Below are 144,179 nucleotides of genomic sequence, written 5' to 3'. Positions count from 1 at the left end.
TCACATGTTGCACGGGCATTAGCAAATCATTTACCCAGCGAGGGGTGCTAAGCGTGGATCATTTCTCATTCGGTCAAAGGCTTCTACTTTTTTTTTGTTACATAACTTTTTTTTAAAAAAAATGTTACATTGCTATGTATGTGAATGATCTCATCGCAAGTTTTTTGAACTACTGTCACCATGCATGTCCTTTTAAAATGTTTTTAATTTTTAAAAAGTTTTCTACTGTGTGCTGGTGCATCAGTGAACTTCTGTCAAACGGTCTGAACAAGAAGCTCTAGGCACTTGTGGAATTGGAAGGAAATGACTTGGTAACGCAAAAACACATTGGGAGGCACATCCTGGAATAAATACCACGTGACCACAAAGCACGACAGGAACGTGATTGAAAGTCATGTAACCACAGGCGGACATTTCCATGGTGGGACTGCAGTGCTCTGCTTAAGGGTAGGATTGGCTCTTTCTTCAGAGATTAGTCTCAGCTAGAGAAGCTTCACTGGATCAATGGAATTTACATAGGTGTGGACTTGCCAAACTCACATTGGCTAATATCTTGTTACCTAAGTTTAGAGCAACAGGACAATTACATACCAGTGTTCCCCTTTGCCCACCACTGTGGCAGACTTTCCATTGCATGGCCATCATTCCATTGGTAGTGAGATTGCAACTGGGAGCCTACTGGAGAGGCAGGGATGCTGATGTGATTGCCCTTCTGATCTGCATTTAGGCAGCAGGATGCTAACCACTGATTCAGCTGGTCTACTTTAGTTGAGACAAACAATTAGGTCTAGTCCAGGATGGAAATCTTTAGTGCTCAGGACTGTTTGCTAATCATTGTTCAACTGCTTCTGACAATGTCACATGTTTCATCTTGTTATGTGCCATCAAATCACATCTGACTCACAGCAACCCTAATAGGGTTTTCGAGTTATGTGAGATATTTATAGAGGTTTATTATTGCCGCGCACACATCAGTGACTTTCCATAGCTCAGCTAGCATTGGAACCTAGTGCTCTCAAGTCCTAGTCTGTTGCACTATTTACTACACAACATTGGCTCTCCACAGACACCTGAAAGCTGACATATATTATTTTGTAATACCAAAGGGTATCAGTTTTTTTAAAAAAGGTCATTGCTCTTATTTTTCTGAAGAGAAAAAAAATTAATTGAAAGGGATGTTTGATAAATGTTAGGAAAAACTTCCTAATGGCATCAGCTTTCTGACAATGGGATGGACTGCTTTGCAAGACGGTGGGCTTTTCATTGTTGAAGGTTTACAAGTTGTTGCCCAACTCACAGTATACATTCAGCTTTGGAAAGCTAGGTGTTATAATTCTGTCATTTCCTACAATTCCCACAGATGGGATTAGATGGCACTTTCTCTTTATAGTAACACATATGATAAAAGACACAACTGAAACATATGCTACAACAGTAAATAGTATGCTTGTTCAAACTTTCATACTGCCATTTTGTGACTGGCCATGGCCACTGCGGCAGCCATTTTGTGATAGTAGCTACAGCACTTTCTCACCATTCCTAAGGTACCTATAGATTACCAAGGATTGCAGATCTCTGACTTGCATCACATACTCATGAATAGGATAGGAAGTAGTCAGTCCTTGTGTGAGTGAGTGACCAATGTGTTTTGTAAACAGAAAAACAGGCTGAAGATATATATATGCATAAACCACACACAGTGGTTCAAAAATAGTAACAGTTGAACTGAGTTCTTCTAGGATAGTGGTTAAAGCATTTAACTGAGCCATATAAGTTAAAAGAAACACTATCAAATAACATAATTGTGTCAATTTATACTGATACTAGGCACCATTTTTAATACAATTACATAGAAGACCACATTTAGCAATGTTTTCTAGACAGTTTATCTCTCTTGTATACAAAGGCAAATGCTGGTTATCTTTTTTTTAATGGTGAAACTGCATAATAAAAGTAGACTATCCTGGTGGGACCAACATTTATTACTTAGCCCCAAAGGCTAAGTAAAAGCTTATGTAAAGGAATATGTCTATCAGACTGCAAAACTGTTTGTTTTTTGTTAATTAATTGTGAAAGGCTTCAGGGTTCATTTTTATCATTAAATAATGGAAAAATATCCAGTAAGGTAAGAAAAGATATGAATGCAAAGTCTTCTGTGAGGTCAGGTTGCGCAAGACAATCCCAAACCTTGCAGTGATGATAAAATGGTGTCTGAATCGTATTTCATGAAATACGGGTTTCCTTTAATTCATGGTATGCTGGGACAACGGCAGGACATCTGAGGAGCTTAAGTATCAATGGACACGTCAGCTCATCTCTTCAACCCCATCTGATTCTGCAACTGATGAATGACAAACGTCCTGAGCGGACAGATGGACGAGAGGCCTCATCTTGGAACTTCAGCTGCTTTTCGGTTCCTCTAACCAAATGAATCGAGATCACTCTGGAACACATCTGAACTAATTATAGGCCAGGGGTAGATGATTCTAACACACCTGGTTCTTGTTTTTCTCAACTTGTTTTGCTCTAAAGCTTAAAAATACCTAACCGCAAACCGCTGATGCGCTTGTACGCTTGTCCATGTGGCTTCCGAGAACAGTGGGATTGCCAACGGTCAGTTTCTTAATGTTCTCCCATTTTTGAACATGGAGCCCATCTTTACAATTGCTCTTAGTTCCATTTACTTTTACCTGCCCAAGCTGAAACAATGGAACAGCGGAATGTCAAATGGGCCCGAACTCCTATGGCTCAGCTTTCAAGGCTGATGCTTTATCTGCTGGCCTGCTGGATGGCTGCCAAAGTGATGCATTTTGACATTCACCGCACTGGCATTAATAGCCTCCAAATCACTGCTAGACTATGTGAAGCTATTCATCAGGGGTGAACACAAACCAGGGAAGAGGTGATCATGTTGCAGGTACAGAGGTGCTAGAAGTCTAGTGTTGTTTCATGTTAAAAAAACCTAAATATTAGCTGTATTTTTGAAGAGCGTGTACATTCCAGTAGCTTTCATTTTGACTTTTTAACTTTTCAGAATTCAGTTCAAATACTGCTCTCCCCCCCCTCTCTAATTAGGTGCTGTAAACTTGGGACTGTACATTGTTTAATTATTTCCCTATCAATATGACATTTTCTAGTCTCACATCTGGCAATACATTTTCCCCTGCCATGGCACTAATCCCATAGGTTCTCTTATCCAGAGCAGCTGTCTGATCTAACATCCCACAGCATCTATGAGATTGTTCAGGGGGTTAGGATGGCCATTTTTGGCAGAGAGTACTTTTCTATGTGAAGGAGTACTAGAAGGTGTTCTGTGTTGTAATCCAATTAAAAGATTTTTTAAAAAAAAAACCATCAGGTGAGGATCAGGGACCTTAATGCTGCCTATCGGTGGTTAGCAGCACTTGAACAGACAGGTCAAAATTTTCCCCGCTCATGTGGAATATAATATAATTCCATTCAAACTACTAAAATATTTCTAATTGTGCATCTATACACATAAATAGATCTTTTGTAAAAATAATCTTTTATAGAGTGGTCAACCAGACCAGATGGGCGGGATATCAATCAATCAATCAATCAATCAATCAATCAATCAATCAATCAATCAATCAATCAATCAATCAATCAATCAATCAATAGACTGGAATTCTCTCCTGTGGAGAGGGTGATGCAGTTCATTTTAATGACCTATAAGGGGCCACCCTCTCAGGAATGAGCGCCAAAGTAGAAGGGAAATTTTCTTCAGGAGTGAAAAAATACATTTTATATTTCTCAGGTGCCAGGCTATTCTTACCAGGTTCCATCTATCTTACCTTGCTAGTTCCAAAGTTCACCTTTAGCATCACACTATCATCGAATTGCTTTTAACACCAAAATACTGAGTCCACATTTATTCTAATATCAGCTGAAGGCACTGAGGTTCAGTAGTCAGGATTGCTACATTTATGTGATTTATTCCAGCTGTTAGTGCTGTGTTAGGGTGTAACTACATTGCAACCTACTCCTCAAGTTACTGTGGAAATTCACTACATGATTTTATTGTAAGCACAGGGGAAACCTACACTTTTCTTCCAGGAATCATTTCTGTCAGGAGGTTGTTTATTTTAAATTGTTCTAGAGCGTGCTGTTTTTGACCCGTTTTTGGTTGTGTGAATGGTCATGTTGTATCCTCTGTGGGTGAGTGTTCCTTGTACTAATATCTTGGTGATGTCTTTGAGGTGAAGTAGGATGCTGTTCCATCAGGAGATCAGCACGCTTATGTGTTCTGTCGGAACTGTTTCGCTTTTTAATTTTTTTAACAAAATAAACCATTTGACTTTGACACTGCATCATCCATACACGGGAGTCTTTCTGTCCGCTATGCCACTTAAAAAAAGTGGTGAGTGGGTGGAAATTAACTCCAGGCAAGACAGATTTGAACAAGGACAATGCAAACGGAGCCAAGACAGACCAGAGTGCGAACCTCAGATCTACTTAAGGCAGTTTAAAGAGTGGTGTAATCCCCTGCATCAGATCAAATCCATGAGAATGGAGAGAGCAAAACAATCAATACCATAACACCCCAACACAACTCTCAGATTATTTGGGCAGTGTAGTCACACCCTTAGAGTCTGGCCAACTCACTTAGAATCTTAGAATCATAGAATAATTGTGTTGGAAGGGGCCTGTGAGGCCATCAACCTGCTGGTCAGTGCAGGAATCCAAAAGCAAATCAAATCTGACAGATGGTTGTCCAATTTTCTCTTGAATGCCTCCAGCGCTGGAGCACTCACAACCTCCTGAGGTAATTGGTTCCATTGTTGTACTGCTCTGACTGGAGAATGTTTTTAAAATAAACTAACTCATAACACTAATGGGGATTTTAAGAGACTTCTAAATCATTCTGAGGCATTCCGAAAGCTCATGTGGACACATATTGACGATCAGTTGTAACAGAGGTGGACAAACCATTTCATAACTGACCCTTTGTATTGACAGCTAGAGTGGCAACGTGGTGGTTAGTAACATAACAGTTTCTCTTCATGCATGTGGGTGGTGTGTGTGAAATGTAATCTGTATGAACCATGTGTGTATATAACTTTGTTTACCTGAGTGAACAAAAACTAACAGTAGCGGCTGGACATAGAGATGTGTTTTAGCTTGAAGGCTGGAAGGAAGCTTCTGTAGGGCTGTTGTTGGTTACAAATCGCCCTGTGTTTGGGAAGTTCTGTTGTTGAGCCATCTCTCATTGAAAGTAGACTTCTGACAACATGCACCCATGTACAAGTCTCTCAGACCTTTATGCTCAGTGCCTCATGGGCAAGGATGTAGGAGAATGGTATTCTATGTGTAAACGGGGCTGGCCCAAGATATATTATTGTCTGAGGCAAAGAAACAAATGGTATTCCCCACTCACTCAAGTCAAGGTGCATTGGCACATGAGGTAAAAAAATCTTACACATGCCTGTCCCCATTCCTTTCAGTAAAAAACAAAAAACAAAAAGTATAGGGCAAATGACTGGCTATTCAAATTTATTGTCTGAGGCAGTTACTTCATAATGACTAATGGTAGGACTGGCCCAATAGGTGGGGATTTAGTGGCAGGAACATCATAAGTGCCCTGTACCCTAGTGTAGCATTCACCCTTTGTTAGGTATAAGTCATGCATTATTCATGTCCTATCCAGATGTGGTGGAGAAGCAGAGTGGAGAGAGAGGTTAAAAGGTGGCGCATGAGAGGAGAAGTCAGACAGTCAAGAGAGTGAGTTAGTCAGAGTCAGAAGAGAGAGTTTGAGTTAGAGACTGGTTAATATTAATAGATAGAGAAGGTGGAAATTATATGGCAAGAGAATATAGTACAGAGGTTATCAAACCCCCCCCCGGTCCATGGCTTGAGACCTCCCGCCCTCTGTGCATTCCCCACAGCTGCTTTGCACATGTGTGTGTGTGCCAGCACCAATGTGAGCACTCCATCACCCCTTCAGGTATGTGCCCGCTCGCACAAAGCAGCTGTGGGGAGGGGAGTGTATGCAGGGGGGAGGTCTGTCTTTGCGGCCTGGCGGCAGCGGTGATTAGTATGGCCCAGAGCTGGGAGGCTGAGCATGGCCGGGTGCTCTGGCTGCTGGTCTCTCAGCGACGACGGGGGTGGCCAAGAGCTGGGAGTCTGAGAATGGCCGGGTGGTTTGGCTGCTGGCCTCCCAGTGGTGGCTGTGGCAGCCAAGAACTAGGATGGTGAGCATGGCCTGGTGGTCTGGCTGCTGGCCTCCTGGTGATGGTGGCAACGACAGGGGTGCCCAAGAGTCTGGAGGCTGAGCATGGCTGGGTGCTCCAGCTGCTGGCCTCCCAGCGGGCTCCAACGAGGCCAGAGTTGGTGCTCCTCACCGCCCTCAGCAGGCCAATGCCGCCACTGGTGCCTCCAGCTCTGGAACCGGCACCAGTGGCCGCTCACCGTTTGAATCTCCCGCCATGAAGGGCAGCGAGGAGCCCTGACCCCGGGCTCGTTGGAGCCTGGCAGGAGGTGAGCAGCCAAAGGGAGCACCCCGGCCATGCTCAGACTCTCAGGCTGCTGCCGCCGGCACACAGTCCTGCTCATGTACGAAGCGGTGGGGGGAGTGCATGCACACCAGAGACACGCATGGTCCCCCAATGCTTCACGCATGCATCCAAGAGCGTGAGGGGACGCCCCACCTCCTTCAGAGGCTCAGCCAGTCCATGGTAGGAAAAAGGTTGATGACCTCTGATATAGTATGTACATATGAAGAACTTCTGTGATTACTAAGCTTGAGAGACAAGATAAGATTATTGCTTGTGGAGAAGCAATTTCACGATTATTTGACAAGATTTTTCCTGGTTAGTCAAATAAGAATATCAGTCAAAAATCTCAGATTTAAATAAGCTCAACTTAAATCTTCAGAGAGAAAAGTTATGGTTTTTTTTCAAATTGAAGACCAAGAATGAAGCAATGATCAGGAAATTGGAATTGTGACATTATTGCTTATCGAACGAAAACTATTAGTCATTTCCAAACCTCACAGCTTTTTTTTGGTTCCACCAACAAAGAGTTGTCTGAGGAGGACACATCACTTATCGTACAACATTTGTAAGATGTGCAGCATAGTTTCTGTGAATATTCTCTTGTTCCTGATCCAAGTGAAAACTGAATTAGAGATCCATTTTCAGTTAATGTGCATGAACTAGAAGGGCTCACGGCAGCAGAGGAAGACAAGTTCATAGAAATACCCCTGGGATAGTGCTCTGAAATTGCAATTCAAGGAACAGTCCTTTCCATATTTCTGGGTTCACTTACAAGCAAATTTTCTAGAACTATTGAAGGGGGCAATGAAAGTATTGATGCCTTTAGGAACAACGTACATGTGTGAAAAAGCATTCTCTGCTCTCATTGTATTTTAAAAATAAGGATAGCATTTGAAAAATGTATAGTCAAAACTCAGTTTCAGCTATTAAGCCCAATATAACGAGGCTTGTAATTGAAATGCAGACCAGCCTTCTCATTAATTATAATTATATCTGTGAATGCCACAATTAGTGTACTTTTTAAACCATGCAGTTGAACATCAAATGTGCAGTTTTTTTAAAAAAACAGAACTGATGAATCCTGATATATCATGTTTTAGGGTTATCCCATTTATTCAATTTCCTTTGAGTTGATCTTGTTCAGCTTCCTGTGGCGCAATTTATTTTCCAAATGCATGCCTTGTGTCCAACTGCATGCTACCACTCCCCACTATACCCTGTCCCCACTTTTAGCCTTCACACATGCAGGTTTATGCATGAAGAGGACTATTGTGGGATTTAGGAGAAAAGGGGGGGGGATTAGATTAAGTAAACAAGGGTGAGACTTTATTGTGGTGATTTGTTAATAGAATTGTATGCTTTGTTTAACAGACAACATTTCTGTTTTTCTGCATTATTTCAAATAGGAACAGTCAAGAGCCCCCAGTGGTGTTGATGTCAGGCCAAGAACAGGAGTATGGTAACTTCACCCCTTATTTGGCCTTAAACTTAGACCCCATAGCAATTATTTACCAGAAGTAACTCAAGAATTCTGCTGCCCAAATATTTGTGCCGTTATCTCTTTTCTTTCCTAGATCTTGAAAAAGTTGCTTCTTTGGAATACAACTCCCAGCAACCACTTCACCTGGATGGCCTTAGATACAAAGATAGGTGCTGAAGTGACATTGTCAAACAGGACACCACTGCGTTTTTAATGCATTTATTTCTGGGCTTGACTTAAGATTTCGCTTGGCAGACAGTCGCTGAGCGACTTCTAGGTGACACCAATTTTCTACAGGTTACATCCAGCAAGATAGCCTGACAGATCCTGCCCCTGGCAGTACAATCTCCATGCCACCCTGGGGGGGGGGAAAAAGGGAACAATTAAAAATTCTCCACCCTGACAATTTCTTCACTTGATTTGTGAAAAACACTAGGCGAAAAACAAATATGTTAAAGAACATACACTAATCTCATATTCTCATTTCACAGACACAGTATAACCACTACCCAGCATGGGAGACGAAGAGTGAATCGCAGTGCCTGTAACAGGTCCACAGCATTCATGGTGGACGGAACAACATGTCCTGCTCTGTGCCTTCAGAGTTTAGTCAACAGAGTAAACGGCTTTAATCCCAGGATGACAGATCTTTTTTTGGCCCCAAATTCAATTTCGGAGAAATGTTTTGGGGCCCCATTCCAGTGGTGGGTAGAGCCAAAGACATAATACCTATATATTGGAATTTTACCACAGCTCTTAGGGTCAATCACTAAGCCTTAGGAGACGCATTTCAATAGATCAGGGAGGGGAAAAATAGGTACAAATTATGTATCATGGGAAAAGGGGTGTGTGGCCATCTGGGGGATCCCAGTGAGCCACAATGGAGCCCCAAGTGGGCCAGATTCAGCCCCAGTGCCTGAGGTTCCTCACCTCTGCCTTAACGTTTGAATTAATGTAGTCCTTGTGGCATTTTGGCAGCGGTCTCATCAGACAGCCCGGCAGATGGTTTGAGCGTTCCTCCCTGGCATTGTTAGGTTCCCTTTTCAGCCTGTGCTCTTGGACTGTCCTGCGGTGCCCGAGAGGTGTGCCCAGCAATGCCTCAATGACGGCAACACCAGGGGGAGCCTTCCCACCCACTCCATGGCCTCCTCTTTCTGTTTCCCCAGCTGCTGAAGACCCCTTACCAGGCTCCCATTCCATTCCATGAATTATCGACCACAATCTTTGCACAAGCCACATCTGGAGCAAGGTTGTTTGTCAGCAGTTCTGTAAGGAAAGGAGATGGAATGTTAAATCTTTTTTTTAAAGGAGGTATCATCTGATTGCTCCCTCCAGGGTTCCACCCCACCCCCAGCCCCGGGCAGAGCTTCTATGACGACACAAGCGACATGGCATACAGAAGAGCAAAAATATATTGAATACGCAGGAGTTCTGCCCAGAAAAAAAAGGTGACCATCCCAAACTACCACCATTTGCATCCAGCTTGAAAGGACTTCCAATTCCAAAGGGTAGGAAATAGCGATGGATCCCCAGATACCTTTCAGTCTCAAGTGAGAGAAACACATGCTCTGAGGGCTGTGACGGCTGCCAGGGCTCCTGTCAAACAATCATGCCATGAAGCCCTGAGACAAACAATGGTTTCTTTGGAAAGCTGGAAGCCAATTAAAAAAGGAGACCTGCCACTCATTCCACGTGTGCCTCTCGTAAATGGGTTCTGCTGGGTTTTTTGTTTTTGTTTTTTGTTATTGCTCCCAGACTGAAGGATGCCTATGCTATGCTATGCTATGCTATGCTATGCTATGCTATGCTATGCTATGCTATGCTATGCTATGCTATGCTATTGCTCCCAGTGGCTTTACCAGGCCTCTTGGGCCACTTTAGATAGGAAGGCAGAAGAGATGTGGGTGTAGACCATGGTACAGCCAGTGGTCATTGAGACAGAAGACATGGTGTGTGTGTCTCTCTCTGTGTGAATGGTAAGCATTAACTTTAAATGCTTCTCTCAAACCATATCCATCTCTCTTTTTTAAAAGTCTCACCTAAGGAAAACCAAGCAGTTTGCTGGCAGGAATGCAATATTTGCATGGGAAAGACACATATGAACAGAAATCTGGGCATGGGAGAGGTGAAAGGTTAGTTTTATGACACTGCCATAAAGTGAGTCAGTTATAGCCTATTCCAAGGCAATTTGGGGGGGGGTTGTTTTCCCCTCTCTCCCTTCCCTAGTCACTAGGGCTGAAGGCATCAAGGATTCTCATAGCTTGTTAATGGATAGTAGGCTGAGTACCCTGTTTCCCCGAAAATACGACCTAATCTGAAAATAAGCCCTAGTATGATTTTTCAGGAGGCTCGTAATATAAGCCCTACCCCCAAAATAAGTCCCAGTTAAATGAAAGCCCGCCCTCCACCATGGTGCAGCAACCAGAAGAAGATGACATGACTGCATTTGAATAAACATCCCCTGAAAAATAAGCCCTAATGGGTTTTTTGGAGCAAAAATTAATATAACAGCCTGTCTTATTTTCGGGGAAACATGGTAGTTTTGCTTCTAGTAATACTCTCTTGATTGGATGGGATTTGGTCATGACCAGGTCCATCCATGTTTCCTAACCATCACATTTTGGGGTTGGAAAAATGTGTGTGTGTGTGTGTGTGTGTGTGTGTGTGTGTGTGTGTGTGTGTGTGTGTGTGTGTGTGTGTGTGTGTGTGTACGTACGCGCGCGCACACACACACACACGCGCGCGCGCGCGCGTGCGCACGCACACACACACACACACACACACACACACACACACACACACACACACACACGTGCATGTTTATGAAGCTATGGAAAATATAATAAAGTAGGTGGCACTGTGGAAGCATAGGTACATAGTACTTTGTTTCTCAGGGCATTATCTGGGAAACCTGAGATAGTGTCCACTTTGAATTCTGAGTAGAGTAAGTTTGTGTGTAATGTGAAGCTTACTCTTCCCCAGGATTTTCCATGCAGGGCTCAGAAAGTTGACTTATTTGAACCATGACTCAGAGAATCCCCCCACCTGCCGACTGGACTTCTGTGCAATATCTGAACAGACCACCGTGAACTTAAGCTCCATTAGCTGGGAGGATTCCAGCTTTCATAGACCTGTTCCCTGCTGGCAAGTTTGCAAAGTTTGCTGTAGACCCAACATGGGGAAAGTTACTTTTATGAACCACAACTTTCACATGACCAATATAGAGACAACTCGTACGTCTCCAGATGTTGTTGGACAGCGACTCCCAATCAGCATAACCAATGGTGAAGGATGGTGGAAGTTGCAGTCCAGCAACATGGGCAGGGCCACACATCATTTACTCCTGATTCGTATCAAGCACCCTCCAGGGGAAGTCAGTTCTCACCAGAGCATGAAATTCCACAGAGGTTGGCACTTGACTCGTCACCATTCTGGCACCAATAAGCACTGTTGATTTGGAAGATCCCAAAGTCGGCACTGCCATTAGAGTCGTAGTCAATGGCCTGAGTGTTGTAGCTGCTCTCGTGAGCCGCCATGCAAACCCCTAAGACAGAGAATACGTATGATAAAGCTGGAGGCATTCACAGGTTTCTGGTAGGGGGAGAGTCCTTTGTCACCCATAATGCCTTGTGCTGTAAAATCTTACCCCGCCCAGCAGTTTTGAGTATCCCCAGGGGCTTGGAACCAATCCCCAGTGGATATGGGGTCCTACTGTACAACACTGTCATGTCATTTATATCCCACCATTTCTGCAAGGAGCTCAGGGCCATGTATATTCTGATTTTAACTTCCAAATGCTATTGACATTGTTCTCTCATTTTAGCCTCATAAAGATCTCATGTGGTAGGTTAGACTGTGGGTGAGTGACTGGGCAAAGGTCACTCAGTCAGCCTTCTGGTGGACGAGGGGCTTGAACTCAAGAGATTCCCAGACTTAATCCAACATTCAAACCCTTTTATCAAAGAGACTCCCTGAGAAATGTGAACCACGAGAGATGTAGCTAGGGAAATGAGAAGACAGAGAAATAATGTTTCAAACTGAATTCATGCTAAAATTTTTGCAAGATTCTACATTGGTAAACAAAATTTTTTTTCCGCTGTATCCCCCACTCTGGTATTTGAAAATTTTACCTCCAGGAAATTGTGCTTGTCTTCTTTTTGTTTCCTTTTAATATGTTTTATATGTTTTCTATAATTTAAATGTTTTTAGCTGTATATTTTATAATATTTTGTAAGTCGCCCAGAGTAGTGGCATGCTCATTAAATGGGTAGGATATAAATCCAAATAAATAAATAAATAAATAAATAAATAAATAAATAAATAAATAAATTTATGTTATGTTATGTTATGTTATGTTATGTTATGTTATGTTATGTTATGTTAATAATTATGTGCCATCAAGTCATTTCAGACTTTTGGCAACCCTTTCAGGTTTTTCCAAGTAGAGAATACTGAGGTGTTTTATCATTCCTTTTTTTCTCTGGACACTCTGGAACCATTTTGCCCAAGGCCACACAGGCTGGCTCCGCTTGCAGGAGAGACAATGGGGAATCAAACTTCCAACCTCCAGTTCCACAGCCTGATACCCAAAACACTGAGTTATCCAGTCAGCATCCATATACACCCTCATAAATGGAACTTTTCTTTCCCATTTCTTCAAACATCAAGTGATATGCTGCCAGCCCATGTGGTATAGTGGTTGGAATAATGGACTGCAACTTGGGAGATATAGCTTCAAATCCCTAAATTAAGAAATTATTCGGCTGACCTTCGACTCTCTCTCTCTCTCTCTCTCTCTCTCTCTCATCCTGACTGACTTCATGAGGTTGTTGTGAAGATGCAAGTGGAAAAGACAATTATATAGGCTGCCTTGAGCTTATTGCAAGAAAGATAGGATACAAAGCTCACAACTATGTACATACGCAACAAATAAATAATATGTTATGCCCCATCAACTCCACACACTTCTACAGCTCTATAGTGTGACATAAAGCCGCATGTTCCTATTTATCTATAAAAAAAGTAGAGCATTCCCCTTAATTATGAATCATTACCTGAACAGGTAGGCACAGAAGATCAAACCCTCTAGAGGTCACACAGAGTCTAGTCTGCTCCCGAAGAGACTGTCAAGAATGCACACACACACACCCCTCTATATGCTTCCCTAGCCGATACTATTTTGCCCCATGTACTTACAGTTAGCCAAGCTGTAGCCAGCATAGCCATCCAATCCCAGCTGCTGGAGCTGCTGAGCCAGTTCACAGGGTGTGTAAATCATTCCTTGTCCTGTGGCCAGGACACTGGCAAGGACGAGCAGCAGCCACTGAGCCTTCATCTCTGCAGCTCAAGAGAGAAGTCAAGTTGGATGAGGAGGACATAGTGGGAGCTGGCTTTTATAAAGGCTCTCTGGCATACCACAAGGTAGGTATGACTTTGAAGGCACCTTTGAGAGTTGAACCCTTTAGATGGTTATCATAAATGAATGTGTGTCAACTCAACAGAGATAAGAGACGGAAAGTTCTAGACACCAGGCCCTCAGCAGGCCTATGAGCTTGGACACTAGGTTCTAAGTCAGCAAATGAGAATCTCTATGGTGTTACAGCTGCCTATTCAAAAAGGGCTTCATCTACATTATAATGGTTGCTTGCCATCCTTGTTGGGACAGAAGGGGGCAGAGAAGGAGCCTCACCATAGCATGTGAATGCATCTGGGCAACCCCTGGACAATGACAGTGTCCAGTCAGCTGAACCTTCCACTCTGCAGGCACCATCGGAACGCTTCCAAAGAAAGAAGAAAGGGATACAGAATGGTAGGCAGAGAAGATTTAAAGAAAGGACCTCCTTTCATCTCAGTATATGCTTGGCTCAGGTGTTTGTCCTCAGTACCTGAACAAGTCCTTTCATATATATTTCTCCTAATGTTCAACAAACTAATTCAGCTGTTGCTGTTAAGGACACCTGGAGGTAAAGGACACATTAATGGAAATGCATATTTTTTGCTGTTATCTTTCCCTCCCGGCATGCAATTCCTTCGACGCACAGTCAGACTAGCAGAGGAAGCTCGTGTTCACCTCATGATAATCAATCATAAAACAAAGCTACTTTGCCAAATGCAGCATGAAACAAGAACAACCAGACATTTTATCACCCCTGGGAAATCTGTGTTTGATTACGTGCTGTTTGGGCTAGAGATTTGGCAACTTTCCCTCAACTGCAAATGGCTGTAATATCCAATCCTGATGTTCTTTCAGCCTACTGGTGCTGTAGTGAACTGGGGATGACCTATGGTGGACGTAGATATATGTTAGGACTCCCACCTCTGTTCCTAACTGTTTAACCTGTTGAGATTTTGATGCAAATATGTATTAAATATAAATGTTGTATAGTTAAATGTAAAATGGCTGATTTAACCTCAGTCATTGCACTGACTGTGTTCAGGTGTAGTTACTAAAGTTTGAGACTTAATGTTGTACTGCTGTGATACATGATGAAACTTTGTGTAACTGAAAATGAAGTACTGCACTTTCTGACTGGTCCCATAACTGTACGTAAGTCATGTGTAAAGGGGACATTTTATGTGCTGTAAGTCAGATCACTTTTTTCCTATGCTGTGTGTTGTATTATGTCATGTTACACTGCCAGATGAATGTCTATTCTCTATGTATATATGTAAATAGACTACGTTGATATTTTGCTCTCTCAGTGTCATAGTGTCTATGAAAACTAATATCTCAATATTTGGCAGACCGTCTTCTCCCACCCAGATCTACCCGAATCACCTGACATAGCCAGCAGGGGCAGCTGAGGGGTCTGACACCGAGAGAGGCCCGGAAGGAAAAAACTAGAAACCGGGCCTTCTCGGCGGTGGCTCCTCGGCTGTGGAACACCCTTCCAACAGAAATTCGGCTGGCACCCTCGCTGGATGTTTTTAAAAGCCAGTTAAAAACTTGGTTATTCAAGCAGGCCTTCCCTCCAGTCAATTAAGTCTTTCTCCTTTTTTTCCTTTCTTTGCTATTCCACTTTGGTAATCCTCTCTTTAAATTAATTGTTTTAAATTGAAATTGTAATTGTAATTTTATGATTTTATATATTTTATACTGTTCTGTTTTATTTTGTAAGCTGCCCTGAGTAGACATGGTCTAGAGGGGCGGGGTAAAAATCAAATAAATAAATAAATAAATAAATAAATAAATAAATAAATAAATAAATAAATAAATAAATAAATAAATAAATCTCCTTAACTCTGCTGATGTTATGAGAATACACATTATAATCAAAATTCCCAAAATAACCATGTTAAATTCAATGTGGAGTAGTGATTAGAGTACTGAGCCAGGAGTTGGGAGATCCATATTTCAGAGAGTCATAGGCTCACTGGGTGACCTCAAGCAAGTCTCTGTCTCCCTCACCTCCCTCGTAGGATTATTTATCACGAGGATACAGTAGTGAGAGAACAACTAAGTACATTGCTACTTTTAAAGGAGAGGAAAGATGTGACATAAACTGAATCGATATAGAACACATCTAGAACCTCATAGGGCAGGCAAATATCTCCACTGACCTGATGGGGCTTCCTTACCAATATAGCTTCCTTACTGCACCCCATCCTATGCTTCCTGGCACTCTCAGAAACCATTATGTCCCTTGTTAATTATATCAATGTTAATTATATCTAGGTAAACGATAGAACCTGTCAGAGGCCAAAGGGGTTCAGGATAATGGTGGTGAAAATAAAAACAATTCAAGCCAACGTGACGACCAGCTGCCCAGTTGCATTTTTAGTTCTGGGGATATATGTGCAAATGGGGATACGTGGTGAGAGGGTTATTTGTGCATTTGTCTGTTCATTTATTATCTGTTTGTTTCTACACCTATATTGCCTCATAGCGCTAAAGCACTCTCTGTGTGATTTACAATGCAACTATGCAAGGAACAACTTGCCCCAAGGAGAGCTGGGTACTCATTTTTACCAACTTTGGAAGGATGAAAGGCTGAGTCAACCAAGAACCAGCTACCTGAATCTGTCAGAATGAAAATCAGGTCATCATGAGAGAGGCTTGACTGCACTGCTACAGGTTAACTACTGCCCCATAGGGCAAGAGGCAGAGCAGAAGAAGTAAAGAAGTGAGATGCACAAACGAGAAAAAGTAATGTTATCCTGTTGTGATGTATTATCATTTCGTTTGCTATTTACTTGCCTGTCGGGCATATGATAAGACACACTAGGGAGGGGGACTGGCCAAATATTTGTTTGCAGAAGGCAGGAAATTGAGAACCTTTGAACTTTTGGATTACATGTTCTTTACTTTTCGGGTGACTCATGTGGTACTTCTTCCCAGTTGGTGCTTGTCACCTTCTATGAGATGTGGATTGTCTGTTTATTTTCTAAGAGCATTTGCATGAGCACTTGCCAGCTTTAAACAAAGGCTGCATATTTAAAACATTCAAAATGACATTGAGACAAAAAGGGAAGGGCAACAATTAAAAACAAAGAAAGCAATCAATTTATTCTCGAAGGCTTTCACGGCCGGGATCTGATGGTTGTTGTGGGTTTTTCGGGTTCTTTGGCCGTGTTCTGAAGGTTGTTCTTCCTGACATTTAGCCAGTCTCTGTGGCCGGCATCTTCAGAGGACTGGAGTAGGAACTCTGTCCTCTGAAGATGCCGGCCACAGAGACTGGTGAAATGTCAAGAAGAACAACTTTCAGAACATGGCCGAAGAGCCTGAAAAACCCACAACAACCATCAAAGCAATCAATTCTTCAGTTGTCTTCTTAAGTCCTGTTCAAAGTAATGCAAAATGAACATGTATTACCTGCTCAATGTCCACCTAAATACCCTCAGAGAGGGTATTTTAATTTATTTCAGGAACAAATTCCATAACCAGGGTTCTGCTGCAGAAAAAGTTCTGCCTCAAATTCTCACCCACTGTCTGAACGCCTGTTGTTTAGCATTATGGGATTTCTGGATTGTTTAGATCACAAACAACAAAGTCCCTGACAAAGACTGTAAGTTTCAGGCAGCTTTATATAGGAGGATGCAACCTTTCATGTTTCCTTATTCTAAACTAATTAGTCTTTTTAGGAAAGAACCAGCATCTTGAACTGAGTGAAGGAATGAATCGGATGAGAATGCACTTGACAGCATATGCTATTTGAAATGTACTCTAGAAAATACTCTGGTTACTATGTTTTGCATCACACATCTAATTCCAAAACAGTCTTCAAGGATCGCTTTGAGCAGAACATGTGCCAGTAATCTTTCCTGGACATGATCAAGGCACATATTGCTGTCTCCTGGCCCACCTTCTCCAGGAACAGGCAGAGTTTCCCACCAAAGGGAAACAAAGCTGTGACTGGCCACAGCCGTGATCCAAGCAGCCAGAAGCACCGCTGGCCCTGGAAACGCTCTCCAGCCACACCCTCCAGGAGCTGTAGGGGGGGCACGTTTATTTTTGCCACCAAGAACTTCTCCCCCTTTCCCAATTTTTCCAAATTTTAAGAATTATGGCCACTAGAGGGCATGGTAGGACATTTTAAATAAATAAATAAATAAATAAATAAATAAATAAATAAATAAATAAATAAATAAATAAATAAATAAATAAATAAATAACGCTTTTCAAAAGAAGAAGAAAAAAGCCTTTTCAGTTGAGCAGGACAGAGGAGCAGGTGAGGCATTCAAGAGCGCTGGGAATGGGTGTGTAAGGCCCACAAGCTTCTCAAAGATGCTTACCTGTGGTTAAAGAAAATGTCAGCTCAACCAAAGCTGGCTTTACTCAGTCTTGGATAGAGCACAGTGAACTTCAATATTTCTGCCTTCTCTGGACTGGTGGGTTTCATCTTTTTTTAGCACACACCCAATCTGTTCACATCCAAAGAACACCTCAAAACATCTATAGCAAGGAAAGTGGGCACTTGTGGGTCCACCACAGTTATTGAATTGCAGCTTCCAGCATCCCTTGCAAATGGCTGTGTGGGTTGCAGTTCATGAGAGGTGCGTGCCAAAAAACATCTGGCGGGCCACAATTGCTCACCCTTGCCATGTGTCCTCCTGGCAGTCACTGATACATGTGTGGTCAAGGATGCATGCACAGAGGACTTCTGCAACTTTTTTGCCCAGCCAGCCAAGTTGATCTAATGATCAGATGAATTACAATTTGTTGATATTGCAATAGTAAGTGGGTAGCAGCTGGAGTGAGCACAGACGTTATGAATATCTCTTTTAGTTTTGAGACAGAGATGGCCTTTTCCTCAATAATAGCTAAACGACACATTACATTAAAGTTATTCTTGGGGACCATTTTATTCTTAGTGTGCTCTTTGGGACAGTATATTCTGAAACATGTATTGGCTTGGTTAGGTGTGTGTGTGTGTCTGATTTGAAACATACTCACTGGCCCAAAATGGTCTTGATCCACCTGCAAGAATGTATGTGTTTACTGGAGTGTAAATATGTACATTCTTCCATTTGTATCAAGACCCTTATGGGTGGGTGAGTGTGTTTCAGATCACTCCTTGAACCAATATATTTTTTCAAATCCCTCTTCTTATTTCTTTAAAAAAAGGGGGGCTGTTGGTGTCATCTCCCCTTTTGAGTCATAAAAATTTGGTATGATTTTGAAACAAAGTTCATTTTAATGTTTGAATGCTAGGTTTTCTGTAGATTATTGCACATGAGTGGGTTAAAGGACCTTTTTGATTATGCTATTAAGTGGGTGGTGGTTTGGGTTTTTTTCTGCTAATTTGTACAGTGCACACAGAAGAGTGTGAATTCACTAAATGTGTGGTATGTAAATAAAATAAAAATTATACCAGCTGGTTGAGAAGACAAGTTTACACTCCCTCTCCTCTGCACAATGGCCTCGGTCTGGATCACAGGTTCACCACTTATTTTAATGTAAACAAGAAAGAGAATCTAATCTGTGTGATATGTATTTAACCTCTAGAAACCTCCAGATCTATCCTTCAAAACTTTCACTCTCTGCTCTAAGGGACGCTAGGGGACAAATATATTTTGTCTCCTGACTTCCTTATCTAATCTTCTGAACCCTGGGCAATTCGTGAAATGTAAGACCCAGGCTGCATATTATTGCAAGTCAAATAGAAAATATAGCACAGGTTTTTTTGTGAAGGTCTTGACCTACATTCTGTGATACAGCTTGGCTGGGAGTAAGAAGGACTGGGAAGGGCACCAGGTTGTTTTATGCCTGCATGTTTTTGTGGATGAATTTCTCAAATACAGACTTCGATTGCCTAGTGTTATTATTTGACACAGTCTAGCCAGACTCAGTACTTGAAGGCTGCAGTTTTACACATGCTTATGATGAGAGCAATTCTTATTGAATTCAATAGGACTTACTTTGCAGTGGACATTACAAGATGGCACTCTAGAGATGGTTCCAAAACCTTTTGACTCTTCAACTCCCTCCTCAAACATGAGATTTTGAGGGAGTGGGCATTCCAAAAGACACAGATTTTCCCTTCTAGCCTTCCTACGTTTTCTGTCTGTAGTTCTTCCATCTCCCATCTGTTTTCTTAAGAGAGAAAAAAAGGAAGATATAAAGACATATTACCAAAGACTGCATTTTGGTACCAGCTATATGAAGGTACTATTCTGGCCACAGTGCTTAGGCCAATGGTTCCCAATTTTGGGTTCCCAGATGTTCTTGGACTAAAAGCCCTGAAAGCCTTCACCACTAGCTGTCCTGTCCAGGATTTCTGGGAACTGCAGTCCAAGAACATCTGAGGACCCACAGTTGGAAACCGTTGAATTAGACAAATGCGGTCACAAATAACTGTACACAGAGTTTTGTTTGGTAGCTCTAGGAGCCTCCAGAGCGAAACCCTGCAGGTCTTGTTGATTTAATGAAATGGTCTGAGTTTCTGGTTGATAAGTATGTAACCTTATTGTTTTGGTATAATTTTCAGGCAAAATATTCCTACTCCCGTTTGCCTCATGCATCGCCCAAGTTTCCATTAGCCTGATCCTCTGTATACTTACTTCAATAACCAAATCTGACTAAAATTACAGGGCCCTTTCTTACTTGTAGGTGTACTTCAGTTTGTAGTCTTTCAAACGTTGAAAGTGATCTTCCCTCCCCCTAAGGTACGTGCATCTGGAGGACAAGGATGAGGGCTAGGGCAGAAACAGGAAATGTTCTAGAAGTCACATTGCTGTGATGTCATAGGAATCCTGTTTGGTTCCAGAATCCTCATGTGTCCTGAGAGGTAAAGTAAAGGTAAAGGTTCCCCTTGACAATTTTTGTCCAGTCGTGTCCAACTCTAGGGGGCGGTGCTCATCCCCATTTCCAAGCCATAGAGCCAGTGTTTCTCCGAAGACAATCTTCCATGGTCACATGGCCAGTACGACTTAGACATGGAACGCTGTTACCTTCCCACCGAGGTGGTCCCTATTGATCTACTCGCATTTGCATGCTTTTGAACTGCTAGGTTGGCGGGAAAGTCCTGAGAAACTCTACCTCTAATCCCAGAGGGTTCTGAACACTCATGTTTTTATTCCATGCTTGTTCAATACATGGTCCACCACAAGGGTGATAGTATAAGTGCCTGTCTTGATTTACAATATTAAGATGGAAGCCTCATCCACTACTTCGGGATAGACATGTATTCTGGATTAAAACAGGTGTGTGAGGCTCAGTTTGTGAGTTATACCTGGTCTAGAAGTGAAGTAGGTTCTTGTAGTTTCTCTCTCTTTCCTTACAAGAATAGTAGAGTCTGGTACAATATTTCTCAGATGTATGATATGCTTAGGTCCAATTGAGTTCTTCGGCAGCTTCACTTTGACAGCACTCTGAAATGAAAGCAGATAAGACACAATCAAGAGAGTGGGAAATTTTGAATGGCTGTGCCCTACATATGACCTTCAAGAAGTGGGGTGAGTGGGAGAGCAGTTGCGACCTTTCTGGATTACGTTGTCAGGATGACTAAAACCAAATCTAGAAGATGTCTCAATATGGTAGCAATTGAGCCTGGAAAACCATATAGTCACGACCATTCCCACCATAAAGTTGATGGCTGCATGGTTTGGATCATATCCTGGAAGGAAAGAGTTAGTAAACCCATGCATGCCAGCTTCTGTTCTTTTAAGTCATGGTGGCAAATTTCCATGGGCTACATTAGGAGTAGCCACAGAGGCAGCTGATGATTTTGCTGCTAATCATTGCCCCAAATCAGCAGCAACTGTGGTTGCCTTTTTATAGTGCTGGAGGATGCCAGAACACTCTCTGGTGCAGTGGCTTCTTCTCTTCTGGAAAGGGAGGCAATGCTTGTTTAATTTATCATAATATAATAATACTTGCTTGCTCTCTGTGCTGTTGCTGACTTTTGGCAGCTTGGTTTAGCAGCAGCAAAGGAAGTGATGGCAACAGGAGCAGTAAAAATAGGATACAGTCTGTTGCTCACACTTGTAAAACACCCTTTATAAGTTGAAGTGAGAAATACAATATTTTGCATTCAACAGCTGCCCTAACTTTGCTGCCATTTAATCTCACTTGGTTGTCCAGGAAAGGAGAAGAGGTCACAGGCCAAGAAAGATGGGGGTGGAGACTGTGCTGATATGCCTGTCCAATGTCCAGTTTAGCTTGATGATGTCATAATCCATGGCCACTGTGATGGCTGGAGAGTGGAGACCATTGAACTTCCTTGGCAAAATATGTTCCTGGCCAATACAACAGCTAAGGGGAAAGATCTCGGTCCTTACAACAGCCAAGGGACAGAGGCTGAGGAGGGTTACCCTTTCAGACTACAATTTCCAGAACCCCAGATTTTCAGGTACGTAGTCCAAAAAGTAACTTTCCTAACCTCTGTTCCTTGGTTGCTGTAAGTAATGAGACCTCTCTGTTCAGTTGCTGAGTTGGCCAGTGACAGGACATGTAACAGAGAGGTCTCATTACTTACAGAGAAGGCCAGAAACCTTTTTCATGGGGATGGCAGGAGATGACAAAATCAATGAATGTTCCTTCCTTCCTTCCTTCCTTCCTTCCTTCCTTCCTTCCTTCCTTCCTTCCTTCCTTCCTTCCTTCCTTCCATTAAAGAAAGTTTTCAACTATTAATTTCTAGACTTTGGTGGACTAGCAGTGAATTATCAGTGAATAGTAAGAGAGGAACATGCTCAGTAACCAATGACAATTCACATCAGATCTTCCTCAGTTTTTGAGGAGTGATTTGGGCATAGTATCTTCGTAGTGGTGAAGAGTGTTGCACTGAGACTTGGGAGAGTCAGGGTCCAGTCCTCGCTGAGCCATGAAACCAGCTGGCCGCCCTTGGGCCAGTCATCCATTCTCTCTCTCTCTGTGCATCACCTACTTCAGAGGAATGTTGTTGTGAAGATAAAGGGAGGGGGAAGGGAAAGTATAGCATCATATGCTGCCTTGAGCTCAGTGAAATTAAAATGGGGCATAAGTGGTATCTGTAAATAACCTAACCCTAGCTTGGAATGTGGAGGGACTTCATGATTCTTTCCACTTCCTTCACAGGTCACTTTGGAATCTCCGTCTCCACCTCAGCTGTTCCCTAAAGATCCTTCCATTATTCTCCCTGTCCCCTACAACCCTGAATGCTTTTTTTTTAAGGGATGAAATTTCTTTGGCTGCTGCAGTTCTTTCTGTGTCTTGCATCCAGAGTTGCAGGAAAAGTCTATGGACGCTGTGAGCTGGCCCGAGTGTTGAAGAAAGCTGGCTTGGACGGCTACCGTGGACACACCTTGACTGACTGTGAGTGCCACCATGCTTTTATCTGTTACCAGATGCCCATTTTGTTTGGTGGCCACAATGCAGGTGGAGACAGCCGGGGAATGACAGGCAGAGTGAGGGGCAAAAAGAAATGTTCATGTAGGCATGCACACAAGCAAGCAAACATTCACACATGCAGTAGGGGAATATAGGAAGGCCTCTCACCTCCCAATAGCAGGAGAGGTCTGGCTGGGGATACCCTGAAGTGGGGCAACACACTGTCATTCTTCATCATTCTTTTGCTCTCTCGTCTCCCACCCAGAGTCTGGTCCGGTCATCAGTTCATCCATCCAGAGCAGGATTTCTTGTCCCTCATGAGACAGTTGCTCAGAGGAGGACATTGCATGAGTAGAACCATTTCTGTTTTGCAGTCATGGGCAAGCAGAGGGAGCAAATTTCACCAGAACTATAAGGGCCCCAAAGCTTTTACTGCTTGCAAAAAGAAAGTGTTTCTTCTGTGAAAAGAGATAGGTCTAGGCTAGGGGTGAGGAGCCAGCAGCTCTCCAGATATTTTTGGACTCCATCATCTGACAGTCTCAGTGAGAGAAAGACCATATTCATCTTGGAACACTTGGCACTGCAAGGGGTTTTTGTTCAGTTACATGTGACGCCATCTGCCTTGCTGATGGAAATGATTGGCACTTTTCCCATTCCCTGAATTTGAACATTCCAGATGTGTATGGACTCTACAGTGCCAACCCACATTACTGATCCTGTCTGAATTCCAAAGTTAAACAGGACGAGGATTGGTTTTTATTGGATTGGAGATTACCGTAAAAGTAACAAGTGTGTCCAAGGAGGGCTAAGAAAGAATCCTGCCTAAAACCTAAAAGAGATGATGAAGCAGGGCTTCAGTGGCCAAGGGCCTGACCTGGTGTAAGGCAGCTTCTGATGTTCTTCATATGCTTCTAATATCTGGAGAACTGTGGGTTCGCCATCTTTAGTATAGGCAATGCCACAGTGGAGGCATAGTGCTGGAGTGGTGGAGGTGATTAAGAGCTTATTCATGGCATTTTTTTTCCTGCTGGGAGCAAAGAGGGTCTATATCAGGAATCTGAATGGACCTAAAGCAGGGGTGTCCAACCTTTCACCTTCCCTGGGCCACATTGGAAGATGAAAATTTGGTTTGGGCCACACATAAATTTGGTCTGGGCCGCATGGGGGGGCAGCCCTAGCCGTCCTCCGCAGCCCCGCTCCAAGCGCACTAACTAGCAGCTGTGATCTCAGACAGCAGAGGCTGCCAGCTTTGCCTCCGGTGGCTTTATGGGGCTGGGAGGGGGTCCACTTATTGACGGGGATGGCACAATGCAGTCATGCATCCCTCCTCTCCTCTCCCCTCCCCTCCTGCTCCTTCCTTCCCTCTCTCCCCCCCTACCATTGTGACGTGCTCCGGCCGCATTCCGGCTGCAAGCGCCGGCGGTGTAACTTGAAACTTTGGAATTTCTTTTAAAATAAAAAATTGCACTGGGCCGCATTATGAGCTGACCTGGGCCACATGTGGCCTATTTGCCGCAGGTTGGACAAGCCTGACCCAAAGCTTAATCTCTCTTGAATGCTGACAATGAGATTGTATCCTCCATCACAAACGATGCAGCGGGTTAGTTTAAAGAAAATGTGGCATACCCAATGCCGTCATCCAATGTAAGAAACAGCTGGGAAGTCCAGGAGGAACAATCAGGATGCTGTCACTGCTGTCCTCTTAGCATAAGATACAGGAGGCAGTCGTTTCCTTCTGCCTAATGGTAGGGCCGTCCCTTCTTCTAGTCTGTCCTCTACATGGAGCAGAAGCAGAAATGATGACAAAAACCACAATGACAACATAGGGCCCAGTATTCAAATAAAGTTGATTTTCATATTTGGAAATAAACAATATGCCACTTGTAATTCATACGAGCCGTGCAGTGAAATCTTGCTTTCTGTGGGAGCAGGACGGGTGTTAGGCTTCACAGAGGAATCCTGGCTCCTCATCTCTTCCTGTGTTACAGGGCTCTGCATGGCCTTCTATGAAAGCCACTTTGACACATCCCTTGTCCGCTATGAATTTGACGGCAGCACCAGCAACGGCATTTTCCAGATCAACAGCAACATTTGGTGTGAGGATTACAAACACCTCCAACCAAACAAGTGCCATATCCATTGCAGTGGTGAGCTATGAAGTGGGTTGAATTCAGTTCTGCATCATGACGCTAGCAAGCATTTCATAGAAGTCTATAATATTAATAATCTTAGAACTGCAAAGCTGGAAGGGACCCTATGGAAGATTAAATCCAGCCCCTGTCAAAGAGGCCCAGTGTGGGAATCGAACTTCCAACCTCTGGCTCGGTAGCCAGAGATCTAATCCACTGAGCTACTCAGCAGAGAAAAGGGGAAATGGCAGGGAGAGGGGAGGGATGGAAGGCACCGGCTTTTCTGGCAGTTCAAAAATGTACAATAGATCTACCCTTACATGTAGCATGCAGTGGTAAGAATAACCCACCGTGCCACTGATTTGGATGCATCACTGACGAGGGGAAGGTAAGTGTAAGAACCTGTATACGTACAGTATGTAGGATCAAATGTAGCTTCACCTTTGAATAGATCAATACATAGAGGCAATGGATAGCCTCTCATGTCAATGAGTGCTTTACACTAGCTTTACAAGAGTTTGATTCGCCTTAGCACCTCTTTCATCGCATCCCTTGGCAACTGATTTGGGGGTTGCTGCTGTACAAGGGATATTTTAATTGTCAGTAATCAGGGCAAACAGTTTGGGAAGCAGCTGGTTTCCTGATGGAATGGGTGAAGACGGTTCGGAAACGTCAGCTGGTGCAAAACTCTGCAGCCAGACTACTAACTAGAGCCAGCTACAGGGAGCATATAACGCACCTGTTACAAGAACAGCACTGGCTACCAGTCCATTTCTGGGCCCAATTTAGAGTTCTGGTCATTACCTGTAAAGCCCTATACAACTTGGGTCCAGGCTGCCTGAAGGAACGTATCTCCCTATATGTGCCTTCTCGGCAATGAAGATCAGCCCAGGAGGCCCTCTTCTCGGCCCCATTGCCAGCAAAAGCACAGCTGATGGGGACACAGGGGAGGGCCTTCTCGGTGGCAGCTCCCAGGCTATGGAACACTCTCCCTTGGGAGATCAGGCTGGCCCCTTCCCTTTTATCCTTTGAAAAAAAGCTAAAGACCCATCTATTCAGGCAGGCTTTTAACAATTAACTGATTCCCTGAACCCTATTTTAGCAAACAATTGTAATATTTTTTATGTTTTCATGTTTTAAACTTTTAATTGTATTTAAAATTATATATCTTTTAATTTATCTTTGAATATTTAATTTATTGTGTTTTTAAATTGTGTGAATTTTAATGTTGTGAGCCACTTTGGGTCCCTTATTGAGAGAAATGTGGCATATAAACAACAACAACAACAACAACAACAACAACAACAACAACAACAACAACAACAACAACAACAACAACAACAAGCTTGGATGATTGTTCAGCAGGAATGACAGGAGAACAGGTGTATTGTGTGTTGGCTCCCTCCCCCATACTTTTTCCTCTGTCTCCACAGATCTGTTGACCAGCAGCATCCGTGATGACATTGTCTGTGCCATGAAGATCGCACAAGGACCCAGAGGGCTGGGGGCTTGGTAAAGTGATCTTTAGGGGGCAGGGGCCATTAGGGTAGGCAGGGACATAAGACCTTTGGGGTGTTTACTTGAAGGAGCACTATGGCATGCTGGGTAAATCAAGACTCCACAAGGAAATGCGTTAGCAAGGCATGGTGATGACAGCCAACTTTCTCTCTGGGCTTCTGGAGTTGTGGCAGTCGATGGCATTGTTTATCCAGATATGAGTTGTGTTGGTATCCCATTTTGACTCCAAAGACCTAAAAGAAGCTTATGTGGATTCCCAACTTTATCTTCACAAAAATGCTGTGAAGTCTAACAAAATGATAGGCCCAGGGTTCCCTATGAGGTACAGTGAGTATAGTGAGGACTAGAAGCTGGATCTCTGATTCCCAGTCCAATATTCTGACTTTTACACGCATATCACGAGGTGGCTGAAATCCTGTTGCTTAGTGTGGTAAGTTGCACTGGAACAGGCCCATTGGAATCAATGGAACTTACAGAGAAGCTGTCTCATCAAATCTTCAATAATTCAGTGGGCCTACTTGAGTGTGACTTACTCTGAGTAACAGGATTTCAGCCAGTGGGTAGAAATCAAAAGGTAAAAAACATCAGTGATATCCAATTATTAAAGAAAGGCAGAAAAACAGAGTAGTCTATTCTTATGATATACTGTTACTTGTGCTTTAAAACACACACACACCTACAGAGACTTAATGCACAGGATCATTTTCTTTAAAAAATGAATGATGTCCTTGCAAAGTTGTGCTTGCAACTTCATAGCTAATTTGGTATGCTTCCAAATAACAGGTAGATTTGGAAGTCCACATTGTTCTGTTAAGACAGAAATCAGTTATGCCTGAAGGGTAGCTCATCATTGGGTCTGTTTCCACAAAATCCACCAACATTAGATATACTGATATTCAAACAAATGCAGTAACAGTTTCTTGATGCTAGTACTGTAATAGTATTGAAGTCTTCAGGGAGCCAGTTTGTAATATCTGTAATGACAAAAATACAGATTTTACACACACACACACACACACACACACACACACACACACACACACACACACACACACACACACACACACACACACACACACACACACACACAGAGAGAGAGAGAGAGAGAGAGAGAGAGAGAGAGAGAGAGAGAGACTCTTATTGGCAAGGAGCCAGAATACAGTACTGTATACCACTTCTCAGAAGCAGCTGCATGGGTGAATCTGAAGTATATTTTACTAACTACATGATGCGAAGGCTGAATTGAATTGGTCCAGCCCTTTTTTTTTAAACTCCCAAAGTGCCCCCCCCCCACTGCTAGGGGCTTCTACTTTTTCAAGCTGGAACAATTTGAACAGGCTTTTCAGAGGACAGAAGTTAGTTAAGATACTTTCTTGTAAAAATGGATGTGTGTGTCTGTAAGTGGTGTTTTGATGACACAGGCAGTTGGGGCATGCTGTTTAGGACCAGGGAAACACACTCCTGCCTTCTTTCCTCTCCTCCTATTGTCCTCCAAACTTTTATTTTTTTTTTATTTTTAAAAATTCTTACATATATGAGATGAGTGCTAGATTCACCTTGTTGCTGGATCATTGTTATTGTTATTTCCCGTATTTATGCCCCCATCAGTTCACTGTCATATCAGCAGAGGCGGGACCAGAGGAAGGAAGGAAGGGAAGAAGGAAGGAGGGGCTGTAGCACATAATACAAATCACATTGATCCAGCATCAATGATGAACACCTGAATCATTCCACATCCCCTATGTGATCACTGACTGCAAATTCAGCTAAATACAGGCTGCAAATCAAATTGCAACAAAGCCAAATTGTTCCAATTCAGCTTTCCAGTGTAGTTGCACCCTTTTAATGATGAACAGCAATGTTAGTGAGGAAAAGCTTGCTGTTTTATCTCTTGTACAAACTGCCACCTGGTGGCTTATCTGAATAATGACTCTAATACAGTTTAATGAATGGGGGGGGGGGGAGTCATGTCCTTGTACATGTGCCAGAGTAAGGGTAAGTAACACTTCTATTAGACCTCTCCCAAAAAATAAAAAAATTAAAAATTCACAGACAAATGCTAGTTTTCAGCCCATACAAATGTTCATCACTGTAAGTGGTGCAGAAAAAAAAATGCCAGAGTGCTCAAAATCACCATAATCATTATTTTTGAACTGCAGATCTGGAAGGGACCCTATGGACCCTTGAGTGTAGCCTCCCTGTCAAGGAGGCCCAGTGCGGAATCAAATTCCCAACCTCTGGAGATGCCTATACCACTCAGCTCTCCAGCAGTCATGGCTAGAGGCCAATGCCAGCTTCAAACTGAGGGCTGCAAAGTCAAGCCAGGAGTGATGGCTTTAAATTCCACTTCTGGCACCTCCTAAACTTGGAACCTTCTGTCTGGCAAGCCTCGGACAATTCAGTCAACGTTGCCAGAGGTGGAACTGAAAACCTGCACTCCTGGCTTTGACTTTGCAGCCGTCAGTTTGAAGCTGGCATTGGCCTCTAAGCCATGATTTTTGGAACTCTTGTATTTTTTTTAGACCCCTACAGGTCTAAAAGCTCGCATTTGTTTGTGACTTTTCAGTGATCTAATAGAGGTATCATCCCCTTGCCTTTGGATTTAATACAGTTGTTTTCTACCTTTCCTTATTCTCCCTGAATTATTCTGCTAAAGAACATGGAGCATGAAAGCTAGGTCGGGGACAGCAGGAGGACTCCTGCTCTTTGGACTTCTCATATCAAGATGTCTCTGGATATCAGTTCCCTCCTCACTTGTTAGCTTTCAGCTGTCTCTTGGGAATCTATCCTCGAACCAGCTGATCCCATTGTTCCAATGCACATTCCACTGAATGCCGCTCTTGACTCTCCATGTTGAGTGTACTCAAAAGATCATTACATTGTTGAGTCTATGAGAGCATTTTCTGTAGAACCTAAGGGTTGCCTCTGAAACCTGATTTTATTTCTACTCACAGCCGGCCCTACCGCTAGGTATTAGCGATAAGCTGCCACCTTACAAAGAGACTGGGAGGTGACAGCATGCTGTTGGGGGGGAGAGAGCGGTGTCCCTCATGGCTTGTTCTTGTACCTTTTAAACTGGTCTTCTGTGTTCAAATGGGGTGGAGGATGCTGTCCTGTCACCACTGTTGAAGATTTAACTTCAACGTGTCGAAGGAACCTTCAAGAGAAAGTGTTCTGGTATTCTTTCAGTTCTGGCAGTACATAGGTTTGGATCACAGCTTTAGCTCTTTGCCTCAGGCAATACAGTGCCACCGGTCTGCCCCGATTGTGCTCCAACCCAGTTTTTCTGTTTCTGTGAGTATTACCCAGCAGAATGTTCAAGTGGATCATGCCCTTTAAATTTGTGTCCCTTGATGATTAAGGCTGATACTTTTTCTTAAACTTAAACTTACCTTCCTACCTACCCACCTATTTCTCAGCTTCCTTCCAATTCTGACTTTCTCTTCTCAGGATGAGTTGGAGGGAAAATTGTGATGGTCGTAATTCAACTATTTGGCTAGACGACTGTAAGCTATGAGAGGATGAAAAGAAAAGGAACGGCAAAGAGGATGGGCATGGGATCATGCAACACGGAGTGTTTCCAGAACTGTTCCTTTCTGGGAACTAGACAGTGCACTGTGGATCACTTCATATCCAGTTCTGGGCTGTCCCTTATGGTTGAGAAGATCCAAATGTTGTGATATAAAAATACTTGTTCGGAATTGTGATTAAGAAGCTGTGTATTATTGTATCTCATGTAAGTGTGTGCTGACATTGGTGACCCCTACATGGTTAAAACAATGTAGTCTACACATGATGCTCTGCAGAAGTACAATAAAACCACAGTATCAATTTCAAGCCCACCCATCCCCCATGGGTATTGAAAAACAAGCAAGTATCAAATGCTATACAATGCATGCATGGGTTTTGACTTCCTCTAGTTACCAGTTCAGGTAAATACACCTGGAAATACATACAAATAGGTATTTCTGGGGTTTAATAATTTAGTATTTTCAGCCAGTGGATAAGTGAATCAGCGGATATTCTGTGGATAGTGGGTCCTACTGCATTATAAGGCTTCCTCATTTAGAAGGTCAGTGCTGGCAGGTACCCTTCTTTAAAAGCCCATTTCAGATGCTCCTCAAGAATTTGAGGTGGCTTTACCACTTTACCAGGTTGGGACTTGAACCCAGGTCTCTGGAGACCTAAACTGATAGTCTTTCAATTATACTACACTAACAATAATTACATAATATTAACTCAGTTCTGATTTATACTACTCAAGGGTTAGGTTAAGCAACTGATTATCCTCCAAATGTCTTGGATTACAACTTCCATAATCCCTTATCATTGGTGATGCTAATTGGGGAGTATGGGACTCATAGTCCAATAGATAAGGGCAATACAAGGTTGTTTGGCCTCATTATCCCTCGTTATCTTCCTTCCTGAGATAACATTTATTTGTAATTCAGGAAAGTTAATGCCCAGAGATAGGAAGAATAGCTTTTTAGGGTGGTAACTCTTTGAATCCCACAGCCAGGGTGGCCACTGGTTGGGGATGTCAGAAGGTGTAGTCCTGAAAAGTAACTTTCCCCGTCTCTGCTCATGCAGATAAAATTTAAGTCTTTAAGGTGCCTCAAGAATGTTTGCCGTTTTTACAGGAATCCTGGGACAGTGCCCAGGATTAACCAAGCTCTTCACAGGTCATGCCAGGGAAAAAGCTGAGGCCGATTCTCTGGAATTTCTAGTTTAAAATGGCTTCCTGGACTAGGCTAGAAAACACCTCAGAAAGCAGCCTGGCTATGCTAATTCAAAGAATGTTGAGCTAGATGGCGGTTTGCCAATGTTTTCCTTTCAAGGAATCCTTTGAAGGCGGCAACTCAGCTGAGGGAATCCCCAGACATTTACCAGAGGGACCCAGGACTCCCAGGGCACTGAGATGATGTAACCTTTCACTCTTCATCATCCTTGTTTCCTCCCAAGTGCAGCGCTCTTCTGGTCAAACACAGATTGGACTATGCTGCCTTCAGCAGGTGGGGAAAGCGAATGAATGGTGTCCCTGGCTATCCTGTGGGAAGAGGAAAGGACCAGTGTACTCACAGAGGAGATGCAACCCCCTGAATTTAGTTGGCAGAACAAAGATACAGTAGGAGGATCAAAAATCTCCCCAGCCAAATGCAGATACTCAGCAGTCCCATGAAAAAGATCCCCCCAAAAATAGCTGCCAAGAGCCAAATTTTACCAGCGGAGCATTGCTTACAAGTTATATTTGGGGACCTAACCCAGAAACATCTAATCAGTATGTGAGGTTCTGTGTGTGGAGGATTCAGCCTTGGGCAAAACAAGAACACAGGCATAATGGGTGCAACAGATACAGAGTCTGAAAAAGGATATTCAGGTAGTATTGCACTGTAAACATAACTCGGTAAATGGGATAGATTCTATACAGGAAAATGCAATAAACTAACATGTGCAAGAGAAAAGTGATATGAATCTCATATTCAGTAGTTAAGAGAACAGAGATTGGTTTCAACAGAACAGTTTTATTGTCTTGAGCTGCAAGGTCCAAAGTCAGTATAGCTATGAAGGGAGGAGAGCCCACTTTAAATTTATTGTACTTATCAATATATCTTCCACATATAAAAGCTAAAAAATTTTAACAAAAGTATTGTAACAACATTAATACTAATAGATTTATTGTATCACGAGCTTTGATGGTTTAAAAATCAGTTTCTTGGGTCTTTTAAACATTATTTTGATGATGCTTCAATTACAACAAAACTGAACAAAACAGGAGCCTGCAAGATGAAAACCAAGAGTTAAAACAGAAGAGGGGAGCAAAGAATGGAACACCAGCAATCACAGGCAAAGAAGGAAGAAAATCCTGGTCTAGTTGTGGACTTAAATGAAAACTCAGAGGTGTAGGTTTCAGACTGTATCTCTGGTGGTGTTGATCAGAAAACCTCTTCCAATTTTATTAGAGAAAAGGTTGCCACTTATTCTTGAGGCTACAACACCCACATTTTGAAACTTGTTTTTGACAAAAGAGCCTGGCACAGACATCTGGTCCTGATTTTTCAAACGCTTAATATTTTTTCTGCATCATTCACATCTCTGTGGTGCATAGCCTGATGAACCTGTACACTGTTGTAAGCTAGCTGAAGTTTGTAATTTTTAGTGATGGACTAGGACTCTGGAGAAGAGGGTTTGAATTCCCACTTGGCCACGGAAACTCACTGGGGGTTGTGTGGAATTGGTTAAATCCACTCCTTAAATATCTCACTTACCTTGAAAGTCTTATTAGGGTTGCTATAAGTTGGTTCAGACTCAACAGCAGCACAGCGCAGCACGCACACATGCACAAGCTTCTCAGCACCCTCTACCTAGAACTGACTTAACAGCAGTTAATAAAAGTGTTTCCCCTACCCCACCGGACTTTGGATATTTGGGTGTATCCTTTTGGAAATGCATCAGATTGGAAACATTTTAAAAGATTTCACTCAGGCCTGGCAGTCTAAGCAAAAGATCCTGGTTTAAATGAAATGTCCACCCTTGTCAGGGAAATAAGAACCCCTACAAAATTTCTCAAAGGATAGCATTGTATCAATATGCTTGCCAGATATGTAGAAAGGTGCTCACTTCCTGTTTGATGAGCCCATCTGTCCAAATTCAAAGCTGTCTTAGCAGTTACACAAATCTTGTCCCATTTTGAGTTAACTAGGCAGCAAAACAGGGATTAACATGGCTGACTCATTTAGCGCTTGGTACTCCCAGCTGCCCATCACTAAGTTATTGGGTTAAAAAGCACTGCTTATTCAAACAGAGCAGCCTTCCCCAACCTCCTTCTACAGAACAGTTGGGACAGGCAGAGGCTGGGAAAGAATTCTGTGTAGTTTTAAAATCCAGAGGGCAAATGGGAGACTGTAGCCACCACACCTATATAGGAACATGACCTCTTGGTCACCTATCTGGCCAAATTCAAGGTGGAACCAATGTGGTGAAAATAACTTTGATTAAGAGGATACCGGCTCCCAGTTTTTTGAGAAGGTAAAACTGCTAGTTCAGAGATTCAGGACCCTTAGAGTAAGGTTTATAGGTAAAAAATAAAAAGTAAAAAAAGGACTTGGGAAGTTTTTCATGTAGTCTTTCATTGACATGATAGGAGTCTTTTGAGGTGCTTTTGACTTTAGCTTTTCATTTCTATTTTACTTTTACCAACAATGCTTGCAGACCAACACAGCTACCCCTTCTACAACTAGAAGGGAAGAGCAAACTCTGCCTTTCACTGGTTTTTGCCTGTGTTCCCACTTCTGACCTTCTGAGCACCTTTTGCCCCTCCCCATTCCTGGTTCCTTTGTACTTCCTGCTCATGGAATCTCAAGCCAACATGGCTTGTCATGATGCATCTTGCATATTGCCTCTGGAACTCATGTTGTAATTTTTAAAATTTTAAGTTATGTTAACATAGTAATTTATCTGTTACACGTTGTGTTTTGTAGGTTTGCACTTCTTTATAGAGTTGTATTACCAATGATTAGGGGTAAAACCTGGACAGTGCTTTGCTTTTCCCTTTGCAAATGTTTCTGGAACAGCAACTTATTTCTCTTGTGTATGGGGGAGAAAAAAGGACAAAATGGATCTCAAGTTTATAGCACTTTTATTTACTTTCCAAAAGCAACAGATTATGAAAGATTTATGCAAACAAATGCCACACAATAGTTTACTACATCATTTTTATAGGTATACATCATTGAGTACTGTACTAGGAAAGGAGACAATGCAGAGAACAGAAGGGTATAGGCAGTGAAATAAAAACATTTAAGCATTCATGAAGACATATGAATCCCAGAAGCTGCTTTTAAAGGATGTTGCTGGGGAAAGACCAGCATGACTTTTTTTGATAGTATACAATTATATACATACTTTCCAAGGGAGGCAATTCAACATGTATTCACTTTTGACTCTGAGAGATTGCAATCGACCAACATTATTTTTATTAATGCATATGCTACCATATACTGACAAAGGCCAACTACAAAGCCTTTTAAAACATCAGGATTTGAAAATGTAAATGAAATCTGTGCATACGGTTTTGGGAAAAACAACACAAAACAAGCTGCCTCATGTATGTCTGAGAAACACTGGATGAGATTCCTGGTTGGGAAATACCCAAACAATGTAGCACTTACCAACATGAAACAGTAGAGTGCTAATGTTTGGGCATTGTCCAGCCAGAAAGACTGTGATGGAGGAATATTTTGTGTTTGCAGACCCACCTAGAAGCCACTTCATCACAGAGCACTTGGGAGCATCAATGACCCAGAAGTGCTCAGGGTGAAGTCACTTCTAGAATGAATGGGCATTCTGTGCAGGTAATGAAAAAGGAAACTTGCAAAGGGGGGAAATGGAAATCACAAGTTACAAAATTCCTGGATTGATTCTCCAGGGCCAGGAGCAAAACCTGAACCAGAACATCACCCAAACAATGAAGCACTTTCTCGTTTAGTTGAAGAACAGAAAGTGCCAGTGTCTGGGCAACGTTCAGCCAGGCAGGGAGGGAGGCTTCATCATCCATGCTGCATTTGGAAGCAACCTGGGAGCAAGCCCCATCGCTTTCTGGAAAGCACCACCAATTACCAGAGCACAGAAGATCCTCCAGGCAGAAAGGTTTGGGCAGACTGATGGTTTCGTTTCCTAATAATTAGCTTCGATTGTTGTTAAAGAGAGGATCTAAAAAAAAGAAAGAGAACATTTGAGAGCATACATTTCTCATATCCAAGAGGCATTTCCAACATTTGGGATCATACATTTCAGAGAACCATTTCAAAATAAGGTACAGGCTTACAACAAGTTGAAGACTACACCCCCACCCCCAGGTCCCAGTTTCAGTCAGGACATCTTCTTGGCGTTGGTCGTTCAACCAGGCCTGAACCTCACACAAACAATATAGCACTTAATTGACTCCACTAGAACAAGCAAGTGCCAGTGTCTGTGTGTGGTTCTCAAGGCCCCTTTTTCCATTTTGGAGACCTGTGCTGTAAATAGAAACTTTGTTAAATTCCGTCCTAAAAATAAAAACACCCAGGACTTTGCTACACCAGGAAAACCCAACTCCAATGCTCTATATAGGGTTATATAAAGCGTGATCTGGTTTGCCCGGTGTAGTAAAAAGAGGTTAGAGCAGAAATCCTAGCTACCTACGATTGCTAGGCATGGCATTCAAATCAGCTTCCCCAAGTGCGTTTAGGATTGCTGAGAAAAGGCCAGCTTCCATACCACATGCAGAAGATCTACTAAGAGTACGTTGTGGAGTGGAATACTATCGTAAATTTGACCCGGGATTCCCGATCCTGCCAGTAAGGTAAGGTTTTGAGCCTATGGCAGCGGAGGCGGGGGGATCCTCCATTTTTAACTAAATCATTCCCAACTCACTAAATTCAGAAAGCTGCCACGGGATCAACAAAGGTTGCCTGAAGGAGGGAGTCAGGTTTTGAAATGCGTGCGCACTCGATGCCCAATGGGAACGATGAAACGCACACGAGACTTGGGGCTCTGGAAAGTTACGGGGAAGGTCGCCACCAGCCTTCCCTCTGCCACTAGAGGCGCTGCGTAAACTTTTTACAAACCGGTTCACGCGGCGCCCCCTAGTGCTTGCCCGGGGAAGAGACAGCGAGCAGCTCTCCGCGTACCTGGCCAGCAGGAAGAGCTTTTCAGAAAATTGGGGAGAACGGAGGAGCGCCTTGTCCTCTACCGGGCAAGAAGCTCCGAAGGGCACCTTCCGCCTTCCCTAACTTGGAGACGACACCTGACCAAGACGTTGCCAATACAAGGAAGCACTTTCTCAAATGTTTAAAATCACAAGGCAGTGCCATCGTATTGGCAGCTTCAAGGCAGCGGGAAAAGACTTCGACGAGATCGCCCCCTTCCCAAAAATAAGATGCCAACCCGGAGCAGCTGTAGCCCCCCCAGTGCAGATTCTCCCGAGAGACCACCCAGAACAGGACCCAGCCGCCCAGGGGAACTTGGGTTACCCCTGCAGGGGAGACCCTTGCTCCGCTCGCCCATCCTCACATTCCTCCTCAAGAGTTTAAATGCTGGTCCTGAAGCCCAACCCAGCCACGTGTTCGCCCATTACTCTAAGCAGCACAAGCCTCCCTCGGAGCTTCCTCTAAAATGTGTGTCCCCTCAGCCCCCAAACGACATCATTAGGCCGCAACATCCCTCCGGGCCTCTCAGACCTCCACCCCCCTCAGGAAAGCTTTGGCTCTCGAAGGCATTTTTTAAAAAACCTAGCCACAAACCAGCAGAATCTTTCAGTTTCCCCTCCGTTCGTCTCATCGCCATCAGTTTAGGGGCGAGATCCTGAGGACCGCAAGTCCCCTCCATGAACGAAAAGGGCCTTCCCTTCCCTCCATGAATGAAAAGTGCCTTCCCTTCCCGCAAGTGTCACTCTCGATTTACCCCCCGTCTAATTCCCAACGAGAAAAAAAACTATCCGGGGTACCCATTTCCGCCGCTGCTCTCCAGGCAGGTCCCATAAATACTTGTGGAAGGTCAAGAGAGATAGGCAACCTGGAAGGTCTCGCATATATCCCTGGGGAAATCGTGAGGTTTCCAAAGCGCCTTCTCCGCCCCCAAGACCGCTCCTACAAGCCCCGCAAGGCAAGGCCAGGACCTTCTTAAGAATCCCAAGAATTTAAAAACCCCGGGATGATCTAGAGTTGTCCACGTGGCCCTCCACCAGGCAACCCAACCGTGTCCACCAGCATAGACTTCCCAAGCCATTATCAGGTTTCCTTTGAAGAAGAAAGCCTCTCTTCACTCGCCCTCCCTTCCTTTTTCTCCCCGCTTACCAGTTGCTGCGAGTCCCCTCCTGGTGGTCGCTCCTACCCTCCTCTTCCTCCTGATGCCCAGAGGATGTGCGGTCCCCGTGGTGGGTCACGCTTTATAAAGCCTGTGGCCTCTGGGGTGTCATTGGCTCCCTCCTTCCCTCCATTGGTTTGCTTCCTCCAATCAAGTTCAAGAACGGTCGCCCCTTCCCCACCCACCTTTCGCCCCCACTCCCCCACCTCAGAGGGATCAAGGAATGGGTAGGTGGGAAAGGTGAAACAATCAGGAGTTGATGGAGGGCTGATAACTCAATCCTTTTGCTAAGAGACAATGGGCCAAGCACCCCTCCCGGCCAGGAAGGTGGCTGATAGAAAGGAACTTTAGGCATGTAAATGCCCGCCCATTCTATTCTAATAGCCCATTTTTCTTTACCCCTGATGGGCGAGAAATCCCTTTGTTTTAGAGACATTTTTAGGTGGCCAGGAGGGCAAATCCAATTATATTCCTTATCAGTTGAAAATCCCAGACAAAAGTTTTTTCCCAAACAAGTCTGGGTTCTCCAGTGCTATGTGAGAGACAATTCAAATAGGAGATAATAATTCAAATAGAGCGACTCCTTTTTAAAAGAAAAAAGTTGCATCAAGAAGCTTTTGAAACTTGAAGCTTCCACATGCAAAACTGTTTTCCAGTAGGCCCATATGTGTATATTTCTTGTATTGCTGGTGTATTTTATTTTACTTTCTTATATTTCCAGCAAAAATGTTGGTGATGTATTTTATACTTTCTCATATTTTCAGCCAAAACCAAAAATGTTTCCCTTCTGCAGGACCACTTTGAAAATAATTATATTTTGAAAGGGACAGCATTGTAAAAATGTAGCAATCTATAAGTGAAACGGGGGTTTCTATGTAGCAGTTTTCAACAAGATAACCATTTTAACCTGGTTATTGTATTTGTGTTTTTGCCCCATCTTTCTCTTAAAAGGAGACCCAAGGAAGATTATATCATTAAAACACAATATTAAAAGCTAAAAAGAGTGAATTATTCAAATATAAATTAAAACAACAACAGAGTTGTGATATTTTAAAGACTAACAGATTATTTTCTGTCTGGTTTGTTGGGGATTACAATCCACTTTTTGTTGGTTTCTCTCTCTCTCTCTCTCTCTCTCTGTTTGCTATATGTGTATCAATATAGTATTCATTTCACTGGCTACATGGTATATCCAAGGAAACAAGTTCTTTGACAAACTGATAATTCACAGGAATATAAAACAGTTAAGAAACATCATGTAGGAACAAGGGACAAAAATGGTTTTAAATGTTCTGGAGAAATCATATTCATTTGTATGTGATTATGAAATAACCTTCATTTATCTGAAAGACCTTTTTACACCAGGAATTCATAGAAATCGATACAACAAAAACAACCTAAGATTCTAGCACAAAACAGCTTTTCTCAAGGATAACATCACCAAAATGTAGTAAGGACTGGTGGGGACTCTCCTTCCAAAGTTGTGTTTGTGTGTGTGACACACATATATAAAAACTGAATAGGATACTGGCTACCATATGATTAAAGCTCAAGGTCACCTAAAGAGAGTTGTGGCTCATTGGATAGATTTGAAGCTGGATCCCCCTTCCACCCCAGTTGTAGCTCTATGGGCTTAACACTGTGTCAGTGGGCCATGATGATGATGACACTGGCTGGCTTAATCCTAGAACTGCAGAGCTGGAAGGAACCCTCTGGAGCAGTGGTCCCCAGCCTTGGGCCTCCAGATGTTCTTGGACTTCAACTCCCAGAAATCCTGGCCAGCAGTGGTGGTGGTGAAGGTTTCTAGGAGTTGTAGTTCAAGAACATCTGGAGGCCCAAGGTTGGGGACCACTGCTCTGGAGCATCAGAGTCCAGCTCATATAAAGGAGGTACAGTGGGGAATCGAACTCCCAACCTCTGGCTTTACAGCCAGATACCTAAACCACTGAGCTACCATGTTTCCCTGAAAATAAGACAGGGTCTTATATTAATTTTTGCTCAAACCCCTCCCCCACACACATTAGGGCTTATTTTTGGGGTAGGGCTTATATTAAGAGCATCCTGAAAAATCATACTAGGGCTTATTTTCAGGTTAGGTCTTATCTTTGGGGGAAACAGGGTATCCAGCAGTTTCCTGAAGGCCAATATTTGAATAGGCACAGATTCAGGAGAATCCCAAAAGGGAAAAGAAAAGAAAAGGGCTTCATACAGTGAATGCATAATTATTGGATGTGCTACCACAAAATGGCAGCAAGGCTTTCATGTACTGTATGTAGAACTCTTCAGATGTTTTAGACCATAACTCTGATCAACCCCAGGCACCCAGTCCAATGGTTAGGGATCATAGGAGCCATCTGGAACATCAAAAGGACACAACTTGTTGGAGGAAACCTCATGTAATGCTTTTACAAGAGTTAAAACTCTAATGAAGAGAATAGACAAATTCATGGATGATGAGAAATTTGCTCTAGACACAACATTCACACAAAAAGGGGAAAGTTACATTTGTGGGAGAAGAGTGCCTCTGGGTTTGTGCAGAGTGCTGTTGTCTACCCCCCCCCCCCCATGACAGTTTCCACATATCAGAGAAGAGGTGTCTAAGGATTTTTCAAGATCAGGGTCTTTGTGCACTCCAGATAAAAAAGTGGCCAGTCTATCTACACAACAAACTCTTGGCTGGGTGGCTATGGAGATCCTTCAGAGTTGTCAGCAATGAAGGGTATAAATGCCAACATAAATTTTCCCTTAAATTTAATGGGTTGAATCCAGATTCGCTGAGCCACACTTAAGTTCCATTGAGACTTAAGTCAGTGATGATGACAACGAATGTCTCATTGGTTTCAGCAGGGCTCATGGGTGGTTAATGTAGATTGGGTCCAGCTCATTTTTACTGTTTTGGAACTGAATAACAGCCTGAATATATAGCTTACTTTTTTGTTTTGTTTTTAAATCACAGTGGTATCCATTATTTCAGTGACCATCACAAGGGTCTGTGAATAAGATCCATTATGTTTACTCAAAATCCCTATCTAGAGTCAGGAGTGACTTGGTTGGTGTCACCTCTGGGTGAAACGTTTGTCAGAGGCAGTGTTTTATCATCATTGTTGTCGTTTAGTCATTTAGTCGTGTCCGACTCTTCGTCACCCCATGGACCAGAGCACGCCAAGTCCTCCTATCTTCCACTGCCTTAGCACATGCTAAACCTGAGCCCACATCCTTGTTCTCAGTAGCACTTAGATCTAACAGCACTGCACAAAACACAATCCATTTAGAAGCATAGCATACTACTGAATGGTTTCTTGGACAAAGACCACTGAAATAGGTGGAAGCTGGACAAGAGTAGATGGCACACCATTTCAATGAATCTGGAACAGGAGCACTTCCTGGTCAATTGTGCCAGTTTTGGGATTCCTCATCAGGTAAAAGAATCAGGCTAATATACAGCCTAGACAAATGTACTACTACCCCTTGTTTGCCTTATAATTTGCATGTATTCCAAACATAGGGAAAAAAATATACATTCTCTTCCCTATTGATGTAATTCACATTTTAATGGAATAAAATATGGGAGAAGCACAAAGGTATACCTAGGAGAGAACTTTGGCCACACTTTCCTCAGTATGGAAGTCTTCCTTCCGTGATGACTTCAAATTCTCTCCTGGGAGCAAAAAATCAAGGTCTCTATTTAGCAGACCCACATCTGCTTACAAGAGTGATGAAGAAGTTAGAGAATCTTCAGAAGATCCCACCCCACAAGAAAAGAAGCTCAAAAGATACATTCATTGAGCTTTAAAGAGTTCCAGAATCTGTGAATGAAATCCACTCTTTCAATCACATAGATTACTCTCTCTTCCCCCATGGCCCATGAGTGTATTAAAATAACTTAATATTTTTTTTAAAAAAAAACTGTATGGTATTGTGCATGGTGATCGTAAGATGTAACACTGTGTTTGGTCATGGTGTAAAGTATAGATCATTTTATTATATAGAAAATGTTGTTTTATAGTAAGCATCTTTTTCATTTAAGAAATCATAAAAACATATTTCTACTCAGCTGAATGAGTAAGAGGTTTCTTAAACACACACGCTGCCTTATTGCTTCCTGACGTAAGTGGATTGATGTGTGTTTCATGTGCCATCACGTCCCTTCCAACTTATGGAGACACAATACATTTTCCTGGCACACCATGTGTTTCCTTGGCCACACAGGAATTTGAACCCGGGTTTTCTCAGTTTTAGTCCACAGCACCACATTTGCTCTCCAGGGAAACAATTAAAGGAGAGGCAAGGAGGAATAAGACCACAAAAGTCACAGTATAAACTCTTCAATTGCACCTTTCGCAATCACTGAACATAGACAGAAACTCTAGACCAGCTAAACCCAAGTTTCCCCCCTTTGGTTAAAAATAATCATAGAACTTGCAGAGCTGGAAGGGACCTTGTGGATCATCCAGTCCAGCTTCTGTCAAGGAGGCATAGCGGGGATTTGAACTCTCAAACTCTGGCTCTGCAGTCAAAGACCTAAACCACTGAGCTATCCATAGCAGATAAAAGCTTGCTTGCTTGCTTGCTTGCTTGCTTGCTTGCTTGCTTGCTTGCTTGCTTGCTTGCTTGCTTGCTTGCTTGCTTGCTTGCTTGCTTGCTTGCTTGCTTTCGAGAGGAAAGAATTAAATCTCCCCTTCCCCCATGCTACACTTTGGACAGACATCTGCCACCCAACTTCCTAACAATGTCTTTTTCTGAGGCACTAATGGTGGCATTTGCCGGTGCTAGTCTTCTGTAGCAAGCACAACAAAGCATCTTACCACACACTGAAGACTATCTTTTATTAGGTACTAGCTCCTGCAAATGAAATGGGCAGCACACCATGAAAGCTTATAAAACTCACTAGTCCTCAAGGTGCCACAAAACTCTTTGCTGGCTTTGCTACAAGTGGCAACGCCTAATGAGGCTGTTCCTGTCGTGGCTGGTTCGGCCATTTTGAAAGCAATAGGGCTGAAGTTAAGCACCAGTTAGCTTGCCTGGTCAGAAGAGACATAAGACAGTCTATAATCGGTGGGGCTTGCTTTGGACAAAATGTTGGTAGGATTGATCAGCATGTCAGAAAAACACTGAGTAAAGCCTCTAGTATACTGCTGAAAAGGACCCTGGATACTTTGAAAATAAAAAAGAGAGAGGAAATAGGATGTGTGCCTTCATTTGCCGTGAAGTTACAAATTTTCACTATTATTTAAGAATTATGAACTGCATTATTGTAAGGTGACTTCTCCAATTAAGGGCCCTCCAGAGGTGACAGGGGCAAAAAAAAACACAAAAACTCTTATCGTTCTCAGCCAGAAGTCTAAGCCAAATGAGCTAGAAATGACAGGAATGCCCAAAAGAACCACAAAGCACCAGGTCGGAGAAGAGTTTTCCTAAGGCCTTTAATCAAATCTTGTGCAGCTTTATTTCTATGGCTCCTGTACACATCACTTTATAAGTCATTCTGATTTCAGGCGACTTGAAATGTACCTGAAATGGCAGCATCTGGGTGAAAAATAAAGACTGGTTATGAGTCTCATGCAGGCAATGATCCAAAGAAACATATATAGAAAAGCAGCTGTTAAAAATATATATATTCAGTTTATCTTTGGTTTTTCCCTAGTTTTCCAGTGTTTCTTAGCATCCCAGGGCAGGGGGAATACCCCCAAGGCATCATCAAGCACAGTGCACAGAGATGACCACCACTGGAATTAGTGGATGTGTCCATGTTTACCTCTGTTCATTATATTTTTATCTCCTCTTTCTTTCAAAGAAGTTCAGTCTAGCAAACATATACCTCCTCCTTCCTGTCTTTATTGTTGCCACAAACCTGTGAAGGAGATCAGGGTGAGAAATAGTGCCCTAGTCCAATATTGCACCATGAGCTTCAGAGCTGAAAATGGATTTGAGACCAAGGTTTGCCCTCCACAAGTGGACTTTCAAAATGTTTTTTATTTTAATTTTATTTTAATTCCTCTGACATCCAAGAAACTGAAAGCTTCCCTGTGTTCACTAAATACTGAAAACATGTGTCCCTCCTTCCCGTTTCCATATTTGTTAAAATTTGTTAACATTTTGGAAGTAACAGAAGAAAGTCCGGTCAATTTTTAGGATGTGTGAGCTTTCTAGAGCTTGAGTATGTCTCTCTCTATACAAATACACATGCAGATTACTATCCGAAATATGCAGGTAACAATACCGATCTGCCTTATAGTGGCATTATAGTTCAGCACACTATGCTACTTTTGGGTTGCTCCGTCTTGGAAAAAATATCTCTGGAAGGAAGCCGGCTGTCTCTTATTGCAGCATCTGATTTAGTTGCTGACTGCTTCATGATCCGGAAGGGAACCAGTATTAGAGTGACAATAGAGGATCAAGGATCCGGAATAAACTACCTCTGTTCCCCCAGCCAGGGATATTTGGGTGGAGGGTCTTCTGCATGTTCTTTATCCATTAGACAGGTATGGGCTATCTGCATGTTTCAGTCAATCTCTGTTTTCAGTGTAGTTTATTTTGATTTGATTTACTCATTCCTTTTCCCAATTTCTTCCAACTTTGTGAAACTTAAAAAAATGTTTGTGTGCATGTGCATGTATGTGTGTAATATTTTAATTCTCCTACGTTTTACAATGATACAAAGATATCTACCGGGAGGAACTCAAACAGTAATTAAAAGAGAGTGAGCTGCCTTCATTTTTTTAAAAAATTAGCTTCTACTATATGGAAATCTGCAGGACTCTTTCCTCTCATCTTGGCTGACTAAATACAGTGGTCAGGTAAATTAATGGATACAGCCAAATTAGTGAGGTTTACAAATGTCATACACATTAAACATATTAAAAAGGGTGCATGGGTAGGAGGAGAGATATCAAGTTTATTGAATGTCAGAGAAGTCTTTTCATTATTTGAGTCAAAAATTACCAATATTGATATTTGTGGTGAGTTATACTCACTAATTGGAAATTTTAGGCATAATCCAGCCTCAATTAAACAGATTCAGATCAAGATCCTCTACCACTTTTCGTGCCAATAGGCTATATTGAATTCAGCGGGATTTCTGGGTAAATAAACACGTCTAGGACCGCATTGCATGGCCCTGGCTACAAATCTCACCCAGCCGAAATCTACGGGATTTTAAAAATGCTTAATAACAAGATTTGGCTTGTGTATTTTCCCTCCCCCCCCCTTTGGTCCGTAATTACAAAAACGGTATTAATCAGAATATTTAATCAAAACGACCACGACGGACAATCCCCTCCTTTTCTCGGAATCCATAGCAATGGGGGTGGAGGGCAAAGGTTTTTTTAAGGGTACAAAACCAAAGCAGCCATCAGGGAGAGGATGGGAGCGCCGTCACCCCAGAAGCGAAGCAGTTAAACTATTATCAGGAGAGTATTTGGGAAACTGATGAGGGAGATCCGGCTTCCAGTTCTGATGGTCGAGGATGGCTGGAAGCAAGGGATGGGAGGTGGGGGGTGGGATTCGGAGACCATTTGACCCTCCCTTGAGTGAAGATTCCTGCATATCAATAGTTTTTGGGAAGAGTCTTTGGAGGAGGGAAGAGGCAGGAAATCTGTGTCCCGTAGGGGGTTGGGGGGGGGAATGGAAACTCTTGCATTTGAATGCGAGTTGAATAGACAGAGGGGCTTTGTAATGGGAAGATTAAGTGCCTGGCCACCAACTATCTCAGCAGCCTTCTTGCCTCATACTTTCTCCCCCACCCCACCCCTCACAACAGCATCTCTGCCACCATCCTGAACATCTCCCTGGCCTGATTTTCAAGATCCTGGAGCCAAGGTTGACTTGCAAAGGCATTTCCTCCTCAACCTTCAGTTGGAAAGGAAATTAACAGGAAGAACGTGGGGCAGCAACAGAGGGTCTCCTTGGGGTTTGCTCCCTTTCAGGCCATCCAAAGAAGGTCTTCTCTAGAAGAGACACATGGAGCCCCACAGGTGACCCTCCGGTCATGAGGATGCTACTTGGTGGCCCACCAGGGCATTCCTGCCTTCCAAGACACACCTTGCAGCTTTCCAAGGCTTACAACAGGAGTGACTGGGCTGGAGTGACTGGGCCACTGTGCGTGGCTTGGTGGAGTCCTGTTGGAGCTGCAGGACTGTTCAGGAAGTGGATTTTAGGGGAGCCCACTGTCTGAATACCCTGTTCCCTGCACACACTGTCAATGGAGGCAGTAGGATGGTTCCAAATATATGAAGCTGTGCCAAACCCCCTGTCAGCATATCTCTCCATGGTATTTTTAACAAAGCTTGTGAATGTTAATATTTTAATATCAAGAGTTTCACAACATGGGAACTGATTCTGAGAAAACGTACTTACAGAGCAGAGTGACGAAGTGTGGGCCAAGGCATGCCACCCCTGTTGATCATGGTCCCATATCTATTATTTCTTACATATACTGTATTTCAATTGGTAACTATCCCAATACTCATTGGAAATTGAGTACTGGATAGTCAAATTGCTAGTTATGTAGCCAACTTGGGTGACCTTGGACCATTTTCATTTTTGCGACCAAACCTACCTCGCAGGATTGTTGAGAGGTTAACATGGGAGGAAGCAGAAACCTTTTGCTATCTTAAGCTCTTTAGAAGGAAGGTAGGACAGAAATATAAGAAATATGTCTAGGAATCAGCCAAAGAGTACATCAGGTGCTGGATACAACTTGTTGATGGCTACTGGATAGTTTTTCAGTTACGAACTGAAATTTATGTTGGAAATAATTTATTTATTTTATTTATTTATTGCATTTATATTGCCACCCATCTAGACATAGTCTACTCTGGGTGGCTCACAACATACAAGATAAAAACAATTTAAAATATACACAGTTTTACATTTAAAAAAACAAAACGATATAAAAATAACATCGTAAATTTACAATTAATTTAAAGCAAACAGTCCCAAGATGGCATGAGTTAAAAGGAAAGAAATAAGAAGTAAGCATCACTTAATTGACTGGAGGGAAGGCCTGCTTGAACAGCCAAGTTTTCAGTTGGCTTTTGAAGACTCCCAGAGAGGGTGCCAGCCGAATTTCAGTAGGGAGGGTGTTCCACAGCTGAGGGGATAATGGGATCAGGGATATGGGATCATGACACAGGCGGATGAACAGGTGTGGTACACCCTGGCCCACCCTATTTCACTCTGCTCTCTATATACCTTTTCTCACAACCGGTTGCTGTGCTGACAAACTATCAGTCTCCACTGCCCCATCTCTATGTATGTGTGGGAGGTCTGGAGCCAGACAGTGAGGCTTGGGGATGCTAAGTAGTGACCAACTTCTGCTCAAGATATTTCAGAAGAACTCACCAGAGAGAGAGAGAGAGAGAGAGAGAGGAGAAGGGGAGGGGACATGGCTCATGATAACATGATAACATTATCCTAGTTACCTATTTGCCCTGCTTTCTACATTTCCTTTTTCTCTCCTGTAAGAATGGGATGGAACCTCCAAACAACCCAGCCACTGGTGGCTGGCATGAGACTGAGGTGCTGTTATTGATGGAAAGACATAAGAAGAGTCCTTCTTGATCAGACAGAAAGCCTTTCTGTCTAGTCCAACATTATGTTACCACGGTGGTCAAGCAGATGCCCAAGTGGAAAGATGATAGACAGGAAATGAATACAGTGGCACCTTCCTGCTCACGTTACCCAGCAACTGGTATTATATCCTAAGGTAGTATATAGTCATAATGACTAGTAGCCATGGCCACCCTAATCCTCCATGAATTTGCTTCATCTCCCTCTATAGCCACCAAAAATGGTGGCCATAGTCAAAAAGATACAAGTTTAAGGAGCAGGGGCTAGGCATTTGGCTGAAACAGAGCTTGGACAGGTTTATTTTTAAAAAAGATTTTAACTCCCCAAATCCCATGGGGAAAAAATAGCCTCTCCACACTGTGAAGTACTGAACATAGACTCACAATAAAACAAGCTTCCTAAAGCAAATGTTGGGCCACACCACTCTGGGAGAAATTCTGGCTAACCAATCCATGCAACCCTGTAACAGGAGGTGGGCATGATATAAGGGGAATAAACAACACCATCGTTTAAAAAGTTCCACAACGACAGCTTGAGCCAGACTGGTCCTCCTTCAAAACTCAAAGGTTCTGAATTTGCTCCCGCTGTGCCTCTTGGAAGTGAGAAGTAAGCCTGGAACGACTGTTCTTTCCTTCACTACATTATCCCACTATCTTTGTAAGCCTTTACAAGTATCAACAGGGCACTTCCAGCTGCGTTGGACTACAATTCCCATCAATCCCTCCCTAACTGAGAATGTTGGAAGCTACTTTCTAATACATCTGGAAGATGCTGGGCTAGGGACGGCTGACTGAAAGCTTGATTTTTAAGTTGGCTAGTTTGCCACCCAGAATCTTCTTTATTTTCAGCTGCCTGTCTCGTCACCCCCCACTCTTGTCCTGTTTACCACTAGCCACTATATATCTGTCTTCTGTTCAGGACTTTGAGTGCCCTTGGCTTTGTGGCAACAAAAAATCACAGTACACCTTGTGCCATAAATCCAGTTCGTAGCCCCAACTTGAATACACCCTTAGATTCAGTGACTGAATTTGCAGTGAGCATTTATGCACTTGTATGTGTTCTGTGCCATCAACTGACTTATAGCAACTCTAATAGAAGGGTTTCAAAGTAAGCAAGATATTTAAGGAGTGGTTTTACCATTTCCAATCCTTGAGTCAGTTTCCATGACTGAGCAAGGGATTCCAACTGAAGGCCTCCCGAGTCCTAGCCCATCACTCTATCCACTACACTGCACTTCGGTACAACCCATAAAGTCAATGGGTTTGCTTAAGCTGGGACTGGAAGCTGGCTTTAGGGCAACAGCCTGCCATTTATTTCCACAATACTTTGGCAAATCTACTCTCTTCTACACTCCCCCCCCCCAATAGACTCAACTTTTAAGAAAGAATTCATTATTCCAGATGCCTGAATGGGATGGGCAGATTCTCAGGGGGGACTTCCTGTGGTCTACGTTGATAGAACATGACTTCAACTGTTGGCTGAAGGTAGCACCTAAGATGCTTCAGGGAGTGACTCAATCTTTTATCAGCCACCTTTTGTGTAAAAAAAAAAAAATGCTATCACGCTAGAAGCAAAGGTGACTCACAAATCCAATCACATGGGGGAGGGGGGTTTGCTTTCTTCCTCTGTGTGTAGTGAGTGACTTCAGGCAGTTTCGGGGGAGGCACATGACTCCCAGTTCAGTCATGCTTCCTAACCAGTGCCTTCCCAGCTAGCCTTGGGAGAGTTGTCTGAGCAGCAGTTGCCGGAGGGGCAACTGGAGATTCTTGGTAGCTTTCAGAGAGGCAGCAGTGTTTGTCTGTTCCAAGAAAAACAAAATCCCGATGCCATTCTCCAGACTAACACATGTGTTTCGCTGTGAGATTTTGTGGTTTACAGTCCACTTCCCCAGAGATCTTCAGACCCATGTGACTGAAGAAATGGGTTGTAAATAATCCTTGGCATTTAATTACACTGAAATAAGCCACACTTTTAAAGTTACCCTTAAGTGCTTGGTTTTTCCCCCTTTCTTGTATCTGATTGAGAGGACAAAAAAGATTTTGCAATGAGGGTAGAATGATAAAATATTTTGCTTGTGTTGGTGGTGGTGGTGTGTTTTTGTTTTGAGATATTCCTCATTGTGCTCCCTCTTGCAGCTGTCAAAAGAGCCTTAGCAATTTTGTGTGTGTGTGTGTTTGTGTGTGTGTGTGTGTGAACGTTAGACCCAGTCCAAGAGACTGGGCTGCCTGAGGTAAAGGAGCAACTGTTGTTGCTACCCACAGACCCAAGCCAAGGCTCCACCAACCCATCTATGTGAACTGTGCCCAAAGCCAATCACGTTATTTTGGCACATGAAGCAGAGAACATGACAAGCCTCTCTCCTTTCTATGACAGGAAAAACACTGTTAACAGAGAAGTCAACAAGTGAAAATTTATAGTCCTTTTATGGCACCACAAATCTGCTTTCTGCCTCCTTCATAGCAGGGCTGACTCTTGTAGAACTATTTTAGAGACCAGACTTTTTCATATTTTAGAAACTGCCACAACATAAAGTGGTCCCCTTGTGATCTCTTCTCCCTCTCTCTCACTGAATACTTGCAGACTAGGACTCTGGTAGTCTACCCAGGATCCATTCAGCTTGATCCTAATGATTCTGTTCCTATGTCAATCTGTGTGCGGTCTTTCAATGTTCATATGTTGAATCTCGCAAAAAATTCTCAGTCAGGTTGTTGTTGCTGTTATGTGCTGCCCAGCCAGAACTGACTTATGGTGACCCTAACAGGGCTTTCCCCCTTCATGGATTGCTGCCTTGTCGTGGCGAAGGGGCTTGAGTAATTCAGAGAATCTATGGGCTATGCCGTGCAGGGACACCCAAGACGGACAGGTCATAGTGGAGAGTTCCGACTAAACGCAATCCACCTGGAGCAGGAACTGGCAAGCCACTCCAGTATCTTTGCCAAGAAAACCCCATGATCAGAAACAAAAGGCTAAAAGATATGATGCTGGAAGATGGGATCCTCAGGTCGGAAGGCGTCCAACATGCTACTGAGGAAGAGCGGAGGACAAGTACAAGTAGCTCCAGAGCTAATGAAGTGGTTGGGCCAAAGCCGAAAGGACGCTCAGCTGTGGACGTGCCTGGAAGTGAAAGGAAAGGCCGATGCTGCAAAGAAGAATACTGCATAGGAACCTGGAATGTAAGATCTATGAACCTTGGTAAGCTGGATGTGATCAAACAGGAGATGGCAAGAATAAACTTTGACATCCTGGGCATCAGTGAACTAAAATGGACAGGTATGGGTGAATTCAATTCAGATGATTATCATATCTACTATTGTGGGCAAGAATCCCATAGAAGGAAGGGAGTAGCCCTCATAGTCAACAAAAGAGTGGGAAAAGTTGTAATGGGATACAATCTCAAAAATGATAGAATGATGTCAATACGAATCCAAGGCAGACCTTTCAACATCACAATAATCCAAGTTTATGCACCAACCACCAATGCTGAGGAGACTGAAACTGACCAATTCTATGAAGACTTACAATACCTTATAGAGCTGACACCAAAGAAAGATGTTCTTTTCATTCTAGGGGATTGGAATGCTAAAGTAGGGAGTCGAGAGATAAAAGGAACAACAGGGAAGTTTGGCCTTGGAGTTCAAAATGAAGCAGGGCAAACGCTAATAGAGTTTTGTCAAGAGAACAAGCTGGTCATCACAAACACTCTTTTCCAACAACACAAGAGGTGACTCTATACAGTACATGGAAATCACCAGATGGGCAATATAGAAATCAGATTGATTATATTCTCTGCAGCCAAAGATGGAGAAGCTCTATACAGTCAGCAAAAACAAGACCTGGAGCTGACTGATCATCAGCTTCTCATAGCAAAATTCAAGCTTAAACTGAAGAGAGTAAGAAAAACCACTGGGGTACTCAGGTATAATCTAAACCAAATCCCTTATGAATACACAGTGGAAGTAAAGAACAGATTTAAGGAACTGGATTTGGTGGACAGAGTGCCTGAAGAACTTTGGATAGAGGCTCGTAACATTGTACAGGATGCAGCAACAAAAACCATCCCCAAGAAGAGGAAATGCAAGAAAGCAAAGTGGCTGTCCAACGAGGCCTTAGAAATAGCAGAGAGGAGAAGGGAAACACAATGCAAGGGAGACAGGGAAAGTTACAGAAAATTGAATGCAGACTTCCAAAGAACAGCAAGGAGAGACAAGAGGGCCTTCTTAAACGAACAATGCAAAGAAATAGAGGAAAAGAATAGAAAAGGAAAAACCAGAGATCTGTTCAAGAAAATTGGAGATATTAAAGGAACATTTTGTGCAAAGATGAACATGATAAAGGACAAAAATGGGAGAGACCTCACAGAAGCAGAAGACATCAAGAAGAGGTGGCAAGAATACACAGAGGAACTATACCAGAAAGATTTGGATATCCCGGACAACCCAGATAGTGTGGCTGCTGACCTTGAGCCAGACATCCTGGAGAGTGAAGTCAAGTGTGCCTTAGAAAGCTTGTCTAACAACAAGGCCAGTGGAGGTGATGGCATTCCAGTGGAACTATTTAAAATCTTAAAAGATGACGCTGTTAAGGTGCTACATTCAATATGCCAGCAAGTTTGCAAAACTCAACAGTGGCCAGAGGACTGGAAAAGATCAATCTACATACCAATCCCCAAGAAGGGCAGTGCCAAAAAATGCTCCAACTACCGTACAATTGCACTCATTTCACACGCTAGCAAGGTTATGCTCAAAATCCTCCAAGGTAGGCTTCAACAGTATGTGGACCGAGAACTCCCAGAAGTGCAAGCTGGATTCCGAAGAGGCAGAGGAACTAGAGACCAAATTGCTAACTTGCACTGGATTATGGAGAAAGCCAGAGAGTTCCAGAAAAACATCTACTTCTGTTTCATTGACTATGCAAAAGCCTTTGACTGTGTGGACCACAGCAAACTATGGCAAGTCCTTAAAGAAATGGGAGTGCCTGACCACCTTATATACCTCCTGAGAAACCTATACGTGGGACAGGAAGCAACAGTTAGAACTGGATACGGAAACACTGATTGGTTCAAAATTGGGAAAGGAGTACGACGAGGCTGTATATTGTCTCCCTGCTTATTTAACTTATATGCAGAATACATCATGCGAAAGGCCGGACTGGAGGAATCCCAAACTGGAATTAAGATTGCAGGAAGAAATATCAACCACCTCCGATATGCAGATGATACCACTCTGATGGCAGAAAGTGAGGAGGAATTAAGGAACCTTGTAATGAGGGTGAAAGAGGAGAGCACAAAAAAAACCCTCTTAAAATCTCTGTTATTAGATAGGTAACAATTAGAACACGGTCCTATATATATATATATATATATATTTGTTGTTGTTATGTGCTGTTAAGTTAGATCCAAGCTATGACAACTTTATGAATTAGTTACCTTCAAAAAGTCCTGTCCTCAATAGCCCTTCTCAGCTCTTGCAAACTCAAAGCTGTGACTACCTTTACTGAGTCACCCAATCACTTATCTGAACTTCCTCTTTCCCCATTGCCTTCAACTTTTCACAGCATTATTGTCTTTTCCAGTGAGCCTTGTCTCTTCATTATGTGCCCAAAGTATGATAGCCTCAGTTCATTCATTTCTGGTTCTAGGGAGAATTCATGCTTGGCATGGTCTAGAACTCACTTATTTATCTTTCTGGTGGTTCACTGCATCTACATAGCTCTCATCCAACATGGCATTTTAAACAAATCAGTTTTCTCCTCTGTCTTTTTAAAGAAGTCAGTATGTTTTTTTTAAAAAAAACCCAAATCCCTATAACCTATGTTGCAGGAAATGTATTTAGGACTTCCCAGTGCATGCTTTCTTGGGAATGAAACCCCCTTAAGAGAATGTTATTTACTTCTGTGCTAACACAAAATAGGGCTATGCTTCTTAGCTGTAATCCTTTGAGAACATCCTTGGGAGTAAACCCATCAAAGTGGGGAAAATTTGCTTCTCAGTAAACATGTTTTGAGATACATTGAATACATTTGTCTTCCTTTGTATTGCCACTGTACTTTGAATTCTCAGTATAATTAAATTATTATTTTTTTAATGATGGCTGTAGGATTCTGGGAGTTGTAATCTAAAAGGTAACTTTCTAAAGCTCACAAATAATTATTTGAGCCTTGGCTGAGATGTTTTGAGGAACTGTGCTTTTGACCAAGATAATAGTGAAGATAGTGTGATCATAAATGAAACACATTTTTATCTTGGTATCTTAGAATTAAGGGGAAAACCTGACTACAGGACACACCACCTTCAGACTTTGGCCTGAATCCAGCTGGATCATGTGAGTGATTAGAGTAGACCTACTGGAATGACAAATGATTTACAGCTGATTTACAAAAGATTGTAAGCTGGAGTCTTCTTATGTTTACTCTCAAAAAATGGTCTGAAGCTCAACATCAAAAAAACTAAGATCATGTCCACTGGTTCCATCACCTCCTGGCAAATAGTAGGGGAAGATATGGAGGTAGTGACAGATTTTACTTTCTTGGGCTCCATGATCACTGCAGATGGTGACAGCAGCCCCGAAATTAAAAGACGCCTTCTTCTTGGGAGGAAAGCGATGACAAACCTCGACAGCATCTTAAAAAGCAGAGATATCACCTTGCCAACAAAAGTCAGAATAGTCAAAGCTATGGTTTTTCCTGTAGTGATGTACGGAAGTGAGAGCTGGACCATAAAGAAAGCTGACCGCCGAAGAATTGATGCTTTTGAATTGTGGTGCTAGAGGAGGCTCTTGAGAGTCCCCTGGACTGCGAAGAGAACAAACAGATGCATTCTAAAGGAAATCAAGCCTGAGTGCTCACTGGAAGGACAGATCCTGAAGCTGAGGCTCCAGTACTTTGGCCATCTCATGAGAAGAGAGGACTCCCTGGAAAAGACCTTAATGTTGGGAAAGTGTGAAGGCAGGAGGAGAAGGGGACAACAGTGGACGAGATGGTTGGGCAGTGTCATCGAAGCGACCAACATGAATTTAACCCAACTTCGGGAGGCAGTGGAAGACAGGAGGGCCTGGCGTGCTCTGGTCCATGGGGTCACGAAAAGTCGGACACGACTTAATGACTAAACAACAACAACAACAGGGCTTTCAAGGTAAGTGAGACATTTAAGGAATGGTTTCACCAGTTCCACTCCTTCACTGAGTTTCCATGGTTGAGTGTGGGATTTGAACCTTGTTCTCCGGAGTACTAGTCCATGACTCTATCTACTGCACCATACTGGGAACCCTCCATTAGCTTGATCTGCATAAATGGATACTCTGGTCTGACCATGAGCCACTTGTGCTTGGTGAGCTTATTTTCAAGTTTCCAAAATGGTGGCCTCCAAGTGTGGGTGGGAGTGCTGAACCAAGACTGAATGTCAATACTCCTCACATGTATTTCACAACATTTACTTTTCTGAAACTCTCAAGAAACCTCTAAGTGAATGTGTTCATCACATTTGTTTTTCCCTTTCTTTCATGACGTTTCTGTTATGATCAAAAGTGGCATGGTTCTGTAACTACTATAACTATGAAATTTTGCACGATAAACCACTTTTGAGTATTCTATACCTAGAAAAACTTGGGAAAGGGTTGCCATGCAATGGAATAACTTTAACGATTCATACTTATTATTATGTATGTGCTTTAGTCTTTTAGGAATCAGGATTAATTAACAATTAAGATAAATATACATAACTTGTCCCCTATATTAGTTCAGCATTACCATGAAACACAATTATTTCCAATTTAGTGGGGTATTCATAATGGATCTACAGTTCAAGCTAATGTAATTAACTCTTAAAATCTCTGTTATTAGGTAGGTAACTATTAGAACACGGTCCTATATATATATATATTTGTTGTTGTTATGTGCTGTTAAGTTAGATCCAAGCTATGACAACTTTATGAATTAGTTACCTTCAAAAAGTCCTGTCCTCAATAGCCCTTCTCAGCTCTTGCAAACTCAAAGCTGTGACTACCTTTACTGAGTCACCCAATCACTTATCTGAACTTCCTCTTTCCCCATTGCCTTCAACTTTTCACAGCATTATTGTCTTTTCCAGTGAGCCTTGTCTCTTCATTATGTGCCCAAAGTATGATAGCCTCAGTTCATTCATTTCTGGTTCTAGGGAGAATTCATGCTTGGCATGGTCTAGAACTCACTCATTTATCTTTCTGGTGGTTCACTGCATCTACATAGCTCTCATCCAACGTGGCATTTTAAACAAATCAGTTTTCTCTTCTGTCTTTTTAAAGAAGTCAGTATGTTTTAAAAAAACCCAAATCCCTATAACATGTTGCAGGAAGTGTATTTAGGACTTCCCAGTGCATGCTTTCTTGGGAATGAAACCCCCTTAAGAGAATGTTATTTACTTCTGTGATAAGCCAAAATAGGGCTATGCTTCTTAGCTGTAATCCTTTGAGAACATCCTTGGGAGTAAACCCATCAAAGTGGGGAAAATTTGCTTCTCAGTAAGCATGTTTTGAGATACATTGAATACATTTGTCCTCCTTTGTATTGCCATTGTACTTTGAATTCTCAGTATAATTAAATTATTTGTTTTTAATGATGGCTGTAGGATTCTGGGAATCGTAATCTAAAAGGTAACTTTCACAAATAATTATTTGAGCCTTGGCTGAGATGTTTTGAGGAACTGTGCCTTTGACCAAGATAATAGTGAAGATAGTGTGATCATAAATGAAACACATTTTTATCTTGGTATCTTAGAATTAAGGGGAAAACCTGACTACAGGACACACCACTTTCAGATTTTGGCCTGAATCCAGCTGGATCATGTGAGTGATTAGAGTAGACCTACTGGAATGATAAATGATTTACAGCTGATTTACAAAAGATTGTAAGCTGGAGTCTTCTTATGTTTACTCTGAGGTAACTCCCAACAGTTACTTCCTCATGCTGGGAAGCAGCTTCCATGCCAATCTATGCTTTATTGTATTTATTATTTATTTATTTATTTTATTTATATCCCGCCTATCTGGTCGTGTGAGGACCACTCTAGGCGGCTAACAACATAAGATAATACAATAAAATACATATAACCATATTACTTAACAAAAAAGAAAGAAAAAAATTATTAAACAAAATAGGAAAGCTATAGGGGAGGGAAAAATCGTCAGGAGTTATCTGTTGGGAAGGCCTGCCTAAACATCCATGTTTTTAATTGTTTCTTAAAAATACCCAGCGAGGGAGCCGCGCGAATCTCAGGGGGTAGGTTGTTCCAGAGACGAGGAGCCACCGCCGAGAAGGCCCGATTTCTAGTCTTTTCCTTCCGGGCCTCCCTCAGCGTTAGGCTCCTCAGTCTCACCTCCTGGCTCGCGCGAGTGACACGGGTAGATCTTGGTGGGAGAAGGCGTTCCGCCAAGTATCAAGGTCCTAAACCGTTTAGGGCTTTATACGCAAGCATCAACACTTGGAAGTCGATGCGGAAACGGATGGGCAGCCAATGCAATGCGGCCAGAGTGGGTGAAATATGTTGGTATCTTCTCACTCCACTGAGTAGTCTGGCCGCCGCATTCTGCACCACCTGAAGTTTCCACAGCAGCCCCAAAGGTAGCCCCACGTAGAGCTCATTACAGTGGTCTAATCTTGAGATTACGAGCGCATGCACCATTGCTGTTGTAGTTATGTGCCACCAAGTTGCATCTGTTGTAAGCCACCTAGAGTAGTCACAATTGACCAGATAGGCGGGTTATAAATGAAATAGATAAATAAATAAATAAATCTGACTTTCAGTGACTCTAACAGGGATTTTGAGGTATGAGAGAAATTTTAGGAGTAGCTTTACTAATGCGTTCCTTGCCCTCAGTGTGTTTTTGTGGTTGGGCAGGGATTTGAATTCAGCTCTTCTGAGTCCTAGCCCATCACTCTATCCACTACACCACACTGGTTCTCCTGTGCTTTATAGATTACAGTAATGCTTCTGACTGTGTGGATCATGGAAATCTGAAATGTTCTAAAACTAAACAGGGTGCCACAACGTTTGATTGTCCTGATGTATAACCTCTGGAGAAAAGTATAATATTGGGACAGAATATGGAGAAACAGAATGGTTTCCCTCAGATCCTAATGTCAGACAGAGCTGTATTTTATCTCTGTTCAATGATACACAGAACATATCTTGTGGGGAGCTGAGTTATGATTCAGATGAAGGAGGGGTGAACATTAGTGTGGGGAACAGCAATGATTTACGACACATAGACGATAACAATATTACTGGCAGAAAGCAGCAGAAACTCCCAATGCCTAATCAGGAGAGTGACATAAGAAACAGCAAAAGCAGGATCACAGCTGAACACGAAGAAGACAAAAACATGACTGTATCGGGATTGCTGTTGTTATGTGCCATCAGATCGGAAACTGCCTTATAACAACCCTTTTCAAAGTGAGGCACTGTTGTTAATGAGTGGCTTTACCAGCTCCACTCCTCCGGTGAGCTTCCATGGCTGAGCAGTGATTCGAACACAAGCTTCCTGAGTCCTAGTCCATCAATCTATCCATGGTGAAGACACTGACGTTGTCAAATATTATTTTGTATTCCTCAGTTCAATCAATGATTCAAATGGAGATTGCTGCCAAGAAACCAGAAGAAGATTGGGAACTGGAAGGGCAGCCATGAAGGAACTAGGAAAGATCCTTAAGTTTTGCTGGACAATGAGGCAAAAAGCATCCATGGTCTGGTCGTCTCATGTATTCATGCTCTGGTCTCCATATATGCAGATATGAAAGGTGGACCATGAAGAAAGTTGATGGGGTGAGGGAGAGATTTATTCAAAATACAGTGTTAGAGGATAGTTCTACAGGTTCTGGGAGCCACAGAAAAAGAATTAAGAAGGTGCTAGCTCAAAGCAAGCCTGAACTCTATCAAGAAGCAAGAATGAATAAAATAAGGCTATAATACTTTAAGGATCCCCAGTGTGGTGCAGTGGATAGAGTGACAGACTAGGACTCAGAAGACCCAGATTCGAATCTCTTTTCAGCCATGGAAACTCACAGAGGTAGGATAGACAGGCAGCACTCTTAAAACCACTCCTTACATACCTTAATTACTGTATCTTGAAACCCCTAAGTTGGTTCTGTCTTGACAGCACAGAACATGATCCTTCAGATACATTGTGAGAAGACAGGAGCCACTGGAAAAGACAATAATGCCCAACTATGAGATACTGTAGATTCATTCGAAAAGGAAGCCACAGCCTGTAGTTTCCAAGGCCTGAGCGGGGCTGTTAATGATAGCACCTTCTGGAAATTATTAATTCATAGTGTTACATTTTTATTTTGCTGCAGCCACCAGAAAACTGAATGCTTATTGCATTAGTGATTGTAAAAATTCCCAAGTTGTAGATATTTCCAGAGTTGTATGTGGACAAGCAGACTACAGTCAGCAAAAGGATATGTATGGGGGAAAAAAATACAGTACCTTGATTCCACAATATGTACCTAACTACTGTACATTTTAGAAGACTGTGAATAGAATTTCTGTATCGACAGTTTGTTACAATATCAAAGTGGTCCCAGAAGCAAATTGCATTTAAAAAAAAATCCTTTTAAGAATTTTTTTATACGCTTCCTAACATCTTGCCGTTGTCTTTGGCTACCTGACCTAAGCACTGGCAATAAAAAGTCTAAACTATACAGGCGTGGGGGAAATCTTTGGGGCTGCCGATCTGCTGGCTTGCAACTTCCATCAGCCTCAGCCAACACGAACAGTGGTAAAGGGTTATGGAAACTGTAGTTCAAAACATCTAGAAGGCCAAAGTCATTCCTGACTTTTCAAGCAGACAGCCCATAAAAATAGGTGCTGGCCTAATGAATTGGGGGTCACTCAAATATACAAGTGTGTCCCTTGTTTTAACTATGGAAGGTGGCAGATATCCAGCACTGGTGTGACCTCAAGAAACCTTTCGGCATTTACCTGTTGGCTTCCATGGATATCTAGTAATCACTTTCTTGGGTTTTTAAAAATAATATGTGGTCTTTTTTCCAGCCTAATCTTAAATATGTTCCCCCTCTCCCCTGTACCATCAAAATCTCTTCTGACTAATGGCAACCCTAAGAAGGGCATCACATTATGTGGCATGTTCAAGGAATGGTTTGCAATGGCTGCTTCCATGGCCAAGCAGAGATTTGAACCCTCTGTCCCCTACCCCACACTGCCTCTCTAGGTATGTTTACCCAGAAGAAGGAACCTTTTGTCATCTGTGGCGCTCATTGCCAAGTAAAGGCAGCTGAGGTGTAGATGCAAATTAATGTTGCCTGGAAAACTCACTCGCTTCCCTTCCCCCTTCCATCCCCAGAGAGATAAATTGGAGCTCCCGGTTGCAGCAGGACAAGAGAGAGGTGGGGAGGGAGGGGCCGGGGAGGGTTGTCTCTAGGCCAGGAGATACTTTCTTCCTCACATCCCTCAACCTCTCCCATCTGATATGCAGGAATTTGGCCTTCAAGGCTGAAATGCATTTGCAAATTGTAGGAAGGGTGGGAAGGAGGGAAGCAAGGAGAAACAAAGGGATCCGTGCCCTGGGGGGAGGGGAGCCATAAAGGAGACTGGAGATCCCACCCTGTAGGGAGAAGCTGGCCATAGCTCCTTTTTCACCCCACTGTTTTCAGGAGTGAGGGTTCCCCCAAGGAAGGGACCTCCTGAGCAATTCCTGCCAGGACAAATAAATTGTCACCACCAGACTAGGCTGCAGAAGGAAACCGAAGCTTAGAAGGAGTGGTGAAGTACACAAGATTTAGCGAGGCATGAATTACTGCTTGGATCTCAGCATGTTTACTTTGAAATAACTCCAAAGAAAGTGTGTGAGGGAGAAGAGCTTTAGCATCAACTCAACCAGCCCAGCCCCAGGGAAGCAAGCTAACAAGGGCAGGTTTCTTGTGAGTCACACGGTGTGATTCCAAAAAAGTTGGGCATGAAATACATCAGTCTGGCCAATGTGTGGCTTGTGAACAGCCCAATGCATGGAGGTAAATAGCATTGGTTCTGTTATTTTTTTGAAGATAGCACTCATGAGAGGGAAAAATCCAGCAGACGATGGGAGTGGCCACCAAATTTCATCTGGTTTCCCACTACACTAGCTTAGCCCAGTGCTGTGTCCCTTTCTGGCATTGATAGGTTACTAGTGAATTGTGGTAGCCTGGACTCTTTACTGCTTGAAAAGCCACCTAATATATTTACCTGTTATTTATTTATTTACTTGTTATATTATATTATAAATATAATATGTTTTATGCTTTTTGTATGTATTTATTTTATACTCCAGTTTTCTCACAGCAAAGTAAAGCTACAAAGCATTAAAAGTTAACAAACAACTCTCCTTGCCCATGATAGAGAGCGGGGGGGGGGGGAGATTTACTGTCAATTCCATAAGGTGTTTTTGCACTCATTGATCTGATATCCTGCCTTACAAAAAAAGAAGAAAAGAATAAAGAACAGATAAGAAAGAAAAATGAAAGGTAAAAGAAAAAGGGAGAAAGAACGAAAAGAAGAAAATCTTCCATTAAGGGTTAAATATAAAATAAAATTCTACATAGAAAAATTAAACAATATAGAAAGAGCAAGACTGAAAAATAAAACCTGTGAGAATGTAAACAGTGAAAAGAAATTGATACAATCCTTTAAATAGCAGGCAGTGAAATGAAGAGTGATATAATCCTTGGAAATTCCTGTGGGGAATCTCATTTGCCCCATTACTTTTATTGATTGTATATCTATGATTCTTCTCAATGAATCTAATAAAGAGCCATATCAGGCAAAATCAAAAGAAACAAGACAAAAAAAGGACAAAAATGTGGCACTTCAAAGACTAGCTATTATATTTTACTGTGAGCTTTCATGGATACGTCCATTTCGTCAGACATGTGGAAACAGAATGAAATGTTGAATGAAATATCAGTTTTGTACTAAATATTCATTGGCTCTTGGATGAACGTTACATTTACATGTAGTAATTTATGGGTTATGTTGTTTTAGGGCTCTCTTGAAAGAATAGTAATAAAGCGTCAGTTGCTAGTGGGAAAAGGCTTCCAGGAGATGCAGTCCGAAAACACCTGAGTTACCCAAGGTTGGGAACCACCATGATGACGGTGGTCACAGCAAAGCAACTACCTTGCAAAATGTTAAGATAATGATTTTGGAAACAATTATTTCAATATTTTATAAATATTTCACTTTCAAAGGAGTAAGAAAAATAAACACCCCCTAAACACCATCTCAGGCAGATGTCTTCAAGACATTTTGGCTCAACTCTTCTCACTCAGTATTAAGCCCCTTTCTTCAGACCTTTCAGCTGTTAAATTTCAGAGGGCCATTGTGGATATGTTTGCTTCCATAATATAAAGCAGATTCCCTGTAAGAACTTTGTCAGGTATGGGGTGTGTGTGTTACACTCAGTTCCAGGAAAACTATTGTTATAGCATAATTTCTCCTTCGATTTCCCAGAAGTTTTACTTTCCCACAAAACAGTCTTCAAATTTTCTGCCTCAGACTCAGGCCCTTAGAATTTCTTTTTGGTTGGTTGTTTGTGTTTTAACACAATGACCCAGTGGGGCTGAGGGCGCCACTCTTGCTTTCTCTTTTGTGGATTATAGGTCGCACAGATGGATAACACAGTCTATGAAGGCTTTTCCACTGCATTGGTTTTCAAGATGTCATGGGACTTGTTGTCTTGACTGCTGTAGACCAACATGGCCATCCTCCCCAGAAAAAAGAGGACTGTACTCTGAGAAGGAAGAGCAGGGGTTGTAAACATATTTCAACTTTCATTGTTGCAAAGCTTGGGAAATGCTTGGTTTCTGGAATACAATTCCCAAAATCCTCCAGGTCACAGCCATGCTGGCGGGGGAATTATACTCCACAAAAGCAACTTTTTGAATTTCAGCATTCTGGGCTTGGAAATATAATGCCAGTTCAACCAAACATGTAGATATCCAGTGCCCACATTCAGCTAAATGCTACATTCAACTCCATGGGCCAAATTTGGCTAAATTTTACTTCTAGTGAACCAGGAGACCTAGATTCAAATGTGAAACAGGGCCCAATATGTTAAGGGGGGTTATTTTATTTTATTTATATGCTACCTTTCTCCTAACTATGGGACCCAAGGCAGCTCACAAATTATTTAAAAAAATGTATTCTTGAAGGCTTTCACGGCCGGAATCTGATGGTTGTTGTGGATGTTTTTTGGCTCTTTGGCCATGTTCTGAAGGTTGTTCTTCCTAACGTTTCACCAGTCTCTGTGGCCGGCATCTTCAGAGGACAGGAGTCAGAACCCAGAGTAGAGTTCTGACTCCAGTTCCTCTGAAGATGCCAGCCACACAGATTGGCGAAACATTAGGAAGAAGAACTTTCAGAACACGGCCAAAGAGCCCGAAAAACCCACAACAACTATTTTAAAAATGATGACATTAAAAACAAATATATATTAGTATTAAAAATCAACACTCTTAAAAGCATTTTAAAAACACATTTAAAAATACATTAGGTACATAAAATAATAACAGGCAACATCCCAAATTAAAACTCTCTACTGACCAATTTGGGACTTGATCTGTAGATAAGTATAGTCTTAACAATGCTTAAGGTCTGCTGTCATTTTCTTTCCTTTTAAAACGTGAATTAAGTTTTATACTTCCTTGAGTGATGCATTAGCACCAAGAGAATGATGTAAAATAGAACCAGTAATTTTGGTTGGATTATGTCCTTTGCCAGAAGGTCCATCCCTCATTATCTCAGAAGGAAACAGAATTAGGTATTCCTTTACTTTTATACTAACCTGCTCAGATCTAAGTCTTGTATACTTCAATGGGAATTATTCCTAGGTCAGTGTGTGTAGACCTGAAGCATAAATACTTTATGCTGTTAGACAGGGCTAATGTTTTATGACATGGCAGGTGAACTCTAAATGATGCTGGACTACAGCTTCCATCATCCTTTACCCTTTGATATGCTGATGAGGGCTTATGGGAGTTGTCATCCAAGAGGAACTTGCAGTCCAAGAGGTTTAAGAAAATTAAAGATAACTGTTTTGGCCAACAAAACCTCTGAAATGGGAATTACTGTACTGAATAAATAGACATCATGCCTGTTGCCTACTGATAGCTTTATACTTGATGTATTTTTCTAGCACTCTTTTAAAACCATCAAAGACACAGGACATTACCTCATCTTGTGGATGTCATTTCCACAGTTTCACTATTTATTTATTTATTTGATTTATATTTTACTATGTACTCTGTGGAGTACTCTCTGGAAAGTTTACAAATATACAAGGTAAAAACACCAGGCACAAGGCTGACAGAATCATATATTCAGGATGGACACTGCAGAACTGGAAGGGGAAAACATAAAAGTCCAAATTCATCTTAGCCATATCTTAAGGGCAGGGCCACCTTGTTTAAATGAATTTCTCCAGTTTGGAACTTCACTTTGAATTATGAGAACCTGGGTTTCATATCCGGCTAGGGTGAATCTGAGATTTACATGTTTCTTCCTTCCATGGAGTTCTGCAATGTCCAGCCTGATGAAGACTCCTACAGGACTCAAAATCTAGCTTGGTTTTGAGATTTTGGTCTTCTATCAACCCCTTTGTGTGGAGATTTTGCAAAAGGACCACACGGCTTTCTTCTTTTTCCTGGGAGCATAAAGTGGTTTGCCTTTAAGGCGTCAAAGGATTCCCCCCCCACACAAAAAAAGCAGCCATGTTCATCTGTCTCAGCATGTTGGCAAATTTTTGTTGCTGTTGTTTTACCAACGGATCAAGGCAAGATTAAAACTTTATGCTAATTTACCACAGATTATACCTTTTATTTTTATTTCTCATTTTCTGCTTTCCCCCTTAGCTATCTATCTCTGCCAATTAAAAACAACTCAGTCTAGGCTACCAGATAAAGTGGACTCTAGTAGGCTACCAAAATGAAAGAAGGAGGCCCGAGCATAAATCTGCATCTGTCTGAAAATTTTTGAGGCATGGCCTCTCTCTCAGCTCATGGGAACATTCAGTCCTCCCCTAATTTTTGGCTCATGAGGGAGGAAGATTTTCACTGTGCTGCTTCTGGGACCTTTGCACCTCCCCCTCGCCTCGTCCTCCAGGCATCCGGTCTGTGCCATCCAAGGATGACCAGCCTCATGGTTTGCCGATGAGCGCTTTAGGTCTGAGGATATGTGGATGCTGAAGATGCTGCCTTCCTGCTTGACTCCTGGGATGCAGGACGTGGGCTTGGGACAGCCTGCCTGGGCAGAGGGGGCCTCCGGGCAAGTCAACCTCCATTGTCTCCCACCTCCTGTGGCTCTCAGTGGGAAGTGGGCTCCTACCACCATGCATATCAAAGGGGCACTGGGAGGGGAAGGAGATGGGCCATTGTGGAGTGTGGGGTGGGGGAATGTGAGCTCTCACACCCCTGCTTGCTTCACATTAACATTCAGCCTAGATTAGATCAGAAGAGCCAATTAGTGCTGATGAAAGGCCGGGTGGGGTTGGGGGGGACAGAAGAAGAGACAAACAAGAGCTGAATTCCAAGCGTATGTATGTCGCCTTCATCTCAATCCGGATTCAGTATTTTCTACTGCTGATTTATCTCAGGGAACATTTAAGGAGAACAGCAGGGTAAACATGTTTTAAATCAATAAAACTAAATACGTAAACTCAGGGATAACCCTGTCCTCTAAAATATATCATCCAGAGATATAGACATGTAAACCAGCTTGAGTACCTTGAAAGGAACGGTCATAGATGTAAAAATAATGGAATTGTAACATGGATTGTAGGAAGGGAAAAGCATACACATGCAGTCCTTTTTGGAAAAATCGATCCGCTTTCCTGATCTGCACAGTCAGAGGCTTTACTGTAATCCATAAAGCACAATCTGATTTTCCTTTGACATTCTCTGATACACTCCATTAGTTTATGTGCATTTGCACTATGATCTCTAGAACCACTTCCTTTTCTGAATCCATTGTGAACAACTTACCTTTTTTTTTTGCTCCATAGAAGGAAAAATATTTATTGTAAAATTTTGAACATTACCCTGCTTGCATGGGAAACTATGGAACGAGGTTTGGAGTATTCTGTGGATGAACACCTACTTAGGGGATGGGCAATCTTCAGAGGTCCAAGGACCCACACATATCCCACAACTCATTCCTTCTAAATCTTTTAAAGTTAAAAAAAAAAAGACTGAATTACACTTGGTCTTCTGGTGGCACATAAGACAAATATCGGCTTTTGTCTGTGACTCTTTATTAGTCAGATGAATTTTTTACTCCATGAGGTGTTTGGATCCCCACTCATTTGTATATTTATTTATAGTTTGGGAGAAATTTTGATAAAGATCTCTCTCTCTCTTTGTCCTTTTGACCTTGGAAATATTACATTTTTAGACTACATTTCCCAGAATCCCCCAGACACCATATTCTTAGAGACTAGACCTTGTTGGCTAGGAAATTCCTGATCTTTCTTCTCTCCTTCCTATTTCTGTGCACAGTTTGCCTTATTCACCAACACTATTGTTGTAAGTCATCCTGTCCTCCCATGAGGAAGGCTCGGATCCTAACCACAAAAGAAAGAAAGAAAGAAAGAAAGAAAGAAAGAAAGAAAGAAAGAAAGAAAGAAAGAAAGAAAGAAAGAAAGAAAGAAAGAAAGAAAGAAAGAAAGAAAAGAAAAGAAAAGAAAAGAAAAGAAAAGAAAATATTAACACCCAGAATTTGCATTTTTTTCAAAACCTGGTACTTCCTCCTCATCCCGTTCTGATTAACTCCATTTCACTATGTGAGAACTTGCTTCAATATGTTCAGAAACTCTTAAGGGCCTTTTAGAATCATTAGCATCCTTTCAAAGGACTGGCTTATGTTGCTGTTGCCATTCTCATTATTATTCAGATTCCTCTCTTATTTTTCAGGCCATGGCCTCAAAAAGTAGCAAAAGATACAGGACACCAAAAGACAGTAACCAGTACCATGGCTAGATTTATGCACACAGACATTTAAATATATTTAATTTAAGCAACAATTGCCTAACACAAAGTAGCAAAGTGAACAGACACCTAAAATACCAGGAGCAGAGAAGTACAGTATTTGTTAAAATACAGCTTTATAAATGTATGCAAGTAGAGATTAAAATAAATATTTAAAATAAAGGTGGTAGAATTGTCCTATACCCTCTTTAATGATCTTAGGACAATTGTGGAAAGAATGATTTAAATTAGTTCTTTTAAACTATGTTCTTGGTTTGCTGGATGAGGAAAAAAAATGCTAACCTTGATAAGCTCCTGAGCGGGAAGGAGCAGCTGTCGGAATTCGCTTATCCTTCCTGCACCACTGGCAGAGGAGATACTTTGAGGCGAACTTTCAGGGTGGCATGGAGTAAAAGGGTCTTTTCCTTTTGCCTGAAGGGTCACACAGAGGGGGCCAGCCTCCCATGGAAGCATGTTCAATTGCTGGAAGCAGCCATTTGGAAGTAAATACAGTAAATAGAGATAGGAGCCCAGACCCCAGAACTAGTAACCAGAATGGATTTATTTTAGAGAAATTTAGGTGTACTTTTTCTGAATCAGTCATGATAGTTGTCTACAATGGAGATGTCTTCAAAAAATTTAATGTGCTTCTGCCTGGGTCTGACACATTCCAATGCCTGCTGCAGAACATTAAGAGCCCATGTGGACCTATCCAGCATTTTGTTGACATTGGCCAAAACCTGTTGCATTTTAATTTTATTTTATTTATACATCACCTAATTAGTGATTTCATCCTACTCTGGGTTGTGTGCAAACAAAGAAATGAATGAATGAATGAATATACTTGACTCATCAAGTCCTCATTGATTCAGTGGGCCTACTCTACTGAAATATACTACACTAAACAACAGGATTTTTGCCACTGTACTCAACCAGATGTCTTTTGGAATATACACACAAGATGGACATGAATGTAGTAGCACCTTCCCAATCATACACCTTCCCTCCAATGAGCTCACAAAAATGTATACAGCTTTCTTTGTTCCACAATTATCATCACAATGGTCCTGTGAGTTAGGTCGGACTGACAGAGAGCACCTTGCCCAAGGACCCCAATTGCTTTTGTGGCTCAGTGGAGGTGTACGCTTGGATCTTTCAGTCCCACTCTAACCACTGTACTGCGTGGACAATTGGCAATATTGAAGTATCCTGCCTCTGAGATGGGAATTACTGTACTGAATAAATAGTCATCATGCCTGTTGCCTACTGATAGCTTTATACTTGATGTATTTGTCTAGCACTCTTTTAAAACCATCAAGGACACAGGACATTACCTCATCTTGTGGATGTCATTTCCACAGTTTCACTATTGATTGATTGATTGATTGATTGATTGATTGATTGATTGATTTGATTTGATTTGATTTATATTTTTACTATGTACTCTGTGGAGTACTCTTTCTAATCTCTTTTCATCCTGGCTTTATTCCCACCACATCCTGTAGCTTCCCTATACAGTGGCATTCCATAGTTTTCCCATTGCTCAGAGAAGAACGGATTTCATGTTCACATTCCTTGGACTGTCAATGAAGGTGTTGAGTCAATGAAGGGGTGGCTACAACCAGTGTCCCTCAGGATGGGCACGTCTGGTGGGAGTCAGTAGGGGACAGATTTTCAATCTCAGGGTCCCCGAGGACTTCATCAGGTCCACAAATGGTCAAAATTTAGAAAACAAAAGAAAACAGAAAGTAACCAGACATTTACTTATGGTTAATTTTAATTTTATTTTTTTTAGTTTTGGGGGCTTCCTATGGGCTTTGGGGGGGGTTCCATCCTCCTGACTACAAAATTTATTGCTCCCGAATGTCACAAGGAGCAGAAAAACATTTATCTATTTTCATAATTTCTGGGAGCCTTGTGGTGCTTCAAAAATGGCCTTGGGCCACCGTTTTCCTTTCCCTGGTGCACATGATTATAGCTACCTTCTCTTTTTCCAAAGAGCGAACCAAGCAGGAGTACAATCAGGCCTCATTCACTGTGCTGCAGGGGAGGGTTACTTCAGTCAGGTGAGAAGTACTGTTGCTTCCACTTTTAAAGACATTCCATGGTTAATTTCTCTGAACAACAACTTGCTGAGGAGTTTCTCGGAGCAACATGTCACCGGCAAGGGTGAAAAGATCCAAGAAGAATGGTGACGGTGGCAACAGCTGCAGAAGGAGAGATGGGGAGAGAGCACATGAAGTTCGCAGAAGTGGACCAGCAGCCAAACACCATGAGCTGACACCATATCAGGTACATCACCACATGGTAGTGAGAGGGTTGGTTGTCTACAAAGCAGTCCAAAGCCATTATACTCAACGGGAAGTACAAAGTTCACACAAAGCTATATCCGAGTGAGGCACCATCTGCAACCCATCCCAGCCTTTCCCGTCCCTTCTTCAGTTTCCATATCAGCTGGAGGGCAGGAATGTAGATGGAATGTTCCAGTAAGAATGCCCTATTAGCTGTCCTTCTTGGAATGCAAAATACCGTGGTGTGGCTTGATCTTGAATTGACAATCAAGAGCCACTACCTTGACAAAAGACCTGTTCCTGATGTAGATTACTGTTTGAACAGGTTTGTCTAAATGGAATGAGATTTCTGTCTACCTTCTGGGACTCTCCTTGGGAGATGTGACTACTGTATAGGGATTGTCCACACAAGTGCTTGTACTTCAAAACTTGAAGAAGAATTTATAATGTGGATGATATCTGATGGGGTGTAAAAAGTTACTCTTTGGGAGTACCATTTCCAGAATTTCCCGTCTATCATGCAATCTCCAAAAAGCAACATCTCCATGTTCCAGAGATAATATATAGGCTGATCTTTCACTGGATTTTGAACCTGATATAGCCAAAGTCATGGTGTACACCATGGTTATTAATCAGAATACTGTAGTTCCATGGATCTTCAGGTATGAACGATATAGCCTGAAATATTAAGTAGTGGAACGGGGGGGGGGGGAGACCTTGCATCCTGTTTACAGGGATTTTATCTGGACAACTCTCGTGCCAATCTTGATTCCACAGGGCAGTTCCTAGGTTCTTCTTTTTTCACTTGCATAAAAATTTGCTGTATATTTTGTTACATAAATAAATAAAAATATAATACATTAAATATCATAAAACTGCCTTTATAAATACTCTTTATTAATTATTAAGTACACCAGTCATCCCCAACCCACAAGAGAACAGCCTTGCTTTCTTATCCTCAGGCACCCATCTATTTTATAATTCTATTTCTACATGCAATTTTTCCAATCTGTCTATCCATCTGTTTATCTGTATGTGAAGGCAAACACCCACTCACCTGAGGTTAATATCCAAACATTCTTATACAGTAACAGCGTGATCACACACATGTGCACTCTAAAATACTGGAGCATGTTATCTCCCTATCTCATTGTATCTGAGAAGTATCCTCTTAATTGTTGTACAGTATATTTATATGCTGTCCTCCTTTGAAGATCAATTAATTAATTAATTAACTGAATTTCTATACTGCATCATCTACTGGCATGCCAGTAATCTGGGTGGTTTCCAACATAAGACTAAACATGAGCATAATGGAAACAACTATCTCCCGCTGACATCACAGAAGTATTTTTAAGAAGTGACTCACAGAGAGCACAAGATAGCCACAGACAAAACTAGATATGAAATAAATAAATAAATAAGTAAATAAATAAATAAATAAATAAATATAACAATTACAAAAGAAGGATGTCCTGAAATGCTTCTTGAAACCATAAGGTTTTTATGTGCTTTCTAAATGTCAGGAGGATAGGGGCTTGGCATACCTCCAAGGGTAGAGCACTCCACAGAGAAGGGGCTACGAATATCACCAAGATGCTTTTAAGCTTCCTGGAGCGCGCCATGAAGCAGAACAGATATTCCCCCCCCTGTCCACAGTCATTGTGATAAACATGGGTTTGAGTATGGATTTTTGGCTATTGTGATTAATTACTGGATTTTAAAAGAAAATCTAGATTGTATTCTCGAAGGCTTTCACGGCCAGGATCTGATGGTGGTTGCAGGTTTTTCCGGCTGTTTGGCCATGTTCTGGAGGTCTTTCTTTCTAACATTTTGCCAGTCTCTGTGGCCGGCATCTTCAGTAACTCCTCTCCTCTGAAGAGGCCGGCCACAGAGACTGGTGAAACGTTAGGAAGAAAAACCTCCAGAACACAGCCAAACAGCCCAAAAACCCCTAAAACTTCTGGATTCTATGGCACTTACAGAGTGAGAGCTCACATACTAATTGATTGAACTGATCTGATATCGCAAGAAGTTTATAAACCTAAGGGGAACAGCAATGGGCCATTGGCTGTATGAGAAGAAGAAAAACTGCTCATTGAGCTGGGATTAATCTTGGACTCAAACTTTACATAAGAGTAGACAGGAGCGTGTCTTGAGCAGCCAGAGGGCTGAAAAACAGGGTAAGAAGAGGAGACAGAAGGTAGGGAACTGGTGGGGAAAATAAAAGGCTGTGTGCCAAATGAAAGGAAACAGACTGGGTAGAGGTGAGGGTAGAGGAACACGACCGAACTGAATGGAGGAAAGAGTCAGGGTGTAGCCCCGTGGCTAGAAAAGGAAGGGAATGAGAAAAGCTAGTGTGAGGGGGGAAAAAATCAAAACAATCCAGAAACAGATTACTTGGGTTAAAGTGACATCCCACATATTGCTTTGGCTTGCAGAATTTGAGCTGAATTTTAAATTATTTCTAAATGTTGACATGCTTGCTTGTGATCTTATTGGTGTTGACAGTACAGTATTTACAATTGGAGCTTTTTCTGAGTTCATGCCTTCTGTGGAAGAATTTGGAGAAGGAAAGCAAGAAAGATCCTTGCATCCAAGTCAAAAGATACTTGCACACCACTGTGCCCCCCCCCGCCACCAAGATTCCTAATACAAAGGAACCAGCGCATTACGCACTGGCACCTGAGGCATTTTTTAAAAATACTTATAAGCACTTCTCTCCCTCCTCTGTGGCCAAAAGGAAGTGGGTCAGATCTGAGCTTGATTTAGGTTTTCAGAATAGAGTTAACCTGAACCTGTGACTATTGTGGATTACTTACAATTGCCCAGCCAGCTTGGCTCCAGGCTAGCTAAAGCATCGTGGCAATTTAGGGACTTTGGAAGCTTTAATCGGGGGGGGGGGGGGATAATGTCACCAAACTCTGGTTCTGTCCACATCTGAAGAATTACTGTAACGTTGTGTGCAGCTCTGAGAACAATGCCAGTTTCTGAAGGAGATCCTGGCTGGAGCTGGAGAAATTTGAATGGGCAGGAAGAGCTTCAGGATGGAAGAAAGCCAGGGGACAAAGAACATATTTAACATTTCCTCTGAGGGTTCAAAGTGCTACAAACCAGCCCATCCCTTGAAAAACCTGCTGTGAATCTTTTTAGGCAGTGTGACCCTATCCATGAAGCACTTGCATTCACACAATCAGGGCCTGCTGACTTCAGGAGGCGTTTGGTGCCTGTGTGGTCGGCTCACAGAAGCAAGAAGGGCGGGACCGAAGCCTAAGGCTCAAGAGCGGCTTTCGGGGTGAGGAATTTCCCAATTCTGTAACGAACTCACAGACTACAGTGCAAGTTCTCCCCCTAGTGGTTTGTTCTGAAATAACAGAGACCCTCTGGCAGCAAAGTCCATTCATTCATTTATTCATTCCTGCTTGAAGGAGCAAAATATCTTGGCCTGGCCATGAGTTTCTGGGTCCTGGCAGCCTCTTTCTAGAACCTATCATGAGGACTACCAAGGGCTATTCATACATTAATTAAGGTTAGCTAAAAGTAGTCTCGAAACCATTGTATAACAAATCATGGTTCCACTTCACAGACAAAGCAAGGAGGTGCCCTAGAACATTCAGTGACATTACTGGGTCTTTCTTGCAGCTTCTCTCTGCAGCATTTGATGATGGGAATGATTTCCCTGTAGATGCCTGATGTGCGGAAGCAAGCAAGCAAACAAGCAGGAAATCTACAACTGACATGGATCCTAAATTTGGGTCCCCAGACGTATTTGGACTGCAATTCCCAGAATCCCTGACCACTGGCTTTGAGGACCCAGCTTTGGGAAAGACTGTTTTTCAAAGATTAACCCAAACACTATCCAGGTCTATAAGGAAATAGTAAGGAAACAGTGATACTTATCATGTAGCGAGAAAAAAAGTGATATTTATCATGTAGCAAGAAAACACAGTTCGATTCAGGACTGGGAGAAAGTTAGAGTAGAGTAGACCATCAGAACACCCTTTTAAATGGCACAGACTGGAGGAGATGGGCTGGAGCAATACAATACTCCCCAGAATCACCTGACTCATGCGAGAAGATCAAATAGTAACTTGGTGAGACTGCAGCACTTGACATCTCCTAACTAACATGGCCTCTGCTGTTCCAGTCTTTAATCAAGCTACATGCCAAGTCTCCTCCTTGTTCCAATCATCTTCCATTTTTATATGGATCTGAGACAGTAATGGGGATGGAAATGATGCTGACAGCAGCAACCTTGCTGAAGCTAAGGTTTCTGGATCAGGGGACTGAGGCCTTAACCCTCAGATAAACACCGCTTTCCCACAGCTCCTACCATAGGATGACCAGTGCTGAGGGGAGGATGGGAGTAACAGTTCCTCAGCATCTGGGGAACCAAAGATCCCCTGCCCCATTATATCATCTATCTGGACAGAAATGGGAAATGCATCCTTTTTCAGACTGCAGTTCCCAGAATAATTTGGGAGTCGTAATTAAAGCAACAATAACAACAACAACAACAGCAGCAGCAGCAGCAACAACAACAACAAAAGTGTTCCAATTTTTATTTGCCTCCACCTCCATCCTTGTAGAAAGAAAGGCAAGCTATGTTAGAAAAATCATTAAAAGGAAGTGTGGTGGAAAAAAGTTTCAGCTTAAACCTGGGATGTAAGCTTTCATGTTTGAAGCGTGAAAGAGCGAAGGACAGGCTAGGCTGCTGCTTTTGTGCATCGTGGAGAATACTCTTTCATGGAAAGCATGGAAGTACACATATTTTAAAACAGCTAATTCATTAGGTAATTTGTTGTCAAACTTTCCAAACAGAAAATTGTTTCTGTTCTGTGACTAATTATTTTTAGTACTGTACTGTAGTCCATTGTGCAACTCATTACATCACTCATTACTTTTTGTTCTTAAATCCTCTCCTGAAAAAAAAAAATGAAAATTGCCCACAAGAGTATGGGTTACCTCCAAAACACCCCAAACAAGTATTTTTAGCTCAAAGGGGAAAAGGCAATAAGTAAACATTATTCATTACATAAAAAATAACATTCATAAAAGGATAATGGTTATGACCTCATTAACACACCAATCCACCCCTGAGTAACATACAGTCACTCCTAAAGTCTTGCTTTACAGTTTCTGATTAGTTAAATAGTCTGGAGGAAGATTCAGCCAGCTGCCTGTTTGGCTTTTATAAACAGATTGGATGGAGGGTGCAGTAATTTCCTTAGTTTGAGTCAGCAAAATACCTTAGGCTGGCCATGAGCTTCTGGGCCCTGGCAGCCACCTTCTGGGACCGACCATGAGGGCTGTCAAGGACTATTAATACATTCAACATGGAGTCAATTGAAAATTCACTGGGTGTGTGGCAGGGCTGTCTAAGACATTTTGCTACCTGAGACAGAGGGAAAACTTTATTTATTTTATTTTATTTTATTTATTAGATTTCTACCCAGTCCCCCTAGACAGCGTCCTACTCGAGGTGGCTTACAAATATCAAAAATATCATAAAATATAATAAAAACATCATGATCATCAAGGAATTAAATCAATAATATGGTGTGCTCAAGATGGGGAATGATTAAACAAAGAGAGAGAATTCAAGAATTGACAGAAGGGAAAGCCTGCCTAAAGAGCCAAGTCTTTAAATGGCTCTTAAAAAGACCCAGCGAGGGAGCCAGGCAGATCTCTGTTGGAAGGCTGTTCCATAGTCGAGGAGCCACTGCTGAGAAGGCCCAGTTTCTTGTTCTTCTTTACGGGCCTCTCTTGGCGTTAGGCTATGCCGAGTAATTCGGGTAGATCTAGGTGGGAGAAGGCGATCTGCCAAATATCGAGGTCCCAAACCGTTTAGGGCTTTATACGTCATCATTAACACTTTGAAGTCAATGCAGAAACAAATGGGCAGCCAATGCAAGGCAGCCAGAGTGGGAGAGATATGCTGGTGTTTTCTCACCCCAAGGAGTCTGGCTGCGGTGTTCTGCACCATTTGAAGCTTTCGTATCAGTCTCAAAGGTAGCTCCACGTAGATCACATCACAGTGGTCTAATCTCGAGATTACGAGCACATGGACAAGAGTCATGAGGACCGCTCCCCATCAAGGTAGGGTCGCAGTTGGGCGATCCACCACAGATGGAAATAGGCAGAGCGGGACACAGACGCCACCTGGGTTTCCATGGTAAGCGCCGGGTCCAGATGTATCCCCAAGCTGCGTACCCCACTCTGTGTGGTGAGAGTCACCTCCCCCCAAAAGAGAGGGAGTTTCCCAAACCGCCAATGGAGGGGCCACCCACTCTCAAGACCTCCATCTTGTCCGGGTTCAGCCTCAACCCATTCAGCTGCATCCATTGCAGTACGGCCTCCAAACAGCGCTGAAGGGACAGAACGCCATCCACTGCCTCTCTCCCATTTAAAGCACACGGGACCCGGAAGCGGCCTCATTATACTGTTATAGGAGTCCAAAATTCCCCACAAGTGCTTCTTTTCCTTCCTGGTACAAAAAAGAGAGAAAGAAATAATAAAACAGTAACTACCTGTAAACTAAATATTTATTGCCCTTCCATAGCATCCAAATTCTATTGCTTGAGGTATCTGCCTCACTTTACCTCATGGTAGGGCTGGCCATACTGTGTGGGTAAAATACTTTGGGCAGACCTCTTCCCCTTGCTCAAACAGCCCCAAAGTGGCACATTCCTCAGGTAGCTTTTTCCACACAATTCATTTGACAGCATCTAAATTTATCCTGCCTGTCCCTGGAAGTTTATGTTGCTATCTGACTTTTCCCCACTGACACAGGTACAGTGTGCTGAGATGCTGCCCTAGTTTTAATCATGTTATGTGCTGTCAAGTCGGAACTGACTTATATCAATCCTAGACGGACTTTCAAGGGAAGTGAGTTCTATCCCCCCCACAGTTTCCATGGCGGACTTGAACCCATGCCTCCTAAGTCCTAATCTGTCACACTGTCCACTACACTCAGCCATACCTTGGCTTTCAAAGAACTTGATTTGTTCCAGAGAAAAGGCCAATATGCTTGTCTGCCCAAATTGTGGGCTGCTGGAACTGAACCAGTTTATCCAATGGACTCAAACATTTTGAAAGCATCCACCTTCTACTCCCCCCCCTCACCCCCACCAAGAATGTAAGAAAGCTCTTCTTTTACATCATGAATATAATTTCAGTGCCTGGGAAAAAGCTTCTGACCCTGATGGTTATGGAATTCTGGAAATTGTAGTCCATAAAGTGACTTTTTCAAGGGTTGCTTAAAAGATTATCCTCATTTGAAGACTTGTGCCAGTGGCCCCTTTTCACACTCAATAGGTCAAGAACAGTTTTGATGGGTGACAACAGTTTTCATGGCTCATGATCCTGCAGTACATGGGTGCCTGTGGGACTCGCACTTCCAGATGGACAAGACCAAGTCAGGGTTTCCCATCCAATCAGTATCCACCTGCCCAGCAAGGTGTTGATGTTGTGCGACACTCCCTTATTCCATTGCCTGTGTTGGCAGGGCCAAAATCTGAAACCAGGGGGCAGGTTGTTGTGGTGTCATCGAGAGGCTTTTGTGATGTCGCAGGGAGCAGATCCTTGTGACATCACAAAGGTGGTCAGGCAAGGCTGGGGAGGCAGGCAAGGGCAACACATATTCAGACCCCCTTGTACTGAGTCCGTGGTCTATGGCACCAGCTGGAAATGGGCAGAGAAGATGGGTGGCCAGACTTTAAACCCACTTCACAAAAATACATGTAAAATCAAATGTCCTTCTCCAGTGCCAAACTCAGAGCCTAGTTGCTCTGAGATTTTGCTCCCTGCATGGAAAACCCAGAAATGGTTAGCATTTCCATCCCTTGGACTTTAACTACCTGACTCTCCATTTTCCGGAGCACACATGAAATATGCCAAGTTCTTTTGCCCTTTGCCCCTTGTAACAGAGCAGACTAGCCTTATTTCATTAGAATAGTTGTTGTTCTCTCATCATCCACTTAGGCCCGCCTCTCCTGAGGCTCGTTAAGTTCATCACCATGATAAACACAAAGTTGTCAACTTTTGTTTAAAGTTTCCTCATTAACTTCTTGCTTGTTAATCCATCATAATTAGCTATCAGGAGAGGCTTTCTCCTTGGGAAATCCAGAAGAAATCAGGTGTATTAAAGAGCAAACCTTAAGGGACTAATTGGCAGAGATTCTGTTGAGGTCCCAGAACCCAAAGATGGCACCTTGGGTGGTTGTGAAATTCCTGCAGCAGGCGTCCTTCTACTTTTCAGTGAATTTGTTTACCAGTAAATTAAGAAGGACCGTCATAAGCAAAAAAAAAAAAAAAACCCAAAAAAACACAAAAAAACAAAAAAAAACCATTGGTGTAACAGTAATTCAAACATTAAATAAGAAATGTCATTAACTGGGTCAGATCAGAGGCATCTTGGCCACCCAAATGGGCCTATTCTAACTGCAGTTTACTTTAGCATAGTAAATCATAACTAAAGTAGGCCCATTTGAATCAATTGAATTTATGGAGGAGTTGACTCACCAAACTCCTATTGATTCAAGGAGCTTATTTCAGTGCGATTTCCTATGAAAAGCAACAGGAGTTTGGTCCACGTTTCCTACGAGTTTACCCTAGAGGCTAATCAATTTTGAATTTTCTAGATCTCAACATGGAGCCCTCCTAAATAATAGTAGGGCATTATCTTTGTCACTTTCTAATTCTCTGGAATTTTCTTATCACTTTAGGGAGTGAGGACTCTCATTGCTAGATATTCTGGAAGACTTCAGTTGTCTACAGTAGAACTGAGTGAAGCTAAGCTAAGCTTCCTGACTCCTCCTCCTCCTCCAGTGTAACCAACCAGCATGTGTGTGGCAAAGCCACATGCATGCTCCCTGCTCCCTTTCTCTTTGGGGTTTGGGACAGTGAGACTGCCCTGGCCATTGGGTCATTCAGAAGTCCAGAAAGGAATGGAGATCAAATCCTTCTCTCCAGGCATCTCAAGATTAGTGATTTATAAATCCTTTGACATTTAAATCTCAAGCCAAATATAGGAAATGGCCTGCTTGGAATTCAAAGCATTGATGATTAACTCAGATGGTTTCTTTCCCAAGGGACAATAGGCTCCTCAATCCCTTAAGTGACCTCTGGATGGGGAGTTAGGAATGGATACAATGGAGTAATTGTTCCTTACTAGACATCCTGATTGTTAGATATGTGCTGTTCCAGCCACTCATTTACACTTGGACAATGAGATCCCATTTCCGATTCTGTACAGGAGGGAAAAAAAATGACATGTCAGAAGCTATTGATGGTGGGTGCAGATCATGGAGGGGGTGGAATGAGGAGATTTGTCTTGATAGTTTACCCCACAGCTGCTGATGTAGTGGTTTGCTGTTAAATTGTTTTCTGAATAATTAGCACCTGCTTGACATTCTCCTGCAATATCTGGAAGAAAGATGAGAGTGTCTTAAGTGTAGAGCAGGACTGGGCAAATCATCATCATCATCATCATCAAACTGCAGACCTGGATGGGACCCTGTGTATCACTGAGTCCAGATACTGTCAGGGAAGGCCCATTGGGGAATCAAACTTCCAACCTCTGGCTCTGCAGCCAGGAACTCCCATCATCCTTACACAGCATTGCCAGTGCCAAAGGATGCGGGAGTTGCAGTCCTACCCCATCTGGAGGGGCCACAGCTTGCCCACCATTTCTGCAGAATAAAACCAAACCATCTCACATAAGGTCTCAGACTAAGGATGTATCCACATGTGGGGGAGCCCTGGATTTCCTGCCTCAAGCAGCAGTTGGATCTGATAGACTGCCATTGGTTCTGTGGTATCTTGTCAACTCAGCCCCCCCTCCCTAATTCTTCACTTTTATTATTATTTCCTCACTTTTCCTTCTGCGCTGACATTACTGGTGTAGTCTGCCACGCTGATCTCTATGGTGGCCTTGGGCACTCCAGGCAAGGCTGTGATCTTGCAGTCACCCAGCCTTCATGAAATTTTGTGAGGAGGGCTCCAGATTAATTCACAATCATTCCAAATGTTCCCACTCCTCCTTCTATATCTTTCCTTAGGTACATTAAACAGAGATAAACAGAAGGTCCTTTGACTGGTCAGAGGTCCTAGTCTTGGGAGTGGGTGATGTGGGGTTTCGATTAAAAAGAGGGTTGAGAGAGAGAGTGTGTGTGTGCTGATGCAGGGCATTTTCATCTATCTATCTATCTGCCCCTGGAGTAGTGGTTCCTAACCTAGGGTTACCCAAGTGTTCTTGGATTGCAAGTCCCAGAAACCCTGGCAAGCACAGCTAGTAGTGAAGGATTCTGGGAGTTGCAGTCCAAGAACATCTGTGTTACTCAAGGTTGGGAACTATTGTTCTATTGGGTTTCTCCAGCTCTCCAGCTCTTTTCCTCTCAACTGGTTTTTTACATGGTCTTGTGTATGGCCAAACACTTGTTTTTTGACAAAACCCTGGATTCAACACAACCTACTACTTCCTAAAAGCTCATGTCAGTTGCATCTATCCATTGCCAGGATGAACAGAATGTTAATGCATCAACACCTGAAAGGCCACTGTCTTGTCAATAATGCCATTGTCACCTTAGAAGTTCATTAGTAGCTCTTTTCCATCCCATTTGGTCTCACTTCACCCCTGCACCAAAGCTCTGACTTCAGTGTAACCAACCATTTCTTGAAAACTGAAGTCATTTGCATCAATGGTTGCCAAGATTGCCAGGATATTAATGTTATCAATATTTTGAATGTCAAAATATTGATACTCAAAATTGACATTCAATGACATGATTGACCTATGTCAATCATATCATTGTCATCTAGGATGCCCATTACTGGATATAAGCAATTGTCATTTCTCTTCAAAGTTAGATTGCAATTCTTAGAATCATAGAGTAATGGAGTTGGAAGGGGCCTATAAGTGATTGAGGCCAACCCAACCCTCCTGCTCAGTGCAGGAAATCAAATCATAGTATATCTGCCAGATGGCTATTTAATTTTCTCTTGAATTCTTCCGGCACTGGAGCGCTCACCACCTCCCAAGATTTTTTTGTTCTCATACTGCTCTAACAGTTAAGATGTTTGTCCAAAGACAGTTTCCGTGGTCACGTGGCCAGCATGACTAGACACGGAACGCCATTACCTTCCCACCAAGGTGGTACCTATTTATCTACTCGCATTTTTACATGCTTTCGAACTGCTAGGTTGGCAGGAGCTGGGACAAGTGACGGGAGACTCCATTACATGGATTCGATCTTACAACTGCTGGTCTTCTGACCTTGCAGCATAGAGGCTTCTGCAGTTTAATCCGCAGTGCCACCACGTCCCCTTCTACAGCCATATATCTAAACCACTGAGCTACTCATACACCTGAAGCATATGCATAATAATGTATGCCTAAGAGGGCTGGAAGCCACAGAAGCTTGCTCCAAATAAAACTTGTTATTTTCTAGGTTTCATGGGACTCTTTCTTGGTCTTGCTGCAACAGACTAACTCATCTACCTTCCTGGAAACTTTGAAAAGCATTCTTTTGTGTCAGAAATCAAAGTGATTTCCCAATCCAATATGGCAATATCCTCATAGAACAATGTCCTTCTATATTTTAATGTCACCTCTCATTGGTAAAAATCCTTTCTGAACCCCCATCCAGAGCAGCTGTTTTTGGGGTTACTTGCTATAGCTTAAACTGCAGTAGGGAATGGGATTCCTAATAAATATGAACGTATAAACCTCCCACACAAGTTTAATTATGGGCAAACCTAGGAAGACATCTGTCTGAACAAACAATTCAAAGGACCATTCTATATTCCCAAGCAAAGTAAAATCAGAGTTAGGTCTTCGTCATTTCTCCCCTCTATTCCTTCCTCCAGCTCTAGCAGTATTTGCAGACAGCAAGCAGGTTTTCCTGCAAACCGCGACTTCTACTCATAAAATTGGACAGATTATCCCTCTGCAATCATGAATCATGTCAGTCATATAGATAGATATGAGGCTTCACTTATTGATTAAACAACACTTTGAGGCTGTAACAGGCTCTTTTCTCACAAAACAAGTGGGTGAAACTGTGTCAGCATATTTTGCCTCAGGTCTCCCCCTCTAAAAAGGCTGAAGTGGAGACTTATTTCCTTCCTTCCTTTGATTTTTAATGACAGTTAAGAATCTGGGTCACCAAGTGGGTACAGGGCGGCTTACCTAGAAAGCTAGGTAGAACCTGTTAATATTTTATTGTCGAGTCTTGGGAAAACATGGCTAGCCTGAATGCAAACCTGACTAATATGTAGACTTTAATACATATATTTTACAGCCAAGTTTGATGAAAGGAGTAAAGAAGAAGAAGAAGAAGAAGAAGAAGAAGAAGAATTGACCAAATAAAAAGGGAAGAAACACACAGACACACACACACACACAGAGAGAGAGAGAGAGAGAGAGATGAAGTGGGCAATCCTTTTAGCTCTGTCTCTGTCTCGTGTCCCCTTCTGCTTGGTACCCTTAGTGACTGCCCAGCTAGTCTCCTCCTAAGACCAACCCTGGCTGGTGGTTACAAATCTTCTGACCTGCTTGTTCACCTGACTAATGAACAGCATTATTCAAGAATCATTCCATCCATTTCCTCTTTCCAAAATCCTGTCATTTTCTGAAGTTAATTTAATAACAGTTATATGCTTTCAAGTTGATTCTGCTTCATGGTAACCCCTTCTAGAGTTTTCTAGGTCATAAGTTCTGAGAAGTGGTTTTGCCATTCCCTTCTTCTGGGGGTCGCCCTGGGGCTGTGCAGCTTGACCAAGGTCACAAAGGCTGACTCCTCTTGGGAGGCACAGTAGGGAATCAAACTCCCAACCTCTGAGCCTAACTACGGAGCTATCAGGAAAGTATAGACCACGGCATTAACAAGCCTCTCGTGCATTCAGCTCCATCTACTGTCCTCTCTAGAGATAACCTTTAGGACCTACTGAAATAGCTGCAGGGTTATGAAGCCAATATTGCCTTCACTGGAGGCAGCTACCTATCTATGTTCCTTCTTCTCCACCAAGGCTTGCTGGGGCAAAATAGAAAATGTAGGGATATTGCAGCATTTTGATCCACTAGAGTAAGGGAAATGACTTATTTCATGTACTATATTAATATTTTTTTTTTAAAAATACCTATAATAGTCGTTTATCACCAAGAGCAATCCAGAGCAGTACCTGAAATTCTGAAAACAGTCTATTTATAAAAGTAGTAAATATGGCAAAGATGTAAACAAATATAACAAGAGGAAATTATAAAATAATTGATTTTAAACCAACTGAAACTGAATTACATACACAATTTTAAAACCTGAAGAAGTTGTGAATCTTCACAAAAGGTCTAAACAAACTGGAATGTTTTAATTTGGCACTAGGAAAAAAAAACAGGCTTGACAATTTTGATATAAAGTGATGAGTGATGTTGATCACCAAAGAGTATACATCTTTCTTCTTTCAATCAGCCCATAGTCCTGTAGATGCTGTTCCCTATTTGATTAAATAAAGCAATTAAAATGTTAGTTTAAAAAACAGTCTTGTTTTCAGTCTGAAATTATGGCACTCCCATTTATGGTTAGTGATGTGTTCTTTCTGTAGCTACTGCTAGAAATCTGGCTTTGCCCAGCTTCCCTAAACAACTAACAGTGGTTACCTCAAGACATGAAATTTCTGGTTCGTGTACACCAGGTGAGTCCTATTATTTGCATGATTTTTTTCCTATTAAGATGCTTCTTTGTGGCTTCATTAAGGTTTATTCCTTTTATTTTCCTCCTCCCCCCCTTTATTTATAAAAATGTTGAGTTTTCTGCCCTATATTCTATAGCCAAGAATCTCAGGGCAGAATATAATTTTTAGCTTCAAGTTTCCAAAGAAGGAGCCACATTAGCCTGTTTCAGTATGCTGGTCAAAACAAAACTACAAACAAAAAAAGTGGGGGGAGACCTTATTTGTCCTTATTTGTATCTGTGTGATCTTTCATCGGTTTTGAAACATGATATGTCTGAGGGAGTGGATTTTTCTCTCCCACGGAAGCAAATATGTTAATTTTTCAGGTGTCACAATATTTTCTCCTCCTTTTACCAGTGAATGAAAAGGATATTATTATATCCTGCTTTTCTGTCAGACAGCTAAGAGCAGCTAACATACGATTCTGAGGGACAGGTTAAAAGACAATGTGGATGGCCATACTTGTTGCCCACACATCTGTCCAATTTGCTTCTAAAAAAGGCACTGGTCTTAGTTTGTACCTCAAAAGGCAATGTTGGAGCAGCCCTTCTTGCTGTCTATGGCACAAAGAGGAATATTGCCACGCTGACAAATGGGAGGAGAAAGAGGAGGCAGAGAAAGACAGCATTTCAGTCTCCTCCCGATGTCCCCCCCCCTGCTTCAGAGCTGGCTATATGAACAAAGTCTAGCTCTGATTTTTTTTGGGGGGGGGCACCTCTTCACACAAAGCCTTGATCTTGAAGGTGTTGTTCACCAAATCAGCCAAGGAACAGCTGTGGAGGTGTGGAGGCAGTGGCAGCTACAGGAGGAGTTTGGGAGTGAGGTATTCGGGCAGTGGAGAGTGGGTCGCACCGGTGGCTCCACTGCCATCCTCAGCACAACAGCTCCTTAGGCAACTGCTTCACCCTGACTAAAGAGTGACATATGTAGGTGGGAGGACCAGAACCCTCCTGTACTCCTTTGCTGTCACCTGAAATTTAGGTAACTAACCATCTACATGCATCAGTGTATATACCTGAACTCTAAGCCAACACTTTATGCACCTGATAAAATGGACAAGAGTCCAGACACTATACGGTTACATAGCAGATCCCTTAGTCTTTAAGACTGGTCATCTTCCTGGTCTTTTTTTTTCTCAACCGGGGAACATATTTCCTGCCTTGGCATTAAGTCAAGTAATGGTTTTGTATTATGCTGAAACGTCCTTTTGGATGTCACAGCTCCAGAGTTCAGAAAGGACAACTGGTGGTCTTACATGGGAGCAAGTAACAAAACAGTTTCTTGACATGCACCTCTTAAAAGCAGGGGAAAGAGCAAAAAGAAAAGGAAGAGAAGAAAAAGTAGATTGTTGTTGTTCTAGTTATCTTCCAAGCTTAGTACACAAAATACAGTAGTTTCTAAATCTGGTAGAAACATGTTAACATACTCTAGAAATCTATTTAAAAACACAGTGTACTAAACCAGTCTAATTCTCTAGTTTTGTGGATGGGTGATATGCAGCAGATGATGCTTTCCTCTGTAGCCTAGTTTGGTTATAAGTGCCAAGGGAGACAGAAAAGATCAGGGGGTAAAAAGCAGAGAAAAAAATACATTTGCTACCTACCAAGAACCTCCCCAAAGTATGAAGACCATGAAGCAAAATATTTTAGCACATTTCTGTGTGGACGTTGATGCTTCCAGCAATACTGGTTATGTCTTCTTTTGTTTGAGCTGTTGAGTTGACCCATTCACCCAAATCGACAACAGGTTCCTTCTGCTTCATTTTATCAGTTTTTCTCAACACAGTTTTGAGAATAGTGAGCACCAACTGTGAACAAAGTACTGCATGTGCTACACCCAGAGAAGTTGTTAATCTATTTCTTCCCTTGCTTCTGCCTATTGAATGTGATATTTTTTGTGCTATCGATGAGCTTGATATTTGATAAATATTTAGAATGATAGGACCTGTCTCGAAACAATAGCTTTTGTTCCAGAAAATAATAATAATTGTGGTCTGTCAAGTCAATTCCGACTTATGGCAAGCCTTTCCATGGCTTTCTAGATAGAGAGCACTCAGAAGTGGTTTCGTATGGGGAGCACCCTGGGAGAATGTGCAGGTTGCCCAAGGCCACACGAGCTGGCTCTTTTGGAATGCACAATGGGGAACTCAACTCCTAGCCTCTCGATCTGTAGCCTGCCACTGAGCTATCCAGTCAGCTATGTTCCAGAAACCTCTCCCCAAACCCAAGGTGCCCATGGCTATGTGATGGATGTGTACATTTTCAAGATCAGTTTGTTTTCTCTGTCTCTTCCCATTCCTTGTTTTTTTTGGGGGGGGGGGTCAAATGGGACTAGGAGGGCTTACTGACAATCTCTTTTTCACTGCCTCCCAAATCCTAGATATGTGTTCAAAAATCCCTATTTATTTATTTGTTTGTTTGTTTGTTTGTTTGTTTGTTTGTTTGTTTGTTTGTTTGTTTGTTTGTTTGTTTCATATATTTGTATACGGCTTGACTTTATGACAAGCAGTACTTCGGACGGTTAACAAAATCTTTAACCCATCTCTTCCTCCCAATTCCAGACAACCTGTTAACAAACAAACATTAAATCAGTGGTTCTTAACCTTGGGTTACTCAGGTGTTTTTGAACTGCAAGTCCCAGAAACCCCAGCCAGCACAGCTGGTGGTGAAGGCTTCTGGGAGTTGCAGTCGAAAAACACCTGAGTTAACCCAAGGTTAAGAACCACTGCATTAAATAAGGAGAACCTAAAAGCTAATGATGGTGATAAGGATGAAATAAGACCAGATCCCACTATCACCTCGGGGAACGATGTCTCCCAATGCTTCCTTATCCATAAATGTTTTGGGAGAGGAAAGCACCAACCACGTGCCCTTCTTTTTCCTGATACATTTACACAATTTGCAAAGTGGGGGGAAGTACTCATTTAACAGCACCAGGAGAATATGCACCTCTTCACTGTGGACATACTGTATCTTCATGTAGAGTTTGGAGGTACAGAGAGAAAGAGGGTATACTTGCTTTCCCACTCCTTCTGTAGGGCACTCCCTCTGAATCCTCCTTATTCTCCTGTGTGCAATTTTAATATAAATCTATTTCCGTTTCCTCTGTTCCCCCAGTTATGGCTCATGATGGCAACACAAGCTATTCCAGTGGATTCATCTTACAGGGTTTCATCACCAGCTGGCCAGAACATGAGCATCTCCTCCTCCCGCTCTTTTTCTTCATGTACCTGTTTACTCTACTGGGCAACCTGCTGATTCTCCTGCTCATCCGGCATGATGTCCGCCTCTATGCATCCCCCATGTATTTTTTCCTTAGCCACCTCTCATTGGCTGATATGGGGTTTTCCTCCTCCACTGTCCCCAAGATGCTACAGAATCGACTGACTCATAGCAGATGGATCTCCTACACTGGGTGCTTGTCACAGATGTTTTTCTTCCTGGGCTTTGGAAACACTGAAAGTTTCCTCCTGACCTGCATGGCATATGACAGATATGTGGCCATCTGTTGTCCACTTCGTTACGCTGTGCTGATGAATCCAAAATTTTGTCTCCTGTTGGCAGTGGGTTGTTGGCTCCTGGGCTTCCTCCACTCCCTGCTCTACACTCTGATGATGTCTTGCCTTTCTTTCTGTGCCTCCCGGGAGATCCCCCATTTTTTCTGTGACCTTCATCCCTTAATTAAGCTCTCCTGTTCAGATACCTCAGTGATTCAGATGACAACCCTCACTGAGGGAACCGTGACCATGTTAGGGCCTTTCACAGTCACCCTTTTGTCCTATATCCTCATTGTTTCCAAGGTGCTCCAGATCCCATCGGCTGCTGGGAAACATAAGGCCTTTTCTACTTGCAGTGCTCACCTCACCACAGTGGTTTTGTTCTTTGGAAGTGTGATAGCTGTGTATGTCCGCCCCTCCTCCACCTACTCTGGTGACAAGGGCAGGGTGATATCCGTGGCCTACACAGTGGTGACCCCCATGCTCAATCCCTTCATCTACAGCCTGAGGAATAGCGAGATTCAGCAGTCTCTGAGGAAATGTTTTGGGATTAAACCTGGAAAATGAGGGGTCTTGATGAGGTTTTTCTAATTTTGTCAAATTATGTTAATTGTCAGCTAACAGGTGAGTGGGACTATTTTGAAACTGACTGACTCACAGCGGATGGATATCCTACACTGGGTGCTTGTCACAGATGTTTTTCTTCCTGGGCTTTGGAAACACTGAAAGTTTTCTCCTTGTTGACTGATATGGGGTTTTCCTTCATCATCGTTCCCAGGATGCAGTAGAATCTGCTGATGCCTACCAAATGGATATCCTACAGGGGGCGCTTGTCACACATGTTTATGTTGATTGTCAGTTAATACACCATAACAACTGAGTGGGACTGTTCTGCCAGACCAGTCCTAGGGTGATCTTTTCTGTAAATATTGTTGGTAGAATAAGACATATCTGCTTTTGAAATTGATCTTTGTCAGGGTTCTTGGGTGCATTTCCTCACTGTGTCTAATAATAATAATAATAATAATAATAATAATAATAATAATAATAATAATAATAATAATAATAATAATAATGATGATGATGATGATGATGATGATGATGATGATGATGATGATGATGATGATGATGATGAGATCAGCCCCAATCTAGGCTTGTCACCTTTTAAAATAACGTTCCATGAACGTATTTTCAAACCAGCCATTTACCGCACTAAGCGCAGTGGCTAAAGAATGAAAACGATATCATTTTTCATTACATAGGAACATCAACTTGGGAAGAGATCTAAGCTTCTTCAGTTACAAGAACCCGAAAAACAACCCTCTTTTTTTCTAGTTGCATTGCTCTTCTCACACTCCAGCCCTTCATCTCCAGGACAGGAGCTTGAACTACATGCGCCACCCATCCAATCACCTTGTTCCCTGTTAACAAGCAGATCGGTCTGGGTTCCAGTTGCAAATCATCATGTTCCGTCAAGTCAATTCTGACTTATGGTGACCCTTTTTAGAGTTTTGCAGATAGATAGCAGTCAGGGGTAGCTTATCATTGCCTTTTTCTGGGGCCACCTTGGGACTGCGCAACTTGCCCATGACTACAGAGACTGGCTGTACTAACAAGAGGACAACTTTCAATCTCCTTCTATGGCACTTCCTTCTTATCCACCTGTTCTAACTCCACTATTGCAGGAGCAAAGCTACATGATCTGTTGAGGAAGTTGGCCCGCCTTCTGGTGGTTTGGGGTACCTTGTTGCATCCTGCCATCGGTCAAAAGAGGGAGAAATGCCCCCAATGTGGTATGTTTAGCAACTTTCCTCTGAAGTCAGTGCAGATATCTTCTCTTGTTCCATATTCTGTAATTCCACAATATCAGGACTAGTCACTACAGGGAAGTGGAGGATATCGTCCCTTTTTGTTTGATTGTTTCGTAGGCAAAATAACAGGTAAATTACTTAGTAAATACGTAGAATAGCAATCAGAGTCAAGAAAAAAAATATTCTCTGAATGACAACTCCCAGCATCCTTTTGCCATCTTGGCAGGCCATGCTTATTGGGGAATTCAGGTAATCACAGCCCCCCAAAAGAGTAATGTTTCTGAGCACTGACAATGGTAATGTTTAAGAATAACTTGGCTGCCTCAGAAGAATTAGTTTGGGAATGGGTTCTTTTGAAAAATAACACTCTGAGCAAAACAGTGGTCCAATCCTGTCTTGTACACAGGTCTGTAGGGACTGTATTTTTAAAAGCCATGCATGGCGTTCGCATACGTCCATGTTTTCCACTTTCTGTCCGTAGCAAAGCTGTGCATTTAATAATGCGTAGATTTTTATGTAGAAGTCAAAATGTGTACATAGGAAATTCTCTTGACATCTGTTCCTTATTTCAAAGACTGGTTCATTATGTAGTATCAATATTTAGTGTTACATTTTCAAGTTACCATCCTCTTAAAAAATGAGCAGTGCAGGAGGACTAGGGTGGGCCCGACTAAACGACTCAACTCGACTAGAAGCTGAAAATGGCCTTGTGCCCAAATCAGCCTAGGAAAAGCCTGACTATACTGACTTCTTCATAGCCTGGGACTGGGGTTCCTGCTGCAGAAGCAAATGATATACAGTGAGAAAATTAATTCCCTGTCTCCTAATATATTCAGGAATAATTAGAATTAACTAAAGGGCATAGTTTTTCCTCCTTTAATTTCAGTACTATTCCCTTGCCTATGGTTATAACCTTGCCTAGCTAGGTTATAAGGATTGTGGCTGAAATACTGTTGTTTAATGCAGAAAACCATTAAGAGCTTAGAATTGGGCCCCTTGATTTGTTAAGTCAACTCTTCCAAAAGTACCATTGATGCAAACAGGGCTAGTCTAGTTGCCACTTACCGTGATCAAGTCAGTCAGAAGTTGAGTGGGTCCATTTGAATCAATGGAACGGAACAGAGGACTTGACTCACCAAATCCCCACGGATTGCTGCCTGCATCCAGGCATAGGTGGAGAGAGTGGTGGGGTGGGAAAATAAACATGGAGAAGGTGTGTGTGTGTGGGAGAGATGTGTGTGTGTTGTGTGCTGATTTTGACATGGCGATGCTTTCCAGGGTTTTTGAGGTCGAGAACAAATAAAGTGTTTTATCATTCCCTTCCTCTGGGGGTGTCCCGGGATTGTGCAGCTTGCCCAAGGCCATATGGGCTGGCTCTTCTACCAGGAGGCACAGCGGGGGAATCAAACTCCCAACCTCTGGCTCCATATCACTGAGCTATCCAGCCAACTTGGGAGTTAGACACAGAGAAAATTTATGAGTGTGTGCGTGAGAGATTGGGTCTGTGGGCATGAGTGCGAATGAAAGTGAGAGGATGTGTATCTATCTATGTATGCATGTATGCCTGTCCATGCAAAAGGGAAAATGTTTGAGAGAGTGAGGGTGGAGATACAAGGTATAGATGTGTGGGAGACAGAGAAACCATGGATGTATGCATATGTGATAGAGTGTGTGTAAGAGGGAGGGAGAGGGAAGGGAAGTCTTTCTTAATTCCAGTTACCACCATGAGATCCTGAGGATGTGGAATGAGCCATAAACCATGCAAAACTTTGGACTGTCTTCCCAAAGGAAAGGAAAGGAAATGTTGGAGCTATTGTAACCTTTCATGCTGCCTTTAGTAGGTTTGGTTTAGAGTGGCCATTTTGGGCTGGGGTGATTGTCAGCCTATCCAGCACTATCCAGTTGTGCCTTCCTGCCTGTGAATTCAAAGTCCTGCTTCTCTTCTCATGCTCATGCCCTCTCCTCAGTCTGTTGGAGGAAGGCAATGAGTCTGTTGAAGTCTACTTTGCTTAAACTAGTCATGTTTGTCAACTTGCCATTTGATCTGTTAAATAATAACTAATGAAACTTTTTATTCTTTCTCCCACTCTTCTCTCAAAGTGAGTTATTGAGAGTCTAAGTGCCACTTGTTGAGAAAAGAGGTGGACTTCTCTGGGGAACTTGAAGATATTCTGCCCTGTGGATCCCTGCACTTCCGTTCTGCAGCTACAGGAATATAATTATAAAGTCAAAGCTCTGCAAACAGGAAGGGCACAGTGTTACCCTATTCAGGTCCCTCTCTCTGGTTCTGCTAGTCCCCTGTTATGGAGCTCACTAGAAAATATTTTTCTATAGCTGACTAATGAGGACAGATTAATTAGCGATGTCCTACGCCTTAGGTCTCAAAATGATGATTTCCCCAGAGTTTATGCTGCTGCATATATACCTCTGACAAGCCTGCCTGGTTGGATGAGTCTTACTTATGCTATGGCGCTCAGAGCACTCAAGATCAAAGAGGAAACTTGAACAGAAGTTGTGTACAGAAGATAAAGAGCAGATTCACACCGAGAAAAGGTTTAGCTTTCTAGGCAGAACAGGGTCCTCTAGTACTTCACACTGACAATGGCAATGTAACTCAGAAAGTTTTTTTTGCTACTGCTGCTGCAGCATAGAGGAAGTGTCTGTGGATCAGCATACATCGCTTCTGTAAGTAATTTTCTGAGGGAGTGCCTGCATTGATCTGTTGAAGCACCTTAAAGCCTGGATGGACAATCATCAAAATTGGAGGGCACATATAGACCCCCACCTAGCCACTCACTCACTCACTCGCCCATCACCCACCAGGGATGTCTTAACACCAAAATTCAATGGATGCTCCAAAGAGTTGTCAGCCGCCACAGAGCTTCCCAGCACTGCTACAGCAGGTCTGGTGGTTCCCTGTGGTATTGGTGGTGCCAGAACATGCTGTCATAACACAGAGCCTCTCAGAATGGCAAGCTAGAATGTCTCCTTTTTGGTTGGAGGGGGAAAGAAGCAAACCAAGGGGCTGGCTTGCCTTTTTTTGTGGTGCCACCAAATTTCCATCTTGTGCTTCTATCAGTGGTGCCTATTGGGGTGCAAATTGGCTGGAGAGGGTCCCTGCAGCTTGTGGTCTCCGTGTTGCCCACTCCTGCTTTAAGGACTAACAAGTTTATTACAGCAAAAAATTTTTTTACTAGATTATATGAAATGGAGTGATAAACAATGAGGGAGACTCAAGAGAGAAAGAAGATGTAGGAAGTATTTAAAGCAATGATTGCCCTATAATTATTTTATTAAGAGTATCCATGCATGGAACAATTATCAAGTGATAACATGGAATCATTGCTTTGTCAGCCTTGTTCAACATGTAGTGGGATTAAAATAAAACACTCTGCTTTTTTTCTTCAGGCTACAGGAGAGAAAGATGCACCACATGATAGCCTGCTCCTTCCTGTAGTGCACCATATATTCAAGGCTATTGTTGTTGTTGTCCAAAAAAAAGGACACCTAAAGATTGAATGCTGAGGGTTCTGAGAGACAAATTTTTCTGTTCCTTTATTATGGTGAATTTGGGTGATTGATTTTTGCCTGTTATTCATTTTCTATAGAGGGTAGCTGATGGCTTCGAAGTAGAATATAGGGAGGCACTGCTAGCAAACACTGGTGTATACATATATACAGTTGTCCTCTGTTTGGTTACAGCTGTCCAGCCTAAAATAGCTACCTGTCAGTGATGATAAACCATGTAGCATAGGGAACGACACAGGGACCAGACCATCTGTGACACATCCTAGTCCTACATCGATCCCTATATCAAGAAGAAGATTTTGACCCTACTGCTGAAAGAAAGTGCTGGTGGGTATTAATGAAAATTCGTTGCAGACAGTGAGGCAATCAGAACGGTGTAGCTAGGTGAGGGAGATAGACTTTCTGCCCAAATTATTTCATTTTACAAGGGAATCGTAGATTTCCCCCTTTCCTCATCTCTTTCTCCTCTCCCAGTCCTTCCTCTGTCCATCCCAGTGGTCACAGTATACAGGAAGGGGGAGCCCTGGCCTGATCATCAGTTCTTTCCAGTCCCAGTTCCAGTTCAGGAGAAAGCCCAGCCACCTTCCCTCTTTGTCCACATGGATCTGGTCTGTCCTTAATTCTCATTTTAGAAGCCAGTGACTTTCGTAGGAGTGGGGAGAGGTCACCCTTTACTGAGAGAAATTGGCAGTGTGGCAGACAAGCCGAGGGAAAAGGAGCTCCAGGTCTCTGATAAATAGATCTGTATCTTGTGCCCAGTGGGCTCCAAACCTGTTCCCTCGGTTCTTCTTCTCAGGATCCCATGTAATGTTCTTTCTCTAACAGAATCAGAAGGACCTTCTCAGGTTTATTCCCTATTAACTCAACTCTATTGTTGTGTTAACATCTTTCCATTTCTCCACAGCCTACAACAACCCCGGTTTTCTATGCTCACTAGGCATCCTTCATCCTCATCAGCTCTTTTCTGAGTTTCCCATCTGAGTCACTTCCCCCTGTCCCCCCCGGTTCTCTCAAAGACGCTGCCTCCCATGATCAGCCTGCTCAGGTGTTAAGATCGTCAGGGGAGGCCTTTCTCTTGGTCCCACCCACCTTCACAGGTGTGCCTGATGGGGGCACAGGAGAGGGCTTTCTCTCTTACTGCTCCCAGACTTTGGACCTCCCCCACACAGGCGGCCAGCCCAGCCCCATCTTTGCTTGCCTTGTGTCTTTTTTGAGGATAGAGGCAGGGTGAAAATGTTTTAAATAAATTATTCAGACCAAGGGATTCCATCCAACCACTGGAACTTCCCTTTTGTATGTGTGTAGTGATGTTTTGTTTGCATAAAGATTCACATTTAATTAACCAATTTCCTTTAAATATATGTGTTCAGTCTCTCTCTCTCTCAATCTCTCTCTCTCTCTCTCTGGTTTGGGCATAAAAGGAACCCTATTCAGGATTTGAAGATATCCATTACCATGCACAGGAAGAGGGAAGAACATTAGTCTCATGCCATCCAGCACCAGCTTCTTATAAATAGGCAGAGTGTCTGGGGAAAAAAAGCCTTGTTGACTCTCTGGAACCTCTTCACAAAAGCCAGAATGGGTAGAAACTGGAGTTCTTTTTATCATGGAGAGCTTCCATGGGGCCAGCAGGCTCTCTGCTTCAGATACATAGCAGTCGGAGAGATTTTGTCAGGGTATAGTAGAAAAGTGCGCAGAGGCTGCACATGGAGGGCAAGAGGGAGAAAAGGCATGAGATGGAGATGTGGGCAGAGGGGAAGGTGGTCAAAGAAGGAAGGTGTGGCAGCTGAAGTGACAGACCAGACAGAATGGGAGCTGAGGAAAAAGAAAGGCATTTTTCCATTGTCCACTGTTTGTGTAGATAGGCGGAATTAATTAATCACTCCAATTCACGAGGCAAAAATGTTGACCAGCACGTTTCCATTCTCTTGTTACTCTCAACCCTCCAGCTGAATGAATCATAGAAACACAACCGATGCTGCTGGTTTTTTTCTCCGTGGCTTTCCAGGCCAGCTGGAGTTCCAAGGACTTCTTCCCCCTCTGTTGTTCTCAATGTACTTGCTGACTCTGCTGGGGAACATCACAGTCATCTTGTTGATCTGCTCCAGTGCACAGCTCCTCCAGGCACCCATGTATTTCTTCCTCTTCCACCTTGCGCTAACCGATGTGGGTTTCACCTCTGCCATCACCCCCAAAACAGTGAAGAACTTGTTGTCTCAGGACAAGACCATCTCCTATTGGGGATGCCTGGTCCAGATGTACTCCTATATATCGTTCGGCAACTCAGACAGCTTCTTGTTGGCTTCCATGGCCTGGGACCGCTACGTGGCCATCTGCCAGCCGTTGCACTATTCTACCCTGATGAACCACCGACGTTGCCTCCAACTGGCAGCAGTGTCTTGGGGGATTCCCATTGCCCATTCATTGCTTTATACTGTGTTGTTGTCCCGCCTTTCCTTCTGCGGTGCAAGGGAGATTCCACATTTTTTCTGTGACGTTATTCCTTTCTTGAACATTGCCTGCTCAGATACGAGGGTCATAGAAATGCTGATAGTCACCGAGGGGGTGGTAGAGATCTTGGCTCCTTTTGTGCTGATCGTCATCTCCTACATCTATATCTTCTACACCATCATGAAGATTCCCTCTGCCTCTGGGAAGCGCAAGGCTTTCTCCACCTGTGGGTCCCACATTTCTATGGTGGTCTTGTTCTATGGCTGTGTAAGCTGGATCTATTTCAAGCCCCAGACAAAGAACCCAGACCACAAGGACACTGTGGCAGCTGTAATGTACACTATGGTAACTCCTATGCTGAACCCCTTCATCTATAGCTTCAGAAACAGTGAGATGAAAAGTGCTTTGCAGAGGGTCATTAAGCAGCAATTGCATTAGAGTTGTTAAGTCTCATGCTTTGCAGTGGTAAGAGTGAGACCCGAACTCCCATGGAAACTAGTGTGCAGAAATGATTTGTCTTTTCGTTCATTCATAGCAAAATGTTGTACTTTGCTCCCATCAGGAATGGCAGAGTAAATTGCCATCAACCATTCATAGACAAATGATTTATCCTAAAGCTTCCCCTGCAGGTATAAGTTCTGGCAGGCATATAAATAATACCATAGGAGGAGAAGGAGCAGCAGCAGGTGCAACCTCCACAACAACAACAATAAGAACAACACTGACAACAAGAGCAACAGGAAATGCAGATAAGGTCATGACAAGTGTTTTCTCTCACTCCCACAAGAAACACAGTATTTAGATAAAATGTAGAAAATCTAGCATCCTGACAAATTCTGGTTTCATTAAGAACCAAATACTTTTCTGGAGCTCCACTGTCTATGCTAGTTTCCAAGGTTATAACCCTAACCAATGTTTGATGAACTCTAGGGTGTGTGTTGCCCACTCTTGAGTTAGGTATTAAGAACCTCACCTGCAGATTCATTGGTTCCTATATTTCCTCTGAAAACTAAATAAAGATTGAGTTTCCACCTCTCACACCAGGTGCCATGGTCTGCTAAGTCTCAATGTATCTACTTGAAAGTGGCCACCTGGCACAATGCTGTATAGGGCTTCTCCAGGTGTACTGCCTAGCCTGCTTCTCTTCCTGAGCTAGCCAACATCGTTTTGAATGGAGCTGGAGTTCTTTGGCTTGTCGTGCTGGGGAATGTCAACACCCATGCTTGAGGCCAAGTTCTCAGGAGTAGCTCTGGATCTCATCTCTTCCTTGATAACTCCAAAGCAGTATCTGGCTCCATCCATGTTGCAGGTCAAATTCTGGACCTGGATTTCTGAGCAGGGCAGGATGAGAGTAATATCCATGTGGAGAAACTATCTATAGTTCTGTTGTCAATACCTTGTGGAGGTTATACTCATTGGAATTCAAGGATAGAGGAATGACTAAGATGGCCTAGCCTAAGAAGATTAGGTACCCACGTGTTTTCCTGGCAGCTGTTTGAGAGTTTCCTGTTTTTGGAACAAGTGATCATGTTGAAGCTCTGGTTGAGCTCTGGAATGGGGAAATGGTCAGGACTATATACATGATTGATCATAAGTGTCCTAAATTGTGGAGTGGAGCCATACTAGTCCTCTGCTTTACTCAGGAGCAGTGAAATGACATTGGAATGATGATGGCGGTTGTGGTGTTTACCCCCTGACCCCTGCTTGTTTCACGAAACACAGAGCTCACACGAGTATCCCAACATGTCCTTTAACATGTTGCCACCAGTTGATCTCTTTATCAGCCTATATTTCCTATGAAAGACTGAGGTCCATTCAGTACTGAACAGAAACAGGTTTATGGATCACAAGTTGTTTTAGGAATAGTTCTTAAGCACATTCTTAAAGTTACACAAAGCTTCAATGTTTACTTTAGCTTCTTCTATCTTAATTAATGTAGGTCACACTCTGACTAATCACTCCTTAAACACTCTCTCTGCCTGAGACCCCAAACTCTTTTTTTCCCTTCAAAACTCTATCTCTGACTGAACTGACTAGACTCTGACTCACCCCTTCCTTCTAGTTTCTCTGGCTCCGCCTCCCAACAGCTCTCATTGGTACATGCAAATACCTGCTGAATATTCATGTGATCAGTACAGTAGTAAACTTTAGGGTCGCTATAAGTCAGTTCTGACTTAACAGCACATAACACATACACACCACCCTTATGTCTCCGTACAGTTGTCCAACAGAGCTGTCTTGGTCAAGAGCCCACAACAAGTTCACCCACAAGAAAAAGATGCAAAACACTTAACAGCTTCCTGTGAAAAAGCTATTTCCATAGCATGTTGCAGACAAAGTCCTTCAGATCCACTCTGACATGGATGCAGGTCCTGTGAATATATCTCTGGGCTTGTTCAAATAGGAATTTGTCCCACTGTTTGGTTCTTTTAGGTGCTTGTGTGTGTGGATTGATGGACATTTTTTCCCAGCAACCTCACAACAAACAGACCAGTTTGCCCTGGGCACCCCCAGACTACAGTGGGTTTTTTTTTTTTGAGCTTCTCCTCTTTTTTTGGTATGGGTTAGTGCACTCTGGTTTATTCCTTTTCCAATGCATGTGGTCACTGGGAATGGATTAAAATCAAACCTTGCAGCTGTCAAAGCTGCCAAGGCTTCTTCTGGTTTGAATTTCTGGTATTGTGGAATGGCTCAATAAAGAAACTGCTTCAGGAAATGATCAATTTGAGCATTTCTCCTGCTCCTCTGCAGTGGGGGAGGGAATATTTATTTATTTATTTATTTATTTATTTATTTATTTATTTATTTATTTATTTATTCATTCATTCATTCATTCATTCATTCATTCATTCATTCATTCATTCATTCATTTAGCATCTTCGAGGCAATCACTGATGCACTGAAACACTTAGATTTTTAAATTTAAAGCATTTTTTCTTTTTATTTATTCAAAATATTTTAACCCCACCTTCCTCCTGTAAAAGGACCCAAAGTGGTTTACATTACTAAAAAACAATATTTAAAGCTAAAAATGGTAAGTATACAAATATGAAAAAGGAGCAAACAAATGCCACACACTAAAAGACAGGAAACAAAGCAACACCAAAAACACATTCAAACACAGTGTGGTACAGCTGTTTGTGACGTAGCAGGCCACTCTGATGTCACTGCCAACTCAGGCCTCTCAGAATGCCCACCACACCACTTCACACTCGCTGCCACCAATTGTAATGACTATTTAAGAAGGACAAAGGTTTCCTTCAAAACAAAACAGGTTTATTGAAATAGCAAAATAAAATATGTAAATCACCATTAGCTAATCAAGATGTCAATCACTGTATCTTATTTAATCAATCACAGACTTCCCTCACTGACCACTTAGGCACGCAGGCCTCTAAACAAGCTCTTTCTCTCTCACACACCAGATCTGATCTCTCACACTCTCTTCACACCACTTTTCTTCCAACTCCTCCCCCTCCAGCTCCACCCTCCGTCACCCCATTGGCTGATGATCCACTGCCCAGCCGTGACGGACAGGTGGGGTCAGGGCTGCCTGTTACATTCAAACACAGTGTGGTACAGCCGTTCATTAAAAACCCACTTAGGCAGGCAGTCACAAAGGAACAGCTTGCTTGAAGAGAAAGGTCTTCACCTGTTTGCAGAAGGTGGGTCTTTATGTGAAGTGCCTATCAAAACTATCTGTGCAGGCAGTTTCTCGATTGGCACCAGACACAAGGCAAATAATTTTTAAAAAAAATTAAAGTGATTCAGTGCATCAGTGATGGTCTAGCATGGGCAAAAATTTCACTTCTGTTGTCCCTCCACAGAGGAGCATGGAAAGTGTTCAATTGACAGTGGAAGTAGTTGGAGGGTCACTTGAGGTCAATATACCTGTTGAACACAAGGATCATATCAAATGGCATATTTCCCTCCTCCTGACCTCAAGTGTCCCTATTTAGACCACACCTGCCTAAATCAAAAAGACCAGTGTAGACGTGCCCTTTGGCTCTTGTTCTGTTGTAGTGGATATTTTTCACTTTGCACTGCTCAAGCATGCAGATGAGATCATTGGAAAGATGAGAGCCATTATGTGTGTACTGGATGATTGCCTTTCCTGGCTCATAGAAGTAGCTGGAGAAATACTGGCTGAATAGGTAGCAGCTATTGTGAATACCTCCCTGCAGCAAGACAAGGTACCAGCGTGTCTAAGGGAGGCAATATTTAGACCAAGTGTTTTCCTTGCATCCTGCCATACTAGTTATCTACTGGCCAATCTGCAATATTACATTTTTCAGCAAAGTATTAAAGCATATAGTGGATTCTGGGTTCTAAAGTTTCTTAGATGAGATTGAGCCATTTCAGTGTGGCTCTACATCTTGATATGGGACAGACACAGCTGTCATTACCTTGGCAAGTGACCTCTGCTGAGAACTGGACAAAGGAAACATATGTCTCCATTGATTTTTCTGGACTTCTTAGCAGCATTCAAGAACATCAGACAAGTTTATTTTTTTTTCCTTCTGGATTATATCTCTGGCTTGGGAACTGGAGGCACTGTTTGAAGGTGACTTGAATTCTGCTTGGAAGGGCAAACTCAAAAGGTGGTTGCTGGGGGACATCTTGGCTATTGTTCAGCATCTTGGCTATTGACCTCATGCTTCTATTCTGTCTCTTGTGCTTTTTAACATATACATGAAAGTACAAGGATCCATTGTCCAGAATTTTGGGATTCTGTGCCACCACCACTATGCTGACGACACACAAATCTATCTCTCCTTTCCATCATAAATTTGCAAGGTGGCTGTTTGATTCTAAGCTGGTGTCGGATGTTAGTAATACTGAAGATTAATCTAGACCTGGTCAGTTGGTGCATTTTAACGCAGCATGATCAACTTTGAGTGACCACTCCTAACTGGAGATGCTGGGATTGAACAGTCCTTCTGCATACAATGTAAGTGCTTCATGGATGAACTATGGCCTGTTGAAGCCCCATACAGCACCCAGGATTCCCTAGAAGTCCCCTATCCAAATATTAAATGGACAGAACACGGATCGGTTTTCAATACCAGACCAAATTGGCACATTCAGAATGATATGCTGGCATCACTTCTTTAATCACTGGGCCCTCATTTCAGGCCTTAATCTGAAAAATGGGAATGATGAAGAAAAAAAAAACAATTTACCAGGTGGTCATAAAAATTAAGATAATGGCCAGAATCCAACTGATGTTTATGTAAGGTTTGCTTAACTTGCAGCAGCTAATTCATGAGGTGCTAAGGTTCAATGGTCTGTGCAATTCGGTCTGTAATCAGCGATGTGACTGAGATGTGCCTTGCCACCCGTCAACTATTTCAATTAGCCACAGCAAGTTATACAAAGCTAACACAAACCAAACAGAATGCTAGCTAATATATGCAAGCAATCTGTAGACTGATAAATATACAGAAATAAACTGCATTCTTTTCTGTAAACATTTCCTGTCCTAGACCTGGCACTTATCTTCTGCAGAGCCTGAAGACAGCTAGTTACAAGTAAAGTAGTTACTTTCTTGAGAAAGGAATAATGTGACAATTAATTATAAGGTTACAGTAAAAGTAATGTAACATAGGGTTTATAAAGTAACACTTTAGATATAAGAAGTAACAATTTTAGTTATTTTTAAAAAGACAATATAAGGCATTTTGAGAGTTATTTGAACAAGAATTTTTCAGGTTTTTTACTGTTCTCTTATTAGTTTTATGTGACCTGGGGCAGTATTCTTGGTCTTTTTGGGGGAGTGTGTGTGTAAATATTTGGAAAGTGTAAAATCAAAGTTAGCCACTAGAGGGACGTAGCGAGTATTTCCCTGTATGTTTCTGGCCCACTGATTAAAAACTATGCAGTTTGTTATTAGTGTATTATGCAATAAATAACTTGTTTGATCAAAGCAACAATAACAATAATGGTAACTTGGTAAGGAGTAGCACAGCAAGTTCTTTTTTGAAAGTAACTTTCCAAGTTTTAACCTTGGAAAAGTGAGCACTTTGGCTATGGAATGGGCCTGGGGATTTCGGTCCACACAGAGTAATTGGAGGAGTTGGTGCCTTTCCTTTGCCTTTCCTTAACAAGTTCCCTGCAGAACTGTCATCCATCTGCATCCATACTCAGCAACTCTAGCTTCACACCACCGCAATTCTCTGAGTTTGCTACAAGGTGTATATACTCTTTTTTGGGTAACTGCATGGATGCCTTCACTTCAGTGAAATTACATTAGTCTGTGAAAGACGCTCTTTCCCTTTGAACTTTGCAAACAGAGATGGGCTCGTTTTGCGTGACTGGCAGCAGGGAAGGAATGTGCTCTTCAAAACTGGGCAACCACCTGCATTGTTACCTCATGCACTGTTCTCTGTTATCTCTCTCATTTCCCTGCTGAAATGTGTGCTTTGTATTTTATCCTTTACTTCACCTTGAAATTGAAGGTCATCTTCTATACTTTCTCCTCTTCTCAAGTGAGCTGCACAACGCCCTGCCCAATTGTTTTGCCTCCCCACGGGAAAGCACCTGATATTTATGTCTTGCTGCTATGCTTCATTTTACCTTCCAGACTGTGTCCCCAAAAAACAACCTAGACCACACAGTAAGGATTCAAGGTGAGTCTGAACCTCATAGGTAGGTCTCATAGGTGTGATCAAGGTGGCGGTTTGGTGCTGCAAGACAAAAATGATGCAGATTTAAAATGATCACAGTACGCAAGGAACCTTGTTTCAGAGAAACTTATTTTAAAGAGCAATGGTTTTTTTTATAAAGCTGTAATAAGCAGAATATGGATAATATTCTTCTTGGAGATATTGTACCATCCACCTGATGAACCTCTAAATAAATGTCTTAAGAGCTGTGTTTTTCAGGCTGTCAGAATGGCTTTCCCCCAATTCTAAAATTAAAGATACATACAAGAATTTAAAAAAATTAAATTAAAAGGAAAACAAGACAAAAGAGAAGAAATTACATCATGCTTATGTGATTACTGAGAGAAGGTAATGCACACAATGTATCTTTTCCCTTCTACTCTGCAGATAATAACATAAATATAGTTTATTGACTGATTAAAGATTTTCCATTTAGTTGTTTATATAATAATGATAATGATTCATTTCTGGGAAAATTGAGAACTTGTTATGAACAATTAAACAGAAGGGTGAGAAATAAAGAATAAAATAAATATATGCACATTTAATCAAGTGTTTATTAGTACTTCTCTCATACTTTAATTGTTCATTAAATGTGCTCAGTTGTTTGATAAAAACAATTTTTTTTGATAAATATTGTGTGTGTCCCATATTTGTATGTGTCCCATATACGTATACGGCTATACCATACTGCATAATAATTAGGTATTTTAGCTTTGTCACTGGTTAATTAAAATTGGTGTACTAATTATTCTGTCATGGCTGTTTGCCACATCACCAAATATTAAAAATTAAATTGTAAGAATAATTCAGATCATTAAAAGCACCACTGCCAGTCAGGTGGCATACAAAATTTAAACCTGAATATTGCTCATTTTTATGAATGAAGTGTTTTAAAACAGGAAAACAATGGAGCACGTGTTACATGTAGACACATACCTACGTTGACCAGCATTTTCTCCACCATGTTGAATTATTTATACTTGTCATCTTTGCACTGACATGATAAACCATCAGTGTGATAATTTTAAAGAATTTACCCTGACGATTTTTGAGATACTTTTTGGCTTTCGTCCATAGTTTTGTCCTTTTACATAATACATATATGCATATATTTGGTTCTCCTGGTATCTTAGTATCATCATCACATAATTATTTTCAACCCGTCTAACCTATTTGCATATCCAATCAAACATGAATGGATTTTAGATCTGAAAAGCTTTTCATATCTTTCAATAGAATTTTTTCAGATTTTCTCATATTTCCAGTCACCCCCTTTGTCTTACTTGAGGATTTATAATGAGACAGTTTGACAAAAGAGCATCCAATGCATTTGCATTCGGCCTGATTTTTACAGAAATCTCTATTTTCATAAAGCCTTTTTGGTACCCTTTTCCATATTGCTTCGCTCTTTTTCTCAACCTTAGTAAAAATTGAGTGCAATAGAAAGGTGAGCAAGATGTATATTTCCAGAATTAATTTTTTTCTATTTTTTTCCTCCTGCATTCTTCATATGTTATATAAAAAGATATTATCTGCTCATTTCAGGCCATCTGCCCTCCTCCTCATTTGTTAAATTGCCATTGAGTCTATGATTTCTCTCATAATGTGCAAGTAGCCTGAGACATCTCTAAATACAATATAAAAACCCACAGATTGGGCTCATAAAATTTATATGAAGAATAATCATAAATAAAAAATTGTAATAAATAGTAATTTATAAGAACAATAATATTCATCATAGTTATGATTTCTTTCGCTTTGCTTGTCTGCTGTCCCAGGTTACTTGCAAACTGAGAAACAAAATTCTCTGTGTGTGTGTGTGTGTGTGTGTGTGTTTGTCAACAAGCTAGATCTTCCTGGTCAATCAATTTGGGAAGGGTTTGAACAAACGATTTAATTTTGTTATTTAAAAATGGTTAGATATGATGGAGACCATGGCTGAACCTCAGATCTCTATGTAATGGTATAAAGATCCAGAAATACAATAATAAAAAGGACAGTAGTCCATTGTTTGCACAGGCTAAGTATTGTAAATGTTTAAAGAGGAGCAGCACATAACCAGTGAGCACTTAATAGAAGGCTATTTCCTTCTGTGGCAGGCTGGAGAGAAGGATCCATAACCGACGGTTGATTTTCCTGTGCTGGTTTTCTCCTCCCTCTTGCTCCTTCTGACCTGTCACCTTTTGAATGAGATTTATTGCCATACTGCATGAAGTGCACAATTGGGGTATAACTAAGGATACGATTCTGTTCCCTTCATATTTGCATCCGCAGCCGAACCATGGAACAAGAAAACCTGGAGAACCTAACCCATTTTGCAGGCTTCGTCCTCCTGGGCCTCTCCTCGTCACCAGAGTTCCAGGGACTACTCTTTCCCCTTTTCCTCTTCATGTATCTCGGTAGTCTTCTGGGAAACCTCCTGATCATCTCATCGATCTTCTCTAACAGCAGCCTCTTCTACGCTCCCATGTACTTCTTCCTCAGCCATCTCTCTTTGGCTGATTTGGGATTCAGCTCCAATGCTGTGCCCAAGATGCTCCAGATCTTGCTGTCCCAGAGAAATACCATCTCCTACAGTGGCTGCTTGACACAGATGTACTTTTTTGTGGTCTTTTGCACCATGGACAACTTCATCTTGGCCTCAATGGCCTATGACCGCTATGTGGCCATTTGTTGCCCGCTACATTATGCCACAATAATGAGCTATAAGCGTTGCCTGCTTTTGGCAGCAGGATCATGGCTTCTGTCTTTCTGCCAGGGCCTGTTGTACGTTTTTACAATGTCTCATCTTGACTTCTGTGGGTCTCATGAGATCTCTCATTTTTTCTGTGACCTCCATCCTTTACTCCAACTCTCCTGCTCAGATACCTCCTTGGCCGAAAAAATACTCATGTTTGAAGGCACTGCAACCATGCTTGGACCCCTCATCCTCATCCTCCTCTCCTACATCTTCATCGTCAGCACAATTCTGAAGGTCCCATCAGCCTCAGGAAAGTACAAGGCCTTCTCGACCTGCAGTGCCCACCTCACCACTGTCTCCTTGTTCTATGGATCTCTGATAGGCACCTACATCCGTCCCTCATCCACCTACTCTGGGTCCAGGTTGAGAGTGGCCTCGATCTTCTACACTGTTGTCATCCCCATGCTTAATCCTTTCATATATAGCCTAAGGAACAGTGGGATACAGGATGCCATGAGGAGGTTACTGAGGACTTGGCTTCAAAGGAGAACAGGTGTAGGAGAACAAAGAGTATCACAACTTAAGACCTGAGCCAATTTCAAACACTTCAAACAATGTCCATGAAAAGGAAGGAAATATTTGTGATCCAAATGGAGCATCTGTTGCATTTTATGTGCATTGATGATACCTATATATTTTTTTTCATTGTCCAGACAATGCAAGGTTTTAACTGCGACCAATCTGAAAAATTGTGGTGAATTTTATTTTAGTTTCTGGTTTGGTTTTCCACCATGAGATGGGCTATTTTTGTTTGTTTATTTTTTTTATTTTCACCTTCTGCTGATGGCAGAGTTTGGGCAGTAAGAGATCCTTTGGGCAGAAGATTTCAACTTAATCTTACTCTATTTATAAACAAATCAAAAGCCCACACAGAAATCTAGCAGCTGATAATCTAGGGTTTTCTTTAGATTTTGAAAACAGTGGTTTTTGAAGGAAGCTGATTTTTGAGGTAGGCTAGCAGTGGAAGTTGTTAAAAAGAGGGATTTTTCACTTGCCTGACAATGCTGTGTTGAAAGCTTTCTTTTTAGTTATAATCTACCAAATTGAAGGAGTTTATAAAAAATGCAACATGCACGGTTGCTTTGAAGTTTTTGAAAGGGTTACAAAGGATTTATGCAAACTTTTTAATACACTTTTTGAAGAAATGCCAATTTCTTAAGAAGTGGGGTTTTGTGGACAGAAAATCAGGGTAAAATTTGTTCTTCACTGGCAATAAAGGGTCAGTGCCTGAAATCCTGCTGAGTAACTATACTTGTGTAACTTAACATTATGCAGGTGGTAGCTCTAATCATGTTAAGAAGGAAGTACTAGTCATAAAGCACTTTGACAGTTGCATCACACAATTGGTCCTGATGGGAACCATGTGCAATCTTTGTTATGTGGGAATAATGCCCAGCCCATTTATGACAATGTGACTTTATACTGTTGTTGTTTAGTTATTTAGTTGCATCCGACTCTTTGTGACCCCATGCACCAGAGCATGCCAGGCCCTCCTGTCTTCCACTGCCTCCCAGAGTTTGGTCAAATTCATGTTCGTAGCTTCGATGATACTGTCCAACCATCTCATCCTCTGTTGTCCCCTTCTCAAAGACAAAGAGGATTCTGGCCACTGTATATCTCTTGATATCACATATCATATTCAGTCTCTGAATACTGATGCATAGGTAGGTAAAGCAGCAGCATCTATACATAAAAGGAGGCACCAGCAAGAAGGGGGTTGGGGAGGGGGTACCCTTAAAGAAAGGCATTAGGGGAAAAATCAGCATAGACAAACCCCAGAATTAGAGGGTTGTTCTGAAAATTGAGAAAAAAGCACAAAGTGGAATGGAATGTGTTGGAACAGAGCATGACTGACCAGCTGGTTGGAAATCTGAATGGCATTCCTCTTTACAACATCTTTTGCAGACCTACTTGTCTCTTGTAAGTAATAAACATAATTACTTGGCAAGGATATGTTGAGTGCGGAGTGAGAGATGCACTCTATTATTCTTTCAACAGCTTTGCGGGTCATATCATTCCATTGCATAAAGTTTTGTTTATTTATCATTTATTTATTACTTTGATTTATATACCACTCCATTAGTGCCAAAGCACTATTCTGGGTGGTTTACAGACAATTAAAACAAACTACACAGGAGTAAACATAACATAAATATCAAAAACATGTTGTCTCTGTTAACCTTTCAGTACCTTTTTAAAAATCCACTTTTTCATGTTCTACATTTTATATCCCCAAACTGGCTAGATCTCCCCAAACTGATTCCTTCTCAGCCGAGTAAGACAAGGCATACAGAGCTCTTGCATACACACCTCTGCCTCTGCCATGTCCTTTTTCTGGAGGGATGTCTCTGGAGGACAGTTTGAGGAGCCCCAGGTTTTGATTGCCTGTTTCCAACAGGGACTGCGAGCTTGGCACCACTCCTAGTTCCAGCAATTGGTGGGACAAATGAAACTGGATGGGCAAGGGTGATTTCAGTGTCACGTGCTTCTGAAATAGTGCCCACCACTCAGTCCTTCTCACATTAGATGTGTATGTACCTGAAAGGGGGGGATCCCACCATTAGGTTTAAGGAACTGAGCCCTTGTGCGGGTGGACTGGTACTGGGGACCAATACACCCGGTCTTTGTAGGTCCTCAACCTCCTTGTCCCAAGAAAGCCTGGGATTTCATGGAGTCTGTGAAGTTCATGGAGACTCTTGGGGAGGAGATCCTTTTCACTTCCTTCCCTCTTGTCAGTGGTAATGCTCACTTCTGCAAACTCAAAGATATTTCAGTAACTAATTTATTTAAATTGAATGGTAGATCTTCCAAGGAATTAGTTAGGCATTCTTCAGTCTTGAGAGACTATGATAACATGTTCTGTATGGAGGACTTGGAACAGCATTTAGTGTGGCCGAGAAGACCAATTCGAGAGTGACAATTCCTTCCACACTGAAGACAAATGCAGTCTGTCCCCTGCCCAGCTCCCTGATTTTGCTGGTTTCAGGACTGCCTTTTTGCCTCGGCCTGCTGGACAAGTGTCTCTTCAAGTTGGGAGAGGCCATGATGCACCGCCTGCCTCCAGGCTGAACGCTCCAATGTCAGGGTTTCCCATCTGTTGAGGTCCATTCCTAAGGCCTTCAGATCCCGCTTGCAGATATCCTTGTATCACAGCTGTGGTCTCCCTCTGGGGCGATTTCCTTGCACTAATTCTCCATAGAGGAGATCTTTTGGAATCCAAGCATCAGCCATTCTCACGACATACCATAGCCAATGTAGACATTGCTGTTTCAGTAATGTATACATGCTAAACATTCCAGCTCATTCTAGGACTACTCTATTGGGAACTTTGTCCTGCCAGGTGATACCAAAAATGCATCGGAGACAACGCATATGGAACGTGTTCAGCTGCCTCTCCTGCCCAAGGAATTACTATTCTTAGATAAATAATAACATCTGGACAAGAGCAAAAAATCCAGTCTGTGGTACAGACTGTGATACATTGTACAAATCCTGTTGCTTAGCATAGTAAATAACACAAGAGCAGGTCCATTGAATCAATGGGGATGTAGCAAATCAGCTTCTCTGTAAGTCCCATTAATTCAAATGGGTCTACTGTAGTTGCAACTTGCCATGCTATAATAAGTCACGGTTAGATCAGGCCCATTTGGATCAATCAAACTTATACAGAAGTTGACTCACCTTATTCCTAATGATTCAGTGGGCCTACTCTAATGAGATTTACTATGCTAAGCAACAAGATTTTGGCTGCTGTCTCTTTTGAATAACTTAGTAGCTGATTGCTTTACAACTAGCCCAAGCCACAAGAATATATGCCGCTCTTCACCGCTCTTCAATGAGACCTGGAAGAGAGAAGAACCTTGAAGAATTTTTAGAAAGTTTGCAGAAAGCAGACTTGGAATACTGCAAGGAGTACTGTTATGGGGGTGGGTGTAGAGATGTAGAATGTCTGGAAATTTTGAAGCCATATGAAACATTTTCCCCAAAGCCATTTTATATGGCTTCAACATTTCTGTAGACATATCTCCACTCTGTGGTTTCATATCATTTTAATTGCCATGGTTCTCTTTTACAGGATCCTGGATTTGTGGTCTGGTGAGATGTCTGGTGCTCTTCTCTGAACTACGGCATTAGCATTTTCAAGCAGAGAATGTTAAAGTATCTCAACAAATTACAAATTCAGGATTCCAGAAGGTGGAGACATGGCAATTAAGCCGATATCAAACTTCTATTGTGGGTGGATCTGCACAGTAAGGGTACACTTTAAGGCATTTTGTGATTAAAACTGCTATCCACATGCAGAGACAAATTTATTTATTTTTGAAATGTATATCTTGCCCCAACTAAGCTTTCCTAGAATAGCTTTCCCCCCCTATAACTTGGTGACATTAGTTACATGGCTGATTCCTATTAAGATGGTGAGGCCCTTGTTCTATCTCATACAGAGATTTCAGTGTATGCGACAGAATGAAGGCCTTACCTTCTTAATTAGAATCTATAAACCATGCTCCTGAATATCTTAGCCTGTAGCACTGGGAGCAAGGCTTTGGATTTGGTCAATAACACTTAAGAAACATGAGTGTTAAAAAGTAACTACAGGCATTCTTCATTTAACAACCTACCTGTTTAATAATGGATTTATGACCTTTTATGACCCTTTTAAATCTGTGTTTTCATCTTTGCCATGCCCTTCTCAATGGCACATGATTTATTACCCCTTTATACACTATTATTGCTCCTCACTTATCGACCAGTTCGCTTAATGACCTAGTTGTAAGAATGGAACTTGGTTAAGTGAGGAGTGTCTGTATTTCTTGTGTGTATACCTTCATTGTATTGTCTCTTTACATGGTATTTGAAATTAATTTGTTCCGAAAGGCTCTCCTCAAAGTTCTCCAGTGGAAATTTAGAGGTTGAATATCTCCCAGGTGTTATCTGGATACTGAAATATTTGCTAGATACAATGGCAGATGATACCTTTATTAGAATACTTTTTAAAAAGATGCTAGCTTTCAACCTATACAAGTTTTCATCAGGTTCTGTACCAATATATGTTGGATAGTACTGGGGGAAAAAGTCATGACTGATGTCTGTGCTAGATCTGTTTGTTAAAAGTGAACTCTAAAATGCAGCCTGCAAACACAAGACAGGAGTGTAGGGTTCAAATTCCACCCCTGGTAGCTGTTGGTTGGAGTCTCTCTCCCAATTCATCTAACATAAATGGCTTGCCCTGAGTGTAAGCAGCAGGTAACAAGATAACGGTTCAGGACCCTGGATAGCTCCACATGCACATCTATTCCAACCAGGTCTGGCGCTCAGCTGAGTTTTCTCCCCAACTAGGCACTGTTCAGATGTTTTCCACCAAAATTCTAATAATCTCTAACTTGCCATTCTAGTTGGGGCTAATGGGTATTGTAATCCAAAACATCTGGAGGGTACAGGGTCAGAAAGGTAACCTGTGCTTCTTGGCTATGTCTGCTTGGAACTCTAGCATCTGTCTAAAAAATGGAGGGCCCCAAAGGGGATAGTCTTCTACCCTGAATTTTAACACTCCATTTCCTCTCTGTCTGTTTCTTCAGAAGGTTAAGCTAGGCATTAAAACAGAATGGGTATTCCCTGGAATTAAAGCATTCCCCTCTCTTACAATAGTTTTTTTTTCAGAAGTAAGTCCTTCAGCAAACTTGCAAAATAAGCTTGTGTTCACCTTCCAGTGACCAAAGACAAAAGAAAGCTTGCTAATGAAATACAAAACACACCGGGAAAGACAGTCCCATAACAGGCTAAACAGACATCTTATACCATCAGACATGACAACACATGCTAGACGTATTTTCTAGTCTAGGTTGCCTGCACTGCTGAACATACACTGCTAAAAGAAGCATTTGGGGGAGTGTGGTGGAAGGGGGCAGTTCCACAGAAAGAAAAAATTGACAAAACTAAAAAGTTATGTTGGGCACCTCATGAGAAGTCAAAAATCGCTGGAAGAGACAGTAATGCTAGGAAAGGTCGAAGGCAGGAAATGAAGAATACCAGATATGAGATGGAATGACTCAATTAAGGAAGCCAGGACCTTGAGCTTGGAAGAGCTAAGCAGGTCAGTTGATAACGGGACATTTGGGAAGTCAATTATTTATAGGGTCAGCATACATTGGTGATGACTTGACCCCAAAAGTCCCTCAAAGGAATGTAGCCCAAAGGGTGTCATAAGCTAAGGTTACAATCTGAGACTGGTTCACTCAAGTGCTTACCAGCTCAACTCTGGGGTCTGTATTTGACTCCAGCAGCCTCACAGCCTGTGCTGTGGGTCTTTCTCACGTCCTGAATGTCTGCTTCCTCTTGGGCTCAGACACAGAATTAATGCTCTGGGGAGAAGTCCACACAAACCTTATTCTAGATTTAAGTTATGGTTTTGTTTGCTTTTTGTTGTTGTTGTTGTTTAATGTCTTGTTTTGTTGTTTATTATTGAATCTTGGTTTGTGTTGCAGATGCTTTTATTGTAAGTCAAGTGGCCTGGCCGCTAGATGAATGGGGTAAAAACTGAATCAAATAAAAACATTATTTGATACCTGTTATTTGGCATTCTATTATTCTTATATGAATATTTTCTTTTTGGCAATATAACTGTCCTGTGTTGGCAGATGGTATTTCAAAGTCTTGTGATAAGTGTTTTCTACTCAGAATGTCCATCTGAATTCAAATGCAAAATTGTAATGGGAAAATTGGAAAACGCACCCCAATTCAGAATTTTCTTTTCTGTTTTATGGTGGACTTATTTCATTTGAATTTCATGATGTAGCCTTTGGGTGAAAAGAGGGAAACCGATTTTCTATGGGTTGGTCCATCCTAGCAAAGTTATGGAAATGATGCTCCTTTGTCTAATTACTTTCTCTACCATCTCAAGAAAATGTGGAGCTGGGAAAATCTCTGGCTGGATAAACAATTGTTCTGGTGTCTTCAAGGGCCCAATTCTCCAGAACAGCATCCATTTTTGATTAACAAGTTCCCTAAAGAACTACCATCTCCTTGGAGAAACTCCACCCAGATCACTGAACATTTCCTCACCTCATCAAGACAAGCTCTCGTCCCCTGTTGCCACCTAAATATTATACTTGCTTCAGCACTTTCCAAAACAAAGTGTCTTTGTTCTTGGGACCAGGTAAGTATAGATGGCATTATCTTTCAAGCAAAGACATTGCTTCTCATTAGTTCTAGTAGAGGTACAGGATGGTTCTCAGCTGAATTCTTTGAATCAAAGACAACATTTTTGCTTAGCATATTGTTCTTCGTTGTTCTTATTCACAGTGTCCCAAAATCTGTTTATTGCTCAGGGTTTTGTACATTGGATCCCGAGTGACCTCAGCTGGATTCCTCCAAATGAAGGAAGAACTGCTGAGGAAAGGGTATGTAACTGTTTCCTCCCTTCAGACGTATTTAAGGCTCAAAATTGCCCTCTCCAGTAGACGTGGGAATTTCATCTCAAGTCATTTTTGAGAAGGACTTACCAACATGTGCAAGTTCCTTCTCATGTTGGATAGAAAGAATGTTTAGGTGTGGAGGAGAAACTGAAGTTGATAGATGGATCCATCCAGCCTTGCTTTTGCATACTTAACTCTTCATAGTTTGATTCTGAATCCCTGAGTAGTCAACCATGTGAGTGCTGAATTAGCGTGATTGCTTCTTCTTTTCTGAGAGACACCTCAGGTTTACCACCTATATGGCAGAAAAGTAAAGCATTGTCCTTTCCATGGTGGGGGCACCTGTGCATATGGAATTTGGCTAATGCAAATAAAAAAAATTCATTTCAGTTAATTCAAAAATTTCATATTTTGGATGAAAACCATCAGAGACTAAAAGCAACATCGCAAAATCAAATGTGGAAGAAAGGCAATTGACAGATTTTCCTATTTCTACTCTCCAAGCTGCTTTTTTATACCTTAGGCAGTAGTTATAGCAATGGGAGGGGACATCTATTATTCTCCCCACCAACAAGAAAGCAGCTTTGAAGTGGTGCTTTTGAAGTGGCATTTATTTAGGAGTATGTCCCAATTTACTATCATCTATCAGAATTCCAGTGTAGATTTTTAAAGATGAGGATTCCAGAGTAAAGTTGGCAGGAAAACACACACGTCTCACCAAAACTAGGAAATCCTCCTCCTCAACTGAGCTTGAAAATGCTGCATTTTAGGAGCACGACTTCCAAAATCCTTCAAACAGCATCAGAGCAAAGGGATTCTGGGAGATGTAGGTCAAAACCGGTTTCTAATGGTTTCAAACCCTGTCTTTGACCCCATTTTTAGTGACATTTGGAGTAGGAGGTACTGTATACCAAGTGCCCAACATGAATCTTCTCTCTTACAGGTCATCTCCCCTTCCGCTGAAGATGGACGTCTCTGTTCATCCCTTGATCCTTTCCAAGATTATGATGTTTTAAATGATTTTTAGTAAGGTATTTGGATGCTGGTAGGAACTGAGATTGCTCTTGGCAAAAATCTGTCTTTTTCCAATGTTCTCTCCCCTGCCTCTTTTCAAGCTAAACTATTACCTTTGTATGCAGATGGACGGCAGGACTAAGCTGTGAACAGGGATGATTTGCACCCACTCGATGCTCATTTAACTCTGAGCCATGGAAAGGAAAATTCAAGATAACCAAACCCACTTTGCTGGATTTGTCCTCCTGGGTTTCTCCTCCTCTTCAGAATTCCAAGGATTTCTTTTCCCCGTCTTCCTCCCAATGTACCTACTTACCATGCTGGGGAACATGCTGATCATTTTGCTGGTCTTCTTCAACAGCAGCCTGTTCTATGCCCCTATGTATTTCTTCCTTGGCCACCTATCGTTAGCAGACATGGGACTCAGCTCAACTACAGTGCCCAAGATGCTCCAGATCTTGGTGTCTCAGACCAACACCATTTCCTACAGTGGGTGTCTGACACAGATGTATTTCTATGTGGCCTTTTGCACCATGGACAACTTCATCTTGGCCTCAATGGCATATGACCGCTATGTAGCCATCTGCCGCCCGCTACATTACACCACAATAATGAGTTACAGATGTTGCCTGCTGTTGGCCTCCGGATCTTGGCTCCTGGCATATATCCATTCTCTGCTATATGTTCTTTTGCTTTCAGAGTTTTCTTTTTGTGCTTCCCGGGAAGTAACACATTTCTTTTGCGACCTCGACCCTTTACTCAAGCTCTCTTGCTCAGATACCTCCTCTGTTGAAATAATGCTTGTCAGTGAGGGTACCACTGCTCTTCTTGGACCCCTGCTGCTCATCCTCTTCTCCTACATCTTCATCATCAGCAAGATTTTGAGGGTCCCATCAGCCTCAGGAAAGTACAAGGCCTTCTCCACCTGCAGTGCCCACCTTACCACTGTCTCCTTGTTCTATGGATCTCTGATAGGCACCTACATCTGTCCCTCATCCACCAACTCTGGCTCCAGGTTGAGAGTGGCCTCGATCATCTACACTGTTGTCACCCCCATGCTTAATCCTTTCATATATAGCCTAAGGAACAATGAGATACAGAACGCCATGAGGAGGTTACTGAGATTTTTTTTCAACAAGGGAAATTCAGGGCACAGGGGGTGGAGAGAAAAAGAGATTTTCTCATAATCAGCCCTGAGCCAGTTTTGAATAAAGGATGTATGAAGAATTTTTGAATACTCAAAATTCTCCCCCAGTCTCCTCATGGTGATACCTGGATATTTATCCAGTGGAGAAATGTTTCACACTTAAATATTCATGGATGTTCAACATGAACAGCAGCAATAATTCTCATGTTCTAAATTTCACTTGTGCTGTAATATAATGTAATTGTCTTCGGACAAACGCTGGCTCTATGGCTTGAAGAGCGGGATGAGCGCCGCCCCCTAGAGTCGGACATGACTGGACAAAAATTGTCAAGGGGAACCTTTACCTTTACCTTTACCTTTTAATATCATATGTTAAAAAAAGATGACAGACTCCTTTGAACAAGAATCCTATGGTGAAGAAACTGCAGCTCTAGAAAATGAAGAGAAAACTGCTCTGAAACACTGGTTGTTGTTGTTGTTGTTGTTACATGCTGTCATGTTGCGTCTGACTGATAGAAACCCTACGAATGAGTGATCTCCAGAATGTTTTGTCCTCAGCAGATCTGCTAACCTCTTGTAAATTCAAGCCTCTGGCTTCCTTTAGGGAGTCAGCCCATCTAATATTTGGTCTTCCTCTTTTCCTGCTGCCTTTCTCCTTTCCCACCTTATTGTGTGTTTTTCCCAGAGAATCCTGCCTTCCCATGATGTGCCCAAAGCAGGACAGCTGCAGTTGCAACAGTTTTGCCCCCAGAGATGGTTCAGGCTTAATTTGATCTAGGACCCCCTTGTTTGTCTTTCTGGCAGTCCAGGGTATCCACATGCTCTCCTCCTCCACCCAAATATTTTCCTATCAGTTTTCTTCAATGTCCAGCTTTCACACCTGTGCATGTGATACAGGAGACTATTATGGATTCAGGCTACTAGGGGCAGCATCACTTTGAAGAAGACTTTGAAGCAGATGGATTGCCTCTCCCTGCATTCCACAAGGACCTATCAGTACTGGGGACATGCATGAGGTTGTCTTTCTACCTCTACCGAAGTTCCTCCCAAGTCTTCCCAGGCCCCTCAGCTGCAAGGAAGCAAAATAAAGGAATATGGGACCATCTGAGCTGACCAGTCTCCATATGTCCTCAGTGCTGAAAGGTCTTTGCTGCAGCAACAGCTGTATCTATAGAAGTCTCTGCAAGCCAGACAGAAAACTGTCCAGGGTCCTGAAAAAAAATCTATCACTCTGTTCTGGCTCGCCTAAAGAGGGACTAGCTTCACCAGGCAAGACCTTGGTGTATCTACTATGCCTTATCTTGCCATGACACTGACAAGACTATCTTGGGTGTTCTGGGAACTTGCTGCTCTTTTGTGTTGGGGTATGGCAAGATCCAACATTCTACTCATTGTAGGTTAATGTGCTTAAAGACCTCACCCTGTCCCTTTTTTCAGTGAGACTCTATAAAAGGGGATTAATTCTTTTTGTTTCTCTCTCTCTCTCAAACTCACACTTCACTGGTGCTGACTGACTGAGCGAGTCAGAGACTGTGTGTGCTTGCCTAAATTTGTGGGTATTGCCTGGGCTGCCGTCACCCTACTTGCTTTTACTGTTTGGTAGGTTTTGTTATGTAGCTTAGTAGTTGTATTTGTTTTCTTAGGATGTCCCATTTACCTATTCCTAAAAGAATTAGATAAAGATTATTACTTAAATTTTGTCTCAGTGTCTCAATCCCCCTCATTTTGAAGTCTTCCTAGAACTAGGACAGAGATACATAATTCTGAACCACGGCTATAAAGCTGCTGTTTCTTGGTAGTTCTGGCATGAAACACAATCAGATTCTGGAATCAAATATTTCCTGGGTGATTAATCTGAGCATGATGGCTGGAGGATTGTGGAGGCTGGAGTCCAAAAGAAGGTGACATGTCAAGGTTTGATCTTAATAGCATACAGAAACAAAAATGTTGCTACAAAGTGCAACAGGATGCAATAAAAGTTATACAGATTAACCACCAGCTGGCCAGCATGGGAACTTGAGGCCTGCCAGATGTTGTTGGACTGCATCTCCCGACATCTGTAACGTGGCAATACAGGGAAGGAAGGCAATTATTGCATGGAAAGCCTGGAGTACTATTGTCACTTCACTAGAAATACTTGGGTGAATGATTATCCACAGGAAACAACAGAGAACCGTTCTCTCTGCCAGCCCACCTAAGGAGCAGTTCCACAATCCTCCATGGCAAATTTTTGCTGCCAATTGTTGGGCAGGAGCTTTCCCTCCAGACGAGTGGACTAAAACTCCCAGAAGCCTTAATCACCAGCTGTGCTGGCCAGGATTTCTGAGAACTGTAGTTCAAGAAATCTGGGGACCCAAGATCTTATTGGACTACAAGTCCCAGAATTCCTTACTGACTGAGGCTTTCTGGGAATTGTTGTCCAAAGCCTAAATCCAACTGTTAATCACAACTAAAGGACAAGCAATGCTGTAGTGGTTGGAAGTACTGGCTACAATATACTTTGACAGAATGCTCAAGAGTGGCACCCTTCATCACCTCCACCCTTGCTTGCCAAGGGATACTTCTTCTAAAGAAGATCCAGCTGCTTGCTTTGCAAAGGTCCTTCTTAAGCCAGCTGTGCCTCAGTGGCTCCTGACCTGTTTACTCTCAAAGACTGGACACCCCCCCCCTTGTGTCGGACAGGGGACAATGTCCCAATGACAGACAGACAGACAGACAGACAGACACACACACACACACACACGAATGAATGAATGAATGAATGAATGAATGAATGAATGAATGAATAAATAAATAAATAAATAAATAAATAAATAAATAAATAAATAAATAAATAAATAAATAAATAGGAAACTCTATCTCTCCATAGAGATGGGACTGTCCCAAATGCTATTATTCTTGGCATCAGTGAAAACATTTTTCTTTGCCCAGACATTTTAATTGACTGAATTGGTCTGTTTTGTTGGGTGGTGTGGGGTTTCTTTATACGGTGACACGTTCGAGTTTTTATAGTTTCAATCACGTTTTACTGTTTTAATTATGTTGGTTGAGGACAATGGATATGATGGGGCATGGTGAAAGCTGTAATTCCCTCTGATCTGGCATGTGGCAGATGAGGAAAGGCTGTGCTCTGCTTTTATTTATCACGGTTCTAAACTCCTGGGGAAATAAATATGGTGGATAAAAAGGAGTGCTAGGAATTGGGCCTGACCCTGAAACTGACATAACCAAAACCCAAATGCAAAGAGAGGAGATAGTTGCCCTACTCTTCTACAATATAGTCTTCTTTCAATGATATATGAAAGCTCTTACATGAAAACTTTTTGCCCAATGCTTGATGGCAGCACTCCTGAGAAACACTAAGCTCTAATTTTGGGAGGATTTATTGGTTGATGTACCTTAAGGTACGACTACATTGCCCAAAGAATCTGAGAGCTGTATCTGGGCATTATTGTATCAATTCATCTCATGTGCTCTTTTTGTTCCTGTCCCCATTCTCATAGGGCAGCCTAAGTTAAATCGGGTTCATTTGGTTCAGGCGACTACACCGCTCTTTAAATTGCTTTACTCAGACCCAGGATTGGCACTTCAATCCACCTATGGGTGGGTCCTAAGTCTGCCTGCATTCTGTCCTTGTCCATAACCATCTTCTATGGAGTTCTTTTTTCTTTTTTCCTCTACTGTAAGTGGCATAGCATTGCATCAGTGTTGCAAACAGAAAGACTCCAGTGCCTAAAGTCAAATAGTTTATTACTTTTTTTTTTTTAATGGAAACAGTTTGGATAGCAGCCATCATTTCTGAGTTCTTGATGGAACATATGACCAAGATATCAGCACAGCGAATGCGTCTGTGCACAGAATACAATGATATGGCCATTCACACAACCAAAAACAGGTTTAAAAAAACTGCATAATGCAGAGAATTTAAAAATAAACAACCTCCCAACAGGTGTTCAAAAAGAAATGATTTCTCAAAGAAAAGTACACGTTTCTCCCACACTGATAATGACATCATGTAGCTAGGAAATTTTGAATGAATTTGCATCTTGTTAAAGCCAGAGTAACTAGAGGAGTCCATTGCCATGTAGTCACACCCTAAGTCTGTAACTGAGAAATATGCAGCTGGCTACTACTTTACTATCATCCATCTTATTTACATTCCATCATATATTTTCAACATATAACTGGAAAGATGTTCACATGAATGGTGTGAGAGTCTGGTAGCACTTCCTGGATGGTTTCCACTCCAGTGCTTTGTTTCTCCTGGAAAAAACTTTTTTTTTTTGTCTAACCCAAAGCATCCACTGATATGGTTTTATCCAGACAGATGCTGGTGGAACTGTGTGACGGTGAGAGTACAATGCTTCATCTAACAAGCTCTCCTGGGACCAGCCCCCCCCCATGCACCCAACTATGCTGCCGTGATGTATTCCCTGGCCCAATGGAATATTTGCCATTGTAGGTCCTTCCGGGAAAGAACACCGCAGCCCATCTCACCTCTAACACTGAAAAAAGTGGCTTTACTCTTTGGCAGCTACCAAGTCATCTTCAAGAGAACTGTGCTCTTCGTTGAGGATGATAAAAGGGCACTGGCTGAAACCTCTGAAATGAAAGAGAGATTCCTTTTGAAACAATGGCTCTCTGTACTTTGCAACCTTTCATCTATCCAGAGAACATGGATCTCAAGGCATCTAAAGGGAAGAAGGAAGAATCTCCCTGAGCCCATTGCACAGCAAGTTTAAAATATATTTTCTCTCCCTCACCCATTTCAGTTTATTTGAAAGAGGATGCACTGGTATTGTGGGAAGAACAGCAGCTCCTGATCAGGTGAGTCTCAAGCCCTTTATCTAAGTGCAAACAAGCTTTCCATATCCCACATTTCCATATTCCACGTTATTGCTGGGATTGACACACATCAATGAATTTAATTGTCTAATTCATATTCCATTTAGGAATCTGGCTGTGAAGCCGGAGGTTGGGAGTTCAGTTCCTCACTGTCCATCTCAGAAGAGCCAGCCTGTGTGGCCTTGGGCAAGCTGCATAGTCCCAGGGTGCCCCCAGAAGAAGGGAATGGGAAATAACTTCTGAGTACTCTTTATCTGGAAAACCCTGAAAAGGGTCACTATAAGGTCAACATTGACTTGACAACACATGATTGATTGACTTGGATTGTGCTCTTCACATATGGGACAGCACAGTAGCTGAAGAGTGGCACCTTCATTACCTGTGCAGGTTATCTGTGCAAACCTGTTGTTGGTTTTTCTTAACGTTTCTTGGTCACAGAGGAAGTCTCCCTGCACAGCAGAGGTTCCTTGCAGGAGACTATTGCTCTCCACTTGGAGGGAGCTTGGGGTAGTGCACTTCTGCCCTTGCATGTTGATTCATGTGTTGATTGTGATCTCCTTTTGAATGAATGGGTAGATTTCTAGCTGTAGGTGGACCAGTGGTCTTGCTTCGTTCTGTGTCACTCTGTCGCATTACTGAGTCTGTGACTGGGAACCATTTGACAACAGTTGGAGGGGGCCAAGTTCTCCGCCCTTGCTTCAAGGATCAGGCAAAATAAGGAAGAGCTGAAGACCACCCGCCCCAGGGCTCCTTGGCAGTCAGTTTTATCCCAGCACTTGAAAGCTGGGGTTGACTGAGATTTAAATAAACTGCAGCTTCAGCCTATTTGTCACAATTAGCAAGTAAAGTGGGACCTCAGCTGTATGGTTGTCAAAGTTCAAACTGCAGAAGAGGATTCACAGGACAGAAAAGCACCTCTATGAGAAAATGAGTATTCAGGGAAAACTAATACAGAAAACCAGGATAGGACCCTTCTCTTTAATGTCTAGTGTAATCCCAAATTTAGAAAATTTACTCTTTTTGGACCACAGCGATGTTGCCTGAGGAATTCTATCATAAATTTCCAAGCTTTGGTTTACTTTTTAGTGTAAAGAACATTTTCCTCTCCTCTCCTCTCCTTTGATTCACAATGCAATCCTATATGACATTAAATGGACTTGACTCACAAGCAAGCATACACAAGCTTCTGTTTCAGTCACTTGTACTCAGAAACTGGTATGGTTCAGATACATCCTGATCACCTTCTTCGCTGCTTCTAAGAACTACATCTACGCTTCCTGTTCAATTCACATAATAGCTACATCTTTGAGACAGAAAATTAGCCCTTTTAGAGATAAACCTCCACACTTCTATTATTTTATTTCTACGTGGACATGCAGGACACCTCTGTAGCTTCCCTGGAGGATGCTCCCATATGGCAGTGAAATACATGAAGGTGATCAGAAACCTGATTAAAGACCACTCAGTGGTGAGGATCTTTCCTAACCAACCAGGACCAGACCTACCATTAGGGAGAGTGAGGCAGCTGCCACAAACAACAGATTTGGGGTATTGTGAAAGTGAAGCAAATCATGAATTATTGGGTTTATTATGATTTTATTTATATATGACAGGAAGGAAGAGAGATATTTGTGATGTTTTCTGTGTCAGGCACCATTGGCCAAGGGTCCCATATGTCTCATCTTGGGGTGGGAGGCATTGCCCGTCTGCCACAGACAGTCAAACATCTGGAACCAGCATTGCACCTTGCCATCATAACTGCTGTAGAGGAATATAATGATCATGTGCTATTATATGGCAGAGCTGGGCATCTCTAGTATTCACATGGCTGTGTAACAGTACTGTTGCCCAGGTCTAAGGGTTCATACATTACTTGCTTAAGTGTGTCTGGGTCTGTTCTTTGCCTGGATGACAGACTCTTTGGAAAATGTCCACATACATCCTTGAATTCCAAAAAAAAAAGGGAGAAAAATGGGATGCAAAGGAATTTTTTTAAAAAGAATTCCTACCTCACTGAAGCAGCTTTTACACATGTGTGGCAGGGACTGTGGTCTTTCCACTCTGCTGTGTATTGTTTTCTCTATGCCTTTGCCATGTTCTTCAAAGAGGAAGGTGTAATAAAGAAAAAAAGAGTCTGTTGCAAAAAAAAAAACAACCAAAGAACTGAAACCATCACTGGAAATAAACTCACCTTGTTCATCAGTGTGCCTTCTCAAGTGGACAAGTGGGAGGGTGGTATATGTGGCATCTAAAAGGAAGTGGTCCTGCCATTTCATTGCCTCTGATTCTATTGTGTTTTCTTTCAAACAGTTGTTATAATGGCCAGCATGAACAGGACAGACTTATCGCAAATTGCCCTTTGGGGCATCTCCACCCAGGCTGAACACCAGTCTCTCTTCTTCCTGCTTTTTCTCGTGATCTACCTGTTGGCCCTCTTAGGGAACCTTCTGATTGTCTTGCTTATCCATGTTGATGACCACCTCCTTCAAACACCCATGTACTTATTCCTCAGCCACCTCTCCCTGGCTGACATCTTTTTTATTTCTACCACTGTGCCCAAGATCTTGACAAACTGGATCTCCCAGATTAAGACTATCTCCTATCATGGGTGTCTGATCCAGATGTATTTCTTCTTGACCTTTGGCAACACCGATAACTTCCTTCTGGCCTGCATGGCCTATGACCGTTATGTGGCAATCTGCCGCCCACTGAACTACCCTATGGTGATGAGTCACAAGTTCTGCCTCTTGCTGGCATCTGGGTCTTGGGTAATTTCTGCTCTACATTCCTTGCTGTACACAATTTTGATATCACACCTTTCATTTTGCGACTCTGGGGAGATCCCCTATTTTTTCTGTGATGCTTATCCACTTCTGAGTCTCTCCTGCTCTGACACAAGGTTCATAAAGATCTTGTCACAGACAGAAGGTATGATGGACATCCTCGGACCCTTCTTCCTTATCATCATCTCCTACACATGCATATTCTGGGAAATCATTAAAATCCCAACAACTGCTGGACAGCGCAAGGCCTTCTCCACCTGTGGTTCTCATCTGGCGATCGTCATCCTGTTCTACGGCACCATCAGTTGCCTCTACTTCCAGCCTGCCTCTGCTTACTCGGCTAAGAAAGGCACCTTTCTCTCTCTCTTGTATGCAGTGGTGACACCTATGTTGAACCCCTTCATCTACAGCCTGAGGAACCATGACATAAAGGCAGCTCTGTTAAGGCTTCTTGGCAGACTCAGAGATTTCCTGAGGAAGTGAAAATCTAGAAAATGGATCTTCCATGGACATGTGGTAATGGTAGTGGTGATGATGATGGTAGCTTCCTTCTCAATTGGAAAGAAGGAAATTCAAGTTGACTAATAACATATTCAGGTGTTGTTATAGTCCATTATGCATATTATTATGACAGGAATTATTATGGTCAGTTCTGTTTTTTCCACAAAAGTGCAAAGCCGGTTCATTATGTTAAAGAAAATACCTCTCCTGGTCATTGTGAAGCAAGGTATCAGATCCAAGGTCCAGTTTACAAATTGCTTCTTAAGAGTATGATACTCATGCCAGATATGATGCAACAGTGCCCCCAATTATGTAACATTTAACATACCACCATGTTTTTATGCTATTAAATGTAATGTATTGTACTGTATTTCACTATGTCTCCCACAGCATTTTATGGTATTTTGTTTTGCAGTTTTTAATTTATTGATGTCATCATATTTTGTTATTCTATTTTTTTTTTGTTTTTTGTTTAGTTGTTGTAAACCACTCACAGTGCCCTTGGCAGCCAGATGGGCCATCTGTCTGTCTGTCTGTCTGTCTGTCTGTCTGTCTGTCTGTCTGTCTGTCTGTCTGTCTGTCTGTCTGTCTGTCTGTCTGTCTGGATCAGATTTGTCCCAACAGATAGTATTCTTTCTTATATTGGGTTAAGTTCCATTTTGTTCACTCAGATGTTGTGATGGACCAGAACTTAGGAGACCTGGGTTCAAAACCCAGCTCAGCTGTGGAAACTCATGGGGAGGTAGAAATGGTAAAACCACTCCTGAAATATCTCCCTTACCTTTAAAGCCTTGTTAGGGTTGCTATGATTCTGTCTTGACAGCACATAGCAACAGTAGAACATTACAAGATAATCAATCAAATCACACCTAACCAATTTGCTACCGCACTCAGGTCATCCCTTTCAGAAGAATAAGGAAAATTGTGGCCCTTTGGATGCTGGTGAATTAATACTTCCATACCATTAGGCAGGTTGGCTGAGCCTAGTGGGAACTGGAGTCCATTAATACTGTAGCTGGAAGCTCAATGATATCCTAGCCCTGCATTAGGGGTGATCGGGTTAGTTTTGATCCCAAAACCAGGTATGATTTTAGCAAACAGAGATACTGTCTTAGGTTCTCTGCCACTTAAAACTCTCAGTGCTCTTCCATGCCACAAATACACCAGGTATTTGCCCACCCACCTAAGTTACCACTATTTTATAACCTGTTCCATAAAAGCAATAATAAAACAGAGAAACTAGAGGCAGGTGTTGGATAGAGCTAGTTGTGTAGTACAATAAGCACAAAAGGCTACCTAGGGTGTTAAAATTCAGTGGATCCTATTTATCACAAGGAAAGCTTTGGACACTGTTGAAGACCAGATACTTGTACTAGAAATACTGGAAAATAAAATTTTACAAACCAAGGAAGTCATTATTGTTAACATTGCTAGCATGTGCATGTAACTCATTGTTTTACAAATTATTAATGTATTCACATCATCATTTTCCTGACCTCCCTACAAAAAACTGAGCTTCCTTCCTTCCTTCCTTCCATCCTTCCTTCCATCTGTCTTTCCATCCTTCAGTCCTTTGGTCCGTCCTTCCATCCCTCTCCCCATCCTTCTGTCCATCCTTCCTTCCTGGAGTATAGATTCTTACATGTGGATTCCAGTATCTGATTTCCAAGCTCTGATCGTGATGGAGTTGTACTGGATAGAATTATCACATCATTCACATGGCTGGTGATGAAAGATGACAATGAGCTTTGGGGAAGATACTCATCACCGAGAGCCCTGACTGTGATGCCCAGGCCATTTGACACAGATCCCATACCTCTGCTGAAACAAAAATGCCTCCTTGGTTTTAGAAGCCTTTCACAGGCAGCAAAAAAGGTAATTCATGCCATGTTTGAGGGGACAGGGTTATTTATTTACATCAGGGAACAAACTAGCTTAACTATTAGGCAAGGTGAGAAGATCAGTCTGAAACAGTATGTGCTGGAGTGTGCGTATGTTCAGTGGTGGAGGCAACTTGGCTTGTTCTCAATTCCACAGCTGTTCACATCTGCTGGACAGCATGAAACTTGTCATGGACTCCCTAAACAAGCCTGTCCCCTAAGGTTGTGGACCAGAAACTATCCCATTGTGAGTGTTGAAGTAATGATCAACTGTGTGTAGAATGGAAAAGACACACCATCTTGTCCTTTTCCTCAGCTGACAAAATGTTCTGGGCTGGTCTTGGGGACTCGGGGACTCAGAGACAACAAGAAGACCCAGTGGGTATATTCTGTATATTAAAAAGGAGAATTAAATTGAAATAAGGAGGCCCTAATCAGGAATCAGGGTAAAGATGTAATATGGTGGTTTTTTATTTTAGGTAAACTAAAATAGATATAAAGCTGGGTCATGGATCTGGAACCACTTTCAATAAGAATGTTATTAGAAGACCTTGAGAATATTATATAATATGAGAGTAATATTAAGATAGTAGTCATAGTATATACTAAAATTTGTATATGAATGGTTTGAATGTTTGAAAGATGTTTGGAATTTGGGTGGACAACCGGGAAGACACTGAGATGTAAAAAACAATTGTAAGCAAATCATGTAACACGATGTTTGACAAGCACAAAACAATGTAGATAGATTGAAAAACTAATAAAATGTGTTTTTTTTTTTTAAAAAAAGGCCCAGTGGGAGTGATCTATTTTCTCTCATTTCTATTTTCAAATACCATTGTTCTTGTGCCATGGACAACAATGAGGCTACCCCTGCTCTCTCTCCACTGGTCTTCTACCAATGCCTCTGAAACAGTGGTTCCCAACCTTGGGTCCTCAGATGCTCTTGGACTAAAACTCCCAGAAGCTTTCACCACTAGCTGTGTTGGCCAGGATTTCTGGGAGTTGCAGTCCAAGAAAATCTGGGGGTCCAAGGTTTGGAGCCACTGCTTACGAAGTTTGATTTGTACATTAAGGCATAATATCATTCCAACAGGCAATAATGCAGCATGGGAAGACATGGGAACCCCTCAGATGATCATTTGCAGTGCAGTAATTATGTTGTATGATAAGGAAGAAGTAAAATCAACAGGCACAGTTGTTACTGATCTTTTGGTAACCCTCCCAACCCCCTTAACTTTAAAGAATGTTTGGACCTCCATTGCCACCCCTCTCCAAAACTGAGCAGTAATTTCCATTGTACCCCACAAATTAAGTATCTGAAGTATCTTTGGCCCAGAACAATCCTGCACCCAAACCAGTTTCTGGGACAGACTAGCATATCTCTAGCAGGAAATGTTGCTGATTCTAGTGATTTCTCCTTGGAATCAGAAACCTTAGAGTATGTAACCTCAGCATCTGTAAAATGGGTATAGTTTTTCAACACAATCAATTCCTTCACCACATGCAGATAGGGAACTGCTCTGTATGTATTTTATTCCTCAATTTCTGTACCCAATGGTTGCTTAGTCCATTTTATGACAGCATGGTGGGGAGAAGGATGGTGAGGGGGAAATTGCTTGCTGTAGAGACAGTGATTCCTCCGTGCTCTCTTCCTGGCATTAGACAGCAGCATCCCAGGAGTTCTTCAAGATGCCTGTGAAATGTCTCTAGAGGTGCCCAATGCAGCTCCACCCTTTAAGAGGACCTCCCTGGCTTCTTCCTGCAACTTGGAGACATCCAGAGGTCTGACTGGCTTTTCCTTCTCTCAGCGGTTTAATTTTACATCCAAAAAGAGCCACCACAGCATATGGAAAGAGGTAGGCAGGAGTAGTGGAGGGCTTTAGCTGTTATTTTCTACCATCTCTGATGCTGCTGTCTTTTGTATAGCACCCACACAATGTTCTAGGAACATCACAGGCGTACATTAGCAGGAGGGGACTTGTGTTATGTGTTTCTGTGTGTTGAGTTGTTCAGGTCAGAGGAAGGAAATGCAGGCACTCCTTTTCATAGAACATCGCTGTTGTGGGTAAAAATGCTGGGGTACCCCTTCGTGTACTAACCTCTGTGTTTCAAGAGGTAGAGGCAAAATATGGATGTCTATCTATGGGTATCTGTCTGGACATGTGTGGTGTAAAACCACCTTCCACCATCTGGCACCCTCCAGATGTGCCAAATAATGGCTCCAATCCATCGTGATTTGCTGCCTCAGGATGATGGGAGTTGTAGTCTGACCCCTTTTGGACAGTGCCGGTCAGAGCAAAACTTATGGGAAAAAACTTTTCAGCAACATTTTTTTCTTGTTAAATGTTATTTTGTGTTGCACTTTTAAGTTTATATTGTTTCTAATGTTTAATGTATGTTCATCCTGTCTCTATTTAGTGGACAGACCAGTGAAGCAGCGAGAACACAAGAACATTTCTAGGCAACATATAGGCTACTATAGATAACTTGTACATATACTCTACTTCCAGAAACCTTTGTGATCACACATGGTCACAAAGGGATTTATTTTATTTTATTTATTTATTGGATTTTTACCCCGCCCCTCTAGACCATGTCTACTCAGGGCGGCTAATGATGATACTTCCTTTTAATTTATTGCTGTTGATTATTGTTCTACTTTCTGTTGCGGGCTTCCCAGAGTGGTAGCCAACCGGGTGATACACAAATCAAACAAACACACAGTTAATAAACAAACAAACAAATACATTTATTTGGGGATGGAATCCTTTTTACATCAGAGTCACAGAATAAACAAACTGATTGTGTCTTCTATTTCTCCCCCTGTTGGTTGGTACTGTCATTTGGCTATGAAAGGACCCTTTCTAAGCTTCTGTTTCTTTTGCCTTTCACTGCCCATTTGCATCAACGTGCCAACCACAGCTCACACTACAAGAAACTGATAGCTTTAAAGATGGAGTTGGCCACCTTGTCATCACTTATGTTCCAGCACCTCTCATACATTCCTCCTTTCATGAACTTCAATGTGAGCCTCTCCAGTTTGTGTGTTTGTTTTTTTTACAATGTCAGCTGGTTCAGAAAAAGCTGGTTCCTTTATATACACCATTCTCTGGACCTCCCCAACAGTGAGAAATTTATTGGGTTTTGTTTTTGTTTTTTGAAGGGGTGACTGCTCTTAAAGCTAGCATTTCATTACAGGACATCCTCTCTTTACTTAGTGGACAAAACCAGTGGAGCAGCAAGAATGCAAGAACGTATCTAGGCAACATATAGGCTACAATAGATAACATGTACATTTACTTTACTTCCAGAAATAATAATAATAATAATAATAATAATAATAATAATAATAATAATAATAATAATAATAATAATAATAATAATAATGATGATGATGATGATGATGATGATGATGATGATGATGATGATGATGATGATGATGATGATGATGATGATGAAGAAGAAGAAGAAGGAGAAGGAGAAGGAGAAGGAGAAGGAGAAGGAGAAGGAGAAGGAGAAGGAGAAAGAGAAGGAGAAGAAGTGCTGTCAAGTCAGTTCTGACTAGGTAGAATGATACAATGCATACAACAGCTGCCCAACAGAGAGTTGCTAAATCTCAGAGACTCACTTCGCCTAGGTGTTTTGCTCTGGCTAGGTTGAAGGATGGAAATATGCATCACTGGATAATGCCTGGGAGTGGGATTTGGGGACTGTTACCGGTAATCAAAGGAAGGTGGGTTTAATACCCCCTTTCCATTTCCTGTTCCTATTGTTTAAACCATCATTCACCCCTCCTATCATAGAACCATAGAATCATAGAATAATTTGGTTTGAAGGGACCTACAAGGTCACTCAGTCCAACCCCTTCTGAATGCAAGAATATTAATCAAAGCAGATCTGACACATCGTTGTCCAATTTTATCTTGAATGCCTCTAGCACTGGAGTGCTTCCGAGGTAATTGGTTCCATTGTTGTATGGCTCTAACAGTTCTGAGGTTTCCTCTGATATGATTGACACTTATTGGCATAAGCAGTGTTCTAACATGTGAATCAATGCAATGATGTCTGCTTTCAAAGCATATATGTTCTTTTTTTAAAAAATAATCTTTATTTTCTATAATTATAACATACACATAAACATATAACACATAAACTGATACAATTTAACTGTGTTCCCCACCACCATAAATGGGACCTCTTGCTGTAATCTTCTTCCTCCACCTATATTCTTCTTCTGCTGCTTCTTCTATTGTTCTCTTCTCCAGAACTGCATTGATTCTTGATTTGGAGCTTTCCCTTTTCCTCTTATTAACACATATTACAAAAATCTGCCCCATATTTCATAAAAATTATTTTTTTCAACTCTCATTTCTTAACCTTTAAATTACAAGTTAATTTATCATTTATAGCTATATTCCATATTTCCTTATACCAATCTTCAATTTGAAAATCAGATTTTAATTTCCATTATCTAGCTATTATTAATCTAGCTGCTTTTAATAAATTGGTTATCACTTCTTTAGTTATCTTATCATATTCCACATTCTCGAATATTGATAACAAAGCAGTCTCAGGATTAAATTCTATATCTTCTTCACACATGTAGTTTAATTCTTTAAAAATTCGTTTCCAAAATCTTTGTACTTTTTCACATTCCCACCACATATGAAAGTATGTGCTGTACCAATTTCTTTCTCACATTTCCAACAAACATTCGGATAACTAGCATTAATTTTATTTAATTTTATTGGTGTTAAATGCCATCTTAAACCGAGTTTTAAACAGTTTTCCTTTATTCTCACTGACATAAATCTCAAAACCCTCATTTTCCATATCTTCCTCATTTATGCTTTTTCCAATGTCTCATCCCCATACTATTTTCAATCCTTATTTCTTATATGTTCTTAAACAGAGGTGACCAGAGTCTCTTTTTCCCATTTGCTAGAAACAAGTTTGCAAGTCTGGCTTGTCTTGATTAATGGTAATTTACCTCTGAGATTTATGCTTGTGGACTTAAACTGACAGGTTCAATAATAGGGTGCTGGTCAGTGTAGCCTCCCTAATAATAACCCTAAACTGGCACGACCAGTTGAGATGTCACCCACCTTGTGGTTCAATATAGGATTTCAGAACTGTTCTTGCAAAAGCTTCTGTTTCTAATTCTTACCATTTCTGAAATCTCCAATGACAAAAATAAAAAAATTCTGCTATACTGTATTTATAAGATACAGCCCATCCATAACACACTCCTTTTTCTTTCAGTTGTGGTTTTGACACAGGATGGGACAGGTAGTTCCTTCTCCACGTAGAAAATGGAGATAGTCCACGTTCTATCTCTTCTTCCAAGACAGACTTCTCCCTCTGCTCTTGGAAGGCACATACCTTCCTGGTGTGTGTATGACAGGATTGTGCTGTAATAAGAACATCATTGCTAACCATGTAGATATTTTCTTCATGAAGCAGATTTAGCAGGTTGAGATGTTATCGGCATTTAAGCAACAGAATGAGTATTAGCATCCTTTATTACTTTGTAGTGGGTGTATAACAGTATTTGTTAGTTGAAGTGTTTTATTCTTTGCATAAAATTTTTAAACAGTACTATTTAAAATTTACATTGCTGTTAATATTAAAAGATACACCATATGGAAAAATATTTAATAGTTTACCATTTCCCCATCATATTAGCAGACTATCAGCAGATCAGAACATACAGGAAAAAGAATGTCCTGCAAGTATAGAAAATACCCAGGGTTTAAATAATAGAATGAACAATAGAATGATTAGGAATGTGCATCTCAACGGGATCCTAACATAAGAAGAACAACAATAATTCTCAAGCTTTTCTTCAATATTAAGTAGGCCCATTTTTTGACCACACTGCAATTTAATTCATAACACCTATATGATGTGATTCTCTCTTCAGATCACATGGACTGTGAGAATGGCACAGACATTGATGAGTTTGTTCTTCTGGGTTTCTCTTCAGAGCCTAGACAGCAGCTTCTCCTTTTCCTCTTTTTTCTGGTGATGTATGGAGCAGCACTTATGGGGAACGTCATAATGATCATTCTCATCACTGTGGATGCTCGGCTCCACACACCCATGTACTTCTTGCTACGTAATCTCTCTGTGGTAGATGTGGGCTTCATCTCTGTCACTGTGCCCCAAATGTTGTCTCAAATTATTTTCTCTTACAATACTATACCTTTCTATAACTGTTTGGTTCAGTTCTTCTTCTTCTATGTGTTTGCTGTTTCTGATCACCTCTTGGTGAGCGTTATGGCTCTAGATCGCTATATTGCCATTTGTAATCCACTGCACTATGTTACAGTCATGAACCAGAAGGTCTGTGGACATCTTGTGGTTGGCTGCTTCATCATTTCAACCCTTCACTCTATGCTCCATGCCGGCCTCCTCCTGCGTCTTAGTTACCATGGAGACAATCACCTCGACTACTTCTTCTGTGATCATCAGCCCTTGCTACAACTGTCCTGCTCAGACACCAGCTTCAATGAAGCAGCCATCTTCTTTGAAGCTGGAATCATAATCATTGGACCTGTTGTCTTCATTATACTCACTTACATTTGCATTGTGGCAAGTGTGATGAAGCTGTCACCCTCAGCAAGGCACAAAGCTTTCTCCACTTGTGGTTCCCATCTTATCATAGTGGTGCTTTTCTATAGCGCCACCTTTGGTGTCTATTTTTTGCCCACATCTAGCTATTCATCCAAGAGGGGGTCTATTTTTGCTGTGGTTTATGCCATCATCACTCCAATGGCCAATCCTTATGTTTACTGTCTGAGGAATAACGATGTGAAAGTGGCCCTGAGGGATCTCCTGGGAAGGAGGATCCTTTCTCAGTGGTAATAGTAAACACTGGTCAAGATAAATGTTCCATACTAATCATTCCAAGTAATACTATCAGTGTTTCTTTTTTAAAAAATGAGATTCTGGAGTGCAGAGGTGTTTCCCTCAAAAAGAAAAGTTCTTTTCAAAATATGCGGGGGGGGGGACTGATTTTAAAGTGATTTTAATGTGGAAGTAAGGCATGATTACAGCTTGATTTCCATGGATTACAAGTAAGTCTAGTTGTTTTGGAACAAAGCTACTGATAAGATAACAAGGCACAAGCAACTCATTTGGTTTCATGCCGGTTTTTGCAAGAAAGAGTAAGCAACAGAACGATGATCCAATGTGAAAAATAAAAAAATAAGTGTATTAAAAATTTCGCATGTGTTGTGTTTTACCTATAATGTTACATGACAAAGATTCCACAAAATACATGTAGAAACCTGTGTTAGGCAAATGAGAATATCAATATATTGTACAATATGAGCTTTTACAAGATATTATAAAAAGAATTTAAAAAATGAATCTTATCCAGCTGTTTGTTTAATGATAAGCAAGTAGATAAGAGAAAGAAATGTAATTTGTTTTATAAGTCTTTAGTCTTACAATTAATAATAAGTAACTGTTTTGAAAAGGGGTATAAAACCACATGTAATCCCGTAACACAGTCTATTGGTATCAAAATGACCTAGAGTCTGTCTCCTGGTGTTACCCTAGAGAATTGGTCATATGGTAGATTGCCATATTTGCCCTTGAGAAGAGGACTGGAACATTCGCACAGCGATCAGCTCTAGTAGCGATAAGCTCTCCTATGGCAACATTTACACAGCCATGTCCTGACCTTTCCAGGGAATTCTCTTTTGACTACCAATTAGAGATAGGCACGAACCACAGTTCGGCAGTTTACATCAACAACTTTCTTAATAGCTGTAAGGATAGTTTTTACAACGACATGCCTGCGACTTTTTAAAGGTTACGTGTTTTTAGTACTTTGGGATTTTATGTTTTTCATATGGAACCTAGAAGATGTAGAAATAAAACTTGTGCAAAATTAATAAGTTTTGAGGTTGCCTGGAATTGTTGCAACAATTAAAATACTTATAATCAGATACTCAGATGAGTTTGGAAATGCTTGTCACTGATTGTCTGGTTTCATTTTGGGGTTAACCCTTGAATGTCAGCTATGACAAATCATAGGGTTCTGTTCTTTGTCTGGGAGGTCTATAAATCTCTGTAGGACTCCTGCAGAGTAGAAGCACCAATCTTGGCATCTGACATCAGGAGCTAGAAGGCTTGACTAAAGCAGCTGAATCCAGTCATTCATTTAATGTGTGTGTTTCTCCTCTCTGCTAGCTTGAATATATTGGTGAACTCACTGGTAGAGTGGGCATGTTGCTTGCAAAAATTTCACCTACTCAACTTCAGCTCTCTCCAGTAATGTATGGGAATATCTTTGTTATGAAATCCTGGAAAACAGCAGCCAGCCAGTGTCAATTGGGATAAGCCACCAGTTAGCAGAACAAACCTGTGCCTCCAGGATCTTTTATTGGGCCCTCTAGCTCTTGCCAGGATACTGCCCTGTTCTGGGTTATTGGTGTTCCTGAGGTCACTCTGCTCTGTCACCCATTTGGAAGCATGGTGGAAAGAACCTTGCTAAGGAAAGGGCTTGGAAATCCATGGATGTGGACATCCTGCACTTCAGACCTTGGAAAAGCTACATTTTTGGGCTACTACTCGTAGAATCAGCCACTCAGCATCGGTATGCTGGTTGAGAAAGTCTTAATGCAATACTACAGAAAAGTAACTGAAGAAAAGGAGATTCACATCTGACCACTTTGTGCTTTGCCCCCTTCTGGAATACAGGACCCTTCTCCAAGAGATTTCAATTAAGATGATGAGGCTTTTGACAAGAAAAATGTTTGCACTAAATGTATGCACTGAATTTGGACAACACTAATACCCAAGCAAATTGGCCTAATTTGAAGAGATTTGTGAAAGATTTTGTTAGCCAGATTCTGTTCCGGAGCAAAGCAAATTTTCAAATAAGTTCACTTCCAGAGTACAAATCAAACTGCATAGCGTGCAAATAGCTTCAGCCTAATAGACTGTTTTGAGACATATTGTCTGTCTGTCTCAAAACTGGCCTGCATATCATCCCATTTAGGGTATACAACGTCTCCAAATTTCATGTACATCAATGGAAAAACAAAAAAGTTATAGCTGTTTTGATTAATACAAGTGAATGGGAATTTACAAATAAATTGGCCACAATTTGAATTGGATGGGGCAGAAATTGCTCTCAGATGAATTACGATAGTTTTGGAAGGCCTGAGTTGGATTTCAAATCAAACTGGGGGACTTTTGCATAGCTCTAATATTTCCAGAGCCAGTTATGCCATTAGAGAGAATGGGGTTGTTTGGTCATAACCAACAATGAGTGAAAAGTGGCTAACTAATGAAAAAAATGAGTCTGGTTCTGGTATTTTCCTTCGCTTGTTTTCTCTTCGTGATTGTGGCAAATACAAGAAGAGACTCTGTAAATTATCTTGTCTGCTGACATTGATGTTTTCCACATTCAGATTTCTTTTGCCATCTTTCATTATTCTCACCGATGTTCGCATTGTGGCAGCTGTGATGAAGTTGCCTTCCACAGCAAGGTGCAAAACTTTCTTCACCTGAAGCTCTCACCTCATGATGGTGGCATTTTTCTATGGGTCCTTCACTGGTGTCTACTTCCAACCTGCCTCCACCTACTCAGCCGAGCAAGGATCAGACTTTACTATTATATATTACTATCATCACTCCAGTTACCAACCCTTACACTTACAGCTTCAGGAATAAAGAAGTGCAAGGAGCTCTTAGACATTTCTTGAGAAAAAGGATCTTTTCTCAGTAGCAAGTGAACATTGTGTATCATTCCTATTACCATGCCCCTCTTAAATCCTAATTACTGGGTTATTGCTGGGATAGGCAGGCAGCCTGTTATCCTCTAGATCTTTTGGAGTAGAACTCTGTTGAGTCTCAGGTACCCTATAACTAGATTCAATTATAATTTCAAATTTAGCAAATTGACTGGCTGGGCAAGAGAGGTTTTTAAATGGAGTGGTTTGTATTTTTGTTGCTTATACATCTGTTTTAATAATGTTTTAGTTTTACCTAATATTTTAACCTAATGTTTATTTAATTCTTTTTAAATATTTGAATGTTACTGTTTTTAGCTTTTAATACTGTGTTTTTAATGATGTAAGGGACCTTGAATCCTTTTTTAAAAGAATGGTGGGGTAAAAGTATTTTAAATAAATACATGTTGGTATGTAACTGTAACATTTTAGTTGCTTTCATATTTACAGATATGACCTGTACTTTTACCCTAATTTAATATGAATAAGTGTCTGAAATAGGCTTAACTAAAAGTTGGACTATGTTTGACAGATAATTTGTCATGATGAGAAATGATTCTGTAAGTGCAGACTGTGCGTGATTTGTCACACCACGAGCTTTCCTCACCTCCTGAGGTTTGCCTATTAGATTGCGTTGTTTCGTGATTGGCTTTCAAGACGTAAGCACATTTTTAATTTGCAAGTCTCATTTCCCAGATGTGAAAGCCTTCCTGAATCATGGCTCTGGAACACTGGCTTGATTTCAGGGTTGTGAAAGCTTCAGTTTTAAAAGCTGATTTGTTTGAATACCTGATGAATTCAACTCTATCTATGCTGCTGTCTTAGGGCCCTGAGCTTCCTCCCCGCCCTCCCTGACAGGCAACTCATTATAACAACCATATTGCAGCCAGTTACCACATAATGTTGTCTACATTGAGAAAAGTCGCATCTATTGCATTTGGACAGGATAGAAATGTGAGCATTTATGTTCAGGGCTCTTCCAAACCCAATATTTGTTCCCCTTTAGTTTTCCTCCTTTTTTGTCACTTTGTGGCAGGTGATCAGGTTGTGTCCTGGAACTTTTTTCCTACCTCTTCAAGGTGCTTCAGTGACCAGCAGATGGAGGTGTTCATCTATTTATCTGCTGTGAGATTGACTCACTGGTAAATTGAAGAATAACATCTCCTCCTGTGCTCCTCTTCCTTGATGAATTGTTGCCACCCGCTATTCTTATCTTTCATATTTTATTTGTACGTCTGGCTCCAGCTTTGATTGCTTTATTTTTTAAAAAATGTAAGAAAGGGGAAAGGAACAGAAAAACATCTCATTAATTCTGGGTTCTGGAAGGTGGTGGGTTTGTATTAGGAGTCTGTAACAATGTGCTGCTCCCTATGTGCTTTCTTGACTCTTGCTTTGGGTGCATTAGCGCTGGAATGCCTGGGAAGGGCTATAGCGCTAAACTTTGCCCCTCCTCCCAATAGAAGTACACACACACACACACACACACACACACACACACACACACACACACACACACACACACACACACACACACACACACACACACACACACACACACACACTCTGAACCAAAAACCTTGGGAAGCAGAAAAAAGTGTGGAAACTTGGTTGAGGGTGGGAAACTGACACAGAGTGAGATAAGAAAAAGGTTATCTCGATGTCAAGGAAAACTGTTGCCCAAACTGGTGCTTAATGCTGTGTCTGGAAGATTCTCTACTTTCGATACAAACTTGACAAAGTTCACAAATTTCTTAGGGGGGGGGGGAGAACTTGACTTTAAAAAAACCCAAATAAAGGAAAATGCAAAGCTATCTTTCATTCATCCCTACTATTGGCCATGTTGCCGGGGAATATGGCAGTGGTTGTCTAATACAGCTAGACAACACTCCATTGGGGAAGACTATTCCACAGAAACTAAGCCTAGATAATATATCACAATCAACCACATTTTTGTCTTCTACTTTTGCCTATGCCTTTTCGTTCCTTTTCTATAATTTTCCATACATCACTCACTCCCTTTTTATTCTTCCTTCCCTCCCTAGCCTGTCTTAATCACATTTGCCTTTTCCCTTCCAGATCAACATAAAAAGTAACTCAATAAAAGCCAGTGGACATATATGTCAGCATAAATCAAGAAAAGTTTGAGGCTGGCAGCCATTGTTAACCTTGTTTTGGTTGAACTATCTTCCATTTCTTCAGGAACTCTTGAACAGTAAAGCAATGTTATTTGTAAGTTTACTGACACATATGCTGACTATTTTAAACACACATCACATTCTATGGTGGTGATTTACTCAGTTTAGAAATCTAACGATGATGTTGGCAAAGGGGTTGGGACAGAGTTAGCTGGTGACTCCAATTTTGGGGGTGCTGTGAATCTCCTCCAGCTTTACTTTGCACATTAAAGGGGTTACCTATGCTGGAGCTAGAATTCAGCAACTTGAAGAGTGGCTGTAAATTGTAGACTGAAATGCAGAGTGGAATCACAATGACCCAAAATGGGAATCAGTAGTAGTTCCCCCACGAAAGTGGGAGCAGCATTAAAAAACAAAGTCTTGAGATGAGGTTATCAAGTGAATTGAAGAGAATGCCATTCAATTGGATTTTAGGGTCAAGACCGGGGGGGGGGCAGTTCCCTATGATTTTATAGGAAAGGGTCTTTTTTGATGTTACAGAGTTGGGGCAGGTTTCTGGCAATGTCACATAATTGGAGCAGGCAGGGACTGGGAGAGAAGAAAGCACAACACAAATACAAAACCATTGGCAGACAGCCAAGGACCCTGATGCCAGCTGGGCTTAAAGGTAGCTCAGCCACTCAATCCTTTATCCTTGGATGCTGCTCAGCCCATGATTTGGCTCTTTGCCTGGAGAGCTGAAGGAGCATAGTCATTCCCTGAGTCTTCAGCCCGGCCCCTCAAGTCAGACCATTCTAACTTGAAAACTGCACCAAACGGCAGCAGAAATTGCACCCTAAGAGGCAGCATTAAGAAATACAGGCAGAGGAGGGGTTATTTTTACAGCCCTCATTAAGCCCACCAAGACATCATTCCCACTTTCCTCATTCTGCAGATGACAGGCATTAATTGCTTGGGGTTTATTTGGGAGCCCAAATATGTGGGGGAAGAGAGAGAGAGGAACAACAGGCTTACATATGGTTCAGTGGTTCAGAAACCTGGAATTTCTCCCCAAATGAGGAACATGATTCATGTTCTTGTTACAAAGCCCTATTATCCAAACAGGGGTGAGATTTTACATCAGAGACATGCAGCACAGACCATATGGAGTCCTGCCCAGTACTCCCCCCCCCCCATATTCATGGAATGATTCAAAAAAAAGATTTCGGTTCCAGGAATCCTCCAGAATCAGCAATGCTTTAAAACAGTGGTTCCCAACCTTGCTGTCCAGGATTTCTGGGTGTTGTAGTCCAGAAACATCTGAGGACCCAAGGGTGGGAACCACTGCTATAAAACAAGAGAGCATAAGGCCTTGCTTTCATGTCAGTATGTGTGTTGCGGGAGTGTGATTCAGGTCCTTTTCAAAAACAAAAAAAAATCAAAACAGAAAATGAATGATTATTCACTTCCGGTTTTGAAAGGTAACATTGGAACAGCAGCAACCAGAAGTGTTATTTATTTAATGCTGAAATCCTGTATGTGAGCATGTACAACATGCTTCGTTGTAAAGGAGAATTATGTATCTTAGAAGCTTCCGGAAGTGCAATTCTTCTCTAGAACAAATCAAGATCCCCCCCCCACAGTGTTTTGTAATTCTAAAATGTCTTTACTGAACTGCCACATTGCCACATCATCAAAACAGAGGGGTAGGAACACCAGAAGCATTAAAAGTGGATGAGTTCATGATACCACCCACTGCCCACCTATGCTTATTCTGATCTGATTCCTACAACTGAGGTTACTGCTTGTTGAAGCAATATCATGTGTTTTTTTCAAGTATCCAAAAATGACTCCTTACTTAGATTTTCTTCTTGTATTAATAAAACAGGACACCATTTTTAAAATATCCACCATTGCCCTTACTTTTTTTTTTTGGGGGGGGGGAGGTAATTGACACTAGATGAGAATTTTACCACATTGATTTGAATGGGGAAAAAGTCCTTTCATTTCATCTCCTTTGATCAAGTTTGGATGGCAATACTGCTGGCTTTTTTCAAGACACAATTTATGTCAGTTGAGCCAATCTTGGCCCAAGAGACTCCTTTTCTACTCAATTATAGTACTCGGAAAGCTGTGCCCAAGACAGCTAAATGGTTTCTTTAAAAATCCACTGTGCTCATTTGCTTTCCCAAATGTTTCAAGGTCCAATCCCTAAGGACTTCTCTCAACTTTAAGAGAAGCCCTGTGTGACTAATCATGGAAATGTATCGTGTTCATTAGAAGTTCTTCAGAAACTCAGTTTGTTGGTGAATATTTCAACTTACAATATGGCAGTCATATTACCTAAGACTTTTTGCTTACCCGATTTCCCTTGTTCTTACAGAGAATTTCCACCAAATGAATATACTTCATTTTGTCTCCTCATATCATACATAAATGATGGTGCTCTCGGGCCTGGAAGGATACAGATTGTCTTTCTACCTCTGTGGCCTTGGGCAAGTTGTACAGTATCAGAATACCCCCAGAAGAAGAGAATGAGAAAACCACGTCTGAGTACTCTGCACTTTGCTTTGGATTGCGTGGATTGTGCAATCCTTCTATCCAGAAATGCACTCCTACCTCTTCCAAACTTTTTAAATTTAGCATTATAATTGAGAAGGGACGTGGTGGTGCTGTGGGCTAAACCGCAGAAGCCTGTGCTGCAGGGTCAGAAGACCAAGCAGTCGTAAGATCGAATCCACGTGACGGAGTGAGCGCCCGTCACTTGTCCCAGCTCCCGCCAACCTAGCGGTTCGAAAGCATGCAAATGCAAGTAGATAAATAGGGACCACCTCGGTGGGAAGGTAACAGTGTTCCGTGTCTAAGTCGCACTGGCCATGTGACCAGGGAAGATTGTCTTTGGACAAACGCTGGCTCTATGGCTTGGAAACAGGGATGAGCACCGCCCCCTAGAGTCGAACACGACTGGACAAAAATTGTCAAGGGGAACCTTTACCTTTACCTTATTATGATTGAGAATGGCTGAAGGAGTGAATCATTCTTGCCATTTCTGCTAAGCAATAATGTCTTGGGACGTCAAGTCATTTTCATCTTATGAAATCCCTGGTAGTGTGTTCAAGGTATGTGAAGTGTTCAAGGAGTGAACATATTATTGTCACACCCATGTCATTCCATGGCTGAGCAGGGATTTGAACCCAGATTTCTTGATTCTGCCTGACACTCTATCCACCACACCACATTGACTCTCAGAGAACCACCACCACCCCATAATAACATCATGCTTTCCATGTTTTGCCCTGTGGCTGCTGATTTCTTGATTGTTCATTGAGTAAATGCCTTTACCAATAAATGAACATTTGTTGTTGTTGGATCAAGTTGGAACCAACTTATAGCAACCTTAACAGGGCTTTCAAGGCACATGAGATATCTGACGAGTAGTTTTCAAGTTCCACTCTGTTAATGAGTTTCCATGGTTGACCAAGGATTTGAACCCAGAGCTCCTGAATCCTAGCTCTGTTCACTACACCACACTGAGTATCACTAGTATACATTACTGGTGTTGAAATAATAGTTTTAGCAGTGCATAATAACTGTTGTTCAATACTGTTCAATATCAGAAGATTATGCATCTCTATTATTGAATGCAATCACACTCTGCACTTGATTTTGAAGGAAATACTCATGGTCATAATCATTATTCGTCTCACCACGTCATCAGCACAGATGGTGTTTTACAAAGTCCTGCAAGGAGAAAAGACGGGCCTCTCCCTGAAGAACATATACAAATACTGGAATCCTGTTATCAAATATCAGCAGAAATCAAATTTCATTCAACACTACTCCCGCCGAAGGTGTCCTGGCCCCTCCTAATACCTCAAATCAAATCAAACTTCTAGGATCCTTTTCAAAGTGAGAAATAGGAATAAAGATGATAGTAACAAATTTCCTTTTTTAAATTACACATGTGGTATGTTACCAAGCAGTGTAGATGTGCAAGTAACAGTCTATGGTTAACAGCTGCATCTGTCTATCAGCGGTCCTCAACCTTGGGTCCCCAGATGTTCTTGAACTACAGCTCCCAGAGATCCTGGCCAGCATAGCAAATGCTGAAGGCATCTGGGAGTTTGTCCAAAAACATCTGGGGACCCAAGGTTGGGAACCACTGCTTTACATGCTGACGATATCACAATAGAAGGAGGATCATCCCTTCTACCTATCCATCACTGCAGTGTTTTGCTAATGGTTCTCTGCTTAAGGAAGCAGGTCCTTGAATTGATTCATTTTCACTCTCTTAGCTATCTATTCCCTTGTGCATGTCATCCACAAAGTGATCAGTAAAATGATTCCTCTTCGTGGTCTCTGTGAACGTGCACTAATGGGTTTTATCTGCGCCTGCACTGAGGTTTCTGGAATCTTCTAGAGCTTAACACTGTTCACTAGGACTGCCCCCCAGTACACGTAGTCCACCCATCCTGGCAAGTGCCTCAGTTCCTTTTTGCCACCACTGAGGTTTCTTTTCTTCGACGAGCTCCATTCACTATTGCGTTCAAAAAGAATTTGTGAGAGACTTTGTGCTTTTCACTGCCCCCTTCCCCCTGTTTTTCACTCTCTTTATCCATTTTGATAGTTTATGGTCTCTTCTGGGCCTTTCAAAAGGTGCACTTCATGCCCCAGTAAAATTCCTCTGACCGACAGCCATGATGCTTGTCTCTTTTGCCTCGGTGAGGCCCATCAGCCAGCTTCTTGCCCTATTTACAAGAAGTTTACTAAGCAGGCTCTTAAATTAAGACAGCAGTATCTCCGTTCTTATTTGTGGGAATGTCCTCTTCACCCTTCACCAAATGTGGAATCCGTACAGCCACCACCACCTCCGTTACTATCTCTGGATGCTTCTGTGGCCTCAAGTAAGGTCCAAATCCAAGGTTAAAGTGCCTGCCAAAACTAGGTCTGGTGGTTTGACACCCAAATATACACCGGTACCGAAATCTCCCTAAGTACCGGAACAGCAACCGAAATCAAAGAAATCCAAAAAGTTATCTTCTGCTGCACGGTCTATTAAACATCAGAAAGACAGACCGGTCTCTTCCGTACCGGTTCATGAGCAGCAGACTATCTGCCTTGATTCTGTCTTGGTAGACAATGATGATTATCTACCTCTACCATCAGGACAACCACCATCACCTCTCTTGGCAGTCCCTGTCTTGGGCCAATACTTCAGCTGACGTCATTGTGCTTCCAAAATATGACCAATTGAGCTCTTCGGGTTGCTCCTTCTCCATGTGTCAGTCGGATTCAGTGTCGACTTTGCCTGATCCACAACCACCAGCAAGTGGTCAAGGAAGGCGCATCACACACCAGAGGCTGATCACTTGGATGTTGATGCCCCTCACCATCAGGGATCGACAGGACGTCTTGCATCGCATGATTCTCATACTTGATACTATCATCCTGGTTATGCTCTGCACATATTTTTGATGATTCATGCATGCGTTTTGACGGGGTCAGTCTCGTCAATACCAAAAGTAATGAAATTCTTGACTACCTGCAGAAAATGAGAAAAACTGTAAGTTCTTATAATACACAATCCTACGACAAACCACAATACTGTCAAAGGCGTCGACTATATCCGTACCAACAATACAAACCATTTGCTGACAAACAGAGATACTCACTTCAGTCTGCCTCATCCTTCAAGCCTCACCAAAACAATCAGCATCAACGTCCACGTCAGTCCTTTCGTAGACCTGACAAGAAACCAAAGCAAAACTTTTGACTCTTATCCAGCCCAGTTCTCTACTCTTCACTCCCCTCGTACTTACTTGACTTGCCTAGCACCCCATTTCACATCGTAGGTGACCATCGTCACAGACAAATGGGTACTCACCATCATTGCCACAGGTTATGCCATAGAATTCGCCATCCTCCTGCCATCAAGAATTGTTCTTACCACACCGTCTCACGTCATGAATCTCGAGGTCCAATTCCTCCTCTCAAGAGATGCTGTATCACTAGTCTTTCCATCAGACAACGACCCAGTTTTTTTTCTCAAGGTACTTCACAGTACCCATGAAAGATGGAGGATGGGCGGACCACATGTACTGGGGAGGCGGTCCTAGCAAACAGTGCTAAGCTCTAAAAGATTCCAGAAACCTCTGCGCAGGCGCAGATAAAACCCATTACTGTGAATTCACGGATGAGCACTCGAAGAACCAGAGTTACAGTAAGTAACCTCTCTTTCCCCCTCTTTTTGGCTGAAATTCTTTGTGGTGTTGCATTTAAGTCCATGGAACTGGCAAATTGTATAAAATGCTTATACCTTAAAATCAGGATTATGGGTTGTATCTAGAACCAATCACCTTAAATCCAGTTGCTAGTCCCAAAGAGAGGAGGCCCATCAAGGGCTGACTCATAAATCAACATGTATGTAAGTCTCATTGGTTCAAAAGGGCTACTCTAGTTGAACTACATAGCATTGTTCTCCTTTCCATTCACATTTCATCAGAAGCAGTGCAAGATCTTCAAGTCACCTGTTCTTCTGATTGAGAATTGCCATGCAAGAGGCATCAAATGTCTCTGAGGTAATTTTATATTCCTCGTTCTTTCCTCAGGAAGTGAGGTTTTAGTCACAGGGCTAGTCTGTGTGGTGAACTTCTTCTTTTTGGTGTGAAGTGATGCAGAAGCTTTTACAATCCTTGACACTTACAAACCATAAAGTAGGGTTTTTACCCCGTCTTATTTGTTTGTACCCATCGAAAGCATCTTCTAACAAAATATATTGTCTGCGTTGTCCCATTCTAGCTTTCTTAGGCAGGTATGTGCATGCTTCTTTCTCTGCAAGGCACGTTTTAGGTGTCGCCTACTTCAGGAAAGCCAGCAGCAGAACCTCAAGCAAGTTGGCTCATGTTTCACATAGTTCAGGAACTTCCTAGTTCTGTTTAACTACGTGGAAACAAATGCTTTTTAAAAAGTGATAAGAATCTCTACGAATGAACTCAAACAGAGTGTCTTGTTTCTTTGGGTTTTTTGTTCACTTCTAGACCTCCATTTTAAACTGATTCCCTGAATGATCCTCTGTGATGATCCTCTTCAGCAGAGTATGGAACAGTTATATTTTTGGACTACTGTTCCCAAAAAGCTCCTGGCCAACGTGGCTCATGGCTGTGCTGATTGGGTGGATTCTGGGAGCTGTAGTCCAAAAAAGCAACCTTTCCCAGCTCTACTCTAAAACCACTCTTTCCTTCAGTTTTATTATAGGTACTGTATTTGTGATACTGCTAGATGGGCAGCTCACCTCATGCATAGTGTGCCAATTTATGTATTAGACAAATTTCTGTGGGTTTTTCTATTATGTGAATTAAACACTTTGTTTGTTTGTTTGTTTACTTGCTTTTACCCCACCCATCTAGATTCAACGAATCTACTCTGGGCGGCTTACAATTCGAATATAAAACAAACAATATCAAATAGCATAGAGAGAAACAAAGTCCAAGATGGTAAGACATAGGGAACTAAGGAATGGAAGGGGGGAAGGGCTGCCTGAAGAACCAAGTCTTCAGCTTGTTCTTAAAAACTCCCAGCGAGGGTGCCATGTGAATCTCAAGGGGGAAGATGTTCCAGAGGCAAGGGGCCACCACCGAGATGGCCCAGTTTGTAGTTCTCTCCTTCCAGGCCTCTCTCGGGGTCAAGTCCCTCAGCTGCCCAGCCTGGCTAGATTGAGTGACATGAGTAGAGGTAGGTGGGAGCAGGCACTCTATCCGGTATTGAGGTCCTAAACCATTTAGGGCTTTATATGTAAGCATTAATACCTTGAAATCAATGTGGAAATGAATGGACTAATTGCTGCATTGTTTTTCTACCAATAATTTTCAACCTTGGCATCATCTAAGTACTAACTACTGATCTGGGATATTCAGTATATTGTAATGTTTAGAGCATTGGACTTGGAACAGGGACACCCAAGTTTAGGGTCTCTGCAAAGCTTACCTAGTATCCTTGGGCCAGTTAGGGAATTTCAGCCAAACTTACCTTGCAGGGTTATTTTTGCAATTAAAGGAAGAAAGGAAATCATACATATTACTGGCACATAGAAACAAATAGTGATTACTATTGTTTTTGCCACACAAGGACTTCTGCTGCTATTCTTGTGAGATGGCTGATTTCTGTTATCAGTTATTATTGATAGCACACATGGACACACAGCGATCCTTGAAAATATCACAGGAATCCTCAGCAAGTGACACATTCAACTGATTCACAGGCAAAAATGCATGGGAAATGAAGGGCAACCCATAGAAATCAAAGGAAAAAACAAGGTGTCGCTTCCTTTGAAAATATAAATTGAATGATTTACTATAACTGGAAAATATCCTATCTGCTTCCTTATGGATGATAGTGGCCTGGAGTTTGTACATTCGATCATGGGAAAATACATATTGTATACCGGCAAATGTATGGGAGCTACATTTCCAGAGCCACGCAGTTTATTCCGGAGCTATGCATGGTTCCACGGAGAAACTAGAATTCATACCAGAGTGGGCCCCTGTTTCTACTCAGGAAATTATATTGTTGATTAGTCAACAAAAATCAAGCAAAGCCCCTGGGGCAGATAATATCCCAGTGAAGTTATTGCAGGCAATTTTGGATTGGTGGGCCCCTGTTCTAGCATCCCTAGTCACATGGATAGATCAAACAGCATCCATCCCGGAAGACTGGGGTTTGGCTATTATTGTCCCAATATACAAGAAAGGGAACAAATCAGATCCAGGTAATTAAAACCCAATAAGTCTTCTATCATCAGTAAGTTGCATGCATGCCATCTGTTAAGAAAACTACAGGATTGGCTCTACACTGAAACTATCCTTGCAGATGAGCAGGCAGGTTTCAGATCAGGGAGGTAGATCAGAGTTTAATACTGCAACATCTAGCAGATAAATATTCCTCACATAAAGGTGGTGCCCTGTACTCTGCATTTATTGACTTTAAATCAGCATTTGACCTGATCCCAAGAGACAAGCTCTGAGCCAAATTTGAGGCTACTAATATTGATAGGCGACTTCTGTTAATTCAACGTTTACATGAGAATAGCCATCTTCGGGTTCTATGTGATAGAACAGGGGTACTGTCCAAAGTAATTCCAACCCTCATTTTTAGCCCCTACGTTGTTTAATGTTTATATTAATGATATAGTAGAATGGTTGTCGAGACTTGATCTTCATCTCCGCAAACTGTCTTCCCACTGTTTTTGTCCTCCAGTATGCTAATGACGCTGTATTGTTGTCTATAACGTTTATTGGGCTGAGAAGAGTGCTAAGAGCTCTGCCATCTTACTGTAAGCAAGAACAACTAACCATTAATTTCTCCAAGACCAAGGTGATGATTTTCAGTAGGAGGAGACCAAAACATAAGTGGTCTATTGATGGAAACATCATTGAGCAGGTACGGTGCTATAAGTATTTGGCAATAATTTTTCATTCTATCAGGTCTTGGTCCCCCCATACTAATTATGCAGCAACTAATGCACAAAAAGTAGGGACGTGGTAGTGCTGTGGGTTAAACCGCAGAAGCCTCTGTACTGCCATGTCAGAAGACCAGCAGTCATAAGCTTGAATCCATGCAACGGAGTGAGCTCCCATCACTTGTCCCAGCTTCCGCCAACCTAGCAGTTCGAAAGCATGTAAAATGTAAGTAGATAAATAGGTATCACCTTGGTGGGAAAGTAATAGTGTTCCATATCTAGTCACGCTGGCCCCGTGACCACTGAAAGCACAGAAGCTGTTTTCTGGGGTGGGGTAGGGGTCACCAAGCTTAAAGTAACCAGGGGGTTCTAGCCATATACCAATAATAAGGCTAATCAGTTACTAGTTGCTATGCTTTGCAAGGTTTTTTTTTTGTTTTTTGTTTTTATTTTTATTTTTAACAAGGGGGTGACAAAAAGGAAAAGGAAAATTGAGGTTAATCGGGAAGTGGAGAAACAATATACTAACGTCCATTCTATACCTATTGCCATATCAATATTCCAAGTTGCTCTATTTACTCTTTCCTGCCTTCTACGTTTAAGTTCTCATTTCAATATATGCTATTTATGCGCTGCCTATTGATTCAATCCACTTGTAAAACAAGACCCATCTTTCTGTTGCCTTTTGTAAAGGACAGTCCTTCATCACTTCTGATAAAATGTCCATTTCCGCTGTTTCCCATATCTTCTCTATAAGATCTTCTTGTTTCGGTACCA

The 144,179-nt window shown here is 41.9% G+C and overlaps 8 protein-coding genes across 9 annotated transcripts; 7 read left to right on the top strand and 1 right to left on the bottom strand.

Annotated features, from left to right (window-relative positions):
• Nucleotides 1-7,354: 7,354 nt before the first annotated feature.
• Nucleotides 7,355-14,605, bottom strand: LOC110081124 (lysozyme C, milk isozyme). Of its 2 annotated transcripts, XM_020797577.3 has the most exons (5): nt 13,685-14,605; nt 13,192-13,332; nt 11,381-11,539; nt 9,180-9,261; nt 7,355-8,353 (listed from the first exon to the last, which is right to left on the bottom strand). In XM_020797577.3, exons 2-5 carry the CDS (start codon nt 13,328-13,330, stop codon nt 8,287-8,289), a joined length of 447 nt encoding a protein of 148 aa, XP_020653236.3. In that variant the 5' UTR covers nt 13,331-13,332; nt 13,685-14,605; the 3' UTR covers nt 7,355-8,286. The 2 variants fall into 2 exon arrangements, with proteins under 2 accessions (XP_020653236.3, XP_020653238.3); XM_020797579.3 differs by having other exon boundaries at nt 13,192-14,605.
• Nucleotides 14,606-22,495: 7,890 nt separating this feature from the next.
• On the top strand, nt 22,496-33,976 carry LOC110081125 (sperm acrosome membrane-associated protein 3). The gene is made up of 4 exons (XM_020797581.3): nt 22,496-22,726; nt 24,730-24,888; nt 26,304-26,382; nt 29,839-33,976. The coding sequence occupies exons 1-4, from the start codon at nt 22,588-22,590 to the stop codon at nt 29,903-29,905; spliced, it is 444 nt and encodes a 147-aa protein (XP_020653240.3). The 5' UTR covers nt 22,496-22,587; the 3' UTR covers nt 29,906-33,976.
• A 50,603-nt stretch (nt 33,977-84,579) lies between these two features.
• LOC110081164 (olfactory receptor 1L4-like) lies at nt 84,580-85,866 on the top strand. Its single transcript, XM_020797647.3, has one exon. It carries the CDS (start codon nt 84,922-84,924, stop codon nt 85,864-85,866), a length of 945 nt encoding a protein of 314 aa, XP_020653306.3. The 5' UTR covers nt 84,580-84,921.
• A 4,828-nt stretch (nt 85,867-90,694) lies between these two features.
• Nucleotides 90,695-96,591, top strand: LOC110081199 (olfactory receptor 1E16-like). Its single transcript, XM_078386779.1, has one exon. The coding sequence runs from the start codon at nt 92,592-92,594 to the stop codon at nt 93,525-93,527; it is 936 nt and encodes a 311-aa protein (XP_078242905.1). The 5' UTR covers nt 90,695-92,591; the 3' UTR covers nt 93,528-96,591.
• Nucleotides 96,592-96,883: 292 nt separating this feature from the next.
• LOC144587165 (olfactory receptor 1L4-like) lies at nt 96,884-109,050 on the top strand. The gene has a single exon (XM_078386777.1). The coding sequence runs from the start codon at nt 102,039-102,041 to the stop codon at nt 103,026-103,028; it is 990 nt and encodes a 329-aa protein (XP_078242903.1). The 5' UTR covers nt 96,884-102,038; the 3' UTR covers nt 103,029-109,050.
• Nucleotides 109,051-109,565: 515 nt separating this feature from the next.
• LOC110081163 (olfactory receptor 1F1-like) lies at nt 109,566-112,223 on the top strand. The gene has a single exon (XM_078386776.1). The coding sequence runs from the start codon at nt 111,121-111,123 to the stop codon at nt 112,111-112,113; it is 993 nt and encodes a 330-aa protein (XP_078242902.1). The 5' UTR covers nt 109,566-111,120; the 3' UTR covers nt 112,114-112,223.
• Nucleotides 112,224-113,499: 1,276 nt separating this feature from the next.
• On the top strand, nt 113,500-122,839 carry LOC110081175 (olfactory receptor 1E16-like). Its single transcript, XM_078386778.1, has one exon. It carries the CDS (start codon nt 119,237-119,239, stop codon nt 120,182-120,184), a length of 948 nt encoding a protein of 315 aa, XP_078242904.1. The 5' UTR covers nt 113,500-119,236; the 3' UTR covers nt 120,185-122,839.
• A 3,752-nt stretch (nt 122,840-126,591) lies between these two features.
• On the top strand, nt 126,592-133,602 carry LOC110081161 (olfactory receptor 1f45-like). The gene has a single exon (XM_078384323.1). It carries the CDS (start codon nt 128,014-128,016, stop codon nt 128,950-128,952), a length of 939 nt encoding a protein of 312 aa, XP_078240449.1. The 5' UTR covers nt 126,592-128,013; the 3' UTR covers nt 128,953-133,602.
• Nucleotides 133,603-144,179: the final 10,577 nt, after the last annotated feature.

The sequence above is a fragment of the Pogona vitticeps genome, chromosome 2, assembly GCF_051106095.1.
Source record: "Pogona vitticeps strain Pit_001003342236 chromosome 2, PviZW2.1, whole genome shotgun sequence".
Taxonomy (NCBI): Eukaryota; Metazoa; Chordata; class Lepidosauria; order Squamata; family Agamidae; genus Pogona; species Pogona vitticeps.
The sequence above is the reverse complement of the archived record's forward strand: the minus strand, read 5'-3'. Positions and strand labels throughout refer to the sequence as shown.

Coding starts and splice junctions, on each gene's coding strand:
- LOC110081175 (XM_078386778.1), top strand. CDS start 119,237: ATGGCCAGCATGAACAGGACAGACTTATCGCAAATTGCCCTTTGGGGC.
- LOC110081125 (XM_020797581.3), top strand. CDS start 22,588: ATGAAATTTCTTTGGCTGCTGCAGTTCTTTCTGTGTCTTGCATCCAGA. Junction 22,727..24,729: donor TGGACACACCTTGACTGACT/GTGAGTGCCACC, acceptor CCTGTGTTACAG/GGCTCTGCATGGCCTTCTAT. Junction 24,889..26,303: donor GTGCCATATCCATTGCAGTG/GTGAGCTATGAA, acceptor CTGTCTCCACAG/ATCTGTTGACCAGCAGCATC.
- LOC110081164 (XM_020797647.3), top strand. CDS start 84,922: ATGGCTCATGATGGCAACACAAGCTATTCCAGTGGATTCATCTTACAG.
- LOC110081163 (XM_078386776.1), top strand. CDS start 111,121: ATGGAAAGGAAAATTCAAGATAACCAAACCCACTTTGCTGGATTTGTC.
- LOC110081124 (XM_020797579.3), bottom strand. CDS start 13,330: ATGAAGGCTCAGTGGCTGCTGCTCGTCCTTGCCAGTGTCCTGGCCACA. Junction 11,540..13,191: donor TGGCTACAGCTTGGCTAACT/GTAAGTACATGG, acceptor TCTCTGTCTTAG/GGGTTTGCATGGCGGCTCAC. Junction 9,262..11,380: donor CTGTGGAATTTCATGCTCTG/GTGAGAACTGAC, acceptor CTTTCCTTACAG/AACTGCTGACAAACAACCTT.
- LOC144587165 (XM_078386777.1), top strand. CDS start 102,039: ATGGAACAAGAAAACCTGGAGAACCTAACCCATTTTGCAGGCTTCGTC.
- LOC110081161 (XM_078384323.1), top strand. CDS start 128,014: ATGGACTGTGAGAATGGCACAGACATTGATGAGTTTGTTCTTCTGGGT.
- LOC110081199 (XM_078386779.1), top strand. CDS start 92,592: ATGAATCATAGAAACACAACCGATGCTGCTGGTTTTTTTCTCCGTGGC.